We start from the raw sequence: 144,179 nt of genomic DNA on the forward strand, positions 1-144,179 counted from the left end.
CAGCTAATCATTTTATTCTGGTATGTAACAAATATCTAGATGAGATTTTCAAAACAAATCTTCCACTGTTAAGTTAGAAACACAATGTCTTTCTCTGTATGTCTGCTATCTTAGCCACACCTCACCGCCACCACCCAATGTCCCTGTTTCAGGGAACTGGCAGAGCTAACCAGAAACTCACAATGTCAAGACTTAAGCTAGAGTTTCTTTTCATCTTTACCTAATAAATAAATAAATAAACAAACAAACAAATAGTCACTAAGTCTTCCCTTAAATATATTGTCACTATTTGCCTTATTTGTTTGTTTGTTTTTGAGGAAGAGTCTCCTGTACCCCAAGATGAATTCAAACATACTGTGTACCAAAGGATGACCCTGAAATTCTGACCTGTCTGCTTCTACCTCCAATGTTTTGAGCTTACAGGCACACACAACCTGCCATGTTTATGTGCTGCTGAGTTTGAAACACAGAGCCAGGCACACTAGACAAGCACTCTAACAGTCAGTAGAGTTTGATTTGATTTGAGATCAAATCAGGCTTTACCAGATCTCTTCAGATAGAAAGCATAGTGAACATTCTGTGTTTTGAATCTCATGTAGAAGTCAATTCTCGTGCCTTTAAGTAAGCCACTCAAAAAAGGCATTGCTGGAATATGAAAGATGTCAGAAGGAAGAAGAGACAGGAACAGATTCTTGAGAGAAGGATGCAATTCAACACCCTTGAGGCATTGAAATCAAAAATGTGTTCTAACACAGTTGGTAGGGTGCTTGTCTGGTATGCCTGGCTCTGTGTTTCCAAGTCAGCAGCAAATAGACATGGCAGGTTGTGCGTGCCTGTAAACTCCAAACTTTGGAGGTAGAGGCAGAGGGCTCAGAACTTCAGTTTCTTCCTATTTCTTTATGTTTAAAGAATCTTTCCTAAGGATTACTATACTAGCTTCCCGCCCTATCTCCACATTTTCCTGCTTCAGTTTTCATCATAGACATTTAGATGAATACCTCTGACTAATTTGCTACTTTGCCCAAGATTCTGCTGTCACGTTGAATTTCATGCAATAAAACGCAAACACTTGCATCAGGCTAGTGCTTCCTCATTGTGTCGACTTGTACCCTTCTCTCAAGAAACTGTTCCTATCTCCCCTTTCTTAGGCATCTTTCACATTTCAATACCTTCTTTGAGAGGCTTACCTAAAGGCATAAGACAATTCTGTTGAGTTCTACACAAGACTCAAAATCACACAATGTTCACTATATTTTCTATCTGGAGAGATCTGGCAGAGCTTCCCCTTTTCTCAAATCTAATCAAATCAAATGTGTTCTAACACAGTTGGTAGAGTGCTTGCCTAATACCTAGCCCTGTGTTTCAAACTCAGCAGTGCATAAACATGGCAGCACGTACGTGCCTGTAAGCTCAAAACTTTGGACACAGAGGTAGAGGGGTCAGAACTTCAGGGTCATCCATTGGCACACAGTGAGTTTAAAGCCATCCTGGGGTACATGTGAGCCCTCCTCAAAAAGCTTGCATCTGTCCTGTGATGAAACTTTCTGATGAGATGTTACCTACCATATATTTTAATACTATATTTTATTGTTTATGCCTGTTTGTCCATCTCCTACCCAGGAAACTATGGCTTTAAAAAAAAAATTGTAAAGTCATCACAACTTTAGTTTTCTTCACATTTATATTATCACAAATAGGATTTGCTTACTTACTTACTGAATAGTATATTTTTCTTAGAATTATCCATATCAATATGCCTAGCTACTATTGGTATTTTATGTTCTATGTAGTATTCTATTTTAGGTATATATTACAATATGCTGGCATTTCTACCATAAATAAATGTTTGTATTTACTTGTTAAATTTTTACAACAGTGAAGCTACAAAGTCTCGAACATATCTCCCATGGCTTGTATGTACATAAAGGTAAAATATTGAACTTATCAGTTACATGCTTTCTAGATAATGTAAATTCTTCCCAAAATGGTTTGCTGAAGTATAACTTTTGATTACTTGCTCATTGCTTTTTAGAGCTGGCGCCTGAACCTGGGACCTTCTGTTGCTGACCAGGAGACCTACCACTGAGCCCCAGTCCCGGGCCTTCCAATTTTTATTTCTAATGTTTTCAGCATTTTTATAAATAGAAGTTTGGGGGAGCTGAAAAGATGGCTCAGATGTCAAAATTACTGGTTGTACTTCCAGAGGACTGGGTTTGATTCCCAGCACATACGAGATAGCTCACAACTGTCTGTAACCTCAGTTTCAGGAGACCTAATAGCTTCTATTGGCCTCTTCACATATCACATGCATGTTATGCACAGGTATACATACAGGCAAAATACTCATACACACACACACACACAAATATGCTTACTGTATTAGAATCAGCAATTGATGTAAAAGAAAAAATTTTTTTAATGATGTGGGAACATAATTATTTTTTTTTCCTATCTAGATGTCAGGGGCTATTTGAGCAAGTTCAAATCTTGATTTCCAATAAATAATTTATTAGCCAAAAATTTACAGATTGTCAGAAACAATAAACCTTCATCTCTCAACAACTAAAAGTTGATATCTAATGCCAATTCTGCATATATGAAATGCTGGGGTTCACTAAAGAAAACTTACAAGTGAAAGTCCTCAGAAATAACTTCAGAAGTCAATTTCTGATGTCCCATGTCTTTTTGTCTCATGCCTCTCATCCTTTTCCATGGTCAGCCATAGAAACCAGAAGTCCTTTTAGTCCAGCGCCTTTAGAAAAGCCTTGCCTGTCAGCAAAGAGTGTTAGGAGGAATTTGGAAACTGCCACCCAGAAAATCCGCACAGACAGGTCTGTTAGCCTTCTCCTCTAAAACTACTACCATTAGACAGTGACATTTGTGTTCAAACGGTTTCCTCAAGGCTCCCCATGCAAATTGAGCATAAAATAAGGAAGTTGTGCCAAATAAGCAAGTCCTGGCTGAGATGGCTCAGCCAGTAAAGGCATTTGCTGACACTTGAGTTCAATGCTCAAAGCCCACATATTTGAAGGAGAGAACTGACTCCCACAAGTTGGCTACTGACAAGAATACACTCGCTTTGTGTACACACCCCCACACCCCAAAATAGTAAAAGGTATAGGTCACCTTGAATCTTTGCATTCACAAGCATCCCATGTGAAAATGGTGTACAGTGTGTAAAGAGTGTTAGGAGGAATTTGGAAACTGACAGCCAGAAAAGATTGTCTCATCTTTTGTTGTGTTTGTCATGACCCCCTTTAATGGGCACAAAGGGACAACAGATTCTCATGTAGACATTTGTCTATTTTTTTTGAATCCTTATTATGCTTTATTAACCCATTTTCCCTGAATCAATTAAGTATTTCTGATGAGAAAATTATAAAATTATTATTAATGATATTGCTTTACAAATTTTGCTACCAGGTTAATGGTTTTCTAACTTTTTCTTCGGTGTTATCCTGGCTACTATTTTTTTTCTTTGTTCTTACAAACTTTTCACAAACTTCCTGTCATAAGACAATTTTATTTAGCAAGTTTTTAGATCAATTTGAGGAAATTTGCATTTTTATTGCTTTGAAATCTTTTGTATTAAATATTCAGCTTCGCTACCTGCCTTGTCTGTCAATTACATGGTCATCAGCATCATTCTCAGAAGACTTTACTTGTCAGAAACTATCTACATTGATCTTTATAATACTACAATTGAAGATACTTTCACTGAGGTTAGTCTCTTTTTATAATTTATGGAACTTTTTTATTCATTACTTTGTATGAAGGTTGGGTTGGTGAAGAGACACACACATGGCAAGGGGGATGTGTGAAGGCCAGTGGACAACTTGCAGGAACTGGTTCTTTCCTGCCATCATGTGGATTCCCAGGATTGAATTCAAGTCACCAGACTTGGTGTTGGTGACTTCACCTGCTAAGATAGCTTGCCATCCCAGGGTCTTTTAATTGTGTTTTAAAACCTTTTTCTATTATATAAAAATTCAATTAACTTATTAATATTACAATTATATTGTCTTAGAAATAAGAGTGATTTTTGTCATTATTTATTTAGTTTGTTACTGTTCTCTCTCCCTTCTCCACTCCCCCCTTTTCTCTTATCTAAGGTATTACCTCTAACAGGATGTTTAATGTAAACAATTGTATTTCTTGAGATTTTAGAATCTTATATACTGAGGCATTCTGCTGGTCACTTTAGGATTTACCCTTTTTATTAGCCAGAGATGCAAACATCTTTCCATCTTCCCCCATCTCCTTCCTATTCTTAACTGCATCTGTACCTCCTGCAGCCTCCTTTTCCTTTCATATCACATAGTCCTTTGTTTCCAACATCTCTTGTCCCTCTCTCTTGTCCTCTCTCACAGCATATACCTACTCTGACATCCCCTTATTAAGGGGTCTGCATATGGTAGAGAACACCTGAGCTTTTGGTTTTCTGTGTCTGAGAAACTTAATACAATACTTTCCAGAGCCATCCATCTCTTACAAATTTCATTGTTCCTTATAGCTGAGTAAAATCCATTGTGTATATGTATGACATTGTCATTATCTGTTTTTTGTTGACTAACATTAAGATGGTTTTCATTCCTGTGCTATTGTGAATAATGCAGAAATAAACAGTTATACATGTATCTCTGTGGTAAGATACATGCACAGGACAGGCACAGCTTTGTCACATGGTAGATCTACAGTTCATTTTTAGAGAAAATAATGACAATACTAGTTTATGCTTGCACCAGGAGTATATAAGGGTTTCAATTTGTTTTGTTGTTATTATTTTATCTTCATGACAGGGTCTAACTATGTAGCCCAAACTGGCCTGAAACTCACTATATATCCCAAGCTGACCTTGAACTCACAGAGATCCTTCCACCTCTCCCTCTCAAGTGCCAAAATTTTCATTTATTTTCTTGATTATAGCCATTCTCACATGTAAAATGAAATCTCAAAGTTGTTTTAATTTGCATTTCCTTCACAGTTAAGAATTTTAAGCAACTTAAAAAGTTTTATTGGCCATTTGTGTTTCTCCTTCAGAGAACTATCGATTTTATTACCCTTTTTGATTGGCAAATTTCCTTTCTACTGTTTATCTTTTCAGTTCTTTATATATTTTAGATATAAATTCCTTGTCTGGGGGTATAGCTGGCAGTGGTTTGCTCCCTTTGCACACACACACACACACACACACACACACACACACACACACACACACTCAGGCTTAGCATCCTGAACGTTACTTGAAATATTTATTAAATCTAAGACTTTTCTGGTAGAGTCTGTAAGGTAAAAGATCATGTGGCATAAAATCATCCCATTTTTGAATAGGGATACTTCTTAATTTGTTATTTTTGTCCCTTTTATATCTTTCTCTTGTTTTATTGTCCCAGTAAGACTTCAGTTATTATGCTGAATAAGAGTAGAAAGTACCCTTGTTACATTATAGATTTTAAATGAAAATATTTTCAGTTTTTCCCCATTTAATATAAGGTTTGCTATAGGCATGTGATATATATATATATATATATATATATATATATATATAATTTTGAGATATGTTCTGTCTATTCCTAGTTTGTCTGAAACTTTTATCATGAACTTTGTCAAATGCTTGTTTTGGATCTATCAAGATGATTGATTTCTGTTCTTAAGATTGATTATATATTAGATTCCATTTATTGATTTATGTATGCTTAGTCACATTTGCATCCTTGGGATCTGTGATGGAACCTATTACATGTTGTAATTTATCATCATCTTTCTTTGCTCTTGAATTCTTGTTTGTTTGTTTGTTTGTTTGTTTTTTCGAGACAGGGTTTCTCTGTGCAGCCCCCCTGGCTCTCCTGGAAGTCACTCTGTAGACCAGACTGGCCTCGAACTCAGAAATCTGCCTGCCTCTGCCTCCCAAGTGCTGGAATTAAAGGCGTGTGCCACCACTGCCTGCCTGAATTCTTTTTATAAGTGTTTTGTTGACAATTTTGGTGTCTTCATCTCTTTTGTTATCACGACAATGTTGGTCTCACTGGGTAGATTTGTTTATACTCTTTTTCTTTCTGTTTTTGTGGAATAACATTGACAAGTATTAATATTACATCTTCCTTAAGTGAATGATGGGGGCACCTGGGGAGAAGGACAGGAAAAGGTGCAGATGGTAAGGAAGGGCAGATGCAGATAAAGGCACGTGAACTATGGACCGGGTTATAAGGTTCATTTATTCCCAAGTTTTGACTAACTTTTTTTCCTTCTATTTTCTGTGGTGGATAAATGTAGAGAAACATAATTGATAGCCAAATTGTAAAATCTGAACCAAATCTCCAAGGCTTCAGAATGCTTTTGCTAACTCCACTGGAGTTCCCTGAGATGTATGGAGTTTGGATAGGGGCAGGTGCTTGTTTGAGTGGCTAGACTAATCTAGCTGCATAGTGGTTTGATTTTGTTGTTTTGTACGTTCATTGCAATAAAGTTATTTTTATAAAATTTGTTTGATAGATTTCAGTAGTGACTCCATCTGGTCCTAGGTTTCTTCTTTGTAGGGAAACTTTTAATTACTGCTTCAATCTCTTTGCTCACTATGGGCCTATTTAATTTATTTATATCTTCTGGATTTAATTTAGGTAACTCATATGTGCTTAGAAATGTATTCATTTGTCTAGGCTTTCTTCATACTATTGTCTAATGACCATCTGGATTTCACTGGACTCTGTTGTTACTTATGTATTTGCATCTTTTTTTCTCCTTACATGTTTAACTTCCTTTTCTAATAACTAATTTTCTAGGTTTACTTATTTACAGTGCTGGGTATTAAATGGATGGTCCTGATTAAAATTAGGCAACAGATCTAACAATGAGGTATATCTATTCCCATTGTCTCCTCTTCCTTTCTAGTTTCTTAAGATAAAGACTCATTTCAACAAGTTTCTGCCTTCCTCATAAAGGTAGAACTATTTTCTATATAAATATAAAAATACTAGTTTTATGTCAACGTGACATTAATAAAGTGACCTGTAAGAAGGGAGCCTCAATTGAGAAAATGTATCCACAGGGTCGGGCTGTAGGCAAGCCTGGATAGAGCATTGTTTGAAGAAAGACTGAAGTGGGAAGGTCCAGCCCATTGTGGGTGAGGCTACCCCTGTGCTGGTGGTCCTGGGTTGTATAAGAGTAGGCTCCGAAGGCCATAGGGAGCAAGACAGTAAGCAGAATCCTCCATGACCTCTGCATCAGCTCCTGTTTCCAGGTTTCTGCCTTATTTGACTTTCTGTTCTGACTTCCTTCACTTCTGCCCTTTCTGTGTCTCCTTCTGAACATCTACCTAAAAGCCTAATAAACTTCTCAAAAAGAAAAAAAAAACTTTATAAATCTACATGTAGTTTTCATTTATCTGTTTTTGGTTGTTTAAGGTGCAATAATAAATTATTTATAATAGAAGTCTTAAAATCTCATTGAAGCATTATAGTTTAGCATAAACATATGATCAATATTGATAAATATTCCATGGATACTTGAAGAAATGTGCTATAGATTTCCATGGTAGAGTCTTTTAACAGTGTTTTCTTTTTTTAAAGATATTCTCCATATTATTACTGCTTGTGAATCTGATTTATCAAATATTAAGAAAAATACATTGAAAATACCCATTACCATCATAAATTATTAATGTCTCGTTTTAGCTCTTGTGTAATTTTTAAAAATACCTACTTAAACTGTGTACTGGATACATTCTTGAACTGTACAGTGCTGCTGAATTGACTACATTTGGGTAAGGGTAAATTTTAGAGATTTTTTTTTGTCTCATTAGAATATTCCCACCAACAATCCTTTAGTTATATATATTTGGCTTAACTATTTATACCATTTTGCATTCAGTGATACTATAGCTTTATTTTACATATTTTTTTCTCCTTTTAATTTGTTCTGTTTTTGAGACAGGTTCTCACGACTAACCCCAGCTGGTCTATGTGGATCAGATTGGCTCTGGGCTCAGAGAGCTCAGGCTGCCTCTACCTCCAGAGTGCTGAGATCAAAGGCATGAACTGTGACTCTCCACAAAGTATCTCTCTTTTAAACAAAGCCAGCTAAATTTATTTTACTCTTAGTCTTTGTCTTCCAACTGGACACATTGTCCAATCACAGTTACAGCAATGGTTGGATTTATATTATTTTTAACCACTGTATCTCTGCAATTTGTGTGCGTTTCCTAATACTAATTTTTCATTATGTTTTTTTTTTCATTTCAGATTTACTTTTACTTAATTCTAGTTTTTCATCTCTCCAAGACTTGGCCTTATGGCATTTCTTTTTACACTTTTATGGCTCCATTAGTAATCTATTGTATGAATAATAAAGTCTAAAATTAAAATGATTCTCTTCCATCCCAACAATATAAAGACTTTAGAATCCTGTGGCTGGCACGCACATCACGTTCCCAGATCTTTAGGGGTCCCATGCTTTTTACAGGGAGCTTTACTCAGACTGACCTGTGCCTTCAGAGTGACTGTGTCTCTTTGCTTTTCTCAGCTTTACCATTCCTTCTCCTGTAGGAGATCCTGTAGGAGAGCTCCATCAGCTCTCATTTGGTCTCAGAACAAACTCTTTCTGAGCATTTCTCATAGTAAAAGTCAAATGACTGTAATTCAGGTTTTATTTCCAACAGTCTAGCTGAGATGGCTGTGTTAGAAACTTTTAACTCAGGAACTTTCAAGCCAATATTCAAACATCTACAGTTTGACCTGATCATAAGTTTTGTTGCAAACTATAGTTTTGAAAACAAAAACAAAAAAACAAACAAATAACCCCCCCAACCCTACATGTTGGCAAATATTGAAAAGATTTACACTCTCTGGAAATGCTAAAGAAATACATGACTGGCAGCTCAGTTCTGTGCTCAGTGGGGGTGGGGTGGGAAATGGTGGGAGAGAGGGTTTTGTCTGTAGCTCCCTTTTCCATTAAGGATGTTTTCTCTCCTGTCCAGCTTAATATAGGAATGCTTGATGTGGTTTTAACCTTGTTCAGGATGATGCTCTGTATGAGGTCTTCAGCCCATGCAAGTCCCTTGAAAATCTAATTCCAGGTCACTTAGGCCTCGCAAGCTTTCTGAGATAGGTAGATAGAGCACCATTCCCCCCCACCCTCCCCCACCCCACCCCCACACACCATTCTAGGGTTCTGGCTTCCCTGGTTCTTTCGGCTTCTGAAGTCTCCCTTCACGTTGTCCTTAGTTCAGTGGTGCAATTGGCCTGAATCTTCAAACATTGTTTATGTAGCATTTATGTTTACAGACAGGGGCTGTTTCTAAGGCTTTATGCTGCATGTTGCCAAAACGGATACACCCCACTACTGATAACTTGCAGAAGGCCATCAGGATTGCTACTTTCTCCCACACCCTGATAACGGAAGAAGCAGAAGGACCTTGGACACTTTTGTCAGCTTCTGGTTTCTGTTTATTTACTGGGAGCTCCTTTAAGACCCTTAAAAGAGAAATGATTTCAAACTTGCATAACCTCCTCAGGGAAAAGATTTAGCATTCTTAACAAAACCTTTATGTTTCTGATGAACTTTAGTGAGATTAAGACCTGTATTAAACAAGGTATCTGCCCATACTGTTGCTTATCTGAAACATAAGCTGAAAATCAAAATCTAATGATGATGTCAGGGTTTTTACTTCCTTTTGACATGCATTCTAAATTCATTATTTTTCTAGCAAAATGTTCTTAACAACAGAGAATATTTGAATTGACTCCCCATAAAAATTTCTTCTCTTGTAACAAGACTGAAATAAAACTATGACATTGTTCTTAGCTAGTCTGAAAAGGTTTTTCATTAATGACTCTTTAATTAAGAAAAAAATCAATTTTCAGCTCAAAGTTGATAGCTGTAATAAATAATGGTAACCTAGTTTCTATTGTTATCTATTGTTATCAAAATATTCTCCAGGGCTAAGGGCTAAGGGCTAAGAGCTGCTTAAATATTTATCATGTTAAGAACCCAGGGTTCAAGCACCTCCTTTAGGTGAAAGAGATATTCTTGAATTTTGTGGATATGCTAGATAACCTTACAAAAGAATAATATGTTTAAAACTTTAATGAAAATTAAAAAAAAAAAATCAAATGAGAAACGTTCAACAAGAATATGGCCAGGCACATACGCTTAATTTTTATTTCTAGTTGAAACATGATTTTTTTTTTTTTTGGAATATTCTGACCAAACTCCCTTCTCTATCAAAATTTATTACTATACTAATCAGAAATGAATTAAACTTTTAATGATAGTTGTTTCATATGAAAAATTTGAGAACTAGTGCTCTCTTTCCCTCCTCTTTCTCTCTCTCCCTATCTATATCTATAATACATACACATATTTTCCCAACTCATTTGATTGTAAAATTTAAATGTTTTGATAATTTAACTAAAATATAATAAAAACTAATCACACTTGTGTTGAGGGGGGAAAAAAATCTAGCTTTATTCCCAAGAGAATTTGAGTAAATCTCTCTTCTGTGCATTGATCCTCTGAAAAACAATCTGAGTCAAGATGACCTGGGTTCAAATTCCATTTGAGATGCTTCCCAGAGTGTTTGCCAAGCTGCCTATGCTTATCTGTGAGAAGTCACACATCTCTGTTAGCTTAGCCACAAGGACAAAGATGTGTTTGTAATACCCACAGAGAAAGAAATAAGCATGGGCAGGCACTTCCGTTTGAAGGTGATGAATTGTACTTACACACATCAATTCAATCACTTTTTCTTGAAATGTCTTTCCATGATACTTATCATTTCATTAACATGCATTTCCTGTTCTTGTCTTTAGCTTTTTTTTTTAACCATTAAAAAAAAAAAAGCATAAAGTTGTTTAGTGCAAAAGGAGTAAGACATTTTAACGTGCAAAGATTGTTTCAAGTTCAAGAAAACCCACTCCTGTTTGGGTATGATCACGCCTATGGAGCATGTGAGGTATTTAAAACTTGTGATTCCAAAGAGGTGAAGGATCAGTATTCCAACTCTACATGTACTTGACATTGAAATCCTGGGGCAGGGCTGAGGGTGGGGCAGAAAAGTTTCGCCTTTCTGAGTTCTTTGGTTATAATAGCTGCTAAATGCATAAAATGTTTCCATAAAACGTTTGCCTCTGCACAAAGTCAATCTTTCTTTCTTTGACAAATTTAAAGCCTTAAGTTTAAGAGAAACACAGAGACACACATAGACGGGGGGGAGGGGGGGGGGAGGAGAGAAGAGAAGAGTGAAGGAGGAAGAAAAGAAAACATTGAAAAGAAAGAAAGGAGAATGGAGGACGAGGGAAAACAGAAAGAGCAGAAAGAGCAAGAGTATGTGAGAGAGAAGCGTTATGGTCTCTGTCGGTTAAAAAACCGAGAGCCTGCAATCAGCACTACAGAATCCCAGAGAGACAGTGTATTGTTGCCTTGAAAGCCACAAAGCTAAACAATTCCAAGAATGTCTGGCAAAGCCCTTTTGGGAAGGGCAAGGTGGGGGACTAACTGGGAGAGGGAGCCCCCTCCGCCTCTGCCCCTTTGCACGGTGTGACAGGATTTGGGAGACCTGGCGGAAACCTTCAGGTCACCCAGGGAACTGCTCTCGCGGCTGGTCCTGTGCGGCGAGGTGGGGGGTGAGCGCGAGGCGCGCGGGGCGCGGAGATGTGCAAGTGGCGAAGCTGGACCGAGTGCAGGCGTAAGCTGCAGAGCGGCTAAGGCGAGGGGTGAGTCTGGGTGAGGGTCCAAGGGATGCGGGCTTCCCGGGAGCCAACCCGCCCCGAGCCCGAGTTGGGCCTGGAACCTCCCGGGACTCTGGCCTCGTCCCCCTCGGCGCGCTAGGCGCTCGGGCGCACCCTGGGGACCGCACAGAGCGGTGGGAGCTCGCCCGGGCTGGGGGCTACTACTCTGCCCGCGGCCGCCCTGGCCGGTGCGCTCATTGGTCGGGATGTGTCTGCTCAGTCGCCTCCAACTTCTTCCCGATCCCACTGGTGAGTCACCGGAGAGCGAGCGACCCGGCACGGGGAGCCGGGCACCAGTGTCCCCGGGGCGCCGGGAGCCGGTGGGACGGGCAACAGGAGGACGGAGAGGGCGGGGTCCGGGACGCGCGGAGCAAGGGCAGAGGCCGAGGTCCCGCGCGCAGCAGTCGCCGGGTGCCTGGTCGCCGCGGGCGGAGGAGGCGTGTCCTGGGCGGGAGCCGCCACTGGGACCTGAGAATGTGGGGAAGGGAAGGGGCCGAGAGGGCGACCTGGAGGAGGACCCTGCGAGTGATGTCAGGTCACCTCCAGGTTCATTTTCATAGCTTCCTGCAGGAACGCCCAGGAGTTCTGTTTGGTGACCGAGAGCAGCGCTACCAAATTGCACCGGGGTTCATTTGGGGGCTGGGAATTGGCCATTCCGCTGTACAGACACTGTTTTTATTGTAAAAAGCAAGGTTTGTTTTCATTTTAGTTTCTATCGGATTCTCTCCTCAATTAACTCACTTTTCTAGTTTTTAATTTTCTTAACCTCAATGTCTTTTCACAATCCCACCTCTTCATCGTGCTTCGAACCTTAGCTTCCTATTATATAATTCATGCTTAAATCTGCCAAAGGGTTGGCTGGCGCGTGGTGGGGGTGTTCTGTTGTAGATGGAAGTTTTTAAAGACCCTTTCCTACTTCACCTATCACGATCTATTTATACTCTTTAAAAATGAGAGTAACTATAAACGGGTATTCCTCTGAGTCTCTCGGTCACGTCTATCCCTTGCCCATAAGCGGTTCACATGGATTTTATTAAACTGAAAACTAGTAACTGACTTGCAGCGCCAGCTTTTGGAAGCTGCTATCGGCAGATTGGCCCTGAGGGAGTGTAGCTGCACGCCCTTGGATTTTTTATTTTTTTCTTCTTCTGTTCAAGCTCTCAAAAATGTTTGTTGTGCTTGGGACTTGACGTTGTTTGTCTTGGGTTGTATAGCCACACTGTACACGAGAGTAATGTGGATGGGACTTTTCATGTCAGAACTCACTTCAGGCCGGGGAAACACCTACTAGTTAATGTGGTGGGGGCGGGGGGGGGGGGACAAGCTGTCTTCTGAATACTACTTCCTACTTCAGCTTCCTCAGACACAATCTAAATATGAAGCAGGCTTCTTTCTACTCTGCCTCAATTTCTATTAATGCAAACTGTAACCCCAAAACACCACCACGGGGACTTACAGACATGTATTGTCGCAGTATCATTTGTGTCCTGACTATGAAAATTGCTTTGCTCCACCTTTCTCTTTAACCGATCAGTTATATTTCAGGTTTCATAATTTGACGTTTGTTGATGCTGATGCCTTGAAATACATCTTATACCCAAACAAAACAGCATTGTGTTCTTTTGCTGATGTTGCCAAGTTGACGTTTCGTGGAGTTTCTGTTGAGTCTGAACTCCAGATTCTCTGTTCTCATATTGTCTGTGTTGGCATTTGCTTCTTAGTTTAAGAGCTTTAACAAATTTCCAGTTCAGGTGAAACATTTTAAGAACTTAGCTATGCGTTTGCGTATTCTACTGCATGCATTGACTTTGTCCCATGTTTTGTGTTCTGATCTGCCTGTCTCTGCATCACTGATTTTTTAAAGGTGTTTGGCTGTGGTTAGATTGGATCTTTAGGTAACTGAAGATTTGTGATCTGTTCCTTCTTGGGGTATTCTGGTTTGGATTTTCTTATTACAAGATAATGAATTGTCTAGAATTAAGTGAAAATGAAGGACAAAGTTAATAAGGAGGTTAGTATTAAAGCATTTCTGCTTTCGACCAATGTCAAAAAAGTAGTACTAAGAGGAAAAAAGGACTTCTGAAGAGTTGCAAAATCTTTACAAAAAAGGGTTGATGAAGAACGAAATTTTTACTTAAAAATGATTTCCTTTGATGCAGGTTAAAGGACTAAATAGCTTATTTACATTACACTATTTGTTTCCTTGTAGCTTCTCCTACAGCTTTATATACCTAACTGTTAAGAATCCAGATACCTTGTCACCCTGCTCAAGGATAAAGAGGGAGTCAAGAAGCAGTAACCCAGAACTGAGAAATGCCCGCCTACCAGTTTTCCCTCTCCAAGAAGCTTGGTGGCGCCAGAGAGCACTTTGACTTAAACCGATCGGTCGCTCCTGCTCCAAGCTTGACTTTACAGACTCACTAGCTCTGATTGGGGCTTCTAGAAAGGACAAAATCAAAAACAAACGACAACAACAAAAAGACAAAAGAAACAGATAAAAAGGCAGCTCTTTATTTAAACATTTTAAGGGCAGTGGGGAAAATCCTCAAGTAGATGTGTTAATACTCAAATTCTAGGGGTCCAGGAAATCTGTTCTTTTATGCTTACTTCTCTGTTAAAGGAGAAAGTATTAAATTTGTCCCTGTCTTCTCTTTGCTCAGCCACCACTACTATTAAATCAGCAGTACGATCAATGCAATGCTATATCATCGCCCCAGGAGCCGTGAGGCTAAGCTAACATAAGTTACATAACCATTAAATAAGGCATTTCACCATTCAGGTACATTACATTCCACTTTTATTGAACAGACACGGTTTTCATTGTCCAGTAAAGTATTTTTATTTGATAGTCCTTGCTTAGAATATAATATAATCAGGAGGACGAACTGCTTAAGACTTTGTATTCAGTTTTTTACTGACCATGTGTGTTTTATTATTGATATGTCACTAGAGAAAACAAATCTCTACTTCTCTGCTGAGTCTCAACAATACTTCAAATCTGTAGTCATTTTCTACTTTGCATAGTGCCTCAGTTTCTACAAATGCATCCCTGAGGACGTGTAACTGTTCGAGGAAAGTCTTTTCTGATGAGAACATTTCTGAACAATGGCTTCATCTAGCAGCCAAGTTCTATGGTTAATTTGTATTGAGCCCAAACCAGCTAACCTGTTGTGTAAGTTCTTTCTTGAAGTCATGCATAAAGATTGATGCTGCTGCAAGCTCTGTTCAGAAATTTTTAAAGAACCACCTGGCCTCTAAAGAAACTATGGGATGTAATACTTGGCCATGTATACCCTTAGTTTTTCACCATAAATGTCTATATGAATGTCTAAAGTAGCTTTTACTTTACATGACACTGTTACATTCAAATTGTGGCCAAATGTTTCTTACGTAGTATTGCCTAGCTGTGTCAGCTCGAGCAAACTAATTGAGTCTTCTGTTTTCTAACTTTCCAGAGTGTGGAATTGGGGTATTAACATTCACTCTGTAGAGAACAGGAGAGCAAATGTATAAAACATAAAAAAAAATACCTAACATCTAAAAATAACTCCAAAAACCCCGCTTAGAGTTAGAAGTATTAATATTTTTAATTAATTATAAGTTAACTATATATTCTGCAAATGATATGCTGACCTACAAAGGAGAATCTTCTTAATCATGTTTTTTTCTCTTTCGATCACACAATAAATATTGATGATTTCATTATGAAATATAAGACACTTTTTGTCCATTTAGTAACTATCTTCAAAATGCTGTTTAACCCATTCAGAGATACCCTTATCTGCAGGGGAAGTAATTTAGAACTTTAAAAATACAAGTTGTTTTCAAGGTAAAATAAACTACTTTCAAGCATTAATTCCTTTTGGTTTTTATCTGTATTTGCATTTTGTATTTCTGCTTAGTTAAAACTTTAAGGTATTAGTCATTGATTTTTTTTAACTTATAAAAGAAACCATTGGAGCAAGATATGAAGCTAACCTTTAACAGTCTAAAGTTCATACGAGTGAGTTTAAAACTTTCTTAATGATGATTCAACAATTATTTGTTCATGAATATCAGAAGTAATGTGAGTATTTAAACAACTCTTTCTGGGATCTTCAGTAATAGATATACATAGGTATATTCTTCCTTAAAATCTCATGCACCTGTGTGTGTGTGTGTGTGTGTGTGTGTGTGTGTGTGTGTGTGTGTGTGTGTAATTTAAAAACAAAAGAATAGAAAAGTTGATTGGGCCTAGGACCAATCAGAGTGTATGTATATTCTTTATATTTTTTGCTTCTATCTTTAATATTTTGACTTTAAGCAAACTGAGTTTTTTCTAATTTAAAATAAATTGAACTCTTATTTAGCCATATTAACTATATACATACATACATACATACATACAGATATGCTTCTTCTAAAATGCTTGCATATGCTTTTATTGTCTATTTATAATGGTTTTATATTTATATGTATATTTTACAGATTTTAGGTGATGGGAAGATCAGAAAGTCAGATGGATATAACTGATATCAATGCTCCAAAGCCAAAGAAGAAACAGCGATGGACTCCACTGGAGATCAGCCTCTCTGTGCTTGTCTTGCTCCTGACTATCATAGCTGTGACAATGATTGCTCTCTATGCAACCTATGATGGTGAGCGTCTCCCACGCCCACACAGAAGCCAGTGCAAAAGGGAACCAGTCCTGTTTGCATCCTTTCACCGTTCACCTCGATACACTTGGATGATGCATAGATTCACTTAGTAGATCCAGATCTATATGTTAAAGCAATGAACACTAAAGTACACTATCCATATGTTAGAGCTAAGTTATTAATTGCAAAGCATATTCAGTATGTTCATGTTTATGAGACTTGTGTAATTTTGTTTAATCAAAATATACACAATTTTATGTCAAGCTTCAGTAATAGCCATTAATCAATTTCTGTTGTGTCACTGAAATTCTGAAAGTTTCATGGGAGTCTAAGGACTTGAAATTTGAGTCTTGGAAGTTTTTTTGCACTATGACTTAGTAAAAGTTGGCTCTTTAATGGGAAAACATGATTGCAGAATGATGAATGAAGCATTCAGCTCCTTTAATTTAATATTTCCAGAGTTTAGTTGGTGAATATGGTACAACAGTGTGTTTTTTCTTTGTAGCCATCCTTAAATTTAGCATTTCCCTTTTATTCTTTCTTTAGTTTTTAATTAGTAAAAATAGTATATAATGTTTAGTATTATACTTACCTAATTGGCAGAAATTTTAATAACACAAGGTAAAAATAACCTGGAAAATGTTATTATCAATACTATAGATCTATTCTCTTTTTTTCTAGATGGTATTTGCAAATCATCAGACTGCATAAAATCAGGTAGGAAAATGTTTTTTCATTTACTGATTGCGGTTAATATATAACATTTAAAAAGCAATTGTTAATGGAGATGTGTACTTTTACCCTTTTCATATGCATGCTTATTGAACTTATGTCAACAAAAAAATCAAAATGTATATAATAGTAAATTAATCAACTGAAATATTCTGAGATGTGTCACTACTCTACAATGATAACAAATTATATCTGTTTTGTGTCTCCTGCTATGGAGTTAGAGAGATAAATTGAACACTGGACGGGTGAGCCTGTGATTAACTATAAGTAATCAGAAGGCTGTGAATTAAGAAAAGAATGACATACAATTCATGAGAGAGGGAGAAAGACAGAGAGAGATAGAAAGACAGAAACAGACAGAGAGAGAAGGTTGGGGAGGGAGGTAAAGATGTGAAAGGGCCTAGGAGTGAGGTAGGATTCGAGATTTTAAAACTATAAAAGAGAAAAGTATAAACAAGAGGGGAAAAAAAAGAATAAATCATGGGTATGGGGATGCAATGTGGTGGTAGAGCACTGGACTATTTGGCTTCCCCCAGCTTTAGATTTAATCCATAACACATATGCGTGCAAGACCATGCTCTTGAAAAGCAATAAAAGTAGAGAGGCATGATAAAGGAGGAATATTGTCTTGAACGGCTTAGTGACTGAGCAACAGCTGACAGATGATTGTGAAAGGGCTGACTAAGAAGAGATCACGTGAGGGGGAGAGCAAGGAAGAGATGCCATGGTCAGGCAGGCATGAGCTGCAGAACTTGGTCTGTGGTAGAACCCAGTGGTGCTAAGACCAACAGTGATGGTGAATTGGGTGACTCAAGAGTGAGTTGGTAAATTAAATGAAGGAGATGACTGAGTTGAAAGGGATGTCGTGTTATAGAATCCAAAGGACTGAGGAGGACCGTGTCAACTATCACACAAGTACAGAAGCCAGGAGACAAATTATGATATGTGTGTTATAACCCAGGCATAACTTCCAGGTGAAGATGGACTGTGGGAAATAGCAGAAATGATGCCTGAGAAGTAAGAGTTGGGCTTTGGAATCTCCTAGTTTATGGGTAACAGTAGAAACTTTGGGACTATTTAAGTCCCCAAAAGGAAAAAAAAAAGAGTAACAGAGGATGAACTTAAGACGACATTAATAATTAGACTAGAAGAAATAAGATAAGGAATAGAAATTCATGCAGCTATTTAAGTCACAGCAATTACTGTATTGTGAGAAAACAAGAAGAGCTCTTGACCTTTCTACAAGGAGAAGAAAGATGTATCTGGGTACAACACCCTGGGATACACTCCTTAACCTTTGGCAGTCAGCTCTGTTCCTATCTGACGTTTGTTATTCTTTAAACTTGGCAATATAATTATAGGAAATTACCATGAGGTTCTAGGCTGCGGTCTAATGTGCTGAGTGTGTGCCCTTTGGCAATCTGCATTGCTGTTTGAATAGATACTTTGCTCTAGGTCTCTATTGTGATAGTCATCCACCCTCCATCATGGTGTTTGACACAGGGAGCCTAAGAAAGACCTGGTTGTAGACTGGATTATAGCCATTTACTGTTCAGTCTAACAGCATGCACTTTCCTGTCCAGTGGTTTTAATCAGAAACAAAAACATGTTTCTATTCCCCAGGGAAATAACTATACAGACAGACTGGTTGAGAGATGCCTAGGGTCAGTACAGAAAAGTTAACATGAGCTGAGGTCGCTGAGGTTCCCATTTCCTCCTTCCCCAGGTCCTCCCATTCCTCCTTCTTTCTGCCAGTTGTCCTGGCATATGCTCCTGTTTTAAGAAACTTAGAATTACATCCTGACCTGTAATGGTTAGTTCTTCTGTCCTTAGGACACTTGACATGGCTCTTAAATCTCTTAACCCATAGGTTTTTTCCTTCTCTTCTATCATTCTTCCTGCGTTTTCCTTTTGAAAAGGTTGGATTCTTTGACTACATAAGCAGATGTTTACAAACCTGTACACGAGATTTTCCCCAGGGATCTGGTAGAGTCTTGTAGTAGTAACCACCTCATGAAGTGATAGCTGGTGTCTGAAACCTTACATGTGACTTGATATTTAAGAATATGGGTTTTAAATAATGTTTGCCAAGTATCAATCTGCCAAACTTTATTTAACCTTTATTCTTAAAAGTATAACCTGGAAATCATGACAAGTATAAAGTGTTTCAAGAGCATTGTCTTGGCAGAGACATGTGAAGGCAATAGAAGCAGCCTCTGTGGTGTAGCTGGCCTTCAAATCACTTTGCTCTGTTGGGCTACAAGCTGTTAGGACATTTTCTGATTCAGAGCTACTGGTTTTTTTTTTTTTTTTTACCAGGAGAAAAGGGTGAAGATCACATGCTCCTCACTTCATGTTTGCATTCTGCTCTCTCATGCTCTTACACATGCACAGACAGACAGACAGACTCGTGTGCACACACGCACACACACACACACACACACACACACACATCTATGAATCATTCTGTCACTTTATTTGAAACTCTTTTTCAAATAAAGAAATCAATAGATAAAATCTTAGACTGAAGAAAGGAATATACGAGAGTGAGCAGAGAAGAGTAGGTGATAAAAAGAAAGGCAGGAAATGTGTTGAGAAAAGGAGAGTGTCCTAGTAGCAATTCTACAGTCATTTTAAGTGACTTGGAAAGTTCAAACCTGAGCACAGAAATTCTTAAAAATTTGAGAAGTAGACAAGATGGTTACTTTAATTGAAAACAAGGTTCTAATGTTCTCCAGTGTGCAGGAACTTCCTGACAAGTGTATTTCAAGGACTAGAAGGAAAACCACACTGAGGGGAAAACTGGTTACTGAAGTCTATGGGATTTATATATTTTGGATCTGAGCATCTGTGATTTTTGTAATACATATAACGAAATGTTTACAGTGCATCCTTTTATTTGCTTATATGTGATTCCATGAGGTTGGCCAGATCTCAATAAAACAAACACTACTCAACAAATAACAAGGTAAGGCAAAGCTGGAAATTTTAGCATAAAAGGATGTCATTTATCATTTATTTGACACTTAACAGTGTGAAAAACTTAGAGAGACAGAGTTTGCATGCGATTCTGTAGATTTCTGTATGTAGTTCTAAGTTCAGTAACAGACATCTTTTGCACTGTAACCTTTCTAACTAAAAAAATTTTCCCAAATCTTATGTTTTAAGTCAAAGTTTCTTGATCTCATCATTGCTGACATTTGGTATGGGCAATTCTTCACAGAGGATGCTGGCATTATAAAATGTTCAACAGCACTCCCAGTTTCTAGCCACTAGCTGCTCAGTGGCAAGTTCTGCCATCCCATTGCAACGGCCCAAAAGAAAAAGTCTTTATATATTATCAAATGTTCTTTAAAGGCAGTTGAATAACGTCAGTAGAATAGTGCTGTTTTAAACAACCTGATGTCATCAGTCTTTTCATTTTGTAAGTAAAATAATCATCCTCCTATCTGATTCCGAATATATTCCTTATACATCATTTTACATGCCAACAGGGCTTTTAAAAAGGTGGAGTGGGTGGGTGTGGCTAAACTAAAGAGTTTGAAATGGAAAGATGGCCCAGTGTAGTTATAAAGGTCCTTATAAGACAAAGAGAGCAGAGCATCTATGCCACCACAGGAGCAAGGGAAGCAGAGACTTCAGTATTATAGCCAGTATTACCACTGGAGTCTAGAAAGCAGAGTGAGTGGGTGTCCCCGAAGCATGCAGAAGAAATTTAGTTTCTCCGATCCTTTGTAGACTTCTGACTTCTAGAACTGTAAGATAATATGTCTGAGGTATGTGCTATTATATCTTCTTCTCATAGGTGAACTGACTTGGGCTAGGACTTCAACCCAGGCAACATGGCTCCAGAGCCTGTACTCATAACTACTTCTCTATGTTGTTTCAATGGAGATCAAGAGTGATTGAAACTTTCAAAACTCTAGGCTTGTGTAACAGTTTAGAGGCACAGATGCTTCCTCTTTTGCTAGTATGTGGGGCTAAAAAAAAAATGTAAGATGATGAAGAAAGATGGAATCTAGGTGGAGAAATGTTTAAATATCTCTTAGACCCCATCATAACACAGAAAATTCCAGACTAATGCAGGTATCTGTTAGTCTATTTTTGCATCACTATAATGAAATATCTGAGCCTGGGTTACTTTCTACAGTACAGAACTTTATCTGGCTACCAGCTCTTATGGCTCAGTTGATGCCTTCATGCGTGCAAAGCACTACAGTATCCGAGGAAAGAAAGGGAGCACACATAGGTGTACTCTGTCATCTTTCCTTTTCTTATAAAGTCATCATGGAGGCTTCATCCTCTTGACCAGATGAAATCCCAATCTCCTTCTTATAAAGGTCTCATTTCTAGACACCATAGCTCAGTTTAAGGAGGTTAAATTTCTGTTTATGTACCTCTGAAGGATACATCCATGTACCCAACAGGAGGCTCCAAAGAAGCAATTGTTGGCAGAGTGACCCTAAACTGTACAGAATCTAGAGAATCCAGGTTAAGACACAAGAGCCACGGAGTTCAGAAGAGTGAACTGTTCTGTCGTACAGTTTATACACTGTACAATTGCCAGGGAACACTGAGAAAAAGGCCTGGAGAGCATAAAGACTTGGATGGAGCAAGAGGGAAGATAGACTATAATCTGGGACTTTCTTTTACTTTACTTCTGTGCTTACCAAGCAGACTTTGATGAAGAGTTAATTACCAACGCTAGGAAAGGGGATAGTCTGTCCACTTGAAATATTTATCACAGTGAGATAATGAATTCACATTCTGATTTCATTATCATTTTTGTATGCCTTGGCCTACAAGTCTGAAGCAAAATGAATATTCCAATATGTGGTCATTTTTATAAGTGCCAGATGGTGGTAATACCTCAGATGAAGTACCTTAGCACTAACTCACCTTCTGATAGGGCATCTCTGTTCCCTAAAGACTCTAGTCTCTGTCATCTGCCCATTAACACAATGTATACTCCATGTAGAAAAATGGGGTACACTAATACAGGAAGGACTGTAAGCTGACTTTTAGGGTTTGCAAGTCCTGCACCAAGCTTCTAGAGCAGATGAGGCTGTTTTATTATGTGCGTTTGAAAAAAAAAAATCCTACAGGCAGTTAAGTGTACTGAACATGTCTTTGAGGAGGTTTCAGTGTATCATGGAGAAACTCACTTCCGGGGATTTCCTTGATATACATAGTACTGAAGGAGATCAGTAGTTACACCTCCTTAAAATGTCTCCAGTCAAAATTAACAAATTGACATCCTTCATTTAAATCCTTTTTTAAAGAAAGGGAGCCAATTCCCTTAGCCGCAACACACACATTCTTATCATCTGTGAAAAAGTTAAAACACTAGCATAACATACCTTTTTTAGGTGGGGCTGAGGGATGAAAAATGTAGATAAGTTAAATTAATCATTTAGTGTGTGAGGAGTAATCGTATCTAGTAGGTTTCCTTAGACTTCAAGTGTCAGCGTTAAAGCTGTAAAAATCATGTGTTTGTAAATATGTTGAATTTACATTACATTTACTGTAGTCACTGATTTTATGAGGGTCCTGATTGTGAAAACACTGAGAAGGAGTGAGAGACATGGTAACAACCATGTGCTGTTGAAGTCCTGCTTTGTCCTGCACAGAAAAGGGCAGCCTGGTGCTCTTTGTCAATTCTTCTGCCTGATGTGCAGCTCAGGATGATAAAATTAGTATATTATATGAAAAAAGTTGAAAATAGAACATTAAAAAGAATCATCAGAGGAAAATTTCCCAACTTAAGTCCTAAAATTGTCATTCTTTAAGACCATTTAGCAAAGGAGAAGTGGGGGGTAGGCTAGTATTTTTATTCTGTTCTTAGACCCTAGTATTCTCTCTCTTTTAAAACATCCTTTCATAATACCTACTAAAGGAATTCTCCAGAATAGCTGAATAAATACCTTCTCCAAGTGTGAGAAAGAAATCCATACATAAGAAGTAATTCTCATATTATGATAATTGATTCACAAGATTAACGACTCAGTTTTCACTACAAAACATTAGCTAGAAAGTATACATTGAATAGCTCCTATTGCTTGGTCAGTCATGTGCAGAGCATACTTCAATCAATGATGAGGTGCCTATACAACATGTGTATGTCCTGCTGGACCACATTGCTCTGTAACATCACAGTCATCTTAGTTTGTATACTATGCTGTACAAACTAAGTATGACTGTGCTTATGACTATGCTGTACAATGTCTTCTGAAATCATTTAAAGGTGCATATCTTGGAATGAGTCCATCATTAACTGACTGAATTAGGATTATTATGATGAGAAGTCTCTGGAAACCTAACCAAGGAATTTAAATGATTTCAAAATTGGGTGCTGGAGGCATGGCTGCCATCTCCTGAGGTTTGACTTACAGAGATATGTGACCATCTGATCTGACACACAGTAGATTGGTAGGCCCACATATAGCAGCCACCAGGGAAAAGACACCAGGGTTTGTCCTCCCGAGACAGATATGATGCAAAAGGCCCTTTTTCAGCTTAACTGGTAGAAGTCAGCCAGATTTGTTTTTAACCTGCAATTATAGGCTTCTTTGTATTAACTAGATTTCTTTAGTATTTTTTCTAACCCCAACTTTTCTTTCTAATCAAACAAATAGAAATTTATTTTACACCTCTCTGAAATGCCATTGTCACTGTTTTTGCAAATTTGATAGAAATCTAGATATTTGTAGGAAGAAGTAATTTTATTTGGGGAACTTCCTCCATCAGGTTGGCCTATGGATGTATCTGTGGGCATTTTCTTGATTGTTGATTACTATGGGAGGGCTTTATCTACTGCGGGGCAGCTGGGTGTGGGTCATTTAAGAAACATAACTGAGCAAGGACAGGGAAACAAGGCAGAAAACAGCAACCCCTCATGGCATCTGCTTGCCTCCAGGTTTCGACTTTGAGCTCCTGCCCTGGCTTCCCTCCATGATGGACTGTAACTTGTAAGCCAAATAAGCCCTTTCTTTCCCAAGTTAGTTTTAGTCTTGGTGTTTTATCAAAGCAACATAAATCAAACTAGGAGACCCACTTTGATTATTCGTTGATACATAGTTTAGGAATAATACCAATTAATAATCAGATGAAAAGAACCAATTCCAGCAAGAGAAATGTGCAGGAAAAGTTTGCAAATTTCATTTTAAAAGAGATGTAAGTGTCATGAATAATTAAAGCTCAGTCATCTGAAAGCTTCCTGCCTTCTTTTTCCACTAAGAAACTTTTAGCATCAGAGAGCTGGTGTGTAAGTTCTGGCCACATCCTGTGTTATTGGTGGGTGATCTTAATTAAGTCATTTTAGGTTTGCTGCATTTCATTTTCCTTATCTGCAAAACTGAAATTAAAAAAGTCTCATTTTACAACTAAAAAGCAAAGACAAATGACAGCTCATTTCGTACTGCTCATCTTCTGGGGAACTGCACCATGGGTATAGGCTCAGGTATGTTTTATTTACCATCTTATTTCAAGAATATAACAAATGTAACATTTAAATATTTTCATTGAAAATTAAATAAAACTATTTTTAAATAAACATTATGACAGTAGAAATAGGTACTCAACAACAAACACACATAAAACCATAGAGAAAAAAAGAGAGACTGACTTTGAATACTCTAATGTTAAAGGTGTTTTATCATTTCTTGGTATTTTCTTTGGTAGCTATAGTCTTAATTACATAGGGGAGGACAGTATAGCATTTGGCCAGGTTAAAATGAGCTCAAGCAGAAACAAGCACTTAAGTCCACCTTCTGTAAAAGAAAAAGAAAAAAAAAAATAACACAGAATCTCCCAATGCCCATCCTCATTAGGAAATCTAACTACTCTGTGCTCATCCATGCTGGTCCTTAAGACTTACTCTCTCCCTGATTAAAATTTAAAAGTAAGTAATCTAGAGGACTGAGGCAGGAGGACAATGGCTGAATCCCTTTTTCAGAGTATGATGTTTGTTCAAAGCATATCAGCATCAGCTGGGAACATTCAGAAATGCTCATTCCCAGGGTCTACCTAAGCCTTACTGAATTTGCAGTGGTGATTTTAGCAAATTCCTAGCATGTTGATTTGTGCCAAGGAGTCTGAAAAGCAATAAAGAAACCATGATTTCCAACTATAGCACCTTAGTGGAATAATTTGAGAAGGTTTTAAAACATACCCACATAGCTACACACAACACTGTCTTTCCAGTTTAGTGTTCTTTCTGTTAGGAGGAAAAGCAATGTAAGCCAACTTAATAAACAGATATTAGTGTGACTAAGAATTTCCTAGACATTTGTGTTTTTCAAAGAAGGTACATCCTTATTATCCTATTAATACGAAGGCAAATATTTACCTAGAGCAGGGAATAGCCTTTCAGCGAGAAAGAGCTTGATAAGACCAGCAAAGTCAAAGGGCATATGGAGAGCTGACACAGCAGAGTGTGATGGGAAGCATGTCAAGACTGAGATACTGAGAGGATGCATGTAAGGCTAAGGTAGAAATGATGTGTATGAAGAGCTGTGGTGGTGACAAACGGGGAAGTGTTGACTGTTGGCATTGACAAGTGAGATGAGCATCAACTGTGCTGTGTAATCATCCATAGTGAGGGGAGCATCATCTGGGCTGTGTAATCCATTTTAAAGTATTTAGAATTTCTTTCTGCAGCAATGGGAAATCAGAGAAAGAATAGTTTTAAATGAGACATGTGACATGCTCTTCGGTGCTGAAGGATCACTGTATATTTTATTATAACCAAAGAATGGCTAGGGACAGGAACTAAGCCTCTTAAACTGATCTGGATGAGGACTACAGTTGCCTAGTTCTGAGGTTACAATATTCACATATACTAATGCATAAAATTGGGCATTTATATAGAGTTCGTTAGACATAGTCTTCAGACAAACAGACAAGGTGATAAGAAAAAGTAAAAAAAATATATTATACAAGCATTTGACTTGGAAGACTGGATGGTGGGTGAAGCCGCCCACCAAGCCAGCATACCCAAGGAAGAATGTATAAATATGTAAGCAACCTGTAGGCAGGAATTTGCCTTGAGGTCATTTAAATTTGTGGTAATTGTATTTTGTTTGTGTAGTGGGGTTCAAGGAAGTTGGGGATGAAGATAAAATCATTGTCCCATGGGTAATACAGTTGAGATTCCAGGAAGGAGATAGCCCAGAATGACATTGGATAAAGCAACATGTTTGGAAATGAAAAGAAACTCTTTCAAAAGAGACGGACAATTCTGTAATCAAGCCATCCAGGGGAGAAGTCACTCAAGCAAATGGAAATGCAGATGTCAAAATTGAAGTGACTACACAATCCACAATCGGATTAAACACAGCCGAGAGCCAGAGTAAGATAATACTAAAGCAGAAAGAACAATGTCAGGGATTCTGGTGGAAGATGCAGAAATGGTGACCGCTATAGCAAAAGTGTTCTAGGGGCAGGGGGAATGTGCCAGCAGACCTCTTAAAGGAGTCTCCTCTTTCTCTGTTCTTCCTCTCTTCTGGGTGTTGGAGGTTGGAGACAGTGATGGTTCAAATGAGTGCACATGAGGAGCTAGAAGCATAGGAAGCTGAGTGAGTGGTCACCACTTCACAGTTTTGTACATGAGGAGAACAATTCTGTTCTCACAGCTGGCTGTAGTAAATGTAAGTTGAGTAGAATCCTGGAAAAGGCTGGCAATCACCTCAGAATGCTGAGAAAACACGCTGATGTGGAGTAAAGGTGATAGTCAGGAGTGCTCAGAGCTGTAAGAAATTCTTAGCTCCATCATAGCAGTGGTTCACACATCCCCAATGCCACCTGCAAAGACAGGTGTGGACGCACAGACTGAGAGGAGGGTGCCAAAGCCTTTAATAAGCAGAAATGAATGCCTCAGGAGTCAGGAGATGACAGATAAAGCAGGGGAGGCTGGGGTGATTGAATGGCAGAGACCTTAATAAGTGCTGTAGCGTGCTGACTCCGATTTGGCACAGTGATAATAGAATGCTGGTTTTGCAGGTTGACACTGAGTACTGTCTCAGGATAGAGTGCAGATGAGAGAGCTCCCCAGGAAGCCATTTCGCTTAAGCCAGAGAATTAGAAAGCACCTTCTGGAGCAGGCTTAGAACTTCACATACTCCTATCTTCTTGGAGAAGCTGCCTTCAGAAATGTTTTCCCCAATTTTTTTTTCTCTCACAGACCAAACCTTTCTTCCATCTAGGGGTGAGTTTGAGGATGCCACTTTTCTAAAGGGAGGGACGCATTAGCTGATTAAGACTAAGGTTTGAGAATCACAGGACGTGCCACATGATCTGTTCATACAGATTAGGGGTTTGATTCACGTGCTGCTGTCGTAGATGATTATATCTCTCGAAAGCATAAACAGTGTGTTCAGGGAAGATGCTGGCAGGCCCACTGCATGGCATATTGTTATGGGACTCTGTGGTAATAGAATTATTAATGATTCATTTAAATGTATCTTTCTGTCCTCCAGATAAAGCTTCAAAATTAATCAGAAACTTATTAAAGTGTTTGTTTAAACATTTCTCAGAGGCATGATCATTCTTTAGAATTAAAAAAACAAACAGTTGTTGCAATTCAGAAGTCAGGTTGCTCCCCTCCATTCTTCACCCCCAGGAGTCTGATTACAGACTTTCATGTCTTAGCCATGAAGGAAACAAAGGAGTCAGAGTCACTGTGCTGGCTAGATGATCAGGAAGCTTGCTGAAATGAATTATTAGGTAACTATTAGCAAACACCATCATTTCCTTGTTCTTTATGGCTGGATAAAACCCCATTGTATTTCTGTATCCAGTCATCTGTTGGTGGAAACCTAGGCTGATTCTGTATTGGTTATTGTGAATGGTGCTGCGCTAAATATGGATGTTCAGGTATTAATGCCAAGTGCTAATTTAGATTCAGCAGGATACATTTTCAGGTCTGGCATACCTGAAATATATGATAATTGTGTTTTTAATAGTTGAGGAACATCTAAGATAATTGCCATTATGCTTGTACTGATTTACACCCCCTCCAGCACTGGATACAACACTAGAAAAGTCTTTTTTTTCCCCCTGGATTCTCACCAGCATTTTTAAAAAAATAATGGCTACCATGAGTCTTCCATTAGACACCCCCCCCCCAGCTTCATCCACTGTTTGACTGTGGGTATCTGTATCTGTCTCAGTCACCTGCTGAGTGGAGCCTCTCAGAGGACAGTTACGTTAGACTCCTGTCTGCAAGCATAACATAGTATCATTAGTAGTGTGAGGGATGGGTGCTTGCCCATGTGATGGTTCTCAAGTTTGGCTAGTTATTTGGTTGATCATTCTCTCCAACTCTGCTCTATCTTTGTCCCTGTGTATCTGGTAGGCAGAACCCAAAGAAGATAGGGGCTCCATGGGAAGACAAACAGAGTCAACTAACTTGGATGCTTAGGGCTCTGAGAAACTGAACCACCAACCAAAGCGTGATCATGAACGGGATCTAGCCCCAACCCCACACATAGGTAACAGATGTGCAGATTGGGCTTCATGCAAGACCCCAACAGCTAGAGTGTGACTATTCCTGAAATGTTGCCTGCCTGTGGATCCCATTTCCCTAACTGGGCCATCTTATCTGGCCTCTGTAAGAGAGGATGCTCCTAGTCCTCTAGTCTGGCAGTGACTAATGTACTGAGGTAATGTACTGGGTAGGAATGATCCTCAGCAGGGTACCCCTTCTCAGAGGAGAAGGGGAAGGGGGATGATCCTCAGGAGGATCCCCCTTCTTAGAGGAAACGAGAAGGGGGAAGAGGTTCCAAAGAGGGAGTGGCAGGAGAAGGGGGACTGATATTGGGATGTAAAGTGAATAAATTAATTTAAAAATAATAATAGCCATCCTGATGGGAGGAGATGGAGTCTCAATGTCCTTTTGAACTGGAGCTCCTTGCAGCTACAAGATAAGGATTTTACATATTTATTGGCAATTTTATATATTTATTTATTGTTCTTTACTTTTTGAGAACTGTCTGTCTGGTTTTTTCATTTGTCTATTATTTATTAGATTGTTTCGTTGAGTTCTTTATAGTTTAAGATATCAATTCTCTGTCAGATGTGTACCTGGCAAGGATCTTCCCCATGTTGTAAGCTGTCCCCATGCAGTTTTTGCTTCTGTTCTTCAGAGGCTTCCTTGATTTCACATAATCCCATTTGCAAATTACTGGAATTATTCTTTGAGCTACTGAAGTTCTTTCTCAAAAGTCATTGCCTGTGCGTTATCTTAGTGTTTCCCTCTACAACTTTAGACTTTTCAAGGCCTTATGTTAAAGTCTTTGGCTGGTTGTCAGCTAACTTTTTGGGCAGTGTGAAAGACAGCATCTAGCAGTTTTCCTTCTTCTATGTGTGGAAGTCCAGTGTATCTAGAACTATTTGTTGACTTATCTGTTTTCCAAAGCATATTTTGGGCACCTTTGTTAACAGTTGGGTGACTGTAGCTGTGTGGGTTTGTAGCCAGCTGGTCTGTCCCATTCAATTAGTCTGTATGTCTGTCTGTCTCGGTGATAGTGCTATGCTGATTTTGTAACTGTCACCCTGTGTTATAATATAAACTTACATTTTTGTGACACTGTAAAACCTCTAGCACTGTTCATTTTTGCTCAGGATTGTTTTGGCTGTTCAAAATTTTAGGATTTTTCCCCTATTTCTGTGATGCCTATTCTTAATTTTGATGGGGGTGACACTGACTCTGTAAATCTTCTAGTAATATAGCCATCATCATGAGTTAATTCTGTGAATCAGATTAATTCTAATCCATAAGAATAGAATACTAAGCCCAGAAGCAACCACAACTGAAGGATAGCCCTGAAATAATGAACCACAACTGAAGGATAGCCCTGAAGTAATGAATTGAAATCACTTCCTCTAACCTCAAAAGATTTGAGCAAACAAAGGAACATTTAGCAAAGTATATACCAGGACACTCATTTCAAAGGGCTAGCCCTAAAAGACTAAATAAGCATGGTGGGACTACAAATTGGCTTTGGGGCAGTAAAGAAAAATAGAGGAGACAGAAGTAAATAAAGAGGGGAAACAGTAAGGACATGGAGAAGTGGGGCCACTCCAGCCAAAGGAAGAGGAAGAAGAGAAAGTGGCAAAATCACATCAGACAACCAGAAACATTCCTTGCATGGGACACTGAAACAGGGAGACCACAACACCAAGCTCACCTATACCCATGGGAGAGCTTGTCTGAAGAATAGAATACAGAAAGGAAGAGAACACAGCAAAGGCAGGACAAAGATGGCCTACAAAATTAGAAATGAAGTAAGGCGACTGTAAAAGCAAAAGAAAGAGAAATGGACTAAACTTTTATACCCTACACAGACATATGGTGAAGGACAAAGTAAGATAGAAATTTTAAAAATTTAATTAAAAATAGCAAAATGGGGGGGTGGGAAAAGAGGATAACATCTGAAATGTAAATAAAATATCCAATAAAGAAGAAAAAATAGCAAAAGGTAAGGTGTATAAGAAGATGAAGAAGATGGATGTCTTGTCCCTCAGGAATGCCACTCGCCTGGATCTGGGTGCAAAGCCTGGGTATCTGCATGGTGTGGATGCAGTCTCTTTTTGCCTACTCTAGTGGTACAGAATTCAGCGATTTGCTATCTTACTTTTCTTTCTCTGGCTGTCTAGATGTCTGTCTTTCACTGACGGAAGAACCTTTGCAATGCTTTTCACTTGTGTTGATCTTTGTGTTGTTTCTGCTACAACCAGACTGTGTGGGCCATGGACTTGTCAGAGGAAGTTAGATCCCTAGGTGCCTTTCATTCCCTAGGTCCCAAATGCAGCTATCAGCAAACTTTCCACTGGACGTCTTAGACCTTGGTACCTCTAAACCCTTGCTCTCATTTGTCACTCTTCCAAGGAGCCACTCAATGGTTCAGAGCAGATTTCCACTGTGTAGACTGCACTGCACAGCTCTGATTCAAAAAATTTCCCTCTAGCTAGAGCAAATGGAATTCTTACAAAACTCTCAAATTGCCAAAGACTTATAATCATACGGGTGATCAAGTCATTACTGACAAATATTTCCCCCAAGATCTGTAAAATTCTTTGGCTTAATTTTCTGGTATAATGAATTTAATCAGATGAAATTTAGATGCTTTTTCTACCTTCGGTATTCTGAAGCGAAATGAGCTCATTATTCCAAAAACACATGTATAGAGGCATTAAAAATTATCCTAACTGAAGGCAAGAATCAAAATAGCAACAATATATGTGACTTAAAATGTATTTTCTTCATAGTTCCTTGACTCTTATAATGTAATATACACGTATTTGTGAACTCACCTGTGAATTTGTAAAAAAAAAAAAAAAAAAAAAAAAAAAAAACAGTGTACATCATATTCTGGAGCAAGTCTCTGACAGTATGTTGAGAAGAAATGACACAAGCTAAACCTTGAAAAGAAGAATAATAAACGTACCCATTTTAAAACACTATATACTCATACCAACTAAGGTTAAGAACACAAAGTCATTGAAAATAAGCAGAGAGATGTGGAAAATTGACAGTGTACCAATACTCCATGTGAGGCCTAAGAGCTAGCTCATCTTCATTCCAGCCTGGGGCTCACTGGGTCCAAGGTCAGTGACTCAGTGTCTCCATATCCAGTCAGCCCTGTGCCTGATCTGCCTTTGACCCCCTGCTCCTGTCCTTGGTTTCTAGTCTAGTCTCTTGAGGACTTCACTCCTGGCTCATTCCCCAATCTGGCCAGTGAGTTTCTGCTGGTTTCTTTTGTCCCGAGAGACTGAATCTAGCCGGATTCCTCACCTCATAACCTTTACCCAGAAGCTGAATTGCTGCAGGCTCCTTAGGTCTCCACACCTAAGTTGCTGGTTGCCATTTCCTTCCAGCTGCCCTCGGCTCATGACCTGCTTCTTCCTGTTGCTCTTAGTGGGAAGCTTCTTCCATGCTTGATCACTTACAATCTCTCTAAACCAGTATTCCGTCTCACTGGTCTGCTCTGACAACCCCCACCACCAGTCCTGTTTATATAAATGGAGAACTTTTAATATAGAGAAGTGTTCCTTCATTAGAAGGAACTGTTTCTTTGCAGTCCAGCAAAGAAAGCCAAGGGTCTTGACAGTTCATCAGGTAATTGCCACTACATCTATGAATTTTAAAGTTGTAAAGAAAGGAGGAATCCATTTTGCCTTATTTAGTAAACATAAAAGTTCATAATTTTCAGATACTGCCTATTTAACTAAATGAGCACATGACAGTCATTTTTTATTTGGCATTTTTTATTTATGTGTGGGTTTTAGTTTATAGACAACAGATAAAGCTAAGGTAACTAAGAATAAAAGATTTTGGGGGGAGTATCCATTATGGACTAGTTTTTATTGTACTGGGTAGTGGGATTCAAATCTTTATTCTGAGTGTTCTTACAATTATCAATGTTTTAATAATCTTTGGGTCACCTCAAGATACATTCAGAGTTATTTCTCAGATATCATGAATGAGAAACCAGAAAGAGGCCTTCTTCAGTACCAGAGTACATTACATACTTTACCTAGAAGTACCAGTTGAACAATGTGTGGTTTGCACCTTACTGAAATGTAAGTTTAATAATTTTGACCTTATTCACCATCCCATTTTCAGTAACTAACAAGGAACATGGCACAGTTATTAGAAGTTGGTAGAATATATGCACATGTTCCTCAATGCCTTATCTTGAAGTCCCCAGCCATTCGCCTATGCTAGGTGATTTGTCGGTGCACCTGATCCACAAAGTTGGGCAGGGAAAAAGAATTTTCAGTCTTCTCCCGAGGTCCTGCCTGGAAGTCAGGTTTCGTAGTTCTGCATGAACCTGAAAAGGTTGCCAGTTTCTGGCTGATGCATCTCCTTTACTAGTAGTTATCTCTCCTCCTGTGATTTCATTTGCCTTTCGAACTCTTTCTCCTAAGCTAGATTTTGGCCAATGAGGAAACAGTTTCAGTAGTCATGCACGTTTCTGGGCCCACAATTTTTCTGTCGTCAAGAGAGTTTTCACTTAACCATCTACTTGGGGAAGAACTGCCAATTTCTGAGACCAAAGTCTCAACCAGCCTAGGTTTCTTTTTCAGTGCCAGTTTGCTCTGTCCCCATGATTCTCAATATTTCTGCTCTTTTATCTAAACCCCTGAGTTCTCACTTGAGATGCCCTTATATTGCTAAGCATGACTGCTTTCAACAACCATAGTCTTCTATCCCTATCTGCCTTATTCATAAAATACCAATTCAAATTCCTCCTTCATATATGTAACATCTCTCTTGTTTCCAGGAGCACATTGCAAACAACTAACCTTAGGTGACATATAAAGTAGGAATTTTCTTGTCATTTGATCCCTGGGTAAGTTGGAGAATTGAAAACGAGCCCTGAGCCTAATCAAGGAACCCTTCATAGCTGCATGACAGACAATGTATTACGGTTCCCTTCTCTTGCAATAGAAAGAAAATCATCTTATTTAAGATGAAAGCCTACAGTTCTCTGAGCTTTGGGATTGCATCTGTTTTTCCACCAAGGTTTACTCGTCAACAAATAATATTGTGTCAATGATGGTACATAAAAATTTTGGTGAAATAAAATGAAAAGTTTCAGAGTGTTTCCACTATTCCTGAGGAGAAACCTTTCCTTTGGAGAAGGCAAATCATTTAGCATAATTCTTTAGGTCTTCTCTAATAGAAAAGGACAATCTACTTAGTTAAAATAGAAATGTATGGAGCTAAACAGTCTTATGTCACCTCAGTTCTTAGCTTATTAATAGATACACAGTTTAATAGCGCTCACTAGGGAAGAACCTTTTGACAGCATTTTACCTTTTGACAGCATTCCCGAAGCATCATGACCTGGCTTGACCTTTCTATGTACCACTCCCTAGCAAAAACTGACGCAAGAGCAGGATGCTTTGAGTTCCTCTTCGTAATTGCAAATCACTGAACTCTGTTGGTCATCTTTGACCAACACATGACTCAAAATAAGCTGTTTAAACAGGAGGTACATGGGTGGGTCTAGGAGCTGGAGATCTATCCCAAGAGTTACCAAGGGAACAGTGAAGACTTTTCGTGACCTTTCAGAGCTTTAGTGTTTAAAAAGGAACATTGTTATTCTTTATCATTATAAGCAAACTTTGTACCGTAGTTTAAGTGATATATCATTTAAATGTCAGTATTATCCCTAATAGCTTTTGCCAGCAGTCTTTTAGGATTCAAAATGCAAATCACACCTAGAAAAGCAAAACTATTTTTAGATTCATGGCACTTCAAGTTAACTGTAACACCGTCACACTGCTTTTCTTTATTATCAGCATGTGTTTTGGTTGGGAATTTTGAAGGCATCTCTAGAGGAAAATTACTGTTGGCCCTCTCTTGGCTGTGAGCCACTCACTGAAATGGACTATGAGATAACCCTGAGGATTTTCATTTATTTTGGGGAAAGCCAACAACAAATTATCATTATAGGACCATTAGAATTGAAGGTACTGAAATCCAGGGCACTCGTGCATGAGCGTTTGTGTGTGCGTGTTATCTGGTTTTACAGCAGAACAACAGCAGAAAGAAAACATTAGCTTCAAATTAGACTGACAGTCCGTCTCAATTCACCTTTGTTGCATTTGGCATATAACCCCCCTGTGCATAGATTTCTTATACATTAGAGTTATATTCGCTACTTGAATACAGATTGTGCATCGTGAGTCTGATCCACTTTCCCATTTACAAGTGGTGTGATTGGGGTTGCAAATAACTTATCCAGAATGTTTGTTTATACATCAAAATGACAACAAACTATATTTACTGTTGAAAATCGAAATGAATACAAACTTCAAAGGTTTTATGAACGTGTTTAGTTCGAAGTTCAGTGCTTGGTGAACACTGGTTTCTGTTGTTGTTACTATTATGATGATTACATTTAAATGCCATTGAAACCCCTCTAATTGTCCTTTTGTCTGTAAATCTGATGGTGTATGGATTCCAGGTTTGTGATGGATAAGTTTGTACCTGTGTGTATGTGCATGAGAGCACATATAGGTGTTCATATCTGTATTGACATAGTTAGTCTTCATTATTGATTTCACTACATTTAGAATTACCAGTTCAGAGATTGAGTCACAGATCTGGATATATGTTGGAAGGTGTTTCCAATGAGGAGTAACTCAAGGGGAAGACCTGCCTAGAATGTGGATTGCCTCATCCTCACATGGGCTAGGTTCCCAGACCAAATAGAAGGTGAAAAAGAAAGAAAGAAAGAGAGAGAGAGAGAGAGAGAGAGAGAGAGAGAGAGAGAGAGAGAGAGAGGAGAGGAGGAGAGGAGGAGAGCTGGAGAGGGGGAGAGGGGGAGAGGAGGAGAGGAGGAGAGGAGGAGAGGAGGAGAGGAGGAGAGGAGGAGAGAGGGAGAGAGAGAGAGAGAAAGCCAGAGTGGCCATCTTCTTCTCTTGGCTTCTGCTCCACTGTGCTATGAACTAAACTGTTCTGCTGTGCCTTCCCTACCATACTGGGCTCAGTCTCCTGAAACTGAATCAGAACAAATCCTGTGTCTTTAGTAATGTCTGTCAAGTAGTTTGCTCACAGCAATGAAAGATAATTAATACACAGCCTATGCACTGGGTGTGAATTAGACAGTATCTTCTTTAGAAATTATACTTCTAGAAATTATAATATGGTCTTTTCTCAGGTTAGTGATAGCTTGTCTGACACTTTCCCAAAATGCTGGCCAGCTGCAGCAAGCTCCCAGGCAGCCATGTGATCATGCCTCTGACTAAGCTACAATGCTACGTAGCTTGAGTGTATTAAACGTGTTTGCTACTTAATTATATTTTTCATGTCTGATGAGTTTATCAGGATCCAGTTGTAACTCAAGGAACATCAGTATATGAAGTATAGTTATAGACTAATTTAGTCTTCAAGACAGGGCACCATCTCCTTCTTGAGAGTACAGATGTACAAGGTACATTGGCTGTATACAAAGGTTTTCCATAGATCATCCTCAGAGTTTGAATAGTTGTGTGGCTATGCTCAGTTTTTCTTTCTCAGAGTCTTCTGTATCCCAGGCTATCCTTGAACTTGCTGTGCAGTTGACCTGCTGTGCAGGTGAACCTGACCTTCTAGTACTCATGGCTTGCCTATGCATTCTGAGGTTGCAGACATGGGCCACCACAACAGCGTTAAGTGGTGCTAGGGATTCAACCTAGGGCTTTGGGCATGCTGGGTAAGCACTACAGCAACTAAGCTATAGCATCTCAGACCCAGTGATGACTTTTCTCAGTGCTGACCAGTTAAGCAATTGTAAGTCTTAGCATTAGACTGCATGGGCTGGAGCATAAAGACTGGCTCACAGAAGTATTTGAACTTACAGATAAACCAGTGTGTAAATTAATTCAGTACCTCCACACCCCACCTTTCTTCAGCCAAGCAACATAAAAGCAATTTGCAGGCACGGATTTTCTTCATTACAAATTAGAAGTGGATTGTGAAAGAACCCAGAGTGTGTGTAATGAAAGCTGTTTGATTCTTATTGGCATTAGGGTCATTTTCTTTTCAGGAATGGCCTCTAGATTCTAGTTTGCATACTGTTGCCTTCTAAATGGTGATCACTTTCTATTTCCCTGTGCTGCCTGTGTTCATTCTAAACGTTACAGCTCTGCCTTTGCACTGGTTGAGGGCTAAGGTGGAGGTACAGGGGAGGAATGGAGCCACCATTACCTTCAAGAAGGTTGTCAAAGAAGATTTTCTTTACTTAGCATAAATTGCCTCATAAGTAATACAGGTTTCTTGTCTGTTAATAAAGCCCTTAATGATAGGGAAAAACAAGGTTTGGTCATAAATGAATGACTTAAAGTTTTTACAGGAAGCATCTGCTGCTGGCTGTTCTAACTTTTCTTTGACCTCCTTTGGATACTTTTAGAGAATTCAGTTATTTTAAGATACTTACATCAAAATGTTGTTTGGGACTAGGTATCAGAAGGCTTAAGAAGGCTTGGAGCAATTTGAAAAGAACAAGCTGAGCACATTTTTTTTTGTTTTATTTTGTTTGTTTGTTTGTTTGTTTGCTTGCTTGCTTGCTTCCATGCAATTCCCTAAACCCCTCTTCAGGGCAGAACAAGAATAGTCAATAAAGAAAATTTGTCACAGACTAAAGAGAGATGTCTATTTAGTATATGTGTTATAAACAGATACCTGATCTAATTCATAGTGACAGAAAGTTTTTAAATGACATAGTGATTGAGAAATAGATGTTGTATATACTAGGTTTTGCTTGTGTTGCTCCCTTCGCCTATTTTATAATTTTCCCCCCCAAATCCAATATCTTACTATTTGTGAACCCCATGTTTGATAATTTGCCTTGTCACTAAAATTTACTTTTAACCCCCAAATCAACAACTCAGGCTCCATTACAGATATTCCCAGATGTGTAGAAAACAGAAGGATGTTTCTATGTCTGTTCATACCCATCCTCACTAAGCCAAGTGAGCAGACTGTAGCCAAGGATCTTTGTACAGGCCTTTAGTACCCATGCCAGAGGTGACTGGTATATACTAAGTAGGATCCATGCATAGAACATACAAATCAAGCATAGGTTCAGACCTAGGCCTTTCTCCCCACTCTCTGTCTCTCTGTCTCTCTCTCTGTCCCCCATCCCCCTCTTTTCTCTCTCCACATGTTCCCGGTTAGCTTCTCCCCTTTGACACTTAGCTACTGTCTATCTCCTGCCTAGTTCAAAAGACAAGGTCCCCCCCGCCCCACTGTCTGTCTGTCTGTCTGTTTGTCTGTCTGTCTGTCTCCTCCATGTGTTCCCCAGGTCAAGGGACAAGATGGCGGTGACTTCCTAGCCTCCACTCTCTGCCCAGCTCCACATTTATATGCATCAGATCCCCCATCAATAAGAATCACCAATATTTGCTTTGAAATTACCAAGGATTTATTCTCCATTCCTTTGGGAAAGATTGATGACCTGCTAGGTAGGAATTGAGTTTAAAAAAACAAATCCTATGAGAAAGTACTGCTGTGCTATACGCTGTATTCATTTGCTGCTATTGCAATCATCCTGATTGTTGGCTTTCTTTCTTTCACTGGCACTTGCCCCAGGAGCATGTGACAAATGTGGAGGTTGCTAGTGTATCAGGACCAGAAAACTTTTATCTAGGAAATGTTCTCATGTAAACATTAAAATATTTTGTCATTTGCAGTGTTCTAAATCCTGTTTTTAATTAGCATACTATTAGTATTCTTGGAAAACAGAGAACAGATAGAAAAGGAGAGACTTGTGACATGACATTCAAAGATATACCAAAGACTGCCCCACCTTTCAGGTGATATTGGAGTTATAGTATCTCACTGGACAAGTACTTAGCCATTGAGCTATATCCCTAGCACTGCCTCTTCTTAAGACAGGTGTGGGCAGAGTCCCCAGGAATTCTGTCTTTTAGCAGAAAACCCACCATTATACAATCATGTCTGAAAGACTGGTAGAATGTTCAACTTTCTGCTGAATGGCCAAGCATCCTCCTGAGATGCCAACCAAAAGTATCTCTTGGTATTAATGAAGAGAGTTGATTCTCAACACAGCACAATTTGGGCTGCATAAAGTGAAAAGTCAGGCTGTTGTGTGAGGCATGGAGATACAAGAAGCCATGCTTGAGGACACAGAGTGGGTGAGATGATGGAAGACAGGAAAAATGCACCTTCCTCCATACATCCTGAACACCCCAGAGGGAAACTAGATTATAGATAGGGTATGGCAGGAGAGGGTGGAGGCTTACATCAGTGAAGTATGTGAAGCCTGTGGAGAGGTCTTTGGTATGAGACACAGGTGAGGTTCCTAGGAACTCATAGGAAGCAGAAGTTACTACGTAGTATATGTTGACATATGAGTGTTTTTACATTTGCAGAGGAAACACTGTTGGTTTTGAAAATACTAGACATCTTTATTCTCTGATAGTAAATCTTCTGGCCCCTGTTTCTCTGCTCTTTTATCTGCTGCATATTAGAACCAGTAAAGAAGTCTTAAAAGTTCTAGAATCATCCACAAAAAACTTTGAAGTAGTTGATCCCATAGATCCTACAAATCTGTATGTATAAATGACTTTTAGTCAGGGTTGAGATCTCTGGGTTTCCTTATCCAGTGTGCTTTAAATATTGGTCAGAAAGCTCTCTGTTCCACGTGTTCAGTTTAGCCCTCACCCTGTTCCTGCTTACTCCATGCTGCCAGTTACACTAAATGCTTACGTCATCTGGATGCTCCAGCCTGACACTTTGCCTTTTTTTAATCACGCAATCTGTGACTGGAGCATGACATGGAACAGAGAAGAGAGGACAGAGCAGCATAAAAGTAAAATCAGGCAATGCAGTAGAAGAGAAGGCGATTGGGAGGGTCTGCTAGTCACAAGCCCAGCCTTTATACCATTGGAAGCCTTCGTTTCAAACTCTCTCTCTCTCTCTCTCTCTCTCTCTCTCCTCTCTCTCTCTCTCTCTTCTGTCTGTCTCTCTCTCTCTCTCTGTCTCTCTGTCTCTCCTCTCTGTCTCTCTCTCTCTTTCTCTGTCTCTCTCTCCCTCTCTCTCCTCTCTTCCTTCTTCTCTCTCTCTCTATCTCCCTCCCCCCTCCCCTTCACTCTCTTTCCTCTTCCCTTTCCTTCTTTCACCTCCCACTCCTTACTAGCTGCTGGTGTTATGAAAATTACTTAATCATTTACAACTAAATAGCAACAGAACTTTCAAATTCAAAGCAAGGTCTTTCTGACCTTAAAGACCAAAATATTTCCCTAGCTTATATTCCATCTCCATGCTGTATAATACACCCTTGGTAATGAATACAGTAATTAATGACTTCCCAGATGCTAGCTGAGCTTGTTTTTAAATTCCCCAAGTCAAATAAGTTGGGAGAATTGTTACAGAAGATTAGTTAGAAAAAAAAATCGTGTGTGCCATTTATCAGCCCAGAACATTCAGAATTGTCACTTATAAGAAATAAGCTCATTATTAATGGAAGATACTTTGCTTTCTTTATGTGACTATTTTAAAAATTAACTTTTTCATTATTGCAAGGGTAACGAATGCGTATTCATCTAACACCAAATTGGGAAATAAAGATAAACAAATAATACAAAATTAAACATACACCCCCACCACCACCCCTCGTAGATATAGCTATAATAAGTACCATGGCTTCTATCCGCCTAGGCATTCTGGGCTTTTACACAGGTCTTTTTACATTGTAGTATTTTTCCCCCACTTTACACCAGCTAGACAACATTCTGTATCAATACATTGCCGTTTTATGCTTATTTATTAAGGTAAATAATTTTGTTTGACTTTAAACACAGTTGTTTCTCCAGAAGTCAGAAACTGATGTGTAACAACCTTCTGAAGAGCAGGAGTTCGGCTGTTTGTGGATGTACAACAATTCAAACCACAGCACAAAAAGAAAGACAACTACACCCGGTTTGACAGCTGGACATGTTTCTATGGCCCCTTCTATCCACATATCTACTGCTGACTTCAAAGAAAAGTCAGGACAGACGAGGTCCAGAGGATAAGGTGCAAAATGAGAACCGGCCTATGTTAAGAGATTAAAAGGAGGTTCATCAAAGACTTAGCTTAAAATGCTGGCCTGTGACTTGCCTTGGCCTATAGCCCCCAAAATATTCGACAGAACAGAACTTTCTTTGAAGTGACTGGGGAGCACGAATACTCAGAGAGTTCTCTGGTCAATGGGATTTACCAAGTATCACTGGAAGGAGCTAGCATTGTTGCCTATTCTGAGCTCTCTGCTTGTTTCTGAATGCTGTTTTTTGGGCTAGTGTGGACAGTAGGATTAGAGACAGTGAGAGAGAGAGAGAGAAAAGAACACACTGGCCTGAGAATGAATATTAATCGATTTACCTTAATGGGGCTGGGTGGGAAGTTCACATACACTCAAGGACTTGAGTTTTTTGGTCTCACAAGAACAGAATCTCAACTAACACCCTTGTTTTTTATTCAAAGTGTTTGATGGAGTATGTTGTGATTTCAAATAAGCAGTAAACTGTACCTACTACTCCCACTGTTCATTGTGCAACCTCATTACTTTTTTACAACTTTTCAGTAGTCTGTACAGTCCTATCATTTTCACAGAAGCCACCCACTTCCCTGGGAGAAGAATGGACTCTTCCCCAAATGTCAGTGGATTTTACAAGAACTACTTTCAATTCTAAAGACAAAAAGCTCCAAAACTTGTGCCACATTTAGTTCTACAAGATCTTCCGTTTACTGTGTTCAGAATCCATATTTGTGGGATTTTCACCTACATGACAATCTTTTTATATGGGGTGTCGATTCACTTTCTGCTGTAATCATAATCATATCTCGATTTTCTTCAAAGTACAAAAAATGATATTTTTCTTCTCTACCATTTTAAGGTTTTTCTTATCTTGTCCTGCTGTGTTAAGACTAGAATTCTTCCTGATGAGTCTTGAGAGAGCAGTGTTTTGACTCCAGGAGAACACTACCTTCATGGAGAAATAAAATTTGTTTCATATAAGCTACCCCTGGGGATTGTATGGATGTTGTGTGGTGGTGGAAGATTTGAACTAGGCTTTTGAATGAATGCCTAGAATGTCAAAGGTGTGAAAAAATGCAAAAAGATACAGTAGCAGCAGACAGGGCTGGAATAACCAGGTCAAAGTTCCAGATCGCAGGGAAAACTGAGCGGCTTCACAGCAGAAACTGATTTGATGGGCCAGGTGACTCATGTTAGGAAAGAAAGACAGAAGCTTCATGAGCTGCATCAGGGTAAAATATGCTACGGAATCCATGTGAGTTTTTGTTGTGGTACTTTGTTTTGGTTTTTTTTTGTTTTTTTTTTTTTTTTTTTAATGAATGTAAAAGACAGCATTGAACCCTTGCTGGAAAAACATGAAGCTGAAATGTTTTGAGAGCATTAATCTGCTTACTGAATACAGGGTGGATTATGATGGATGGGGCTCGAGCCAGGCTTGGGAGAAAGAACATGGCCTGCCATGGAATGAAGAGTTGAAATGGAACAGATATAATGGATATAGGGGCAGTTAAACAGGAACTGAGATGTCTTGTGGGAAAAGAAGAGGACTCAGACCAAATAAATAATTGCAACCCATTAAAAAGAGTCAGTTGATGGACATACAAAGAGATTAATGACATCAATAAAATGTTTGGGCCAACAGAGTGTCCACAATGAAAAACTCAGAGAAGCTTCATGTGAGCGCCAAACGCTGAGTGAGACAGTGAGCTCAGAGAAGTTTAGAGAGAAACATCTTCCTTATAGGTTGATGTCACAAAACCTTAGGAAAGAAACGCAACTGGTTCTAAGCCTTGAGTTGTAGAAACTGAGAAGAAACAGAGGGGGAACCCAAAATGTGGAATGAGGAGGTCAGAAGCAAAGGCTCTGCACTATAAAACATGAAAGTCTTCCGGCACACTGAGTAGACGTGTCTTGGGGCAACAGGGGAGAATACAAATTTAGGTAGGCTAATGGGAAGAGGATGCTTCGAGACCAAGCTAAAGAGTTTGTCATTTAACCTGAGAAATGACAAGCCTCTGACATTTTTTGAGTAATGTTGTGGCTAGTGCAAAAGAGCCTGTAGGGGATGTAATCTGAAAAATGAGCATTGTGTATAAAAGAGAGCAAGCGGAATGAATGAGTCAGCAGAAAAGGAAGATGGAAACTGGGTAGACACAAGCATGGACAAGAGGTATCAGTAAACAGGCTAAGGAATTATAATTAGCAAATGAGTGGAAGAATTAGGGCTTTACCCAAGAACTCAATCCTGAGGGTCTGTGCTAATTATCATATATATCATATATAGCATATATAAGGATATAATATATAGCCTATATAGCATAGTGTGGAGGTGGGGAGATGACTGATTTGGGGTTAATTCCAAAGAGGTTTAAGACTATATGTCAACAAGAAAACATCCAAAGGTGGATAGAATTAGAGGATTGAAGCTGAGCTGCAAAACTAATTTACCGTACCAAGATCAAAAAAGCCACACAGCTCAGGGATTGTTTGAAGTTATTCATTAATTGACTAATTAATTAATCAACTGGTTCAGAAAGGGAACTACTTTCAGAAGCTCACTTGAGTACATATACTCTGCTGATATAGATGAATTCTCAATTGCTCCTTGTTTACACCACAAAACAGTCCAACTTACTTGGACTTACTTGGGAAAGAAAGCATGAAGGAATGTAGGGGGAGGAGATCACGTGCTCTACTCCAAGTGTGGTGTAAATGGGCCTTGTGACTTACGTGAGTCTTCAGAATGTAAAAATGCATATTTTCCCAGTTATAGCATCTAAAAGAACATGTCTTACAAACTGCAATATACCCCATGCTTTTCACCACAGTTTTCAAAGACGTAAGAGTGAACTTCAATAACTCTCACAAGCTCACAACCAATATTATAACAGGACTCTACATAAACAAATACAATTGGGCATGAATTTTAATTATAACATTTTGTAAGACTCCAGAGGATAGCTCAGTGGGTAAAAGCTCTGGCCCACAACCTGACCACCTGTGTACACACACACACACACATAAATACCTAAAAAATGTAATATGAATTTGGAGAACTGTAAGCAAAATAACAAAGACTACTAACTGGCCTCAGATCCTTACTGAGCCAATCAATACCCATTAGCAATTTAGACTTGCATCTTTTGGAGTTTCAGGAATATTTTGAAAGTCACAGCACCCTGAAAAGCAAACAGTGAACTAAACATTTCCAGAGTTAAAAATGACATTATGTTATCTCTACGCCAAGATGGCCACAACAAAGTAGGCCTACAATTCTTTTTTTTTTTTTTTCTTGAAATAGTAAATAGCAAGAAATTCAATTATTGGGAGCCAGGTGCAGGGAGACACATTAATGAGAGGACTTATTGAGTTCTCCATCCTATGGAGAACTCAAGCTACTCAGACATAAAATGAAAACCAACATAATAAATAGTAAAGGGGAAAGGAACTACTGACAGATTTAGTCATGATGCTATCAGAATAGACTATTATGATAAATACAAAAAAAGAGAGCATCTGTCCAGCTGACACAAAAGAAGGAGGCCTCTCTTTCCCTTTCCAGCCTACTTAAGCAATAACATCTTTCATTGCATTTGGTCCTTTCTCTGGTCTTGCAGCTGCTCGTCTGATCCAGAATATGGATGCTCTGCTGAGCCATGTACAGACTTCTTCAAATATGCTTGTGGAGGCTGGTTGAAACGCAATGTCATTCCAGAGACCAGTTCCCGATACAGTAATTTTGACATTTTAAGAGATGAACTAGAAGTCATTTTGAAAGGTTAGTGTTGACTGTGTCTGTGAGTTAATTTTTTCCTTTGTATCCATTTTTTTAAAAGATGTAGCTGCTGAGCATTTCAAGAAATTTTGCAAAAGATTAGAGTTGATAATTTCCTCCAGATCTGGCAGACCTTTATTGAGTTACTTCTGAGGGTAATAGACACCAAAATGGATGTGTTGGCACATCTTACATTCCTACTTTAATTTTATATACACAAGATCTAAAGCTCTTCATCCCAAATGATGATGTGTTCGTGTCATTTTATAGGACAGCAATGTTTAATGGTTGCTACTGAGTCATTTCTACTGACTCCCCTCAGACCTAGGCTGTGTTAAAGTTGCTAAAAATGTCACCAAACCTTGTCTTCCATAAAAGTGGAGAATATTTGGACTCACCTCTATCTATCCCTAGTTCTCTTCTGTTTTAGAAGTTGCTTTGTAGGAAAAAAATGGAATTTTTTCCATGTTTTAATGCCTATACAGGGAGAAAAATTCATTTGGATCATTCATAGCACATTCACACAAGGAAAATTATCTTTAGTCATCAAGAGAATTATACAGACTAATTTCCAAATCCCTTCTTTCTATTTGTTGTTGTTGTTGTTGTTTTTAATCTAACTTCAAGAAAAAAGTAACTGGTACCTGTGGCTGAGAAGCAGACGACACACACATGCACATGCACCTAGCAGTTCATCAGAAGACTTACATGTAGCTTAGCTAGAGGAGTAAACCCTACTACTGTTCTAGGAATGATGGCTGGATTTTCCTCAAGATTTTGGAATGGAGAGGGAAAAAAAACATTCATTTTTAATTAGAGCTGTGTTGAAATGTCAATGCCAGCTAAAAATCAACCATTATGTTGATTCGCTTTACTGAATGCTTGATTTCAGATGTCCTTCAAGAACCCAAAACTGAAGACATAGTAGCAGTGCAGAAAGCAAAAACCTTGTACAGATCTTGTATAAATGAGTGTAAGTGTTTTCTGCTTGTAATATATATGTATATATAATGGTAACAAAATATGAATAGACCACTCATATCCTCACTTTGAATTTATTTTCATTGTCTCAAAAAGCTGCTATTGATAGCCGAGGTGGAACAACCTCTACTCCAACTGTTACCAGATATATATGGGTGGCCAGTAGCATCAGAAAATTGGGATCAAACATATGGTAAAGGCAATTTCTTTCATTTTTTAAAAATTAATAATATTTTCACTTTATAGTATTACTAATAAATTACAGCTTTAGAAAATATGCTTCACTTCTGTCCCTTTAGGTACTTCTTGGACCGCTGAGAAATCTATTGCACAACTGAATTCTAAATATGGGAAAAAGGTCCTCATTAATTTTTTGTTGGCACTGATGATAAGAATTCTACCCAGCACATATTCATGTAAGTGTGTGTGTCAGGCAGCCAATGTTATCTCTAACTTGTAATGAAATTTTCCATGTGCATTATTTTCATTGATATTTGAGTAATGCCTAATTCTTCCTTTCAATGGGATGAACTAAGGTGTAATAAATCCCTGCCCTGGCTCTCAGCCCTAAGATTCCATGTTGAAAGGATTTTCTAGCTATATGTTTTAGACATCCACCCCAGTCTGTTGTCTGTATTTCAGACAGCTCCCAGGATCCTCTTATTATGAAAATAACCTTCAGTTTCTTTGTATGTTTTATCCTTTGGTTGACATAAAGTAATGTAGGTCTGGACACCAAAAACTCCTCACTGATTTAAGATAAAAACCATAAAGGGGGTTTCAAACACAGTTTTGGTTCTCACTAAATATTACCTGTGCTTTTAATTTTAGTTAAGATAAATAAAGTACAATCTTTTTTAATGGCCCTTCGTGTGAAGATATCTTGTTGTTCTTTCTATACAAGTGTGTGTGTGTGTGTGTGTGTGTGTGTGTGTGTGTGTGTGTGTGTGTGTGTATTTCCTCTGGTTTAGATTAGACTTCTCAAAATTCATGGATTCCCACCTTCATTTATGAGTGCCACAGTTGACTATTGCAACCATTCTAATATATTCAGAATAGGAAGCAGTCTTACAAGGGTATCAGCATGCCCATTTATACTTAATGTTGGTGCCCAAAGAGGAGTATATACTCAGAACAGCAGAGCGTCTCCTCTTACATACCCAGTTAATGTCTGCTCCTGCTAAAACCCCTTCAAACACACACATCTTTGGGGGAGTCTTCTCCATGCCTCTTTGGTAGACAGTCTCAAAATGTGTGGCAAGATTTACACTGACAAATAGGTTGTAGAGAAACTGTAGTGGTCTTCTATGCCCCCAACCCCACAGACCCAAATAAACTTGGAAGGTTATAACCTACTTCTACCAGTAAAAGTGTATCCCAGTTAAGGGGTGGAACAAGCAAACATGGCCGGAAAGGGACCATATTAGAATATCCAGAAGCTGAAAAGTTTCTGTCAATGTGTAATTTGGTAGTTCTTGGGCAGGATCCTCCTTGTATCTTCTGTTCTGAATTAAAAAATCATCCCCAGCTTATTTTTAATTCAAATTTTCTTTAGTTTCACTCACATATCCACAATGAAAGACCTGGTTTATTTAACTACCCATGTAGTTATCAATTACAAGTGCTGTAGAAACCGTTTCTTAGTTGTTTACCTTCATTTCTGCTTATTGCCCCTTACAAACAGCATGGAGAGCAGGCCTAGTCTATTTTATCCAAATGTTTTATACTTTGTTGAGTAATTTGTTTTCCTTGATGTATATTTTCTCTATAGTTTGACCAGCCTCGACTTGCCTCCCTTCCAGAGACTACTAATGAGTGTACTGGAATATACAAAGAGGTAAATAAATGTAGGGGGAGAAAAGAATCAGACACAGCTACAGAGTGATCTGTGTAAACCTTTACTAATGAAAAGGACCAGAGCCAAATTTAAAACTAGTTTACAATTTTTTGCTAGGAAAAGACTAAAACAGAACAGTGCTGGAAGTTCCTTTGATAGAATGAACATTGCAACTCGACTACCAGAAATCAAACAAGAAAGCTTGGAGTTCCTCGTGTGAATTTTGATTCTTAGTTTTTAAGTCACGTGATCTATTTTTTTTTAACGTCACCTTCAAATGTCTACACTCACAATCTAAATTGGATCATTTAAAGAAAGCAAAAAGTGTCCGATAGATCATAGCACTGAACACTGTCAGTAATGACTAGGGATGAGCAGGTCCAATGACACGTACTCGTCTAGCACTTCCTGGTTCTGCTTTAAGACAACTATGCTGACAGGAGCATCTGCTTCCTTCCCAAATCACGCAAAACATGGAATCACATTATACATAGCTACTGTTGACCTGGATATCGTTCTACTATCTCCCCAGCTTTCTTGCCTTAGGCTGATGTGACTGTGACAGAAGGAGCCACACCAGACAAAATGAACAGTTGGGTGTTAGGTTAGTAACAGTTAGTTAGGTGTGATTAGATATCAGAGGGAAGGCGTTTGTCCTACAGATGTTTTTCTCATAAATCTTTTAAAACGGAAGAAAAGTATGGACGCTTTTCATGATTCTAAAGAGTAACATTTTGATAGTATGACTGGAATCATTTCTTAGCTAAAATTATTAGCTCAAAAAGTGGTTGTGTCTTGCATTCATGTTATGTTCAAATAACATGAAATAAGCTATCTGTTGGAATAGATACACTATACAGAAATTAAGAAAAAGTACCTACATTGTAATACTAAAGGCCACAATTAATAGTACAGACAAATGGAGGTAGGATAGCTGAGTGATCTAGTGGCTGTGTGGGCCTGCAACTGTTGACTTTAAAGACGTGTCCAGCTGCTTCCTGTTTCAGACTTAAAAGTGAGGAAGGAATGTCGAACCATGTCTTAATTTTTTATCTCAAGAGCTGTTCATATTTACAATTTTACTCTTATAAACTACTGTTTCCCTCCTCAGTTCTTAGATAGCTTTTATTAGTTTAACATTTCTGATCTCAATCTATACCTAATAGTCAAGTCGGTGACATTTCTTCCTTTTTCCCTCTGATAAGATTTTTATTAAGAAGAGAGTATATTTTGTTATTTTTTTCTGTTTATTCACAATGTCAAAAAATATGACAAACTGGCTATTTGGGATTGCATCTAATACAGATGCATTTTTACTTAAGCTGCATTTTTTCTTTTTTTAGTTTGAAATTCTGAATTGTCCGTTCTGGTTTAGAGAATTGGAACCTCCATTTGGTCATATACATTTCTTGCTAGGTCTGTAGAATTAGAAACTGAAGTTGGTATTTACAAAAGTCAGTGCAGCTAGAGCTGTTCTAGTCACTCCACGGAGATAGAGCATAATTTTTTCAGGTATGTGTAGCCACCATCAAGCTCCTAGAGGATTCATTGATTTAGGCTTTCTGGTTTCCTTCTATAGGCATGAAAGTTTGTATTGGACTGGGTTTTGTCTAAACCACAATAACAAAACACAATCAAAATTATAGTACCTGAGGCAAGAAACCATACATTTCTATCTCTCTTTCCAAGCTCAAAGCAAGCAGCCCAAGTGAAATAGGACATAAGGGACTCTCTGGGATCTCAGCTGCTTTTAATTTTGTTGTCCTAGACTGAGCCTTTTCTGGAATTCACATTAGTCTGCTAGGTCAGAATTGGCTTGTTGTGCAATACTTAGGTAGAAGGTCAAAAAAATGATAGACAATTTCCTCTAATTTTTTAATTAATAGGTCTTAATATTTTTTTTAAGAAAGGGTTTATTCTATGGCCCAGCCCATCATGTTTTTGCCACTGAATATAAAGGAGATTAGAAAATGTCAGCTGAATTTTCTCCTGTTTTTCATTCTATTGTAAAGTGGATTGTTTTGCTCATTTCTAAATCAGGTAGTTCAAATTTGTTTGTGTAAATGCTACTAATTTTGTGTACTGGTTTCCTTTTACTCTATTCAGTTCTGACACTGTTTTTGATGACATCTTTAGTACTTTCTTTTTTTTGTGGGTGCAGTGAACGTTTATTGATGGTATTTCAGAGAATAGAGAGGGCTCCCTAGGCCCCTCCTGTTGTTATGGGGTCTGGGATGGAAATCGTGAGGGAGATGCTCAGTGTTGGGGACAGGGACTCCTCAGCAACACGAGGGCCTCTCTCTTGCTCTCTCTCAGTGTCCCTGCTGGGGTGGGTGGTGCAGGGTTTCTTACTTTTTGGAGGCCATGTAGGCCATGAGTTCCACGACCCTGTTGCTGTAGCCGTACTTTCTATGCATGAGAATATCCACTGGCAAACAGACAATCTCACTACTTCCTTTCCCACACGGATATGCTTGCTTGCTTTTCTTTCTTTCTTTCTTTCTTTCTTTCTTTCTTTCTTTCTCTTTCTTTCGTTTTCTTCTTCTTTCTTCTTTCTCTTTTTTAAATTTTATTTAAGATCATTTATTACAGTACAGATTTTATCCCCCCTTCCCATCCACTCCCTGACTGCCTCACATCCCATACCTCCTCCCCCATTGGTCTCCACAAGGATGTCCCCACCCTCACCCCCAACCCCACCCCACCAGACTTCCCCACTCCCTGGGTACTCCTATCTCTTAAGGGTTAGTGCATCTTCTCTGACTGAGTCCAGACCCAGCAATCATCTACTGTATATGTGTTTGGGGGCCTCATATCAGCTGATGTATGCTGCCTGGCTGGTGGCCCTATCTTGTGCTTGTCTTAACCGTCTGGCTAAAACTTTTAAAACTACCTTGAGCAGACATCCCTGTCTTGTTTCTGATCTCAGAGAGAAAAACATTCACTTTTTATCGTGGTCTTTATTGTACTGAAGCATGTTGCTTTTGAATTTATGCTTTTGAAAAAAAATTTAATTATGTTGAACTTTTCCATCACTTAAGATGATCATATTTTGTTATTATAGTGTCTAACATCTATTGATCAATTATTACGGAATGATACTTGTATACTTTTTCTGACACAAATTCATCTTAATCTTAATCCAGAGAGTGATGACTCAAGGCCCACATATCTAAATCAGAGAAAAAGGCAGATTTCCTTACCCCGATTCACTAAATTCCAGGAAAGAGCACAGGCTGAGATTTGTAGTCATAAAGATGAGTAAGCTCAGACAAACTGAGATTAAGCATACAGCAGATTTTATTTGTTTGCTCACCCAAAGTGCAAACTAATAAAACCTGCCATGGTCTGGAGATGTTCTGATCAAGTAAAAATGCTAAAACCTTCTTAATATACTTCAATATAACTTCAGTATTTTTATTTAATGAATATTCATTGAGTTCATGTCAGTGTGACCGTTCTTCTAGCAGTGGGAAACCAGAGACAACAGCATTTGTGCTGTCACTGAACTCAAGTAATTCAGGAATGAAAGAGACAAAAGAGTAAGGGGAAATAGTGGAGAGACAAAATGTAAATTGAGGAAATATAATACCAATAAAATGGTGATGTGATAATGAGCGGGTGAGTGGATGAGCCATTTAGATTCCATTCCAGTTGGCTTTTAAAAAGATCTCTCTGCCTGCAGTGTGTACAGTGGACTGTAATATAGAAGAGCTCAGAAGAGGTCGTTTGGTCATTTATGTGAAAGAGGATGGTGGACTCTGATGAGGGCAAGTAGATCTAAGATAACTTGCAAGATGGCCTACTTATTATGGCTGCAGTGTGTACTTTAAGCTTCTCAGCTAATACATATGGCTTATGTAGTTTCTCTGTGTACTGGCGATGATATACATATGGTACAAGAAGAACTGTGGATCTCACCTTCTTCTTTCTGATACGAAGACAGTACCTCCAGAGGGTTTATCCAGTCCTGGTATATGCATTTAACAAAACATAAAGGGTGTTTTATTTTCAACTTAGTAAATACGAGAAGAGAATTTTTAGAGATTGAAAGCAGTTTGTGAGAAACCTGTTTCCAGCATATACATAAAACATTGAAAATCTTGTATAAATCTTTAGGTTCTTTCTGATAACCCAACAACCTCAGTCCCTTCCATGAGTCAAGGTGACTCTTCTCTGGTCCTGAGTTTCTATCACAGAGTTTGTTTTATGTTCAGGCTATGTCTAATCTCTGGTCCCTAGGAATAGGTATGCTATTCTACATGCGCAATCCCCCTGTAGATAGCAAGTCTCTGTGCTAGCAGCTGTATGATGCTTAATTGGAATGCTTCTGAGCCCTTTAGAAGAGAAACATCTTTCCCGCTTCATGTCACATCTTTCTTATTTGGTACACTTTGTAGATTTTACCAGTAAACATCCTGCATAACACAATATTCCCCAGTCTTAATAGCTAACTAGAGGACAGTTATATGACATCTCAGTTACTTCCTAGTCTATATTTTGTAGATTTTCTTCTAAGGATGGAAAATACAGACAACTGATAAGAGCTGAGTGTCACAAACAGAATATCTGAATATGAAAACTGCTGATCTTCAGAGATCACCCTCCGGGTACCCAGATGTCAGCCAATCTGAAGAACTTTCCTCTCTTTCCTGGATCTGGATGTCATTCATTAATAGTGATAGAGAAGTGTGAAGGACAGCAGTAAAATGGCTTTCCCTCGCTATGTCCTTTACCAATTCTAAAAAATATCAGCTTTTTGGAGGAATCCGCTCTTCTAAAGATCTAGATTATAAACACTATAATCTCCTGTGGTAATATGGAATCATTCTAACCAAAGCCGTAATCTATGATATTAGGATTAGTAAATATTATTTTTGCTAATGTGTAGTTTAAAGCACCACAAAATTACTGCTATATGGACTTTATGTTGGCTTCTAAAAGTAATTATCCTTTTAAAAAGACTTGTCAGTGCTAGGTTTTATAATCTGTTTTTTAACAAAGGGCTCCTAGATGTTTTCGGGTTCTTTTCCACTGAAAGGATTCTTGATTCACTGTCTCTTCAAAGCACAACCACTAAACATGAGAGCTTATTCTTATTCTTGCCCTGACAGCTGAGTCTTCTTTAAGACACTAGAAAAAAAAAAAAACTAAGTTTCACTTTCAAAAATATATCAGTTTCTTCAAATCTGTATACTTGATATCATTTGGCTTTTTATGTGCTTAAAATTTAGAAAAAGATAAAGCCTAACTTAGAATCTTGCAACATGAGTTTGAGTTTTGACAACTACTAAAGGAATTTAGAGAGAAAACATACTGCAATACGTGTTTTAATAAGAAGTGGTGGCCAGGCTGAAACTCAGCCATCACAGCTCTGTGTTCTATTCATGTGCCCCAGGAGCTAGTGATACAAGATTTTACCAGTTCAGTAGGACTAACGGATTGACTCATTATGTTACCCACCAAGGTTCCACAATCATCAAATACATTTGTAAAGAATAAAAACCAGATTGCAGAATCAACGAAGTATATAGAAGGATTCTTCTTGGTTTCTCACATCATTGACAAAAACGTATCTCATATAGCAAAGAGAAACCTGAAAAGATTGATATTAGAAAACTCAAATTACCATCTCCTTCATAGGCAGTAGTAATTCCCTGCTGAAAGCAGTTAGATTAATATGCTTTGAAATATAGTTAATTCAAAACACTACATTCTTTTTAAAAAAGATTTATTTATTTATTTATTTATTTATTTATTTATTTATTTATTATACACTGTTCTGCCTGATGTGTGCATGCCAGCAGGTCAGAAGAGAACACCAGATCTCATTATAGGTAGTCATGAGCTATGATGTGGTTACTGAGAATTGAACTCAGGACCTGTGGAAGAACTGCCAGTGCTCTTAACCTCTGAGCCATCTCTCCAGCCCAACACTACATTCTTATATTTTGGCCTATGTGGTCCCATGAGGGATGAACCCAGACATGTTTGTTTATTTCAAAGTGAAACAAGAACTCTGATTAGCTTTAAATAGGAACAGAGTTGATTTGGCAATAACCTATACAAAATTATATTTTCTTCATTTCTAATATCTCAGTGATTGGATTTCTAAATGTAAATTCACCCCTATACTTTATCCTATTAAAAAATATGGACAGAAGCATTATTTTTGAGATTCACAGTGATTAACTCATTGTGTTTCAGAGTCTTGATTGATAGGACATTTTCACTTTACTATATTTTATGTTTGATGGTGAACATCTATAAATACATGTGCCTTTACACTCAAATTAAATATGGGGTGCTCTTTGTGCTTTTAATCCTTTAGTAGGGATATAAAATTCATCTGAAACTAAAAGTGGCACACCCTTTTAGCACACATTATAGTATTCATTTGTATTTACCCAAGCACCAAGTCTTGGAAGCATCGAAATCTCATTCACATATCCTGGAGTTATGTGGCAGAATTCTCCTGATGACAGTCACTCGCCTTTCTCCAACTAAAGTTCCTGATAGAAACATCAATCAGGGTAAATTTTAAAGAAATAAGAATATCACACTTTATTTAATCGTAGATGGATGTCTAATGGTGGCTAATAAGTAACAGGACATTGAGACTTAGCAGAATTGGGATTGAATTTCCTGGTCTTGACATCACTGAAGGGTATAATGGGAAAAAAAATTAAAATCTTTTGTGTTTGTTGGATGCATTCCCGAGAGCAGTCTCAAAAAACCTTAACTTGGCCCAAGATGAATCTGTGAAAATGTCCTAATCACATTCTATGCATTTGTAACTGTCTCCTTCAGAAATAGTTCAAAAATACTTGCTGTATGTATAAGCAAAGCCAACCTGAAGAAAAATTTTAGGAAGGAAAAAGAAGTAACATGTGTATCTATTTAACAAGCACTTTACAACTGTCTTTTGTGAAGGCAAAATAATTTTTTTTTGAAAATAACATAATATCCACAGCCAAATGACCATAAATTAAAAACATTTTAAGTAATATTTATTGCTGTATCTCAGCTACAATTAAAAGAATCTGTATACGTCATTCTTTTTAACACTTAGAAAATATTTCTATTTGATTGTTCTTTTTCTTCTACCAAAATTAATATCTTAAAATCCTGCATTGCCACAATGACTATCAGAAGGTTTCCCAACAAACATATTATTTTTTTCTTTCAGGCTTGCACAGCATATGTGGATTTTATGATTTCTGTGGCCAGACTGATTCGGCAGGAACAAAGATTGCCTATTGATGAAAACCAGCTCTCTTTGGAAATGAATAAAGTTATGGAATTGGAAAAAGAAATTGCCAATGTAAAACATATTTTTTTCTGGGATACTGAATAATGTCAACCACTTTCTGCTTCATTCCCTCCTCTCTATGCTATTTTAAAATAAAACTGTAGCTCTTTAACCCAGTGATAAAAATGCATAGCCTAGTAATGGATCATTAACTTCCGGAGAACCTTTGAAACTATAGAATTTCCTGAAATCCAAAAGACACACTAGGGTTGACAAATAGTAAAGAAGCTGTGCTGTCAGCAGTCGCATCAATATCTTTCACTGGGACTTTGAGATGTCCCTCATGATGCAGGAAGACCCATCCAACACACAGCGGGTTTTCTCAACAATTTTACTTTATGTTAACTTGAAATACAAAGTGTCTGCCGAGATCATCTCTGTCCTGCTAGAAAGTTGGTCAGAGGTCAAAGTAATGCCTCTGATTTCAGACTCTGAAACTGCTGAAGTCAGAAAAACAGAAAGATCTAAGCAACAGAGCCAAGGGTATTTCTGCATTTCTCCTGGTTCCAGGCAAGCCCTTGGAGACTGAACTGGCACTCTGTTCTCTGAGTCTTCCACGCAGGCATGAGCAAGTGAACTCTGGCTCTCGTCAATATTCAGGGTTGTGATTGAGCCTGGCCTCAGAGTTCCTTAACAGTGTAAGCAGAACCCTGTTCTCTCATGTCCTTCCTCATCTGCTTACCACTGCCACCTGGCCTCTGCAGAAGATTAAAGACTAAAGGTCATGGAGAGTAATTTTAGATTTGCTGGGTTATATAAATCCAACACCTACCCCAACCAGAGTCAGTCTGCTTGGAGGGAGCAACTCTGTGGAGGACATTTGATAGATTACTTGTTGTTCTCAGAGGAAAACTGAATCGCTAGAGAACAATTTCTTGCCCTGGGATTTTATATGTCCTTAGACCATGTCCCCCTAGGGCAGCTTCGGCTCTACAGTCGTCACTCTATATTGCCTGGGACATACTTGTTAGGCTTCCTCCTCCCTTAGGCTCTGAGATTAGCTCCAGGGCAACGTTATCTTGTATTACTAATGTGTATCTTACAGTGTGCCTGTTGTCTTGTATGGAGGAGATATTTAATATTGATTGTCCTTCATCAATGAGTAGATAAGTTAGTCCGAAGGGAATGTTGATGGTCTTCTCAGCCAGTTCTCATTTTAGACCTTCCTCTTGTGTCTTCACACTTAAAATTGTTTTTATTCTTCCCAAGCACTAACTTAAGAGTTGCTGTTATAATTTTATCTTTGAGACTCAGTGAACAAAGTTAACTTGGACGCAGTTGAGTTTATGTTATTAGGTAGAAGGAAGGGAGGTCACAAAAGTAGTGTGGCCATTCTCCTTGGCCATCCTGCAACCTACCTGCTGCAGACTAAAAATTTGCAGAGCCAACTGTCATAAAGTCTTATAAAGCCTTTTGCATTCTCCACCCACCCCCCCGCCTTAATTTTTATCTAGAATACTCAATTACAAAGTGAGGGCAGGAGCCAGTATTTGAGAGATAAATTGGAGATGACTATATTAAAAAAATTGATGTAAAACAGCTGCAGACTCAACTGAACTGATCATTAGCCACTAATGTTACTTACGTGGCTTGGAGAGTTACCAAGATGTTAAAAGGGTTTTGAAGAATTTTAAGCTCGATGATCTGGTTAAATTTTAATTATCACGGAAATATACATAAAATGATAAATTTTTGAACCCAAGTCAAATTATCTAATGTCTACCTTATTCTTTATTTTTCATCATATATGGTTATATTTTTCTAAAACCACAATCAAACATTAAATCTGTAGGCTACAACTAAACCAGAAGACCGAAATGACCCAATGCTGCTTTATAATAAAATGACATTGACCAAGCTCCAAAATAACTTTTCTCTGGAGATCAATGGAAGGTGAGTAGAAAGTTTTCAAGTTTGATGTGCCCTTTTCCTGATATTACCCTTTTCCTGATTATACCCTTTCCTGATATTACAACTTTACATTTTATTTATGAAAAACAAATTAATTTCAAAATAAATATGAATGACTTTCATCATTTGACACCATGAGAAGTCTTGAGGCAGAGAGATCTTTGAAACTGATATTTCTGTATTTAAATAAAGTGAGTTTCAAAGGCAACATTCCTTTCAAAAGAAATTACAAGATTGTAGACGCTGTAGCAGAAAAGGGTTTTGAAGAGGGTACAGAGGGAGGCCTTTACATTGTCATTCTGTGTGAATTGTCAAGCAAGGAGATATTAAATTTCTTTTAAATTCTTGAAACAGACTAATTTATTCATAGAACTTTCCATGTTCTCATCTACGCCATCTATGGAAGTATTCAGTATTTAGAATCAGAATCAGGAAGTAAGAAGAAAATTTGTCTCAGAAATCTACTGATGAACAGGGCTTGCTTATTTTTGTTTAGCTAGTTTCTAACACCCTGCTTTGTGTTTTTTGGAAGGGGGTGTAGGAGTAGCAGTAGCAGTAGCAGTAGCAGTAGCAGTAGCAGTAGCAGTAGCAGTAGCAGTAGCAGTAGCGTAGCACTTGGTCCACATGCTTGTGACATGAAGCCATGTTTACAGAAATACGTCAAACCTCCCACAGTCAACATTCTCTTGGTACTAATTCGGTAATACTGCACTGATTCTGGTCAGTTTTTTTTTTTTCATGAATTAGTCATTTCTTACATATACTTATTGACGTAATGTATTAAATAAGATGTTTTGAGGAGACTGATCCAAAGCAGCAAAGGAAAGCACATGTTTTAGCCTAGCACTTCTTACACAGTAAGGGCCCTTTGTGTACATAGATGACAATCTAAGACTCTGACGCACATAGACACTCAATTCCCATATAAGGTATAGTAGATAAGATTCCATCAGTTAGAAATTCTCAAACTTAGCTACTGTAGTTTAAAACTCATGGGCTCCTCTATGGAGCTGAGGTAAATAGCTCAAAGCATGTTCCTTTGTCTGACTCGTCAGCATCTCTGCTGTAGCAATGTTTCTGTTTACAGCAGGAACTCTGCTCAAGTGCATATCTGTGTTTGAAATAATTTTTTAATTAATATCTACTGTTAATAGTTTTTATATACTTGCATTTTCAGAGACCAATGAAGTTTTATTTTTAAATTACATTTTTCTTCTTTTTTAAAAAAATATTTCTTAAAGAAGAGATGCCAATGAGCCTAATTTCTAATTGTGTACTCTGTATGCACAACAGATATGGTTTTGTCTTCAGTGGTTGGTCCAATTCTACTATCTAAACAATCATGTTGCTGATCTAATAGTTATTCAAAAGATGATTGAAATAATTGACAACAAATCCCAAACACAAACTGACTGTTACATTAAGCATTTTATGATGCAGCTGAAGTCCTTTAGTGTGGGAACTTCTAACCATACTTCTTGGAAACAAGAAGAGAAAGCCATAATTACTAAATGTTTTACACCTGCTTTTCCCCAGCCATTCAGCTGGTCAAATTTCACAAACGAAATCATGTCAACTGTGAATATTAATATTCAAAATGAGGAAGAAGTGGTGGTTTATGCTCCAGAATATTTAACCAAACTTAAGCCTATTCTTACCAAATATACTCCCAGGTACGTATGTCAGAGTGCCCATGTCCTCAAATTTGCATTCATATCCTGTCTGTAGAAGCTTTGCAGCCTCATCTTTTTTGTGCTGGGTGGTGGGTTTTTTTATACAGAGATCTTCAAAATTTAATGTCCTGGAGTTCATAATGGATCTTGTAAGCAGCCTCAGCCGAAACTACAAGGAGTCCAGAAATGCTTTCCGCAAGGTGAAGACAAAATCCTCTCTTTTCTTAAGACTTAAAGCATAAAGAGATACATGGTTGTAAATGTTTGCCATGTAAATGCTAGAATGTGCTGATCAGTCCCAAGAGACAAAATGCCCAGGCTTGGTTATTTTGCACTTGTGTAAGAAGAGGTCATTCTTCCTGGACTTTGTCATCCTATGCTGGCTGTTATGACATCATGATTAATAACCCCTTAAGGAGTTACTCATGATTATATAAAAGAATACATTGATTTGTTGTTGCCAGTGTGTTTTCAATCCATCATAGAGGTACCTTCGTCAATTGACTTGATTTTTCAGGTGCATATGGCACATAGGGGATATACAATGATAGACTTCTTTGTCATTGTGTTCTGTAGGGAAGGTAGAACATCAAAGCCTTAGGCTGTGTATATGTTATCTGTGCAATCATTTAGTTTGGGTATAAAGAAAGGGGTCAGTAGGAAGTGAAGAAACTCTAACATCCTGGTTGATGTTCTGGCAAAGAACTGCTTAAAAGTTTCCAATTTCTTCACTGAAGATAAAATCAACAAATTTGATACAGATCTGGGATGTGGCTCTATTGTAAGCATGCCTGAGCATCAATTTTAAAAAAGCAAATGAGCAAACAAACTAGTGAAGATGGTCATTCACACCTCTAATGCCAGCATCTGAGAAGTGGAGTGCCTCCAAAGGCCAGCATCATTCTCAACTACATCTTGAAATTGAGAGTAGTCCTGGGCTACGTGAGACTTTATCTCAACTAAATAAAGATTGCAAAAAATGCTATTCCAGTTAATTGCCATTGCCTAAGCCAATCCCCTTATTGATACTAAATTTATATATACACAGTTTTCCTAAAGCACCTGGACTTCACTTGAGCCATTAAAAGGAGAAATGTGTTTTCTAGTGTATAAGCTTTCCTCTCTGTTCCTTTATTGAACATTTCCCTCACGTTTATGTTTGTATAGTAGGAACAGTGTTGTATTTTCTCTCCCAAAGCTTTTCTGGAGGTTATTAACTTGTAATAGCTAAAAGTTCTATTGGGACAAGCCTCCGCAAAGATACCTTGTTTGCCGAAGCTCATTTTTTTAAAAAAGTAAACAACCCAATCAGTTTACTTTTACTGTGGCTTAGGTGACAGCTACTCTGTGAAGAGAAGCGATGAGTATTTCAGGAAACTTCAGCCAGACGTAACGACTAGCGTCTTGCAGACTGCATGTTCTTATTGTTCACCAGCCCTGACTCCTGGTCAGATGCCATTTGCCTTTTCTATTTTATAGGCCCTTTACGGGACTACGTCAGAAACTGCAACGTGGAGACGGTGTGTGCTAACTATGTCAATGGGAACATGGAGAATGCTGTGGGGAGGCTTATGTGGAAGCCGCTTTTGCTGGAGAAAGCAAGCATGTGGTAATGCTCAGCAAGCATGTCAGCCTTTAAATATCACCCTAGCCGTTCATTTGGTTGATCAGTAACAATTGTTCACATTTTTGCTTAATTTTTATTAATTTGGCAAAGAATCTATGGATCATAATGTACCATTGTTCTCAACACCATTTTCACCTTGAATGTCTTAAAAGTCTAGTTATGTCTCTGCCTTCCTCCATAGAAGTCTAGTTATGTTTCTGCCTTCATATTGTTTAATTGAAAGTACTTATCTGTTTCCCAGAAACAGTGTCCTTAATGTACACTGTCATGAATTAGACTTATAAAGTTGTCTGTTTCCCAACTGACCATTTCCTTAAGTACCAAAATGTTAGCCACAGTTTATTTGAAATATAAAAGGGTATCCTATTTTCTAATTAAGGCAATGCAGTCTAATGGCATAGTAAAACAACTTGTTAAAATGCTACTTCCTGCTTAATTGAACCAACAGTGACATTGAAAGCTAATATCCTATTCTTGTAAAAGAATAGCATGAACTAGGACATTCTAAGATGACTTTAACTTTGTGTATGTAATACAATCTATTGAATTGACAAATTTTGATAATAGCAGTATTGCTTTAAAATATACTAATCCTATTTGCCTATTTACATCCATTTTAGAGGGAGGTCAGAATTCATCTGTAAATTTACATTTCTTGCATACTATTGCATCTATAAGGGCAGCATATGGCTTCATTTTAAAACTGTACTGAAGGGTGAACTCATGAACCATAGTTTGTATTAGACTATTAATAAGCTAATATCCTTTTGCTTTGAGGTTGAAGATTTAATTGCACAAATCCGGGAAGTTTTTATTCAGACTTTAGATGACCTCACTTGGATGGATGCTGAAACAAAAAGAAAGCCGAAGAGAAGGTAAAGACCAGTCAGGGCCATTGAAGCAAATCGATCTATAGGCAAAGGTTCCACTTTAAAATATATAGGAAAAAATATAATCAAAAATTGCCTAAAAGTTCAGTTGGTAAATGCTTGCCTTGTAAACATGACCTGAGTTCAACCTGACTTTAATCTCTAAAACTCATGTTTAAAAAAAAAAATAAGAGTAGGCACGGTGGGACAGATCTGAGTTCCAGTGAGGGAAGTTGGAGATGGGTATATCCATGAAGCTTACTAGCCAGCCAACCTCCTCACTGAGTTCCAGGACAGTCAAAGACCTGTCTCAGAGAAGAGTGGGGAAGTAATAAATAGAAACAAGTAATAAAACAATTAAAATAAATTTCAAATAATAACATAGAACTAATTATAAACACTGGACAAATGCGAGGGAGATCACAACGAAACCCACTCCCCACTTGTGCAGTTCATGTCATTCATTTAACCTGAGTGGACTGCAGTGACTTTGAGGATCATGGGGAACATAAAAAGTGAAGGAACCAATATCCAGGAGTGTATTACCACTAAGCTCATGGAGCCCTTATCTGTTTTCTCAGCTGAATCAATGAAGTGGAAAGATAATTATATCCTCCAAGATTGGGAGCACTAAATGTTACCCATTCTATAAAACTGAAAAGTCTGGAGAGAAAAAAAATTTCATAAAATAATATTGCACATGGAGCAGCACAGCAAACGGGAAAGCTGCATCCTGGAAGGACGGTCAGGGTTAGGAGATAAATTTCAAGCCTATTTTTGTTTCTTTTGTTTTTGTTTTAGCTAAAGCAAAGAGCCATTGCAAAGAACACTGGTTGAGGCTGTCAGGTGCTCCATTTGTAAATAGCACATCAGGCTATTTAATTGCTGGTTGTGGACATAATATGTTTGTATTTGAAGGCTGCAGTTATGGAGATAATTGTATCTCTGCTTTCAATGTTGTAATTTTTGCAGGCCTTGGCAATTAAAGAAAGGATTGGCTATCCTGATGACATCATTTCCAATGAGAACCAAACTGATAATGAGTACCTTGAGGTAAGTCTCCACAGTGATATGTGGAGCTGGTGGCAAGGTCACTGTAGCCTAGAAAGGCCAGACACTGTATAAAATAGCCTAAAACCGTAGTTCCCACTAACACCTAATAACTTCAACACTGATACCCACACTATGCTTATTTTAACCTTTCTTGTCATTGTACTAGATTCTATTTGGTGTCAATACTTCATTTTAATAGTGGTGAGAAAAAACATTTAATCCTTTACAGCAGTGATTTCAACTTGTGAGTCACAACTCCTCTGGCCAAACTTCTGTCTCCAAAAGTATTTACATTATGATTCATAACAGTAGCAAAATGACAGCTGTGAAGCAGCAATGAAAAGATTTTATGGTTGGGGGTCACCAGGACATGAGGAGCTGTATTAAGGAGTCTCAGTATTAGGAAGGTAGAGAACCACTACTTAAGAGTGTCAGGAGTAGCCATCTAAGTGGTGAGTGACTGGCTGCCCACAGTCCTTTACAATGGCTTACGCAGGCTACAAAAGTAAAAAGCCTTCCACTTTCTAATTAATATCTCTGTGAGAATCACATATTTTGCTTTTTCTATTAAAATCCAAATATAACTGAGAACCAAAACAGTTTTTTACTCTTCCTGGTAAGTGTCATTGTTTAAAAGAGGTGACATTGGTCAAAGTCAATTGCTAACCTATAACTGGACTTGACTGAGATGCTTATTGTTATCCTGTGACCACCACCATGACATGACACTCTGGCCACAACAAGTGACATGCCCCCAGGTCCAACGTGACTGTGATGGCTGCTCATCCACCAAGAACTAGTGGAATGTGGAGGTGTACATGTCAAAATGCTTATTCATCCTTTTCTGTTTACGGAAGAAATTAGCTTTCTTTTTTTTATTTTTTTTATTATTTTTTAATTTTTTTAAAATTTTTCTGCAAGAGTGGACTGCCTGAGAGCAAAAGCATAATCAAAGCTGCCAGGGGCCCAAATTCCAGCCCTGCTACTATTTTAAATCTTAGCTAATCACCAGAAACATCTCCAGCTCACGTTCTTACTTTAAAATGCTGGTCTCGGTGCTGGTTCCTTCCGGTCTGGGCCTGAGCACTGAGCGGATCGTGGACAGCAGCTCTGCCCCCAATCTCACAGAACCCAGAGGAAGCAGAGCTCCCAAGAGATCTAACCTGAGCAGTATCTTAGAATACACAGCCTCACTGTATATATTCATCAAGCCAGCTGAGCAGACCTGCTTGAACTTCTGATGTCCTGGAATTCCAGCTGGATGGAGTGAAGACACAGTGTCAGAGGCTTATCAATTTACTCTTCCTCCCGCCCATCTTCTAATATCTCAACACCCATAATCAGCTTGAAGAAGTTAATGAAGAGTTGGCACCCCTATTCCCTGGGTTTGGGGACTGAGGTGGTTAATATTGGGCTGTCTTTCTAGGGGAAAGTAGTGGTTTTTGTTGGAACAGGGAGGAATAGCTAGGATTTATTGCATAGCCATAACCTAATGGTAAAAGTATGTATAACTGTTACTAAGATGAAGTTATAATTCTTAAATGGTATAAAATTTACTTTGATTTCAAATTTAAGGTTTTCATTGGTACGAGTTTCTTATTATTATAAAAGTGAGATTAATATTGTTATTCTCATAGGCATTGTGCCTATATAACACATTTGGGAATACAAGGCTTAGACCCAGTCCTTCTTTAACTTTTCTAACTGATTTGAGATGGTTAGGCTGTGAGTTAAGGGCCTATAGCAAATTCATGGCTCTGAGTTTATTGTTAGGGTGTTTTCTATGTTTTATTTAGAAATAGCTGAGAGGAGTTAGCAAACAACAGTCCAGATTCCCTTACATGGATAAGTTGGTTTTCAAATGTCAGAAGTCCACAGAATTGACATTACAACCATTTCTGTATTAATGTTCATTTTGATTAGAGACCTGTCTGCTCCTGACAGCTTCCTGTCTTGGAGTCTAAGAAGAAATTGAGCATCTTTGGAGTTACTCCAGTTGTATGGTGACAGCCACTAGGCAAGAATTGCCTCTTTTCATCTACAGACAAATCACTGTCCAGAAAAGGACACACTTGCGGAATAGTTGACTGATTATATCTGTCAAAACAGAGTAATCAGCCCTTAATAATTCTGCATCACTAGGTCTGTCAGATGATCCTGAGCCAGAAGGCTGAAGATCGGATGCTCCATCATTCTGTAGTATAGGGACTGTCCAGGTGTTCAGTGGTCTCTATAAATTGGCTAAATTTTAGAAGCTATGCTTTTGTGCTTCCCATAATTTCAATTAACTCAGTCATTCTGGACCTCTGATGGGTTGAAGACTTATAGTCCTCATAGCCAATCCCAGCTATTTACTTTGAGAAAAAAGATTTGAGTGGATGGTTTTCAGCTGACATTCATTCTAAAGACAAGAAAAAAAAGCCAGGTTCAGAACTAAGTCTTTTAGTTAGGAGAGATGATAGAGGTTCTGGCTAGTCAACAAAATGATGGACTGGGTATTAGGTCTATCTTGTACCTTACTGACACAAATTGGTATAGTTATGCTCTAATTGTATTTTAAGAGAAAAGTTTTATTTTAACAGGAAGGGTGATATATAGAAGGAGCTAAGGTGGGAGGAGTAAGGAGAAGAGGAGAAGGAGTAGAGGAGGAGGAGAAGGAGAGGAGGAGATCGGTGAGAAGAGAGAGAGAAGTGGGGTGGGGTGGGGGTACGGAACATGGAGGCAGATGTTTGCATTTTTCCACCAGTCAAAGGTAGTTGGTATATCTAGGTTGGGTATTGAGTTACACTTCTGATTGTATGGGCATCTTGTTATTGAGCATTACCAAACTTATAAAGCCTTTGATTAACATTAAAAATATAAAAACAAAAGGAGAAGGGGGGATGAGATAGAGGTTTTCTAGGGAGGGAAAATGGAGAAAGGTGATGGCATCTGAAATGTAAATAAAATAGCCAATAAAGATTTTCACATCTCCTAAAAAATAAAATAAAATAAAATAAAATAAAATAAAATAAAATGCTGGTCTCAGATTTTAGGTTACAAGATCATTAGGAAGATCAAATGAGTATAATATATATTTAAAAACTGAAAATACTAGGTACTGAATAAAGAGGGTGTGGTTATACATATTTATGGTATGGAGAATGATATCAGTATTGTGAGGTTGGCCTGACCTTTGGCTTCATTTGATTGGTTATAAAAGAATACACTGAAACTGTGATTCAGCTAGGAAAAGGAATGAACTATAATATCTAACAAGGCTAATAAAAAAAGCATCCTTTGGTAAGTTTTTAATGCTGTTTCTTAACTGTATTTAATGCTGTACTTAACTTGTTTTATAGAGAAATTATGGTGGTGATGAAATTAATATTTCTCTCCAACTCATTTTTACCCAATGTAGTTGAACTACAGGGAAGATGAATACTTTGAGAACATAATTCAAAATTTGAAATTCAGCCAAAGCAAGCAGCTAAAGAAGCTCCGAGAAAAGGTGGACAAAGATGAGTATGTATAGTCTGTTTTCTAATTGTTCATTCTGGAGCAATCTTTCTCACTATTGGTTCAAGATCCTTCACCACAGCAATACCTCCCTCCATTAGGAAGTCCTGAGAACATTGAATTGTACTGTATTAACATGGTCAGGAACTCCCAATGTATGCCTTTCTTCACTAAGGCATCTTTGCACTTAACTTCATCTCTCAAGTGGCTTCTTTCTAATTTTTGGTGGACAAGGTTCTCAGAAACATCTTACTTTAATGTAACTAAGGTCTTAAGCCTGTGCTTTGGCCTTACTTTGTCTCCAGAATAGTCTTCTGCTATTAGTCCCTAATTATTCTATTAGTCAAGCATCCTGTGAGCCCACCCACCCTTTCTTTGGTTGTTTCACGTGGCGTTGGAGAAGCTACACAAGATGCCAGGAATGATCTTGAGCAACAGCCTTTGTATACCTCTGACCTCTGCACAGTAGTCTCATCAGTACTTCACACTTCTAGTTTTGACCTTTGTTCTTCAACTCAATAGATAATACCTGGAAACTGACCAGCAAGTGTCCTGACCACTCAAATCCACAGAGCTCCTTAGTTTCAACTTCTTCTTCCAAAGCCTTAAGCCCTGAAGAACTGGAGCCATTCTTGGCACCTAACACCAAGTACAGCTACAATTAAAATTCTTAAACTATGGAGCTGTGAAAAATTAAAAGCTCCAGCTTGATTTGAGTATTGAATAACAACAGGCTTCAATCATTTCTGTAACTACTGTTCTAGAAAAAATGACTAGTCCAGTTGTCATTGAGTACTGGGAAAATAAGACACAAACAACAGCAGTAGGTAGATGATAGGTACAGCAGAAGCAGAGTGAAGTGGTTACCTGCACCACAGGAAAGAACTGTGCCAGGAAAGGCCTAAAGCTTTATGACAGAAAGCTTAGTGCACAGATTGCTTAAGTTTGAGTGATTTCCAAAGATCTGTCAGTCACTGCAGCTCCCAAGGTCTTTGTCACTCAGTGCTAGCCTTTTCTCTCTCTCCATTCTTTTCCTCTGCACTGAATGCAAAGGTTCAAATATCTGTCTGCACATTGGCATTGCTGGAATCATGTGAGCAGCATTTGTTAAAAAAAAATACTGATGTTCAACTCAGTGCTTCTAGATCTTGAGGTATTTGCTCTGAGACTGGAGCCCAGATACAAGGATTCTTCCTAAGTACTGTCCTCCAATAGGATCCTTTGAATTAGTCTCTTTTTGTAGCATGTTTTCTGTACTTACTGGAAGGAAGGAAAGAAGAAAGGAAGGAAGGAAGGAAGGAAGGAAGGAAGGAAGGAAGGAAGGAAGGATGGATGTTTCCCAAGGTGATGTCTTTAATTTTGTGAAATTTATTTTTGTGTTTTAAAATCACCGTGAGCACTCTGGCTGTAATGACATTAAATAGTTAGGACTGAATCATAAGAGATGTATTGTAATAAAAGTTCCCTGTATTTCATTACGGTTTCTCCCCGTGAAAGCGTCTGACTTATGTGGCACTAGTTTAATAGGAGAAAAGAGACCGTTGTCTCTTTTCTTGTTTCATGTGTCCCCAGGTTCAGTTCCTCGCTGACAGACAATGTCAGAAAGACAAATATATTCTATGCACTTCATTCATGTACCCTGAAGTCACATTCCATACTCAGATCTTCATTCCCAAACACTTTCAGAAGGAATCTATGCACATTCATACTACAAGGATAGGGTTCAGACTGTGGACTATTTTGGAGTTATGTTACAAAGTGCTTTACAGAAAAGCTGACACATAAAAATTTCAAGTTACTAACTAGCCTAAATAAATTCAACTGAATAACTAGTAACTCCTAAATAATTTTTTCTCACTCCATGTGCTCCAAGTGCATGCATGCATATACTTGAAGTCTACCCACCCTTATTACATATGACTATTTGAATCTGACCCAAGTCCATCTGCTGAGCACCACAGTTAATATCTAGCTGATTAGCAAGCATTTCTGTGTAACTATATCCTTAACCACACAAGAGCAACATTTTCCACTAAGCAAAAATTAATCCCGTTCCTTGCATCTGTCCATTTTCTAAAAGCTTCAATTTTGTTCCCACCCTGACAGAAACCAGGGCCTCATCTTGATCACTGTGGTCTGTCCTACTTCATCTATAGTGCTAACTAAAATCTCTATCTAAAGAAGAGGACCACATTCACCCACTGCTAGTTAAATATTACATAGGAATGTATAAATGGTTCAGTTTAATCATCTCCTCTTTGCTTCCTTACCACGCTTTCCCTGGTGCTTTAATTTTGAAAACACTTTTATTTCCAATTTTCCTGTGTTTTCACTTCATCCTCATACTGCTATCCCCTAAGGTCTCAAGGATACAGCTTGAGTCATGTTCTTTCTGGATTAAAACCTTTCCTATGTTTCCTGTTGCTTAGATCAGGAAATACAAATTTTAAAAACGTCCAAAGTTCCCAGAGCTCCCAGTAGCTCTTCATAATTTCCTCACAATCACCCAAGCTCCCCCATCAGACCAAAACACTAGCTGTATGCAATGCTTTCAAACTACCAGCCCCCAGCCTTTCCCCCATTGCTTCTGAACTTACAGTATCCTTTTACATTTGTTTGTTTCTGTATATAGTCATGACAGTCCTATGGCTTGCTATGTGGAACAGGCTGGCCTCAAACTTCCTGAGACCTTCCTTCCTCTACCTCCTGAGTACTGAAGTTAAAGATACACACCATCACAGCATTCTTTCTTTCCTTTTTTATCTAGCAGTAATCGCTACAGGGCTTGACTCAAATGTTGTCTCCTTTATTCCCTGTACGTCAGGGGCTTTCTGTTCACCCGTATAGTGCAGTTTGATGTTGTTCAAGAAATTGACTTATGTAGAAAGAAGAAACCAACATTAGTTATTAGAATGTGGACCCTTTGCACATGTTGTTAGAGTATGCAAGTGCAATAGCCAATTTGTAATAGTATTGATAATGTTAACTTAGTAAATAAAATAAAAATGATTCCATTTCCACATTTTACTTTCACAGTGAAGTTATACATAACTATGTTTTCTGTTAAACAAATTTTAAAACTTAATCTCAAGGAATGTGCATGCAATATGTCCAAGTCAATCATTTGGCTAAAGAACCTCTTTGCCTTGTGAACAGCTCACACCTGCAAAGAACATGGATTTGAATAATTTTAAAACTTCATATGGTTTCTGGATGCCTATGTATATTTTTTTTCTTTTATCCTGAACATGACATCTCTTGAGGGTTTGATGCAATTGCAAAGGAATTTCAAATATGTCCAGCTCAGAAAAAAATAGCACTGAACTGGAAGTATAAGTGCTGGCAAGATTACTTAATAACACATCTAAAATCATTTACTTCTACTAACACGATTGTTCACTTAGTGTTAATAGAACAAAAATAAACCTTAGTGCCTAAGGGTTGTGTGTTCATGACCAACAAAACAATGAGATTTCCTAGTGAGATTTTAGTGTTTACACTAACTTTAAAATAAATTATCAATTGGTAACTCATTCTCTGAGAATTACAGCTAGAAGTTAATTTAATAATAAATTGACCAGAGTAGTCACTAAAAGCAAAACAATAATCACTGGCCCATTGGATATCTTCCTTACCTCATGTCTACTGGGTTTTCTGATTGGGATAATCAGATGATGGTAGGCTGGAATTGGTAGACTCCTAGAAATCAAAATATAGAATCATGATGTCTTATAATTCTGTTTAATTGGGGAGACATTTCAGAAGATTTCTGGTACTTTTACTGCATATCATCTCTTAGGAGGGCCATGCTCAGATGGGGTAAAGCTCTAGTTGCCACAGCTCTCTGAGACTGCAGAATTCCAATGTCCTTCATGCTCCCAATTGGCGGGGCAGGCTCTGTCAGTCTTTGGTGTGAAGAACACCCATTGATAGGCCCATTTATTTGGTGAGTTCCTATCATGTTCCCAACATTGTGCTAAGTCCTCTTGGTTCATGTTAAAAATAAAATGTAGTCTCGTCACTATCTGTGTGAAGCTACCATCTAATCATCTAGATAAACAATGCTGTTATATTAAGTTAGGTAAGTACAGAGGGTTACATAAAATAGAAGAGGTCTTGGTTCTTCCCTAGGATTTTAGGATTACCTAATATCAGGAAAAATGGATACTCTCAATTCAGTATCTTAAGGCTTTTGTGCCCAGACAAATCCAGTCATCAACTGTACCTTAATTATGGTCATTACTCCATAGTGAGAGTAAACTCCATGGGGTTTAATTCTTCTGCATTTTTGCTTAATGCTTAAAGAACTCTGTCTATGGAGAAGTGTGAACTGTGGAATTGGGGTGAAGTAGCAGGAGCGCTGGGAGGTTAGAGAAAATAGGCAGACCTGAATTAGAATTACTGCTCCTTATTTATTAGCTCTAAAGTTAGTCACTGAGCTTTGTTTTAAGTTTTATTGTTGTTGATGATTTTTACTTTTTTGTAAGTTTTGTTAATAATATCTAATTTTTCCTTAAAAACAAGGTAGGAGGATAAGATGAGAGAGAAAGAGAAAATGTCCTTTTGATATATATATTCACAAGAAAATGACATTAGTCACTGCACTGAAATTTGTCTATCCTGTGGATCAGCAGTTAGGTGCTGGAATTTGATAGGACATTAAGCAAGCCATCTTCCCTTTCACTTAAATATATTTCCCCCATTTATGCTACTTAGTGGATACATGCATTAGGACAAAGAGTTTAATAGCTATGTAGTGACTCAGTTTCCATACTTGCAAATTGAAGCTACCATCTATATGATCAGGATGATCTGAAAGACCAAGAAAGCCCATGGGATCAATTTGAGAAAAAATTAATAAGTATAAGAATATAATGATCTGAGATTTCAAGAGCATTCTTCTTTTACCCCCTTGAAGAAGGCACAGAAAAATCTATTTATTGTACTGCTGATTTCAAAGGAGTTGCTCTCAGAATAGATGCTGAGAATTGAGTACTCCCAGGCAAAAGGCTATTAATGGTCTTGTTCTTTATTTTTAAGCTTTAAAGTTACTCAGAGTGGCGGAAAGGAGATTGGTTCTAAGTGCTTTTGCAGTCCACTAGCTTCACACTGTCTTAAAGGCTGTTGAACTTTGGTATCCATATCTACTTTTCATGGCTGCTTAGCTTTCTTGGGGTATAAAGGGATGCAAGGCAAACATCTGGCTTCTCTCTCAAGTATATTTTAGCTATACCGCCAAAGTATACAGCAAGTCAATCTTTGAGGACTACTCAAAACAAATTAAGCTTACCTGACAAAACTACATTTCAAAAATGAAAATTTAATAATAATAATTATATAAAAAAATAGTTTGGGCTGGAGAGATGGCTCAGCAGTTAAGAGCACTGACTGCTCTTTCAGAGGTTCTGAGTTCAATTCCCTTCAACCACATGGTGGCTCACAACCATCAGTAATGGGATCTGATGCCCTCTTCTGGTGTGTCTGAAGAGAACAACAGTGTACTCATATAAAATAAATAAATCTTTTTAAAAAATCAATTTCTTACTTACCTACTTTCTCCATTTGCATAGTACTATCCAATCACACAGCCCATGCTCACACATACCCAGATCAGTGGAAGCAAGAAGAGAACAGAACACACTGTTTTGCTTCTTCTCCCAGGCTAATACTGCACATAAGAGGCTTGTAGTGTCTAGTCTGCACACATAAAAGGTATCTTGAAAGAGCATACAATCACCATTACTTTAGAGAAATAGCACCTCCATCTGTTTTTGCTTTTGTTTTCTTTATGTGCATTTTATCTTCCATGTGCTACTGTCAAGGTCAGAATTTTTTGAGTTTTACATATAAAAGCATCTCCATTTATATAGATAAACTGAAATCAAAGAGACTTAGAATTTTCATTATAACACTCCTAACTGTGAAAAATATTTTATTTGGCATGTTAATTTATCTTTTCTATTGATATTTGTGGTATTTCATAACAAGTAACAGACACTGAGTTTGTTTCTGTTATTACCCTACTTAAGAAAACGATTGATATAATTATAGTACTTCAAGTTCTGACCATGACCTAGAACAAAATGCCCTGGGCTTTGGAATCTGTATGATTCTCCAGAATAGACAAAGAACACATCATTAAAGATGTTGGGAGGAAAAAAGCAAAATACTACATACTAGTGCTCAGTAAACAGCACCAACATAATTCTAATTTTATAGGAGTGTCCTATGATCACAAATAGCCACCTATTTTCTAGAAGATATAATTCACAGTAGACATTTTAATATGTAAAACTCTCCCAGCTGTAGAGTCAAAAACATTAATCAAAATGCAATCTTAAACCCTTTACAGTAATGTATCAGAAGAGTAGAAAGGCACTAAAATACAAGAGATGATACTTATTTTTACAAAAGCAGTAAACTTACATAGGCAATATTATATAAGGTCCATTGTTCAATGCCTGTGTCATTTAGTCAGTCTTTTGCAGTGTGCTGTCAGAAGCATTAGCTTAGAATATCTGATTTTTATTCTTAGTATAACAGTTCATCTTAAAACAACTCAAGTTGCAAACTTTTTTTACTATTGGGACTTTTCATTTGTTCAGAGCCAAATAACTCATAATGATTATTTGTAATTACCCATAAATACACTATTGCTACCAACTCAGAATTCATAGGTAAGAAATTAACCCCAAAGCCATTGAGACATGAAAAATTCGTAAATAACTTTGGTAACAAAATTTTAATAGTTACAGACTGTTTAATTGCAAGTTTTATTACCACATCTTCTATGACAGTGTTGAGAATATATTGGGAATATTTTTCAAATCATGCAACTGTGTTTTCTTAGAATTATCTGAGCACATCATCTATGCTGACCATTTCACTATCTCTCAAGTATTTCACTTGAACCTGACCCCTGTTACCTGTGTGAGCCTATGCAAAGTTCATCTAAGTACATTACATTTCCTTATTTCCATTTTTGTCCATACAAACATCTTCTTTGTGTATTTGTTAGTCATATAAATAAGAACCACTTGCTCTGTGTAGTTATGGTACCTTCATTTAATATTTTGTGTTCACAAATATTTGCCTTTCCTGTGAGTCATTACAAATTGTATAGTAAGCAAGTGCTGTTTAATTAAAACAATAAGATATATTCTTGAATCATCAACTTGAAGAAAATGTTAAAATATTCATGATTCAGCTCTGATGAAGCTAGAGAAGATTGATATGTCAGTGCCATACTGTTTAAAGTGTTTACAGCATTAAAGTTATAGCAGTAACAAACTAACAGAAAATGATTCTTCACCATTTCCAGGCTTATTATTTTCTAAAAGGGAAGTTCATGAAAATATGAACTAGACTGTTGTGAAGTTTTAATCATGTTATTCATAAAAATAACAATTGTTCAGATTGCTGTTACATGCTGGTCTCTGCCAGTTATTTTAAGAGATTAAACTAGTGCTTATACCTGACACTAGCAATACTTACTAATATTATGACTAATATGTTGACTATGTACTGCTTACCTGGCACAGCAGTGACAAGATAGAGCTCTGATACAAACCATATTATCAGACTGCTGTGATTTGCTGCTAGAAGGATAATAATTGTCACCTTGGCTATTTTCCTGAGGTAGAATAACTAGTGAAACCTCAAGACAATACTCATGACTGTCTTAAGTGTATACAGGAATGCTAAGGGGTTATTAGAGATCAATAAGTGTCCATTTTTAGTGGACATATAATTTATATGAGCTTATTAAGATGAGGATGGTACTTATGTTACTCAAAGTGTTTAGTGTACAATGATTGAAAGGCTTCTTCCATAGTATCTAAGCAGAAAGACATAAGAACAACAGTTCTTTCAGCCCTCAAATGATCATGAGACCAGTTCTGGTTTTCTTTTATTCTTAATTTTCTTATACAGTCTTGTGTAATGATACTTTAAGAATTATTCTCCTTTCCACAACTAGTGTCTTTAATATTGGGGGCCTGTGTTTTATAAACTCCAGATGTTGTGCAGAGCCTAAGTCATGGTATGGACTAACAGACAACTTCTCTTAAATACCACCTGTATTTTACTTTACAGGCATCTGAAGATATATCTTTCCTCAGTTAGCTAAAATGTGCATTTTTACAAGTATCTTTTTGAAGATTTATTTTATTTTTAATTATATATATATAATTATAATTATATATATGGGGGGGTTGTACACAGGGGTGCATGTGCTGTGAGAGGCCAGAGACATCAGATCTCCTGGAACTGGAGTTACAGGCACTTGTGGGCTGTCTGATGTGGTTGCTGAGAACCACACTCTGGTCCTATGAAAAAGCAATTACTGCTCTTAACCTCTGCCCCATTTCTTCCAAAGTTGTGTTTTTAAGACAGGACTTAAGGAGCAATAACTTGAAGTTCATTGTTCCAAGCTAAGGTATCTGAGCTCTCAAAAATGCTCACAATGAACTAAAAATTGAAAATTTTAAAGCTATCTAAGATTTACTATGTTTCATATATTGTCAACAGTTCCAAAATTGTTGGAGTGATCTTGTTTCAAACTGTAAAGCTAAGTGAATTTCAACATAATTTTAACCTACTACAGTTTCTGAAAACTGTAATAATAGATTTTGTACTGTCAGATGCAACTACATAATTCAATGCAAATGAAATCAACAGACTGAAGACCTGGGTATATGTTGAACTTTTAAGAAATAAAAATATTTTCCAATGAGTTTTAACTCTAGTAGGCTAATTTTGATCATACTTCACAGAGAAAGTTAACATTTATTTTTGTGGCAAGTGCATTGAGTGAGACAATGGAGTATCTTTTTTAACAAGTTTTTATGTCTTCCATAGGTGGATAAGTGGAGCAGCTGTAGTCAATGCATTTTATTCCTCAGGCAGAAATCAGATAGGTAAGATATATCCCTAAATAATACTTTAATATTCCTCGAATTTCTCAGCCCATAGTTTGCTATATGGTCAATTTTTTTTTTGTTTGGTTTTTCGAGACAGGGTTTCTCTGTATAGCCTTGGCTGTCCTGGGACTCACTCGGTAGACCAGGCTGGCCTCGAACTCAGAAATCTACCTGCCTCTGCCTCCCAAGTGCTGGGATTAAAGGCATGCGCCACCACCACTCGGCATGGTCAATTTTTAATAACCTTCTAAAAAATAAAGCCGATATTGAGTTATTGGTTCATGTCTTGAAGTACTCCTGGATCCACACACCTCTTTTCATTGTTATGGGAAAATTAAAATTAATCCAGATCACATTAGATAGTTGTCTCTCTGATAACACTCAATCTATAACATAAATGATTATATCTGATTCGTGTACTTTTTGAAAGTTACTTTTAAAATGAATACTGACTCTTAGACTGACTGGGCACCAGCCCTTTAAAGGGTTGGAAGGTTCCAGAGCCAACCCAATTCTTTTGGTAATTCAGTAGACTGGCTTTAGTGGAGATTCCTATTCTATGTCTTCTTTATTCCAAAGCTTCCCAGTAATTGAAAAGGTTGAAACATCATCAGTGCCTTAGTCAGCTTTAATTGTAAACTTGACAGAGACTAGAGTCATCTGAGAGGAAAGCCTCAATCAAATTTGGCCTGTAGATGTCTTTGGGGAGTTTGCCTTGATTGTTAATTGAGGTAGGTGAGACTAGTATAATAGACATTGCCATCCTGGGACATTAAGGATTTGTAGAGTAGTGACATATGAGCCATCCAGGGTGAGAAAGAGGGTACCATGACCTCCCAAAGTTTCTTGGCAGGACAGGAGTAGTGACAACTGTTGCACTTTATTTAACTGACCACCTGGCAACTGTGATAATGCACAAGTGACCTATCGGTCACTATCAATTCTATAATGTGTACTAGTCAAGAAGTGAGCTCAACAGAGCAAATCTTCAAAAAAAAAAAAAAAAAAACAATAAAAAATAAACTGGATGCCCAAGTTAAAGGAGCACATAATCTGCTAGGCTGAACTTGAAGACTAGTATTAGTATGAGCCGTAAAAGTCCTATCACTTATTTAAACAATGGCATCTAAGGCTGTAATTAAGTCAGCTGCATCTCTGGAGTTAATGTTTAGCCTTGATAGCACATTTCATAGGAACATTTTATATAATGGGTGGATTTTAATCACAGTACATAGTGTGGGAGATAATGCTCCATTTAAGTTAATAAAATACTGTGTATGATTTCTATACTTTCTGCTAAAAATAATCTCTTAACACTGTTTGGCTCGGGCAGATGCATGTGAGCCATGACTTTCACCAAAATTCTTCCAGGGCAAAGGTTTATTATTTTTATTATTTTGTCATTTGAAAGTGGTGAAAATGACAACTTCCCAACATATTGAAAGAGTTGGTGAACAAAATTGTTTACAGTATTTTAAAGTCACCTTCACAAATATCTAATGTTTACCCCTGAAGCCCATGAAAATTTAGGTCAAATTTACTACATTTAAAAAAAAATATTTGCTACTTTATGTTAACTAGACTTTAAATTTTTGTTCTTTTGTAATTACTTAAGCTCAGGCCTTTCACTTATAGTCTTGTTATCTTGTATAAGAAAGGCCCAGAGTTTTATGTGTAACATATGTTCATACTACAGATTAATGATTCCAGAAAATAGTGCTGATATTACCTAGTGGTTACTAGAATTTTAAAACATGAATGGTAAAATTACAGAATTATATTTCTAGACAGGGTATTTATCAGGAACATTTATTGCAAAATGACAATGCAAAAGTCTAGACCAGGGGTGGACATTAGAGCAAGAACCCGGAGAGCAAGAACATATGATGACCAGGGTGAGGAAGAAGGTACAGTTTGACTGCAGAGCACCACCCAAAGTGTCTTAACCCAAAAGGATGGATGTTGCACTTTAATCTGGCTACAGAATAGGTTACAAGGGTGGATTAGATTTAGATAGATTACAGGTAAAGCAGGAGGTGTTCCTAAGAACATCTCTTAGAAAATCAGTCATTTTTGACATGAGAAAATAGTATGAGGGAAGATGCTCTATCAGACTTCCCAGAAGAAGTGACAAACTGTAGTTTTGGAAGGATAACGTACCACCTGATCTTTGCTTACATGTGCTGTTCAAACTTAGTAGAGGAAAAGATCACCTAAGCTCAACAGAAGAGGTTAACGGTTGGGGGTTATACTCTGTTAACAGTTAAGTAGAAGAGCAAAAGTGTTTGATGTTTGATATACTCAAGTGTTTGTACGACATAAAAATGGAGAACGTTTTCAATTTAATACAGATGTTATGGCAAATACATAACAGGTAGTATTCATTTATTTACTAAACCTTTTAAATAAAATGGGGTTTTTTTGAGATTTTCATACACAGTAAACATGTTAAAGACAGCTTAGTCTATTAAAATATGTGTTTGTTTATACTTGATTACCGATTTAATCAACACATTTTCCGGGTACTAATCATATTCCAAGGACTATCAGATTTGAGGGTTCTAGAGATAATGAGCTTAAAACAAATGGACTAAAGAGTACATAAGTAAATATATGTACAAACATGAATCTCAGATCTCAGAGGGCTGAGATGTGAAGTGCCAGGATGGGAATAAGAAAATCAGATAAAGGGTTCCAATGATAAATAAGAAAATAAACAGAATTTAGAATAATCATAGAAACCTTAATAAAAATAAAATAAGGTTAAATGATGAAGGGATACCTTTAACTGAGTGGTAGTTTATTTTAGATAATATTGTGGACAGATAACAATTTCAAAGCCAGTACTGAACATAAATGGGTATTACTGAGTAGCTCTTCCTTCTATATAATTATACAAGTGAAAGAATTTCCTGAGTGTGGCTTATACATATTCCATGCCCCAGACTCCTTACAGAAAAAAAATCTTAAAAGAGATTGGCAGGTGAATTGTGATGAGTAAATCATAGGTCACATACTACGCTGGCTCAGTCACTTTGCCACTATCAATAATAAATGACTATGTTGGTTTCTATCACACAAGACTTTTGTTATCTACCTGAGTGAAACTGACATAGTGGAAAACAGGGTAACAAGCATGATGCCATCATTGACAATGCCACTGATAATCTTCACAAATCTTCCATCATCTTCTCTCCTTTAGTCTTCCCTGCAGGCATTTTGCAGCCTCCATTCTTTAGTGCTCGTCAGTCCAACTCACTGAACTATGGAGGCATTGGCATGGTCATCGGACACGAAATCACACATGGCTTTGATGACAATGGTAAAGTATAGGTAACATTTTCCTTTGGCTAAGATACATCTTAAGTTTAAAAGTTACAATTTGTCAGTACAAAATTCCATTTGTTTATGTAGTTAGAATTAAGTCTAACTACATAGTCAGTGTTCTATTTAAAGTGTTTTTAAGAAACCCAAAATATTAATGGGCAGTAAGAAATGTGTGCCTCACACTCTAGAAGACTAAAGCAAATATTCACATTGAGAAAATTCAGTAGTGTTCATCCACCCAGTAATGATGCTTGGTCCTATTGTGTATGTCTCAGCTTTCCAGATTCATCAAGGGCAGGATCTGAGTCTTAGATACACAGTCAGAAGATGTCACTCATTCAAGTCCCTGTGTGGTCCTTAAGCTGCTTGTAGTCAGGAACTTTGTTGTTTGTTTTTTGTCTTATGGTTAATATGCAATAAAGAACTTTGTGAACAGGAAGCACGTAAATGTTTATATGCATCCCTAAATAATCAACAATATTTACTGTTTTAATTACAATAAAGCAAAATTGAAATAAAGACCAAAGACATGTAAAAAAAGATACAGCAAAAATTGTAACAAATTTCAGTTCACTATACAGAATTCTAGAAATCCAGAGAGAAGGAGACAGGAAGAATTAACACCTTAAAGAGATACTTACTAGATATCTGTTACTCAATTGGTCAGTGCAACAGTCTTAACCAGTACCAACTAATAATATTTCCATTTTTCAAATGGAAACATACAGAGGCATGTAGCACATTGTGCAATTTTATAAAACCTGGAATTGGTTCAATCAGTGTGTAAGTTCAAACTTTGTTCCATAACCCTTTTCTTATTCCCAGTATTTGTAAATATTTAAAAGATGATAAAAATTAAGTGTCAAAACATATAAAGTATGTATGGAGATACTAACAGGGAAAGATCCATGTCCTTTAAATCTGGGAGGAAAACTCCAATATAGAAAAGGAATGCTTCTCCTTGTGTTTAAAGTAGAGGGAAACAAGGAGTTAATTTTGCATAAGGGGTTTGGGAACATAAAAATGGGTGCCAGAAAATAATTGTTGGCCTTTTAAAGTTTCAAAATATTAAATTAAACAGTCATAGTTCAGAAAACACCCAGAGTAACAATGCGTGCATTCAGGAGTGTTTATCTAATAGTTTCATCTGCGGTAGCATGAGCCAAGTGGATGAAATATCCATCAATTCCAAAGCACATTGACAGATAAAATTCAAGCTTTCCCAAAGAAGTCAGGAGTCAAGAGAGTGAGCAGCTTCTCTCATCATCTGCTCTATTTTATAGTTGCTCACATTGTGCTGCGCCAACCCTGACCAGCAAGAATTAAGACATGGAACAACCGGTTCCTTCTCACAGCAGTTTACTCAGGATGCTTAGCAGTTGGTAGTCAAGATGGCGAGCCTGCGATCCCTTCCCGGGCGCAGCTTATAAACCCTGCCAGGAGCCCATGAACTCATGCCACGTATCATCTCCCCATAGGCTCATGACGCTTGTGTAAGATCAGGCCACCTTGAAGCACAGCCATCACACCTAATAAGGACTTTTTTATCACTCAGCCCTCGGGTGGCCATCACCATCTTGGGGCAAGGTTCTTATGGCGCCTAACATCACATGACAGAATTTTAGATTTTCCCACTTTAAGCTAGAGATCTTAAGATGGATTATATTCTATATTTGTGTCAATATTCTTGCTATGATTTTAAAGTTTTGCAAAATGCTACTGAGGAGCTGAAACAGTAAGTTTGTAAGTTTTTTTTTTTTTTTTTTACAGTGGCATGTGAATCTATTTCAAGAATTTTAATTATAAAACAGGGAGCATAAAAATATTATTGTAACAAATTTTCTTTTTACCAAATGAATATGTTACAGGCAGAAATTTTAACAAAGATGGAGACCTCGTTGACTGGTGGACGCAACAGTCGGCAAACAATTTTAAAGACCAATCCCAGTGTATGGTGTACCAGTATGGAAACTTTACGTGGGACCTAGCAGGGGGACAGCATGTATGTCACCAGCATTCTTCAGAAAAGTTTTAGATATGCAATCATATGTGTAATGTTGGTGCTTTCTATAATAATCCTAATAGGGAATCTTTCTTTAAATAGCTCAATGGAATTAATACACTAGGAGAAAACATTGCTGATAATGGAGGTATTGGCCAAGCATACAGGGTAAGTACATTTTATTCACGTTTCAGCAATGGGAGGGTTCATTTATCATATTTACCCGTTTCATTAAAGCTTTTTATAAGAGACATGTATAGGCAGAAAATAAAGACTGGAAATGGTATTTGAGGGAAAAAAATTAGCACTGAGAATTACAATAAACACAAGGAGATAAACAAACCTGGAAAGGACACAAAATATTCCTTAGAAATGAGCCTGCAGTAATGTCTTAGTAAAGGTGTTCACGCAAGCAATTATTCTAGGGTCATTTGTCAGTATAAGTGGGGCCCTCAGCTTCCCAGCACATCAGGCAGCCTGTGGAGGGATAATCTGCATAAACTGTAGACATAACAGTAAACCACAATCTGTTCACTGAGAAACAGTTAAGGATTGTGAAATAGTTCCAGTTATGGCCATGTAGTTGGCCCAACTATTATTCTTCAAGAATTATTATTGTTGGAATATTCATTAGATAGCCTTATTCATAGTTATTCATGTTATGAATATTCATAGTTAGCCTTCCATTTATACTTGCATACAAGTACTTTATTTACTTATTTTGTGAAGTTCATATATGAATACTGTGTTTACATCATTTTTACACCTTCTTCTTCCCTCAACTCCTCTTGTCTCCCCAACTCTCTCAAATCCATAACCTCCTCTTTTTTACTGTTATTTCTTATATATGTATTGTGTGTGTGTGTGTGTGTGTGTGTGTGTGTGTGTGTACACATACATGCAAAACCTACTGAGTCCCTTTAGTGCTGCTTGCATGTGCATGTGTTTAGATTGAGCATTTGGGATTGGATACTACTCATCAGGGGACTCATCCTCATGTTGGCTGGCAGTGCCATTATGCAGGTCTTGTTTAGACAAACTATCTTATTTAGATTCAATGGAGGCAGTTTCCCCATAATGTCTAGAAGGCACTACTTTACAGTAGGTATCCTGGTCCTCTGGCTCTTACAGTCATTCCACCTAAGAACTTTGAAGAACTTTTCTTTGTTTGTAGCACCACTTTAGATGCTAGGGATGTGTCAACACAGCTTCCATAAAGGATGTCAGTCATTGAGGCTGTGAGTATGAATTAAAAGATGACCCAGTGAATGCCATTGTGGAAGAGAAAATAGGGAATTCCACAAAGGGCTAGAAGAATGGTGCTTTTAGAAGCCACAAGGAGGAATGAAGATGAATTTGTGTGTACTTCTTCACCCTGAACCTGCTCATGTATGAGAGAATGAGAGTCTACTTGAGATGATGCAAAGGATAAGGGGTCCGTGAGAGAGAAAGAGGTTTTTGCAGATGGGTAGAATGGTTGAGGACTGAACAGAATTATCTGGTCATTCCTTCATTACTGCAATGCTTAAAGGGTGATTGTGTCAAAAAAGTGGAAGCAACAGAGCAGAACAGAGAGATGACTGATGGAGCCAACAGTACACCTATAACACAGCCTCTTCAAAATGTGAGGCCTGGGAGATGACGTCAAATAAAAATCCTACATGGTACATTGCTACTACCTTAAATGTTAGGTAATTAATGTTTCTCACTAAGTGCTAAATAGCACCCATTTTACTTCTCTGGGTGCTGGATAATTTTTAATTTCCTATAAGTATTCTTGAGCAGTTTTCTAGATATAGCTAGATTCACCAGAAATGTTTCGCTCTTTTTTGGACTTGTTTGTACAACTTGTTAGTTGCAACTAAGATAATGCTTAGTTTACAGCTAATGGATCCCCACTATTGTGACAAGTCCTCTGTGGATCTTAAGTGTGTCCATCTTTATCTTCCTGTACCCCAAGCATTGTTATCTGTAATCCTCCTGGTGTGGTCTCCAGATTAATATGAAGCTGAATATTCAAAAGCAATCTGCTCTGATCTTGAAACATTCTTTCAGAATTTCTCTTCCTTGGTACTCTGGCCAGTGCTGCCTCAGATGTTCTATTTCCTTTCAACTCAGATTCCCCAGACTTCAACTGACTTTCCTCTCCTTTTACTATGACATAAATGCTCTTGGAAAAGTAATATAAAGCTGTGAACTCCCTACATGGGAAGAGGCATAAGCCTTCCGTATATACCAAAATATTTAGATAGTAAAGGCTCACTATTCTATGTTGATGATAAAGAGAAAGAACTGAAATACATTTTTTACTTATATAATATATAAGTAATATATAATATATAATTGATGAATTTCTTTATAAGAAATTAGGAATGGCTGTCAAAGTGCTCAATCTGTAAAGGCATTTGCTGCCAAACCTGACCACCTAAGTTGAATCTCTTAGAGCCACTGGGTAGAAGGATGGATTTTTTTCCTGCAAGCTGTCCTCTGAACTCCACACATGCACAAGAATATACTCACATATACTCACATACACTCATGTGCAGACCCACACATTAATTAATTAATTAATTAACTTGAAATTTTTTAAAGAAATTATAAATAACCTCTCAGGAAGCTTATTATTAATCTAGTTTTATACTGCCCATAGCAGAGCAAAACTAAATTTCTCAATAGTGAATCTAAATCTCTGATATTCGGGTGGCCAGAATGCCTTTCTTCTGATGTTTTGGAAGTTAGTCTATTTTGTCCTGTACTGAGAGAACCTATCCTTAATCTCAGATCATAGGACACTAAGGCCCAAAGAAATCTCAAGAGAATCCCTTAAACTTTTGGCAAGAATCACCCAGGCTAAATCTGCTGTGAGCCTATTTTTGTAAGTGTAGTAACTAAGCTAAAAATAGCAACTGGAGATGAGTCCCTTGGCAAGCGATTCCTCCAATGGGTTGGACACACCCATCTATCCTTAGAACAATACTAAGGTAAGATTCTCATCATGTAATGTGATCATCTGACATAACAGGCTCTTGTCATCTGCTAATCAGTCTTTTATTCTTTCTGAGCATTTACAGATGTATTCTAGTCATCTTCTTAATCCATAAAAGTGTTGCAGGTGGCCATAAATAAGTGTATTATTATAGTCATTTGATATAAAAGGCAAATTACTTGGTTACATAGCCTTTTGGAATAGGTTTTTGTATAAATTTACAAATTCTAGCCTTTTATTTTACTATTTAGGCCTATCAGAATTATGTTAAAAAGAATGGTGAAGAAAAATTACTCCCTGGACTTGACCTCAATCACAAACAACTATTCTTCTTGAACTTTGCCCAGGTAGTATGTCTTACATAATTTATAAATGTGAAAATACCTTTGAGTTATAATTTCATCCAAGCTGGATATAGCATGCTGAGTTTTCTTTTAATCATTTGGGATGGAACATTTGACTTGACTAACTTGCATTATTTGCAACAAGAATGTCAGACCATTTTCATTATAAATGATTATGTTTCTGGATGCCTTTCAATGTACATTATTTGAAGAGTTAATGGTTGAATACAAATTCCAAATTAGTTTTCCTTTTCCCTCAACCTGCCTTCAATGCTCCATGATTATACCTGAGTATGTTGTTTTCCTTTGTCTATTCATACTTCAAGGTGTGGTGTGGGACCTACCGGCCAGAGTATGCAGTCAATTCTATTAAAACAGATGTACACAGTCCTGGCAATTTCAGGTATGTGGTTGTAAATAGCAGCTAGACGGCACCAGTGTTGACTCTGTTACTTCCATGTTTCAAATTTTACTTTTCCTAGTTCTTACTCTATGCCACTTAAGAATACTGTTAATGTGTCCATATACATACATGTATTCATACATTTATGTGTGTGAGTGCACATACATGATTGTATGTGTGTGCTTGTATTTGTATGTAAGTATGTGAATGTATGTGTGTGCTGTGTGTGCACATGTGTGTTTGCATGTATTCTGTGTGCATGTGCATATGTCTGTGACTGAGTATGTGTGAAAAATAGAACTCAACAGACCACACTGGGTAATGCTTCCAGAAGCAAAACTCTGGCTGTTCTGTCCTTCAGAATACATATGTCCTAAGCTCAGTACCTGATGGATTTCAAAAAAGATATCACCTTATAACAATGGCCTGATGGAACCACCAGCTAGTAGAACATATTTCTAGGAGGCTGCGAATATGAGTTTCAAACTCCAAAGACAGATTTACATTCTACATTAAGGGAAGCTTTTACTAGTTGGAAGGTCTCTAGCATTGAATAACCTTATCCCCAAGGCTCCAGGAGTGAGTACATCAGAGAACAGCCCAGCAAGGCTACTAGGGGAATGATGTTTGGGGTGGAAGAATGTGAACATATAAGAATGAGATGGAGTATTGGAAGGGAATGAACCATTGAATGTGGAATTCTACATCCCCATGACAGTTAGGACAGGTACTATAATACAATTCCTTTCTCACACTGTGACATTTAACAAGCACTTGCTGATCAATAGCACCTTCCAAGAAGAAAGCCCGGAAAAAACAACAACAACAACAACAACAACAACAACAACAACAACAAAACAAAACAAAACCTAAAAATCCGTTGGAAAACAGAGTTTGAGAACAAAAAGTTATTAGCTATTTTTAAAACTCTACCTAAAATGAATAATACATTAATTTTCTAACTACCGAGAGGAGCACACTTAATTGTAAAGTCATAAGTAGCATCTTTAAAGATCTTAAACTTTAGTGACTGCATTTGGTTTCTCCTAATGCCATCACTGCCGCTGTCACCATACACCCTCTCCCTTGGCAATTCTTAAAAGTTCTTTTGCACAACAGCAGATTGTTGCATTTTGCTCTCCCTATAAAGCAAGTTCCAGCTGGTCCTGTTAACCTGCCCATACTAACTGCTTTTGGGTAACTGCAGAAAGTCTTTGTGGATCTATGCTCACTATGGTTTAATTCAAGAGGCTTTTAGTTTAACTTTTAAAAGTATTTTGTTGTTGTTTGTTTGATTGATTCCCAACATTGCCATATTTTAAAAAAATGTGGTTTTTGTTGTTCTCACTGAAGTTTTCAGAAGTTAAAAATATAAAAATCTAGTTCTGAGGATCATGGAGAACATTTATAAATGTGTAAGAACCAGTTTGTCAGCTCCTTGCTCTGTGTGTTCCTATGAACATAAGCAGATCTCTATAAGAATCTAGATTCCTTCAGGAGTTATGATCAGTGCTCTGAATGGCCTGCCATCTTTGGAGAATAAGGTGTTGTATATTAGCTTTCAATAGGCAAAAGTTGTATCTCTCAAAAACTGATATTTCAACTCAACCACTGAATTTAAAATGTCTTTATTTAAACTACATCTTCAATATATTTGCTTTAACACAGTATCATGGACCATAATTAATGTCCTTTGTTTTGATAAGACAGGTCACTGTTACCATTGTGAGTTTTGCTTTGGTCTCTTAACCTAGTGAAATCTTTCCAGCTAGAGTGTCCAGGCCAGTCTATCCCTGTTCTGGTGATGGTATCTAGTCCATCCCTGTGCTGGTGATGGTGTCTTTTCATTTCTTTGGTTTCCGGGTAGGGTTTGTTTTGTTGTTTCATTTTTGTTTGTTTGTTTGTCTCATGTTTGTCTGAGCCATAGGACGAGTCATTTTTCAATCTCTAACTTCAATTTCTTGACATAAAAATTAAGTCACATCTAGAATTGCTTAAAGATTCATGTTAATGGATGTAAGTGCCTGTCACTTAATGTATATTTGAAAATTATTATTGGGATATTTTAAAAATAAGAAACCTGGCTAGAATAAAATGTTTTCTGAAGAAAATTATGGACTTTGAGGGCTAGAGAAATGGGTCACAAGTTAAAAGTATATACTATTCTTACAAAAAACATGGGTTCAGTTCCAGGCACACATGTAAGGAGGCTCAGAAACACATTTGACTCCAGCTCTAGGAGAGCCAATTTCTGATTTTGGCTTCTGCTGACACCAATCATACATATGGCAAACACACATATGCAGAGAAAAAACATTCATACAGATAAAATAAAAAAATTTTTAAATCTTTTTATTTATTTTTTACACTCCAGATTTTATTTCCCCCCCCTCCACCCCTCAGTGACACTCCAACTGTTCTATATTTCATACCACCTCCCGAGCCCCTGTCTCCACGAGGATGTCCCCACACCCCACATCCCACCCCACCTGACCTGTAAACTCCATAGTGCCTCCAGTCTATTGAGGGTTAAGTACCTCATCTCTGATTGAACACAGACCTGGGCACTCCTCTGCTGTATATGTTGGGGGCCTTATATCAGCTGGTGTAGGCTGTCTTTTTGGTGATCTAGTCTTTGAGAGATCTTGGGGGGCCAAATTAATTGAGACTGCTGGTCCTGCTACAGGGTCACCCTCCTCCTCAGCTTCTTTCAGCCTTGCCCTAATTCAACCACATGGTTCAACAGCTTCTGTCCATTGGTTGGGTGCAAATATCTGCATCTGACTCTTTCAGCTGCTTGTTGGGTCTTCCAGTGGGCAGTCATGATAGGTCACTTTTTGAGAGCGCTCCATAGCCTCAATAATAGTGTCAGGCCTTGGGACCTCCCCTTGAGCTGGATCCCACTTTGGGCCTGTCTCTGGACCTTCTTTTCCTCAGGCTCCTCTCCATTTCCACCCCTGCAGTTCTTTCAGACAGGAACAAATATGGGTCAGAGTTTTGACTGTGGAATGGCAACCCTCTTCCTCATTTGATGCCTGTCTTCTTGCTAGAGGTAGGCTCTATAAGTTCTCTCTCCCTACTTGATCTTGATGTTTTTAATACAAATGATTATTTCACAGGGCATAAATAGCACTAATACAGCTGACTATTTTACATAGTAGAGTAAAAAGTTTTGCATGAGTCAAGTTAAGAAAACAACGAAACTTTTTATCTTCTGTTAGTAAAAATGCAAACAACACAAGTGTCAGAGTTTTAATGTAGCATGGAATCCATGTAAATATTGTATGCAATACTTACAAAAATATGGTCTCACACTTAGAGATTTGTTGTATTCAAAATGTACCCAATCTTCAAAATAATTATTCCTATCACCTATCCTAATATAAATATCATCAAACATTAATTACAAACCTGGGAGCGAAAGAGAAGCCCTGGTGTGCTGTTGACCTGATTAGGCAGAATCAGATTATATAGAAGTCTTGAATAGAAAAAAAATGGAAATACAACAGAGATGAAGAGCTGCTGGCTCATGTGTTGACTGTATCTACATTGCTAACTCCCAGTGCTTTTTTCCCAAGATTAGTCTTTCTTTGGGGTGTTACATGACTTTAATCTTAACAGAGGCAGGTAGATCTCTACAAGTTTGAGGGCAGCCTGATCTACCTCATCAGACCCCGTCTCAAAAAAAAAAAAAAAATTAGAGGAAAGGAGGGAGGAAAAGGTAAAACAAAAGAGAATGAGAGAAAGAAATATATAATTGGGGCATCAATTTGGACATTTCACTGATGTACATGAATCTGCAACACACATGGAGAAAGGGGGTTTATTTAAGTAACAACAAAACATTGAAGTTCTTCCATTTTTTTATATACACACACCATCAACCAGGAAGCTGCCTCCTCTAAGTAAGGATGCCTCCAGCCACCATCACATCCCCTCCCCAATACCTTAGTGATTGACATCTCCTCTCCACAAAAAAAAAAAAAAAAAAAAAAAAAAAAAAAAAAAAAAAAAAAAAAGGTTAAGTGTGGACTGCAAAAGAATCAAAAGAATCAAGACCATCAAAACTATTAATATCTAAGGTGTTTTCTTCTTTGAGATAAGGTATTGCTGTGTAGCTCAGGCCAGTATTAACCCTACTCTCTTCTTCTAGATTCGTGAGCAGGTAGAATTCTTGGTATGTGGCATATTGTCATCTTCTAAGAACCGTTTTACCTAGGCAATGACTTTGGCTCCATTTATACAACTGAATTGCCTGACCCCTTTCTCCTCCTCCTTGTTCTCCCTTTCATAACTTATGAACAACAGCAACAACAAAATGTTTCTCACCATTCAAGGTACTGGAAGTCTAAGTACCTAAGTGATAACATAGTCAGGTTCTGGTGAGTGCTATTGTTGAAGTTGCAAACTGCAGTCTTTTGTATGCATTTGCTAGTGAATAGAATGGACTTGGGTTTTAACATTTAAGGTATGAGTTTCTTTAAAACAGTCAGATTAAGTTAGCTTTAAGCTCCTAACCAAAGGTAGAAGTGAGTTGGCAGTTTGTCAGTGTATTATTCTGGATGCAAGATATTTTCTAGATGCAAGAACCCGAAGTCACCACATAGAGATTAGGGTGTAGCCTTCAACTCAGGCATGTTGTGGACTTTCAAATCCTTGACACCTGAGTGTGTAACATCAGTGGAGCCTTCACTTTTTATATCTAGATTCTTTAACATCCATGTGCCGTTTTGTCAAAGACCCTGTCATAGCCTTGCTTACAGTAGAGGAATGCTTGTCCTTCATATAACCTTCAGAACTGCATCCAAGTCCAATATAGGCCAGTCATCTCCCTTCAAAGTCTATTTCTAGATATAAAGTTTTCAGCATTGAACAACCTCCCTTAACCTTGTACCCCTGTACCAAGAAGATATATCTCTAAGACAGTCCCAATCTACATACAGCCCAAATGTTTGTATTTCCTAAAGACAGGGAATAGAAGCCATGAGGTGAGATGGAGCAGCAGCCCAGTGTGTTAATGGATGACACATTGGGAAGTCAGGCTTAGAAATAGCCCATCGGGATCTTCTTCCCTTTAAGAAGGAAAGAAATCCTTCTAGTTGTTCCATAGTAACAGACAAGCACCACCCACAATGGGCTGGGCACTCTCATGTCAATCATCAGTTAAGAAAATGCTCTATAGGCTTGCCCACAGCCCAGTATTATGGAGGCATTTTCTTAATTAAGGTTCCTACCGCAGATGACTGTAGCTTGTGTCAAGCTGACATAAAAACAAGTTTATTCTTCATTGTCTTTTGACATGTGGGTTTTGATCATGACCAAGTGAGGGGGTCATTCATTCACCATGGGCCAAGTGTGCATGTGCATATAAATCACTTAGTTCGCTTTGAACATTCAATAGAGAGCAAGGTACCCACAGCCGGTTGCTTACAGAGATGACAGCCTAGTAATGTTAGGACAGATTTGATAAGGATAGAACAAGATGGTAGTCAGAGAACACTGCTATCCTAGTTAGGGTTATCATTGCTGTAATGGAACATCACGATCAAGGCAACTTATAGAGGAAAAGATTTACTTGGCTTATGCTTCCAAATCACTGTTCATCATTGATGAAAGTCAGGAGAGGAACCTGAGGCAGGAGCTGATGCAGACTTCATGAAGGGTTGCTGCTTACTGGCTTGCTTCTCATGGCTTGCTCAGCCTGCTTTCTGATAGACCATAAAACTACCAACCCAGGGGTAGCACCACCCACAATGGGCTGGGCACTCTCATGTCAATCATCAGTTAAGAAAATCCTCTATAGGCTTGCCCACAGCCCAGTATTATGGAGGCATTTTCTTAATTAAGGTTCCTACCTCAGATGACTGTAGCTTGTGTTGAGCTGACATAAAACTATCTTGCAGAGCTATCAGGAGATGATGATGAGGCAGGAAGGTGTTAGCCATGTCCTGGTTAAGAACTGATTTCCCATGGTAGTGGGCTTCATCACAGCAGCAGGTCATGATTAATATGAGGAATTAAAATATATTTGTCCGGCATAGTTTGAGCTACATGTGGAATTTGAAGGAAAATGCACTACATGGACTGGATTTTCTTTAGGTGTAGCTGGAATTAGGGGTGAGAATTATAGATACTGATTTAAGTTTTTAAGAATCAGTCAGATGTCTGCATGTGGAATGTCTGGAAGGGAGACAAGTGCTGAAGTGTGTACATGGCACTTACCCACCACATATAGTGTTTATAAACTTACCCACCACAGTCAGCGTTCATCCACTTACCCATCAAATGCAGTGTTCATCCACTTACCCATCACATACAGTGTTCATCCACTTACCCACCACATAGAGTGCATATGCTCTTACCCACCACATATAGAAAGTTACCTAATCACTTGTTCCTTTTCTTCCATCACTGCAAAGCACTTGCCTCTAAGCTTCTTCACCTCTTGACCTTAAAGGAGGATAGTGTGGTCTCTGGAGGAGGAAAAGGAAGAAATCTGGCTCTGTGCTGATGTGATAGAGTCACCTCTGCATTGTTGTACTGATCTCCTTCTCCCTTCATATGCTGCTTAGTTCAGATAGTGGGTTGGATGAGTTTGTTTTGAAAAAAAAAGGGGCATTTTTTTTCTAGCCCTTTCCAGTTACTGAGGCTGAATCCAGTTTCTGACATGTCCTTTGGGAACAACAACAACAAAAACTTCTCAACATTTCAGACTAATAAATCAACAAAAATCTAATAACAAAAGTGGGGAAAGATTAATCAGAACATATTATCTAATATATATATTAGATAATACATTTGTATATATATGCAAATGTAACATTATAAACATAATAAATTATATTATTATTATGGTGTTATATTATTATATTATTATATATTATATATATTATGTTATATATTTATATATATTATATATTATATATTATTATATTATTATAATGTTATATATTATTATTATGGTAAAACAAACTATTAAAACACTATTTAAATTGTTATCTGAGCATTCTCAAGGAACAATGAAAAGTCATGACTGCTTTTTCACTAAAATCCTCTCACAAAAATTTCACTTTCAAATATTAACTGTTTATCATAAACAAACATGTAACATACCTTTAAATTATGAATCCTCCCTATCTTAAAATCTGGTGATATTGCAACAACAGCTTTGATTAAATATATTAAATGCACCTTACAGATACAAACAAAAACAAAACAAACAAACAAACAAACAAAACCCCTAGAAAATCCTCAAACAAACTTCAGAGTCTGTGCTCTAACACCTGCATAGTTAATACCTTCTTATTTAAGTATAGAGTTAATGAGAAGGATCTAATTCATCATACCAAGTTTCTCTTTCTGTTTCTGAATTCGCTCTTTTGAGCTGCATAGAGAACTTCTACACTGGAGATGGCTCAGAGATATAGGCCAGGCTCACAACAAAAAGGACAAAAAGACTTCTATGGTTTCCAGTGTGATATGGACACTGAGTGTCTAGTGCTGACAGTAACTCTTTTTATTTGTTTCAAAGGATCATTGGAACTTTGCAGAACTCTGCTGAGTTTGCAGATGCCTTTCATTGCCGCAAGAATTCATACATGAATCCAGAAAGGAAATGTCGGGTTTGGTGATTTTCACAAGAAGTGGAGCATCCATGGCAAGACTGGCCAAAGCCACAGAAACAGGAACTCTTCCCTCAGAGAAAGTGGGCCCCGGAAGTTTCTTCAGCTTCTTGGAGGCAATTCACAGAGATGAGCAGGAGCTAACATAAATGAAATTAGGTTATTAAATCCACTGTGAATGAAAGAGGAGGGAGCCTATGATCTAGCAAATCAATCACTTCACTGTGTAAATAATGATTACTTTCTAATGGTAGTATTGCCGTTCACTTCTGTTTCTCACACAGACTGCAAATTTCATGCTGTCTGTAGAGAACACTGTTAACACTTAAAGCAGACTATGACTTCTGATCAGAAGGAGGAAGACGCTGAGTACAGCTGGGCACCAAAGCACAGATTTGCCTCTCAGCACTCACTTTTGTTTGCAACATTCATGCTCCTTCAAAACTCTCCCAAAGAACTCCCATGCATACTGTGGCCTTCAGCCTCATGGAGTTTTGAACTCGTTTTGCCATACATAAATTATTCATTCATCCCTCGTCATTTTCGTTTGAGTACTCTTAGAGCTTAAACTAGAGTGTCTGAAACAGTTCACCCATTTTACCCACTTTAGTGATATTGAGATTCTTGAGCCCCCTGCAGAGTTTTTGAGCAATTTCTTGCTCTCGCTTCCCCTCAGACTTAGTCTTTTAAAGGATTCATAGTAATGTATAAAGAATAATTCTATATTTAATTATTAACTACATTTATGACTGACTGAATAAACCATTGCTGTAGGTAATCATTGACCATTGAAGTTACATAGCCAAGATGGATAGTTACAAAGATCTGTAACATGATGTGCAGATGAAAATTTGAGACTTTTTAAACCTGTAAATCATATTGATGAAAAGCTTTAAGTACAAACTCTGGGGGTGAGCATTACTATTGAATAGCTGTCTTGGGATACATAGTAGTTGTGGTTTACAAACAGCATTTTCAAATTAAGTCTGTCCCCAGTGGCTAAGAAAGGGCCTAGCTGTGTCTGTGTTGCTCCATGAGTCCTTGTCCTTCACGTTTGTCATCTGGTGGAAATATTTTGATAATAAAATGAAGTTGTGAGCCCCTTACTACCATCAAGCTCTAGAAAGCCCATGTCTGAACCGAGATGGGAGGCCTCTACTGGGCCTGCTCCTTGAATTCTATGGCTCATGGATTCTAATTGGATTTCCTGAGGCACTCATATGCCTCTCTTGTCCCTCTGCTTACTTTAGTGATTTTCACTATTCAGTATAAATTTTACAAAAGATTCTTTTCTACAATCCTTGTTTTTATCAAAAGGTGAAAATGAAAACATTTTTATCCAAACTACTAGTTTTCATGCCTCTTGTAAAAAAAAAGCCCACTTGCTTGTAAAAGTGTTACAATATAATATGTAAAACTGCAAAGAACAAAAACTACAAGTCAGTGAACTGGCATTCTCTGAGCGCAGCACTTCAGCTAAAACCTGTAAGAAATGGAACACTGTAGCTTCCTGCCATCATCATAAGTTCTGGGCATACATTATCCAGTTCTCCAGCATCATACACTGGCACTACCCCATTTTGTCTCTCAATCATGCATTCTTTCTTATCTTATGTCTCTCTGCCTTACATTTGTAAGATTTAACTGTATGGTTGGTTTGTACATGAATGTGTCATTGTCAAATAAGGTTCTGTTGTGTGACTACACTACAAATATTCCACCTTATTGTTGATGAACTCTTAAGGGGTCTATGAACTCCTGTCTATTCTGGTTTAGATTGTTATAAATGATACAACTATGCATTATGAACTGTGCTTACATATTCATCTTTACTTGAAATATCAGTGGAATGACTTTCCCAAACCTATCTAAAACTATCATAAATATTGAATACATAGTTTCAGACTAACCACAAATATCCTTACCTTTTGCCCTTTTAAAACAAACACTATTGTCATGGATAATGCTGAAGTCACTATTTCTTTGAAATCAACTTAAATACTCTTGAGTACTATTAATAGTGGTTAGTAGAAGATTTTAGTTAAACTGCTATCTCTAGGTTATTTTTATCCATGTCCTGTCATAGCAACCAAAGAGACAGAAGTGAAGAGTAACTGGTACAAACTGTAAATGGCCACTGGCACCTCCATTAAAGCATCAAGCTTCCAATTCTATGTAACAGCAACTCTGGTGCCTAGATCCCTGCTAGACATACAGTATACAACATATTCTTTGGACTAAGGGACACATAAAAGTTAAAATGACAATTTTTCCCTATTCCCCAGACATCCAGATATCAGTAGTTGTAGCTGGTACTTAGAACCCTATATTCTCTCTTAATTCCTACCAGCCATTTGTCACATTACTTAAGACTTACATATAATCTTGTACATAAATTCTTTTCCACCATGTTTAAGCTCTGATTGGGGTGAGTTTATAAACAGGGCTTGAGAGCTCCTGTAGCCCAGCAGGGAAGATGACGCTCCTGGCAATGTGTGTTGACAAGGAGTCTGCTTCCATACTACAGTGTCTGTGTGCAAGGCAAAGGTATGCTCCCCAGGAAGCTGAGGGCTTGTGCTAGTCCTATTCTGCCACTACTGCCAAAGTGACCTTGGGCACATGTCTATCCCTTGGGGCTTTTGCCTCTTTTACCCAAAAAAAGAAGACACTAAGATTCCAGCAGTTCATACCAATGCTGCCTTCCCTTTAACCTGTTACCCAGGAAACAAGGACCAAAATTCTAACAAGCTTGGGGAAGTGTGCTGTTACTATTAGGCATGATGATAGGACAAACACTTGCAAACTTCCTTAAAGGGTTCATAATTCCTATAGCAGTACATTGAGTTCTTAGAGTAGAATGTGGCATCTGTCATTTTAGAAAGAATATTATGTCAAAAGAAGTATAATTAGAATTTTTTAAAATAGATCCTATTCTCTAGAATAGAAAATAACAACAAACATTTTAATAATGCTGTTTCTATGCCTAATTGACTGTTCCAATCTCACCAATATGCATGTAAACCTACACACACCATTTATGCCTTGAAAAATATTAAGATAAAATAGGACTTTGTTTTATATGCAGTCTTTTACTTCCTTCATAGTTTCAAACTAAATCTTTTTAAACAAATAATATAAACTATTTTACCAACATTTTATTTTAAAGATAACCAGTTTTCTGATTAGGTGTCTCAAATATTATCAGGAGGCACAATTATAATTGGATTACGCTGAAGCCAAATGTGCAAATGTAATGAGCTGGACCACTCAGGTGACTTAGTGAACAGAGAAGTCACAGGCGACTGTTGTCAAAATGGCATGTCTATTGCATCCTAATTTTTTCTCTAATTATATTTTCTTAGTGTCAACTTCTTTGTGCTTTGCATTTTCTCTAAAACAATGAAAAATATCTCTGCCATGTTCAACATCATAGACAAAATGTGCTTTAATTTTGTTTTTAAAGGAGAATCTTGCTTGTGCAGAAGTTTGATAGAAAAATAAGTATTGGTTCTTGCAAGCAATAATCATGGGCTCTCAACTTAGAGAATCAAACGGTCTGGAAAGGCTGGTATTCATGCTTGATGTTTATGCTCCAGGGTTTTCTTTCTCCCAAGAAATGATCAAACTTTACAGGTATCTGCATGTTAACATTCTGTTGCACTTTCATAAATACACTTGACAATATCTCTAGTCTGTTACAATTTAAGATTGTTTCTCCTTATCTGGGAAGACAAATTCATCCAAGATCTGGCTTATGATTTGCCTTAGTGAAAAACCATCACATATTAAGATTGTTGTGGATCTCCAAAAACATAGCATTGGGGATGTAATGCTGCAATGTTCATGGAGTGGTATGGTACCAGAGAGACATACAAAAAAAATCTGAAGGGAAAATGTTTAAATTTGTTCAGTGAAAATGCGGGAACATCAAGTAGAATATTCATTATCATTTCAACTTTGATGTTAAAGTATTATTGTATAAAACAAACATCAAAATGTATACCTAAAGTTAATTAGTACTAACCCTGATAGTAGTAGTATATCAGATCCATTTTTTATATATTTAGGCTTCTGAATTTAATATCTTCCTGGAATGAGAAATTATTGTCATTTACAAGGTAATTTAAAAGTGTTATTTGTAAAGAAATGTGGTGATTCATAATTGAAATTCCAGGACTCAGAAGGCAGAGGTAATAGGATTACTGAAAGTTTAAGACCAACTTGGAACACGTCGTGTTTTAGGCCAGCCTAAGTTCTACAATGAGATACGGCCTCAATAACAACAAAACAAACAAAAAAAAATGTAGTAATTACTTGGGATATAAAAAGGAATGTAGATGGCAGGCAATGGGGGAAAATGGTTACAAACTGAATATAATCCCCTGTAATAGATCGAAGTATGAAACCAATCCTTAAGCTTGGTGTTTCGGGCAGATTAAGGTTTTGGTCAAGAATCTCTTATCTTGGGACAGACAGTCTTATTTTCTTAAGTTGCTGTTTAGTACAGAGAAGAGGAATTTGATCTTCCTCTTCACTGTTCCCAATGTCTTTAAAAGAAAGAAGCATGTGATGCACAAGGGTTTCCCCAAGAAAACACCACAGAGTTGAATAGTTTGCACACATCCTCCTTGGCATTTCACCCGTCAGACCTTAGCACCTGCCAAACCCATACAAAGGCTCAAGACATAGTTCAACATAGAGCCCTAAACTCTTCATTGTCCAGATCCAAAGCCTTTGCCTGGTAGATATGGTATTAACCCCAAGCTTAGGCTAAAAGTTAGAGGATGGGAAAAGAAGAGACAACAGGACAAAGCTAACCAAGCTGACTAACTGCCTTATGTATTTATGATTGTAAGACTTTGATTGCAATTGTGAAAATCGAACTCATGCTACTTTAACTAAAGTTGGAGAGTTTGTTGGTCTGTGTCACCCTATGTGTGGCAGGTAGCCTTTTTTAAGGCATCAAAATAAAGCTGGGATAACCATGAGCATCCTGCAAGTCAGGAGAAGAACAGATTTCTACCTGTACCACACAACCAACACACCTTTAAAAAACCCAACTGTCCTGCTCTAGAACACACCTCTGTTATCAAAGGGCATGAGAAGGTGGGAAGAGGGATTATAGAAACTGTGATCTTAGATCTATAATGCCTTACAGAAATTAGGACGTTCAGTCTCGTCAGGAGCAATGTCCCAAATACCTGTCTAGGAAGAGAGGAAAACAGATGACCATTACACTGATAATATGAAATAAGTGCTCCAATGCTTCTCAAACATCCGTCTAAATTATACCATGCATGAAATCTTCAACAACTTAAAATAAGCTTCAAATAAATGCCATCCTAATTTGTCTTAGCAAAATGAGTGTATTTTGCCTTGAAAACTGGACATTTAAAAAATGTTATCATTAGTAAAGAATAATAGGCACTCAGAACAATATTTATTGTGATCTAGGCATCCAGTTTCAGTTTAATATATTAAATTGTAAAATAATATTTTTAGCCTCATTTTACAAATAGTATACTTAAATAGAAATGAGCTGGTTTGCCAAAATCACTGTTACTGGTTACTGATATGACCAAGTTACTCTGAAGTAATGATCAAACATTAGGCACTGAAGTAGCTACAAATCTATAATGTGTTTTCTTAGGTCCATAAACCTAAGTGAAAACAGCTGACCTGTTCATTTACATACACAGACTTATAAAGACATGTAGACAACACTAAACTTGGGAATTTTCTTTCTAGCATGTGGAAAATATTTTAGAGAAACTTATACTTTATATTTGGTATTATGAATGGAATCATTATGAAGTAGATAGGAAATGTTCCCATTTATTGTTATTTTATTCACAAAATTAAGCACACAATAACTAAAAAGTTTCTAAACATAATATTGGAATTTACTGGAGAGGAATAGAGGAGAGGGAGTGTACACTATTTACCCAGTTACTCACTATTCATGGTTGGATTTTTTATATATATTATACCAACCAAAGTCTTCCTCATCTACTGATAGTCTTTTACTACTGCTGAACTTAATGTATTTTCTTTTTACTTTGAAAGACCACCCTGTGCAATCACTGTATTTATTAGAAGTTGCATGATAAAGATCAAATTCTGCCATAGTTTTAGAAATTTAGAAGTCTGTTCCATTTTAGATCCTGTTGCTAACTTACCGCACTGAACAGATAACTAATTTATCTGCATTGCTATTGTCTCAGAAAGCAAATCAGGATGAAAGCTTTCTGGGAACCAGAAGGCAGGCAGATGGTACACAAAGCCAACTTTTTAGAGTGGAGTACTAGAACAGGGAGTTGTAGAAGAGTCTCAGCCTGGAGAAAGACAAATTGACTCAGGTACATGTAAGGTTGAAACAAAGACCAGGCAAAGGCTACCCAGTGAGCACCAGCTCCTCTCAGCATCCATTTCTTCCCTGTGAGTGGCCACTATCCCAAACACCGATCTGGGAAGGACTCCATCCAGTTGCTAAGAAACTATTTTCACTGGTACTGAAGCTTAATGCCCTAACCATTACCTCTAGTATTTCACAGGCACTAATTACATTCTGTGAATCTTGAGAAATATCAGGGTTTTGTCTAAAAGATTATTGTTCACTATACTATCTTTCACGTTGCTGAGATGAGTTGCGTAATTGATTGCTTTGAATCATTTTTCTCACTAGATACTTTTGAAACAGAAAAGACAAGAAGTTCAGATCTTTAACAAGGGACTTCTTCAAAAGGAAAAGGAGCAAAACCAAGAACACACTCAAAACAAAATTGAAGCTTAGAGCAAGATGAAATTTGGGAGACACGGCTTATAGATGGTTTTACTAGTATCTATTTCGCTTTGTGGAGAAAATACCATTTGGCACTAAGACCCTGGGAAAATTGTTTAATGCCCTGAAGCTTAGTGTCCTTAGAAGTAAACTTTTACAATGCAAAACCATTTTTGCCCATTAGATATGTGGTGTAGAGAACAGCACAGCTTGCTCCCATCACCCAGCAATGTCCATGGGGTAACTCCCCAAATCAATGCATATGAAGATCATATGGCAAAGGGCAGTTAAAGGCTAGAGATGGGACGCGATTGACTCAGCAGCAGACTTTATGAAAGCAGATGATACTGGGTTGCCCAGGCAGGCCTAATCACAAGAGTCTTTAAAACTAGATGAGGGGCAGAAAAGAAAGTCACAATGATACAAAGGACTTTGAAAGTGGGAGAAAAGTACCATACTTTTTTTTCTGTTTAGCCGTAAGAAGCAATACAGAAAAGGCATAAATAAATAAATGAAATTCACCTTCTAGATCCCCTAAAAGTAACACAGTCCTAAACAGTGACACCTATTGCACAAGATTTCTGACCTAAAGAGCAAGATAAGTTTATATTATTTCTACTACTAAGTGTATGAAATTTTCTACAGGACTGTAGACAATATGTAAGCATATAGTCAGTACATAAAATTCAGAACTATTTAAACATTTTCAAAATTATACTAAATTCAGATATTACCTTCGAATGATGAAACATATGAAACTATAAAAGGTGATCATTATTATTGTGATCATTATATATGGGATTATTACTATTTTCTATTTATCAATTATTAAATAAATAACTATATAAACTTCAGACAACAAATAGGAGCTTGTACTATTCTAAAGTAGAATAAATAGAAATAAGTGATCCACTAATGCAAAGAGTAAGACTATTGGCCTTTATAAAATGAACATATTTCATCATACAGAGGTCAGATATTAGGCAATGAATGGACTGTCTAGCACACAGCTTTTCTCCACAGCATGCAAACGAGTTACTCAGAGAACTTTCCTTGTAAAAGCATTAGTGTGTTAGGAAAGTATTTAAGGCATCATCCACTAAAGTAGCTAAAATATAAATTGTTAGTCAGTTCTTCAAGAAAATAGAAACTGAGGACCATGGAAACTCTAATCATGTGACAGGCTCTAGCGTTTCCTGGTTTGTTTATTTGCTTGTTTACTTGTTCGTTACACTTGTCACATTGCATTTTCCTTAAAAGTTATTAATAGTTATTATTTTTATTATAGGCCAGCTTATAATGAACGTCTACATTCCCAGAAATATCTGCATCTCTGTTTTAAGAAAGACGTCATTTAAAAAGATACATTGCCCAAATATTTAAAAATTAAAAACACAGAAGAAACCACCACACTAGGAAATGGGTGCTGTCTTTGGCAGCCACATAAAGAAAGTTGATTTTTTTTTATTATGTAACCTGTATAAACTATACATTGCTCATAGCTCCTTCAACACTTACTGAGCTCTGTAGATAGAAAAATAAATAAAGCTTGGACCATGACAAGCTGGAGCCAGCCCTCAACAGCTCATTAGAACAGACATTAAATTTTTCCATTTTTTTTCTTAGTATGCTGGCAGCTTGAAATCTGCCAACAATACAAGTCAGGTTTAACTAGTTTGCTTTTCTCAGACAATCAGCCATTCAGCGTTTGCTAGTCTACACTGACCGTGACCAAAGGCCACTTATAGCCCAAAACTTGAAACCAGGGTCATTATCTTTACAGGCTAATCTTGTTTCTTCCTCTCAGTATTTGGTCAGTCCAACAGCAAAGAAAGAAACTAATGTCATTTAAGTCACACACAGTCTGGAAGACAAGACTTTTATTTTTGTAGCTTTTAATAGTGATAGCTAAAATTTTCCTCAACTACCAGAATCAATCTAACAATGTTCCAAAAGATAAAAGTAAAATTGTATGTTTTGTTGCTTCACACAACACAGCATGCTGATTAATGAACTTGAAGACATAAACTTTAGTAAGAACTAGAGCTAGAGATCAAACGTTTGTGTCCCTTCTTCCATTGGCACCATGAGGCTAGATATGAATAGAAGTGAAACCTTTAGGAATTAGGTCCCAGGTACAAAGACTTCATCATTGGGCAGTGCCCTTATTATAGACACCCAGAAGGAACCTTCTAGTGAGAAAGTAGACAACTTTTAAACAGGTGATAGAATCTTGCAAGGCCTGGAACCTGCTGGTCTTGCCACTTGGGGCTCTCTAGAATGAGAAAACCCTGTTGTTGATATCCAACAATTCAGATGACAGGAGTAGCAGCCTCTACTAATATACAGTCAAAATAACTAGAATCAGACATTCTATTTAGCAACAACAAAGGAAGTAGAGTTCAATAAGGAAGAAATTATCTTTACTGGTGCACGTTCACAAAGGCTTAGGAAGATGCTCCATTGAAAATGTAGGATGGGATTCCCAAGAAAGAGCACACCATGAGACAACATTGATAGCCAGAACCATTTTTCAAAGACCCAATGGTTTTATGTCAAATTAACCTGAAGGAAAATCACTTCTCAAGGATGTTAGAAACCAAAAGTAGGGGCTGGAAATTCCAAACTAAAGCTGTCATTTTGGAAACTCATTTGAAATTTTAAAGCATAGTTGTTTTGCCCAAATCAGAAGATGGAAGCATGAACTTGGAGACCCAGTAAACAGCCAGGAAGCAGAATGTGTAGTGTTATCAGCATCATTGTGCCTTCCCAACTTGTTACAGCACCTAGAGTATTGTAACATTTTTTCTCTTTGAAATTAGTAGCTAAATTTATGTCATTGTCTTTAATCTTCTTATCAGAAAACACACATGTTAAAATATATCATTACATGCCAACTAAGCCTACTCTAAACCATTTCTTGATCATTGTATGAAATTATTTTACATTCTTTCATATGGTATCTTGTCAGGTTAAAATGTTAAAAGAAAAACTAATGATAAGCAGAAAATAATTTAAAATAAAATTCATTTTTTATCTTAACAAAAGGAAAGAAGAAGGGAACATTGACAAGAAATGTGATTTTTATCCTGTCCTAGAGTCTTGAGTCCAAAGCAGCAGGTGGTATGCATAGAAAGCCCAAGGCTGTGCAAAAAAAAAAAAAAAAAAAAAAAAAAAAAAAAAAAAAAAAAGATATGGGCCTGAACGAATGAAAGAAGATAATCTACAATGAGAAGAATAGGTGCTACACTGGAGCCCTTTCTTCTGGGGGTCACAGCAAATCAGTGACAGTGTAATGATGGTGCCACATGAAGGGTGACGGGCTTGGAGCCCTATCAAATAAGGCCAAGTGAGTTCAACAGAATAGGTTTTAAACATTAGATAGGAGAGGCAGAGGTAATAGTAAATAAAGTATTGCAGTAAATAGTATCAAACAGTTACTATCTTAACAAGACTTCCATAGAAACTAGTTCCAGGGCCTCTCAACTTCCTCCAGCTATGGCTGAGTCCTAGGGACCACACACGCAGTCTATATCAAAACAAATATGGGATGCTTGGCCGCTGAAGCATCCCTCCTCTGTGCCTTGTTTTCTGCACATTTTTCCGATTAATGCCCATTTCTGGTGTAGTGGTGATGATATTCCACTGCCCACAAAGGTGCTCCTGCTGTCCTTGCCAATGACAGCCACTAGTCGCCATCCTTAGTGACTCAGTTCTAAGTGCTGTTGCTGAGAGAAATTGAGGTCACTGTCGTCTGACCCACGGGTGTGATATCTTATTACTGCCAAAGATTTCAACATAGATGCTATTATATGGACTGTGATAATGTTGAAATACTGTGTTTCCACATTCCATAGAAATTTCTCTAAGGGTAATAATTATATCCCTATTAACCTAATAATGTACATTATGTTTGTTTTCTCTCTGGAGATCCCTTTCTATTTTGAGTTTGCTTTTGTCTTGTGGCACTATTCTGAATGATAGGAATGAACTGAGCTCAGAATCTCCCTTCTCCCAATCCAGACTTTTGAATCCCATGATGCACCTCACTTCACACTAAACTTCTATTGGGTATGCCTTGTATTTTAAATAGTTATGAAACATAACCAGAAGGTACCTATATGCATGTGTTGTGTGTTTCCAACTGTTATCTGAGAGACTGATTTCAGCTATCTTCCTGTCTCCAGTCCATCTTGTTCATAGGACAAACATAGCATGAGAAGTAGAAACACAGAAGAAGAAACAAGAGAGACCCTGTTTCAACAAAGTGAATGGCAACCACTCAGTCATTATCAGAGAAGCTTCCTCTTTTCCTAGGTGAAAACTAACACAGAGACCCACAAATGAACAATGTACAGAGACTGAGAGACTTTGGAACGCTCAGTCCTAAATGGGATGCCTTCATACAGCCTCTCCCCTCATGCCCCAGGAAGTTAAGTGGCAGAGGAGGCAGAGAAACCGTAAGAGCTTGGGGGTGGGGTAGATATATGACTCCAAGAAAACAGTACCTTCAAGAAACAACAGATCAACCCACATATGAACTCACAGAGACTATGGTGCCAAACAAAAGAGCCTGAATAAACTAGACTGGGTCACAGTTCTGAGGGGAGGAAGTAGACCTGGGTTCCCATTCCTAACTAAGAAGCTATCTGCAATTGACATCCAATTGCAAAGGAAAATTTAATTGTCTCCAATGGAGAGTCACTAGGTATATTTCAAGGCAGGCCCCATGCTGAGCAGCAGATGCTAACATGAAATTAACTCAAGCGTGTTTTGTAAGCTTTTTGTTTCCTATTCCTTTGTTAAGACAAGTTTTTGTCTTACTGCTGTTTTGCTTATATACTATTTTTTTTTTAATTTGTGTTTTTATGGGGTCCTTGTATATGTATGTGTTTCTTTTTTTTCTTCATTTTTATTCTGGTTTTTTTCTGTGTAAATTATGAAGACAGTGAGGAAGAGAGAGGATATATGAGTTGGATCGATGAAGAGATGAGTAAGATCTGAGAGAGGATGACAGAAAAAGAACTATGATCAAAAGACATTTTATGAAAATAATTTCACTTTAAAAAAACTAATGACAAGAACCAACCCCTAATAGTTCATCTTCTAAACTCAATATGCATTGTATATATATATGTCCTATAGTCTCACATACATAAACAAATTAAATAAAGATAACACAGCAAAAATATTTTCATGCCTTAGTTTTTAATGATGATAAAATCATGACAATCCTTATCTGTCATATGCTTTGGTGCCGTGGACGCTGCAGAATTCTCATGCTCTGCTGGATGCCCTCGTACCTATGCACATATGGGCAGCAATAAATGGACCTAGAATATAATAGTTTTAAAAATGAGGCATAAATGTAGAAGGTGGGCATTTGGGTGGGGAGCGGTAGGAGACATTGAAGAGGTTATATGGGTCTGAGTGTAATCATAGTTCATAATCTAAACAATTGAAATAATCTAAACAGTTGAAATTTTAAAAGGTGTTTACTGATATTTGAGGATATTTCAATGGTTCTCATTTGCAGGTAATACTGAAGTTTATTGTAAATAATATGATAAAACTGACATTCTATGTCACTGAAACATGGACCAAAGGTCCTGTGATGGTTAATATTAGCTATCAACCTGACCAGTCTAGAGTCACCTAAGATACATGCTTCCATAGATGTCTGTGTGAGAAATAGGCTAGATTTGGTGAATTGAAGTGGGAAGCTATATCCTATATGTGAGTAATGTCATTCCTAGGGCTGGATAGAGTTTTAGACTGAATAAAAAAGAAGAAAGAAAAAGAAAGCTGAGGATCAGCATTCCTCATTTTCTGCTACCTGACTGTAGACATGATGTAAGAGCTGCTGTGAGTTCCTGCCAACATGCCCTCCTCACTAAGATGGACCATACCTTTGAAAGGTAAGAGTAGACAAACTTTCCTTAAGTTACTCTGGCCAATTATTTGTTATAGCGTTTGGGAAGTTACCTAATAGAGGACACAACATGGTTCATCTGGAAGCTGCTAAGCTTGTCTTATTATTCACTCTTCTCATCCTTTGTTACTGAACTCCAAAGTTTTGTCTCAGCACATAGTCACCTGATTAGTGGCTACAGTTTTCCTTCGTGAACATGCAATTATATTGCAGCCAACATATATGAAAAGCATTTACACCTACAACTCTGTATTGCATCATTTAGAAAAAGAATGTTTCTGTTCCAAAGAGCAGATTAGCAGAACTTCCAGATAAGGTGCTCATGAGCAAGCTTCAAGCTGAAATGGTAAAGCAAAAGCATAAAAAGAATTAGGTCCCTGGTTAACCTCAGCCCAGGCTGTTAAGTAAGAAATAAACTGTATATATATATATATATATATATATATATATATGTAATATATGCACACATACACATACATTCCAAGTATCTGCCATCTCTAATATTCAATGGCTGTCTAATTTAAAATTTTATTTCATTAATGCCGTTGATAGTCCTAGAAATCACGGCATCTAAAGAGCTTTTCATTGCTCATCTATTCTTACATTTAGATGGCCTACCCTGCTTCATATTAAATATATTGAGAGGTAGTCATGTTTTATTTGGAATATAAGTTTTGTGTAAGTATATAAAAGTTCTTATGTTTTGGAGTCATTTTTAATTTACAAGATATTTTACTCCAAAACTGATATACTTGTTCTCCAATAAAACAGTCTCTAGACTGTCACAAAGTAGATTTCAATATGGCATGTCATACTATGAAATAGGAAATATATTAAAATACTTAATTCACAAATAGTATACCCACACAGGTTCCAGGTCTCATTTGCCCTGTATCTCCTCAGCTGTGTGGGTCCTTGTTTGATAGCCCTTAGGTAATCTACTAATGTGACTACAAGAACAAAGTGGGCATTTTTTAAAAGACTACAAATATTTTTTAAAAGCATTTAGCTTTCATAAGAAAAAATATTTACAGTATATGAGCTATTACAAAATGCCAAATGAAAACTAAAAATAAATAAGGGTTATTATATTAAATGGTCTCTTAGGAGAAGTTCACTGTGTTAAGACCTTCCGATTGAAGGTTAGCCAGCTTAGCCAATCTCGGCTCTATATGACCCATCTAAAGAAAATTGTTCATGAAATATATACCTGCCACACTACTCTCAACAGCATCCAGTTAGAGACAGTACTGGAGCATTTATGAAAAGGACAGTGCTTCTTCTAAAGATGTTCCCCAATTGTCTTCTGACCCTAAGCATAGAGCAAGGAAGTCATAGCTAACAAATTCGGCTCAACACAGCCAAGCAAGTATGCACTGCACTGCTCATATCTTTAGCTTCCAACACTTTTTTTATAATCCATCTTGGGGCTGCTGCTGATGACATGAAATGGTTAAGACCATGGCACCCTAGAAATGTTCATTAGTGAACTTACTGATATACTATGTAACAGTAAAAATAAATCACCTTTCATGGCAGTGTACGCTTTCAAGTTGTCTGTCACTCTGGTTGACCTGGTAGCTAAGAAGCACATTCATCACTGGGTTTTTCAGAGGGAAAAGAGAGGCTTCTTTCTTTCTGACACAAATAAAACTCTGTGTTTATATGACAAATGTCTATAAGAAAGAAGCTTTTTCAAGAAATACAAAGCTAATGTAATAATCTCTGTGCTCGATGCCTGTGACTCATGAACGATGTAAAACAAACAGGATCACTTTACATTCCCACCCTTGAACACTATGATATAACTCATCTTTAATCCAAGGTTATAAATAAAGTCATTATCTAAGGCCAGCTTTAAAAATCTGTGAAAAGTATTTTATAAAACCATGGCTCATTCTAAAATCAACTGGGTTTGGCAAACAGCTCACTAATTACAAACCTATTTTGTAATTTGGAATTAAGCCAAGCCATTAAGATAGTCTACACAAAACAGTCCAGGCTAATAAAGAAGAAACAAAAAAAAAAAATTAGGATGAACCCAAGATGAGGAGACCAGATGCTTAACACCTGGCAGTTAATGAAGACCAAAATCAAATGGTAAAAATAGCTAGAGGAATGATTAGGGCACATGGTAAAAAAAACTCCATGAAAATTATTCAAAGAAAAAGAAAGAAGCCTGCAAGAACGAAAGAACCCAAACTTCACAAACTAATAAATTCTAATTCAGACAACTATAATCTAACTCACAAAGGATCTCAACTAAAACATAAAATTTGAATTAGAAGGAAGTGGGAGAAAGAGCAGAAAATTCACATCTCTTAAGTATGTAGAGAGAGAGAAACTGGCAATTAGAAAGTTCAGGGATCTCCTTGCTGTTTCTTAACAACTGCCCAAGGAGAGACACTAAGAACAGATGTAAGTAGAACAAAACTATGTGCTTGATGCAGTCGGCCTGTCTCAGTGTGCTTTGGTTTTCCCCAAGGGACTTGGACAAAGTTGGGACTAAAATTGGACCCAGCTCTGGGTGGTAGTTCAGAGAAACCTGTTTGAAGTCTCAGTGAGTAAGTTGGGGAAATGGCAGGTTACTATGAGCAGTGTGGTCTTGCTTGTTCCTTGACTATTTGCATCTATTATATTGCTAGTTCCTCAACCTAGAACTGACCTGAATACTTGCATGTAATTAAAATGGTAAAAAAGCAAAAAGGAGGAGGGGTGATTGGATAGGAGGATCTAGAGGGGAAATGCAGAAAGGGGATGACATCTGAAATGTAAAAAAATAAAATATCCAAGTTTAAAAAAAAAAAAAACAAGAAAGGTTTTGTTTGTCATTTTGGATTAGTCTGTGGTATCTAAATACAAACTCCTAATTTTCTCATTAGGACATTATTCTATGAGCTTAGAGGACAGTGTAACTGTCTGCATGACATTGTGCAAAATTGCTTGTAGTTTTTCAGTTTTGGAGTAGATTCTTTTTTTAATAATCCAGTTTTTCTTTCATTTCATATTTTGTTATATTGAATTTTTTGGTTTTTTTATTTTTATTGGATATTTTATTTACATTTCAGATGTGATCCCCTTTCCCCATTTCCCCTCCCTAGAAAACCCCTATCCCATTCCCCCTTCTTCTTTTTTGCTTTTATACAATTTTTTTAATGTTAATCAAAGGCTTTATATATTTGGGAATGCTCAATAACAAGATGCCCATACAATCAGAAGTGCAACCCAATACCCAACCTAGATATATCAACTATATTTGACTGGCGGGGACACGTGAATATCCGCCTTGGAGTAGATTCTTATTAGTATAAACATAGCAAAAATATCCCTACATTATCAGTTATTGTCACTGATTCATCTTCTCTCCATCAGGACCAGTTCCACAGTAAGGGAAGTCAGTCCTTGAGCCTGATGCTCTGCATTCATGGCATCAGTAACATTTTTTCCTCAGTATCTTTGTTCTAGTGCATCAAGCACATAGTTTCACACAAGTATGTGCAGGAATGTCTGTAAGACATGTCATCATGTACACAGTAGTGGCTTCCCTGGGAGGAAGAGGCAAGGCTTCAGAGGCAGACAGCTTTCTCTGTTCACACCTAGAATAAGAGCTTTAAAAATACTAGGTGAGTGACATAAAGCAAAGAGCTAATGAAACTCACTATGTCATATGCCTATAGGACCCTCTTGATTCATCCAGTGAATACTGTTAGCCCCAAGAGTCATTAGATGTTTACATAACAATCTTCCAGATCAAAGAAAAGCATTTACCAAGACCAAGCGTTTCAGATATAAGTTCTAGGACTCAGAATTGAATACAGAGAGCAACTCAGAGTCCATCCATTTTCACAGTACACAGAGAGCCTTCTTTTTCTTCAATCCTTCGATCGTTTATCTTCAAATACTTTAATATGACACTACATAATTTTCATTGGCTTGTGGTCACTAGTATGAGTAATTTAAAACTTAAGAGATAAAAGAACCACACAGGAACTGGAGGGAAGGGCATTTCTATTTTTGAGTTCTGCTAAATTACAGGTGCAGTTCCGGGAATGTTGTGTAGAGAGTCTCATTGGCACTACAAGCTGTCAGATTTTCCATTTACAGACAAGGAAAACAAGCTTTGCAGATGTCAGATTGCTCAAACGTAGTTACTCAGTCAGAAAATTAGAAGAACCAGCATTAAAATCTAGTTTCTATTCATCTCTTTCCAAAAAAGAAAAAAAGAAAGATGTTCATGGGGTCAGAGAGATGGGTAAGAGTACTTGCTGTACAAACATCAGGACCTGGATTCAAATTCCCAGAACACATGTAAAAGCTGGGAATGATCACCTGTGCCTATAACCCCAGCATTTGGTGGTGGACACAGACAGATTGTAAGAGCTCACCAGCCAGTTAGCCCAGCCAAAACACCAAGTTTCCACTTCCTCTGGTGGGTGGTGGGATAGAAGGAACCTTAAAGCATTTAAGAACTCTTATTAAAAGTAGGTTTTGAAAAATCTCAGCCTAATCCTTCCAAATGCTGAGGTTAAAGGTGTGCAGCACCTTCCTCAGCAAGTTTTACTTTTAAGTAGACTTTATGTTTTAAATCAACACCATAAAAGAATGAAGGCAGAGGGGCAAGTGGTGTGTCTATAAGCAGAAGAATCCCAGATTGTGAGCTAGCCACTGAAGCAGGGTGGAAGGAGGCATAAAGAAGATGCTACCTCACTGCCCTCACACCCTGATCTTGGACTTCTAGGGTCCAGTACTCTGAGTCAATACTTTTCTGTTGTTCAAGTCACATTGTTTGTGATGCCTTATTACAGCAGCTCTGGGAACCCATGAGAGCTGCTGTTCAGTAAAAAGCACAGGCAAAGAAAGAAAACATGCAAATTACATAACACAGAAGTCCTTGGAAAAATCAAATAAAAACCCAGAAGGGAAATGTAATCTAATATTTGATTAATACACATTTATTCTCTGATATTCAAAAATGGAGGCCACCAAAAACAGCCAAGAATTTTAGTCATATTAACTTCTCATAATGTAAAAGGTTTTGCTGTGAGAAGTTATTTTAATGACATCTAAACATGTATGCATTCTCCAAGAATCATGTATCTTCAAGAATCAAGAAAATTTTATTTTCAATTCACATAGGAAATTGATATTACTCAGAAATGGAAAGATCCTTAACTAATGAAACTCAGCCATCAATCAGCTCAATGCAGACACAGTCGCCACACAGTGAAGACAGTGATGACATGGGCAATGGACAGGGACAAGCAAGGGCAAGCCTCAGCATATAACTTTATGCTATAGAAATAACTTCCAGTGAGCCCAGCCAGTTCATGCATTCACACACATAGAAAGATTGCTTAAATATACAAGGACAAAGATTAAGTAGCATTTTAAGAATACTGCATTTTAGAAATTGAAGATATGGCTTAGTGGGTGACAGAGCTTGCTGTGGAAGCTGTGGAAACAAATAAGCAAGCAAGCAAACAAACAAAAAATATGAGAACAAATCCCTAACACATACATAAAAGCCAAACATGGCTGTGCATGCCTGTAACCCAGCATTAGAGACAGATGATCCTAGGAATTCCCTGGCCTGTCAGCTTCATAGAAAAAAAAAGAGTAGCAGGGTAACTGAGAATCATAGCACACAGAAGTTATGCATAGACACACAAACAAACATAGACACAAAGTTTTTAAAAATCAGAAAAGATTACACTTTAGGCAACTCAGTTTGGTTTTTCTAGTAAGTATTAAAATTCATTAGCAAACTAGTTTAACATCCACTAGAATTCAGATAGATTTCCATGGTCTATCCCAAGAAAATAAAAGAACCCATAATAATTAGATACAAATTTAAGTGAACTGCCCTAGTCTGTATTTTCCTGTGTCTGTATCTCAATAGCTACCAATCAAAGCATTTCTTCTAGCACCAATTCATTGGAATGTATTATTCAAGAAACTATTTAAAAATTTACTAAGTAGCTATTAATTTTTTATTTGTTCAGCAAATATTTCCTTTGCTTCCACTGTGGCCCAGACACTGTCCTAGTACACAGTGATAAACAGAACAGGTGTAATTTCTGTCCTCATAAAAATGGCCTTGAGATCACACCCACAGTTGCTTTGTAGCAAAGGGACTGCTCAGAAGTAAAGTATCCCCATATTGTTGTCCTATGGCAATGGCACACCTACACACGATCTCTTGATCGTAACGTAAGAAAGAACCTGCAGTCTGTCATAGACGCCTATGGTCTTCTTGCCCAGACTCCCTTCTTCTGAAGATTTCCAAGTTTTTATGGTACACCCTCAACTACAAACTAGGCAGTTATGCTTCACAGTGAACCAGTCCCCCAAACAGTAACACTGTGTCTAACATTTAAAATATGGCATTGATTATCACTACTACCATAGCAGTGAAAACCAGAGAGCAAGTAAATTTATAATCCATTAAACCCTAGAAAAGAGGAACATAAATTCCTCCCCCCTTTGTTTTTCATCCTGTGACTCAGGGCCACGATCAGCTTCAACTTTCTAATCTGTGATCTTGGTATTTCTTCTGTTTTTGCTTTACTGGGGGTTTTGTGGGGGAGACTTGTGGGGAGAGGATATGGGTGCATATGTATATATCAGTGTATAAGTGTATGCTGACATATATGAATATATATATATATACATATACAACATATACATATACATATATATATATATATATATATGAGTATGTGTGTGTGCTGGGTCAAGTACATGTGGCGGGGTCAGTATATACATGTGTATTTACTGCATATGTGTGGAGTATGGGTTTATGCCAAAAGTCAAACTCAGACATTCATTTTCAGGTGCCTTCTGCCTTTTGTTTTTGAGACAGAACCTGACACTAGAATCTGGGGCTCATCGACCAAGCTATACTTGTTGGCTTTCAGGCTCCAAGAATCTCCCTGTCCCCTCCTTTTCAGCATAGGGATTGCAAATACTCATCTCCAGGCTTGACATGGGTTCTGGAAAGCAGGTCACTACTGAACTCTCTACCCATGTCTCCGCCGTCTTATACAGCACGCCACTTTCCTTCCACCATTTCCAATCCAAATACACATCTCAAAAATAAATGAGACAATACCTTCATGAATCTCTTAAATATGAGGTGCACTCACTAAAAACTTCAGCAATAGGTGCTGATATATACCCTGATGACACACACACTTGAAGTTGACGATCGGCTTCCCTTTTCTGGTTATGTCTTAGCTTTCCTCTGCCATGCTACTCAACTCTCTTCCCAAGCCCCTCTCTACTCACTGCTCTTGCAAACTCCCTCCTGTTCATTTTTCATGCAAAGCAACTGACCCATTTTTCTTGTTACCAGAACTTTTGCCAACCTACTTTCTGTTTAGAAGACTATCAAGATCCCTAAATAAAAGCAATTTCTTCCCAAAGAAGATTCTGGTTACTCGTTAATGAGATTTTCCCCCACTCACAAGACTATTAGTCAAGTTGTTTGGAAGAACATAAAAAGGATATAATTATATTGAGAAGACTTAAGTGGGCAGGCAATATTTGGTAGGATTTTAACGGATTAGTATGTATCCTCGGGCTCATTCCAATAATGACATGAGTGTATCCTGAGCAGAGGAGATGACATAAGAAAGAATGGAGTAAGGTAAGAATACAGAGCAAAACAGTACAGGGATCCCCTGATTACAGTCCCAGGTCAGGTTATTAGAGTCTTCGTTGTGAATAGAGCAAAGTTTTGAGATGGTTACTCCAAACTATTGTCTTTTATTTTATAGACTGTATTTTCAAAAGTCAGTTCTAAACTAGGTTTTACAGCAGATGCCCAATAATCCCAACAGTCAGGAGGCTTAAACAGAAGGGAAATTAATTTAAGGGCAGCCTTGGAGATATATAACAAGGTGTTATATAAAAACTCAGCTCTGAAAATTTGAACCGATTCAACATATGATAGGAGATTAGTGTGACAGGCACACTGGTAATAATTGCTAATAAGTGTTCAAAACACCATTATTCTGAAAGAGCCTAGAGCAGAATTTCCTACCTAGAATTTGAAACACACACACACACACACACACACACACACACACACACACACATACACACACCATGTGCAGCTGAGTTTGCCTGAGAACACTCACAGTCTTTGAGGAAATGAAGAGAGGCTGGTTAGCTGGAATGTCTGTTTGCCTCTGTCAACAGCACACTTTGTCATCGGCATCAGCATGCAATAACAAATGTTGTGTGCCATGGACACCATGCTGGGAAGTTCTCTCCAAGGAGTATGACATTGCACAAGTCCAGATGAGCCGTATGAGCACAGCTGTGGCAAAGGCAAAAAGGACATGGACTTGGGAGCTATTTATGAGGTAAAAAGAACAGATGTTAGTAATTGAGTTCTTCAGAGACGTGAAAATGAAAAGGGGACAAATGGACTCATCACAAGAGGAGGTTAGAGAGTGAAAACTTGTACCATGAACCACATATCATGGAGTAGAGACAAGAGTGGAAAACTGAGACTGATTGAATCTGGTCCTGGGGAAAAGGTTTTATAGCCAATTCTGAGTTCTGGTTTGAAATGTATTTGCTGTTCTGTCTCTATAACATAGACCTTTCCCTTGTTCCCCCACTGAAGATGAACTCAACAGTCTCAGCACTCTCAAAAGGGGAGGAAACAAGATAACATAGGATTTGCAGTTCTGATATCAAGTAGCCTAAAGATGTCTTTCATGGTAGAGGTCTGGAATTCAGCAGTTAGTGACATCACTGATGGGCCCAGCAAAGCAAGACTCCCCAAACAAGTCTTGATACACAAACTATTTAAGAAGCAAGGTTTTTCAGAAGAGCAGACCTTATCTCCAATTAATTGAAGTGTGGGAATTCTCTAGAACAAAGGGCAAAGTTGTTAGTTTTCAATATTTTTCACCAAAGCAAAGTTTTTCTGGAGTGAACAAAACTATCAACTTGACTTGTCTATACTCCTGTGGTCATAGATTATCTCAACTGACACTCTCAACTTGATAAAATATGTTAGGTTTTCTAACATATATTCCGTACATACATCGACTAGAATAAAACTGATATATCAAATTCCAGAGCCTCCTTATCTAGCCCTCAAGGCAATTGTGAGTAAACACATCTGTCTCTGCCCCACATCTGACAGGCACAGATATTTTTGCACTAGGGTAATTAATAGAAACAGTAAATGCTTCGTAAATGCAATTTTGCATTGAGGACAGCCGGGGATTAAAGAGAACAGGCTCTGAGGCCTGATAGATTGAACAGGCTATAAGTTCCATCAAGAAAACCTGCCTAGCTAGCATCATCACCTGAGCCCCAAAGCTTCCTACAGTCCTTCTCTGTGTTCTGAGCAAGCTTTATTTTTCATATTCCATGAAGGAAATTCCAGGTATTTCCCACTTTCCTCAGATCTCTCACCCCCGCCTCCACTCTCTGCACCAGATCCACTTCAATAGTCTTGGATTTAAGTTTCTTTGTTGACATTGTCTTCTCTATGGGATTGGGGAAGAAACATACTCCCTCCCCTATCTGACAGTCACTCACTATCTCCTGGTCTATTAGGGATCCTCAGGCATCTATATTCTCATTGTTAGTGAGATCCTTCCTTCTTAGGCACCTCTGCCTTCTGATTTTCCCGGAGCCTATTTGGTTGCTTCTTTGAAGTTCTTCTGCACCCAATCGATCATCTTATTTCTTAAGTGCTGAAGCCCTCCTGTGGTTCCAAGAACACTATTTTTCATTTTATTTTCTATGCCTCCTTTTCATAATAGTTTCTGGATGTGTGACTTTAAATATCATCTAGTACTCATAATTTTATGTGAATCTGTGCAGATCTCTCTAGAGATCTAATCTTATGTATTTCAGTATACATCATCACTTCATCATCTAATTTTACATGAATTGCAATGTGTTTAAAATAGACCTAAAGGTTCTTCCTTTGGGACCTGGCCCTTTTCTTATTTGTGTCATTTCTTCCAGTACCTAGTGTCTTTCTCACTCCTCCTTTTCTCTCAACTGCCATAGTCACTAAATCACCACTCTTTAATTCCTAGGACTTTACCTTCTAATATGTCCTGTATCTGAAGGTCATCATTTCTCTTCCTTTTTCTTTATCCATGCTCATTTAGCATACGTTGCTAGAATATCTTTTCAGTATCCAACCTTGTTCTTCCTGTTGAGTACACACCAACCGTGAATATGACCCGTGGGATACCTCAGGATAAATTGCACATTTTGCAAAGTTTGCAGAGTATGTCATTTTATTTACCCCTTCTGAACAATATCCTTTCAGCCACATCTTTATTTAATCTTTTTATGTGTATCATTCCCTCATGACAACCCCTACCTCCGCTTCACTATCATCGCATTCCCCTAAATTAAATAAAATGGGAAGTAAACCTGTGTCTCATCTAAACAGTCAGGACGTCAATAAAATATAAAAAAAAAAAAAAAAATAGTAAAAAATAAAATCCAGGAGTCTGTAGTGCTTTAAATGACCCTAGTCTCCTGAAGGGAAATTGTGGGCAGGTTTTATTGCTCAAGGAACTCACAGCTCTTTCATCCTATCCTATCTTCCACACTGAAACCACAACTGAAAATTATTTTCTAGGTCTGATTCATCTTCCAGAAATCCATGTATAAATCATTCTCCTACCCTCACTTTATCATTACATTTGTGTATCTGTCACTCTCAGGATCTTGATCACACTTATTGACTACTTCTCAGTCCTTCTGAAGGCATCACTTTTAAACTTCTACTTTTATGCAGTTCTGTTTGTGCTAAAATTTTGATGTAAGCATTCAAACAATCTGAATAAAATATTTAAACTTTCAAGCTTTTATTTTTCCCCATCACACACCAACATCCCACCATGGAAGAAGACAATTGACTATATGCCATAGAGGCTCACCATTGTACAAGTAAACTGTATAATTATATTATATATAATTTCTATCATCTGTGGTTATAGTTGATTTGGAATTGTTTGGAAAGGATTAGGAGGCATGGCCTTGTTGGAAGTGTGTCACTGGGGATGGACTTTGAGGGTTAAAAGCACTGGACAAGTTCAATCACTGAATCTCTCCTCCTCTTCTTCCTCTTCCTCTTCCTCCTTTTCTTCCTCCTCCTCCTCCTCTTCCTCCTGCCTGTGGATCAGGATGTAAAACTCTCAACTACTGCTCCAGTGCCATGTCTATATTCTTCTTACCATGATGATCATGAATTAACCCTCTAAAACTGTAAACAAGCCCACAGCTTATTTTTCTTTTAATATTAGAGTTGCCTTGGCCATGGTGTCTGTTAAAACGCAGCGTAGTTCACAGCAATAGAACAGTAAATTAGACATCATCTACTAAAAACAAATGAAAATTTTCATACTAATGTGATTATGTGCTTATTCATTAATACATAAAGAATTAAGTATTACCTTAATATTAGTTATAAGACACCAAGAATCATTATTTTCCAGAACTTACTAATACTGTGATTTTATAATCATCAATTCTGAGAATTCTGCTTTGCATAAATTCAAAGTGACAGAATCATGATTAGAGTCATTAAAAAAAATTGGAAACTCTGTCCTAATCCCAAGTCAAAATTCATTTAACAGTAGTTTATGAAACTCAATTCAGCAATTAAAGCAGCAATTTTATAAATCAATTATAACACAATACAATGTAAAGACATAATAACTTTACACTTTTGTGCTAAGAAATGATAGTATGAAAATATTAAGTTATTGTTTCCATAATAAAAAAGATTATGTTTCCATAAGAACAGAAACTTTTGCAGGTACAGTACAGTAAAATACTGCAATTCCTAACACACAATAGTCTTAAAATGTGCTTTTGTTTTGGAAGCACTCATCCCATGGCGTGATATGGTAGTGCAAACAGCTAAAATTGAGAAAGTTGTGTTTATCAGCAAGCCTGCAGGGAAGTCACCAAGTGTAACAAGGGTATGCACTGCCTAAAACAGCCTGATTCATTTTGCATTTGATTTTTAAAAACTTTTAGTTATCAGGCACTCCAAACCCTTTACTGCTACCAAACTTTTCATAATCTCAGCATTCATTCTATGACCCCATATAGACCTTGACCCACACTTTTAAGAAGCCAGGGTCTAAAGCCCTATGCCAGTCTTATAGCTTTTATATCTGCTTCACTGATTCAAATTCTTACGGCATTTTCCACCAAGTTTTATCCTACATGAGTTGCACCCCATTCTCAGTGTAGAATACTTTACCAAGGTCTGTTTTGCTACGATGAAGATTCCCTGTCTGTCTCCCCAGAATATACCCTGAGTACAGCTAAAAATAACCTGGGGGCATCAAAAACTTCTGCAGTCTCAGCATCATCCCAGACCATTTAATTCAAATATTTTGTCATGCTCCTGTATTCATGGGCAGCTGCAGATGAGAATCATTGTCTGCCCAAGCTCTTTTGGTTTGCTTCAGTGTCGGTGAGGAAGGTCCCCAGAAGCTTCAAGGACATATGCATAATATAGGGAAGTCTCAGATTTGCAACTCTGATTATAATGCTGCTCTTTCTGTTTGTCTTACCAAGCTCAAACAGAAATCTTTTTTTTTCCCCCAGAATTTTAAGGCATTCCTCCACTGTGGTTTAACTGAACACTACTATAGAGATGCATGAAGCCATTCTGTTTTGTGGTTTTTGCTATAAACTGCTTTTCTCAAATTGTGTCCACAGAATCTCCCATGTGTTTCTATAACTTAGACCTTTTCAAAATTGCCCTAGCCTCAAACTATCTTCGTCTATTTTTTTCACATGTTCATAGCCTTGTCTAATCTTCTGAACTGAATCTTTTATTTCAGAGAAACTTTCTTAAACACTCCCACTAATGGCTTTCTTTATTTGTGTTTGTTCTCTTCTTCTTAAACTCACACATTTTTGAAGAGCAGGTGCTTCTTCTTCTTTTTCTTTTTCTAGTCTACTTTCAATTATTTTGGGTCATAGGACATGCTAGATAGCTAGCTCTACTCGAATTTAAATGTTGCAACTCTGATCCCAGCTGCCTCAGAATGGGACTAGCGTTGTCTCAAAGGTAAGAAGTAAAATAGGTCAAGAAGGGTGCACACTAGTTCAATAAGTCTAATGTTTTGATAAAAAAAAAAATGATTTGAGCACAGGAACACATAGAGTAGGACAGTGTGTGACCAGGGAGATGGCCACCCACAGATCTCAAAATATACCAGTCACATTGGTCCCTAAAGCACAGACTTCCAGACTCCAGACTTGTGGGAAATTTGTGTTCCTTGGGCCACCCAGACTGCGATATTTTATTCTGGCTCCCTGGTGAGAGAACACAGTCTGCTTTACAGGAGAGTTTCTCAATTCTATTTTCCAACAACTATCAAAAAATTTTTTATAAGTATTTGCTATCACATTTCATATTTTTAAGATTCCTCTTTTGTTCCGTAAATGATCCATTTGTAATAACATCTTGTTCATGCTTCAAGGACGTAGTATCTTTTTCTCTTCCCCCGAGGACATGCTAGTTTTCCTTTCCAGGTTTACAGGTTTACACAGTTTTCCTACTGTATGTGTGTCTTTATCTTTCAGATTTGGGGATTTCTTAGTTATCTGTTTGCTCATATGTATGAGTAAGGCAATAAAAGGTGAGATTTGAAGTTTGTGGGTGCTTAATGGGGTTTGTTGACTGATCTCATGCCCTTTGATCCTTAACTCAAAGATTCAAAACTGAGCTTATAGAAGGAGTCTGACATGAATGTGTCTGTATTTTGTTTTGTTTTTCATTTGGATCCGTGATGCCTTTAAACTAGTATGTTGTTTTTAATTACCCACAAACCTCACTGCTACTATTCGATTTGAGCGACTCGTAAGTTTGAAATTCCTATTTACCTCTTTGTTTAAACCAGTGAAACCTTATTCCTTGAACATAAGTTTTAAGTCACTGTGTCTGGGATATGTTCCATAACACTCACATCTGGAGTCCAACTCTCTCTCCTTAGATATCAAGTTTCACTACCCTCTCAGTGCTTCAGTGCTGCCTGTTTTCCTGTGGACTTTTGATGTATGTGAAATTCCCCATGAAAATGCACACTCAGAGGAGGCAGGTTTTGGGGGCAGATTATTACAAAAATGCATATTGAAAACTTCAACATTTAAAGGGACAAGAGTTCAAGAAAAGAGGAAGATCTTAGATCTAGAATTTTGAGTATTTGATTGTCAAAATCATTAACTGTAGTTCTTCCTCTCAAAGTAAACACCATGTCATGCAATGTGGCTTTAATAGATTTTCAGATGATTACAGAGACTACCATTTGTTTCTTGTGATGGAAAATTTTTTTAGCAGAGACAAAAATAAAAGGAAAAATAGAAACCAAGGCATATTTAAGTGAAAGAGAAAGTATCTGTGCATACACATTCATTGGAATTACATGACCTTTTAGACATCAACCTAATAAAGCATTTATTTTGGCATAACTGCTAAGGTGTTCATGAGTAATAAATCATTTATAGTAAAAAAAAATTGTCAGAGCAGTTTTTTAAAAGTTTGAATCCTTGGGATGTTTGCTGCCTTTAGTCTACTATGGCTGTTATTGCAAAGTCCCCCATGAACAACAGCATCTGGATTTCTGTCTGCCCATTTCTGGGAACACAAGCTCTAGAAGCGCAGTCCAAGGTGCTACCCTTGTAGCATCCCATCTGCAAGGGAACTATTTTCTTTCTCCTTTTTATTCAGCTACACATGCTGGCCCTATTAGACATGATTAGCTAACTCTTTGTTCCTATTAATCTTTCACTCCCACAATGATTTGAGCACTGTGGGCTTTTAATTATTGAGAGAGCCCTGGGAGTTGCCAAATATAGACTCATTCATGTGTACAGTAAACAAACTATGTTTGAATTCTCACAAATTTATGAGGCTTGAAAGACCTTGGAAAACCAGATGGATTTCAAGAGCTCTGTCTCCAACTACTCCAAATTGACATTACGGTTGAGGGGTAGACAGTGGGGAAGACAGCCATTTAGCAACTGTTCCATACAAGCTGTGGCCCTAAGGGATATTTATCTTGGCTATAAAAGCCCCATCTGTGAAATGGGCAAAATAATTGCATCTACTTCGGAAAGCTTTTGTGAAGGCCAGTTGAGATAATTCATTTGGCATGCCTTAACAAGAGCAGTAAGGTTAAAGCCTGGCATCATATGAACTCATAAAAGAACAATTGTTCATTATTTAACAAACTAGTTAGACCTTCACAGCTGCCAACTACAATGCCGAAATAAACTAGTTGAATTATACTAGAAGTACTCAGAATTTATATCTGTATAAACAATTTTAATATGACACTTGAAAACAATTATAAAAATGTAAGCTTTCAGATTCTGATTGTTTTTATTATTGTAGAAACAACTTTAAAAGGAAAGTAATGAAATCCTGGATTCAAACCAGTTTTTCAAGAGTCTTTAGGGGCCAGAAAGATGGATCAGTAGCAGACCCACTTGCTGCCACTCCTAATAAGCCAAGTTTGGTCTCTGAGATCCACATAGTTGGAAAGAGAGGACTGACTCACACAAGTTGGCATCTGACCACCACATGCATGTTGTGGCACATGTGTACTCATTCACATACATGTATGTACAATATAATTACAAAAAATATATAATTTTAAAAAAGCTTTAGGTTGAAAGAAAAACTTTAATTTGGTGTGTTCCAAATTATGTCTTCTATCCTTACCAATCATGTGCTTCAAGGCTGTAAGCAGAAGCTACACTCTGCTAGTAAAGACAAATGCCATGAAAGAAAGACACAAACTGCACAAAACAATGAATCCAAAGAAGATTAGCTTCACCACTTTTATTCTTGTTTTCCGGGTCAAAATAACAAAGTGTTTTTTGAACAGGAATCTTTTATAAAATCCACATTGTTTTACTTTCCACAAGGTCATTTTCTTTGGTCAAAGTCAGTGGTTAGTTCATATTGTCAACATATCAGTTATTACTTGGTTTCCTAAGTCATTGTATAAACTGGTTGATTTAAAATTAATCTAGTGTTGACAAGATGGCTCATGGATAAAAGTTCTTGCCAGGAAGTCTGTCAACCCAAGTGCCAGCTACATGGCCTATGGAGAGAACTGAGTTCTGAAACTTGTCCCCTGGCATCCTGGCCCCTACATACATGTGTGTACATACACATGCACACATATATACACTGCACTAAATAAATAAATGGATTATTCTATCTCTCTCTCAGCTATCTATCTATCTATCTATCTATCTATCTATCTATCTATCCTTCTAAAGAGATTAGGCCAGGAGAGATGATTGAGTAATAAAGAGAGTTAAGAGCATTGGTACTCTTGCAGAAGACCCAGGCTCAATTTCCAGCACCCATATAGCAGCACAATCATCTGCAACTTCAGTTCCAGATGATTCAGTGTTATCTTCTAGTCTCTGTGGACACTGCACACATATGGTGCACTGATATATTCAGGTAAAAATAATCACACACATAAAAACAACTTTTTAAAAATGAATATACATTAGTCTTTCTCTAATCATCATCTACAGATTATTTCTCCTAGATATTAATTAATATATCAGGAGAAACTGAAACAATAAAAATAAATTTGAACCATGGGGCTCATTTTAATATATATGTATTTATAGAATATATTCAATATATGTATTTAAATGAACACTAGCATATAAAAACTCTATGCCATCCTATAATATAATGAACAAAGCTATATTAATTTTCTACACCCAGACATTTTCACTATCATTTGAGCCTGGAATGCATTTTTCCAGCACAATTTATTGTTTTTAAAAAGTACAGTGAATGGAATTGCTCTCTGGGGACACATGATTTACATGTGGTTAGGGTCCATCTGACATGTTAAAACAGAGTGAGCACTATCAGGGCATATAGACCAATGGAACAAAGTGGACAATGCAACAATAAACCTATAAGATTCTAAAAGATACAGGCAAAGATAAGACTTCCTAAACAGAACTTTTGTAGCACAAGAACTAATCCTAGGAATTGACAAATGGGATTAGATAAAATTAAAAGGGTTCTGAGAAGCAAAAAAAATCACTTAAATGAGAACACAGAACAGGAAAAAGATGTCTATGTCAACTATAGATCAGAGGATCAATATCTAGGATCAATGAAGAGCTACAAAACTTAAGCAGCCCTGTAACATCATCCAGTCAATGAAGGAGTTAACAAATTGAACAGATCTCAAAGGAAGAGATATGAATGGCCAATTAATACTTGAAAAGATGGCATGCAGTTTGTAGCCATCAGGGAAATAAAAATTAAAAGAACATTGAGTTCCCATCTCTCATCCATCAAAATGGATAACACCAAGAATACAAACAACAAAATCCTGGTAAGGATGTGGGAAAGTGGTACCTTTATATACGCTTGGCAATAATGTAACTGGTGCAGCCACTATAGAAGTACTGTAGATGTTCCTCAAAGAATTAAATATCTATATACCATCGACCTATTCCATTTAATGTATACCCAGAGAACTCTAAGTCACCATACAATAGAGACACAGAATGGTTATTGCTGACTACTCAGGATCTCAAAAAGTTGAATCAGCCTTTACATACATCAACAGATGAATGGATAAAAAAATGATACATAAAAAATGGAATATTTTTTCAGCCACACAGAACAAGAAAATCATTACGTTTTTTTTAAATGATAGGGTAGAGATCATTATGTTTAAATGACATAAAGCAGACTCAGTAAGACAAATACCATGTTATCTTTCATATGTTGAATATGTGTGGCATAAAAGCAGAAAATAGGAATATTTAAAGAGATGAAGGGGGCAGCAAAACAGGGAGGAAGGGTGGGGAGGAGCAATAGAGGAGAAAGTTGAAAAAGCCTGTGAGTTAAGGGCCTATAGCAAATTCATGGCTTTGAGTTTATTGTTAGAGTGTTTTCTATATTTTATTTAGAAATAGCTGAGAGGAGTTAACAGACAACAGTCCAGATTGCCTTACATGGATAGTTGGTTTTCAAAATGTCAGAAGTCCACAGAATTGACGTTACAAACATTTCTGTATTAATGTTCATTTTGATTAGAGACCTGTCTGCTTCTTACAGCTTCCTGTCTTGGATTCTAAGAAGAAATTGAGCATCTTTGGAGTTACTCCAGTTGTGGTGAGACAGGCACTAGGCAGGAATTGCCATTTTTCATATATATACAAATTACTGTCCAGAAAAGAACACACTTGCAGAATAGTCGACTGATTATATCTGCCAAGACAGAGTAATCAGCCCTTAATAATTCTGCATCACTCGGTCTGTCAGATGATCCTGGGCCAGAAGGCTGAAAATTGGATGCTCCAACATTTTGTAGTATAGGAACTCTCCAGGTGTTCAGCGGTCTCTATAAATTGGCTAAGCTTTAGAAGCTATGCTTTGTGCTTCCCATAATTTCATTTAATCCAGTCATTCTGGATTTCTGATGGGGTTGAAGACTTATAGTCTCATAGCCAATCCCAGCTATTTACTTTGAGAGAAAAGATTTGAGAGGATGGTTTTCAGCTGACATTCATTCTAAAGCCAAGAAAAAAAGCCAGGTTCAGAACTAAGTCTTTTAATTAGAAGAGATGGCAGAGGTTCTGGTTAGTCAACAAAATGATGGACTGGGTGTTAGGTCTATCTTGTACCTGACACAAATTGGTACGGTTATGCTCTAATTGTATTTTAAGAGAAAAGTTTTATTTTAACAGGAAGGGTGATATGTAGAAGGAGCTAAGGTGGGGAGTAAGGAGAGGAAGAGGAGGTGTAAGGAGAGGAGAAGGAAAGGAGGAGCTAGGAGATGAGAGAGAGAGAGAGAGAGAGAGAGAGAGAGAGAGAGAGAGAAATGAAGGTGTATTTTTGTGTGTCTCTGCCACTCAAAGATAGTTAGATATCTAGGTTGGTCATAGGGTTACTCTTCTGATTGTATAGGCATCTTGTTATTGAGCATTACCAAACTTATAAAGCCATTGATTAACATTAAAAAAATGTTTAAAAGCAAAAAGGAGGAGAGGGCTGGGATAGGGGTTTTCTAGGGAGGGGAAGTGGGGAAAGGGGGTGGCATCTGAAATGTAAATAAAATATCCAATAAAAAATAAAGTAAAAAAATTATGTGAATGTTTACACATTGTATTGACACATATTTAATACATGTTTTACACAGTACATTTCAGAGCAGCATTTGAGAATTTCAGTCTCTATTGATATCATCACAGCAAATTAGCAATGACAGGTCAGGATGAATCAACAGCATGCATAGTGAGATAGATATTGGTTAATTTTATAGTTTTCTTGATTGATCTAAATAGGCCATTTCATGTAATTTATCTCAATTATCTAGATTAGATGTCCTCATTTATCAAGTGATCTATACAATTGTTAGTTAAATCTTCAGCTCACTTTGTACTATATGAACATGTTCTAAATTGTGTTTTATATTCCATATATAGGAAAAATTCATTTTTTCAGACAGAAGACTGAAATGGTTATATAATTGTTCTCATAATTTGAATACATCAATATGTTGGCAGCCAAAATACATGGCTTGAACCTGAAAATGGACCCCCAGACAGAGTTAACAGGCTGGCAAGGCAAGAACTTCTAAGATTCTGCACAGTACCTTACCAACCTAAGACAGAAATTCATTGCCTTTGATAATGCATATTCCATGATGGGTAAGGAAGGCATTCTTGTCAGAACAACCTAAGACAGGCTCAGTCTTGTTAATGAAATAATAAAGGGGGAGAGGTGGAGACTGTGTGGGGCTGCTTAGCAAGAAGCTGACATAAGCCAAGGACAAAGAAAGGGGCTGCTTGTCAGGAATATGACAAGGGAGGGGGAGGGGGAGGGGGAGGGGGAGGGGGAGGGGGAGGGGGAGGGGGAGGGGAGGGGGAGGGGGAGGGGGAGGGGGAGGGGGAGGGGGAGGGGGAGAGGGAGCATGAGATAGAAGGCTGTGATGGTGGAGACCTTTTAAAGGGTATGACTGTCACATTTGGTGGCTAGGGATCATAAGGGTGCTAGAGCTGAGTAGTTGAAAGTAGCCTGGGGGTGCACCTGGCTTGCAACATTTTATCACACCACCAGAAAAAGTAATTCAGACAAGCAGACTGTGGATAAGGTGCACCCCCAGTATGCTCTATCACTTTCTGTTTTTCTGTCTCTCTTGTCCTCACTGCAGGACACCTTCTGATGCCCCCCTCCCCAAATAAATCTCTGGTGTGAGATCTAATGCATGCTGTGATCTTTGCAGTACTCTTTGGTCCTGACCAATCCACCAAGGTACTTCGCTGCAAAACCCTAACATTGCTGCCAAAACTCAGGAGGATATCTTGGTGCCTGCCTACTCTCCAGCTTTGGGGGTCTAAGCCACATTGAGATCTAATCCCTTATCTGCAGTCTGCCTGCAACAGACTCACATACCAGCTAATCCATTGCTGGGTAGCCTATCCATCCATAGCCATTGGTAAATTTTTCCTATGGTTGGTGTAAATGCTTCCCTGAATCCAAGGAAGTGACCGAAGAAGGCACCTTTCTGACCTTCCAGAAGGTAGAGTTACCTCGAGCTACAGTCTTTAAAACTACAGTTGACCCTCTTCATTGATCCCACCTCCAATCCTTCCCCTTAGATGAGACTTTGTTTTTGAGTTTAATAAAATCACCCTTTGTCTTCTTTTGAAAGTCCAAGAACCCTGTCTTCTCCAGCTCTTTAGCTCTGATCCCTGTCCAGTGAGGTAACAACCCGCTGTACAGTTTATACCTTCCCCGTTAAGTCCCAGTGGGTCCTGGGGACGCCTTGGATTTCAGGCTATGGAGAGGACCCCTCCCTCCACGGATTCACTACCACCTCCCTACCCACACCCACACCCATCTCATGCTTCCTCATCTATGGGAACTGTGTTGTCCAAACCTCCTACTTCGCCTTTAGAATGCCTCTTGGAAAACCTCCACCAACACTTAGTAAGGACTATTAGGTCCCCACCTAGTATGTGACTTAAGGACCGCTATACTTATCCACCTTATAGTCTAATCTGTCCTCAATACCCCTTTGGTAAATCAATCAAAATTGCTGCCCAGCAGCACCCTGGATCCAAAAATTGTTGAGGACCTGTATAACTACTGTCAGTGATCAAAGAAATGTTAAGGAAAATCCCTCCAAACACACACATGCTGTGTAAATTTCCTGTCTTTAATTTATGGTTGATGGGTCTGTAAGTTTGTTGCAAAGTAAGAATAGAAGCCCAAGTCTGACCTAGCAAGAGGGGGCAAGGGTGGGGGGCTTGAGGGAGTAGGAGGCAGACCAGCAGGCCAGTCAGAAACCTGCAGCATGCACACACCCAATACATACCTGTTCTCCCTGGAAGCATCTGCTTCCAATCAAGTCTCCTAAAGCATATACAGATCCTTTGTGAGTATGATTCCAAATTTTAGAGTCCAATTCTTCAGCTGCTGCTTCTCTCTACAAAGGCACTTGTGTGCTTCTCTGTCCCTGATTGTTTCTCCCTGTCCTTTAGCCATTTCTGTCCTTGTCCCATGCCATAAGTGTCTCTCTGACTCCTGGAGCCAGATTCTGAGGCCCAGAGCCTTTGACTACATGGACAAGCTTGCTCTCTCGTCTCTCTGGTCTTCTGTATCCATATGGTTCTCCCTACTAAAGACACTCACTTGGCTCCCTTTCCTCCTGCATTCACTTGCCTAACTCTGGCTCCAGCCTGCAATACCACACCTTCAGCTCTCAGCTCCCTCTTGGAGGTTATAGGAATACTCCCACATGGTGCTGCAATTTACTACCCTCTCTCTCTTCCTCCAGAGACTTAGATTTTATTACTACAGCTTTGCCTCAGTGCAAATCCATGGCAAAAAAAAAATCCTTGATTTCCAAATCCTTGCAGATGGTAACACTTCTGTTACCACACAAACAAATGAACTCAAATCTCTTATCTCTAAGGTTCTACTTTCTACTCTTAAAAATATTTCATCTCAACCATTTCTCTGTGCTCTGCTTTCAAAGAAATCTTCCAAGATTATGTTGTAAACTCTTATCTTGGGATTCATAAGTTGCTCGGTGGGTATGGTTTTAAATCTATAAAATGTGTAATGAAATTTGGCTTTAAAAATGTAACGAATAGCTTATAATTAAAAAATCTATACATGAGTGTTTGTGTGTGTGTGTGTGTGTGTGTGTGTGTGTGTGTGTGTGTGTGTGTGTAACTTGGATTCAACTCTCTCTGTGTGTTGGTATATAACTTGGATTCAAGTCTGTGTATATGTATGCATATAACTTGGATTCAACCTCATATTTAAAATAGAGCTACTGAGAAACAGATGCTTTTGAATAACAACCATGTGGCTCTCCTTCATCTTGGTTTATGACATGATCAGTCTGTAACCAGCCACATGACTGGCAGCCATATCTACTAAAGTTAAAGAGAACATGCCATGTGACTTCTATCTGAAGATGACTACATGCTATAAAGCAACAATTATAAAACTTCTAAGTCATAATTAGATCTCTGCTTATTATTGCATTTTCTGTTTAGACTCAGGAAACAACAACAACACTCAGATATTTTGGATTTTTATGGATTAAAAATTTAAGATTGTATTTGCTACAAGATACTATGTATGTGATTTACCACTGTATTGATGATACAATTTTAAAGTTACAAAGGTCTATGTTAAAAACTGATTTAGCATGTATGTCTAACTACTTACATCTTTGTTAACTGTGCAACATCAGGCTGCTAGAAAATTTAATTAAGTAACAACATATGTTTAATAAATAAAGTATATTACATTCAATAGAAAGCTAATATATAAAATATATACAAAGATCTCAAGAAGGCAGACTCCAAAGAACCAAATAACCCTATTTTAAAAAAATAGGGTACAGAGCTAAATAGAGAATTCTCAACCAAGGAATTTCAAATGGCTGAGAAACACTTAAAGAAATGTTGAACATCCTTAGTCATCAGGGAAATGCAAATCAAAACAACCCTGAGATTCTACCACACACCAGTCAGAATGGCTAAGATCAAAAAATGCAGGTGACAGCAAATGTTGGCAAGAATATATAGAAAGAGAAACACTCCTCCATTGTTGGTGGGACTGAAAACTAGTAAAACCACTTTGGAAATCAGTCTGGTGGTTCCTGAGAAAATTGGAAATAGTTCTACCTGAAGACCCAGCTATACCATTCCTGGGCATATACCCAAAAGATGCTCCAACATATAACAAGGACACATGCTCCACTATGTTCATACCAGCCTTATTTATAATAGCCCAATGCTGGAAACAACCCAGATGTCCCTCAAGAAAAGAACGAATACAGAAAATGTGATACATTTACACAATGGAGTACTATGCAGCAATTAAAAACAATGACTTCATGAAATTTTCAGGCAAGTGGATAAAACTAGAAAATATCATCCTGAGTGAGGTAACCTAGACACAAAAGAACACACATGGAATGCACTCACTGATAAGTGAATACTAACCCAAAAGCTCACAATGCCTATAACACAATATACAGACCATATGGAGCATAGAAGGAAGAAAGACCAGGGGATGGATGCTTCAGTCTTGCATTGACAGGGGAACAGAAAGATTTGTGAGATGGAAAAAGAGGGGTAACAAAGAGGGAAAAAGAAGGAGGGGGAGGAGGAAATAAGGGTGTCAGTATCAGAATTTGGAGGAGACATGAGATAGGTATAGAGGGTCAGGAAATTGGATAAAAGTAGGTAGCAGGGGGCATGAGGAACTGGGAATAGCCACTGGAGGGTCCCAGTCACCAGAGAAATGTGAGGTTCCCAGGACCCAACAGGACTGATTTTACCCATAATGCACAGAGAAGGAGGAGCTAGAACCTGTGGAAACCATCTCCAGTAGATAGGCTTACCCGCTGATCAAGGGATGGGGCTACCCACACATTTCAAAGTTCTTTACCCAGAAATGTTTCTGTCCAAAGGAAGAATAGGGACAAAAAAAATGGAACAGAGACTGAAGAAAGGGCCAACCAGGGGAGCTGCCCATCCTGGGAATACATCATGTCTGCAAACACCAAACCCAACACTGTTGCCATGGTCAAGAGGTACTTGTGGACAAGAACCAAGTGTGGCAGTTCCTGGGAAAGTCTGGCCAGCAACTGACTAATGCAGATGTGGATGCTTGGAGCCAACCATCAGACTGAACTTAGGGAACCTGGTGTGGGAACTGGAAGAAGGACTGGAGGAGCTGAGGGTAATTTCAACCCTATTGGAAGAACAACACAGGCTGGCCTGACCACCAGTTCTACTAGAGACTAGACCACCAACCAAGAAGTTTACCTAGAGGAATCCATGGCTCCAGATACATATGTAGCAGAAGATGACCTTGCCCGACAGAACAGGAGGGGAGGTCCTTGGTCCCAGGGAGGTTAGATGCCCTAGAGTAAGGGGATGCTGGAGTAATGAAATGGGAGAGTGGGGGGGGGCAAAGGGAGGGGAGAGGGCAGATATGGGATAGGAGGGTGATGGAGTGGATAACTGGGAAGTCATATATCATTTGAGATGTAAACAAATGGAATGATTAATAATAAAGGAAAGAAGGAAGGAAGGAAGGAAGGAAGGAAGGAAGGAAGGAAGGAAGGAAGGAAGGAAGGACAAAAGGAAGGAAGGAAGGAAGCAAGCAAGCAAGCAAGCATATTTGAGAATCAATATTAATAACTTCCGAAGGTCTACTTGGATTCACACTGATATTTATCTAGCTTCTTTGTCTTTAAGGCTCACTTTAAGCTTTAGTCATTTGGATAAACTGAGTCATACAAAAAAAAAAAACACTGCAATATCTTATAATGGTGCACCATATAAGGACTAGTAAAGTTCCCAGTCTATCTATGAACTATATCTATAACTTAAAGTTTTATTTTGATAAAAGAACCTCAATTCAATGTTATTTTAATGTTCAAATTTAACAGGGATAAAGCTATAAAATCTTAATCTTATCCAAGAGCTACCAACTAATTATAAACTGTTAAAGACAAATAAAAAATACAAGCTAATTATCAGTAATCTATAAGTGATCAAATATTTTAATGTCTTCAGAACCATACTTGTAGTCATGCTAAGTACCAATGTAATTAATTACAGGAATACATTTTATTTAGCCTCCTATATGTGTTTTCAGAGTTAAGCCAAAAACAAGTTCCAGAAATGTTTGTTTAGTTTAAATATATTGAATAGACAGATGGTCTTTAAACTCTTTACAGATCTGCTGAATATGGCATTAAGTGTTCAATAAAAACGTTTCCATGATAGAAGTGCTAGCTCCTGGCACCGCCCTTAGATGTCCTTGAAGCAAGATGGTGGGCACCACAGAACTCCACCTGGAGATTGCTTTAAATTTGGCAAAGCTGGATACTGGGTGACAAACTGCCCTTACCTCACCTGCCACCAGAACCCTGTCCAAACTGTGGACAAGCAGGATTCTGGGGAGTTGGTTGCCCTGCTTTGCCTAGACAAAGTAAGATGGTCTCCACAAGTTCCTCCTCCACAAGAAAGTGTTGGATCTTCTGAGCCTGGCAGCCAAAGACTGATGCCACCTTGGAACCTCTGCCCACGACTACAAAAGAACCTAGAGTGTTTGTCCAAGTAGCAGGTAAGACTCTGTCATTTTTAATTGGTTGGAAGCTTCTTAGTCTGTACTTTCTGCTTACTTAGGGTAAATATATTCTTCTCAAGTCTCTGGTTTTGATGACTAGGTTGGTGATACCTTTGTAAGTTCGACAGCAGCAACCAAGGCTCCAGCTGCCCTCTCAGCTTGATTTATGTGACAGTCAGACCTTAGGCTTTACCTTCTTAGAGCTACTACTATTTCTGGACACAGTTTATCTTGATACCACAAAACAGATTTCAATGTAACCTTTTACTACTCCTTTATTTAAAGGAATCTGCTTCATAATGACTGCTCTCAGTAATCTATCACCTGTGTCTTAGGGCGAATGATTGTTTAAAATAAATGGTTTAAAGTTTGTGTGAGGGTTGAGGATTCAAAAGCTGGAGTTGAGAGGATCTGGGGAAATGTTTGGGATGTGTAAGTGGAAGTTATAGAGGTCTGACAACATAAAAACTTGGGTTTCCAGGTATGAGAATATGTTTTGAGGTATATGGATTTAATTTGTGAGGGTATAAGAAATGACTTAAACTGTATGAAAAATTTTTTTTCAGATTTCTTTCCCTCTCTGTGCTAGAGTTATATTAAGAATCAAAAGTTCTGGGTTTGAACATTAATAAATGGAGTTCTACTAAGCCATTAATCTAGCTCTGGTAAAACACTTCAACTATTTTACAGACCCATGCTCATTTGACTGTCTTCTAAGTATAGAGTTAAAAATTGGCTCTCATTGTGCTAAAAACACAATTTACATACATCCATTCTTCTGGATAGAGGAAAGAATGTTCATGCTTTTAACCCATAATCACTTGTGGGTCTCCAAGTCTTTACTAAAACTCAAAGGCGATCTACAGGCTGTTCTGCAGTGTGGAGTTAGTAAAGATTAGAAACAGTGGAAATGCTAACATATCTAAAACTTATCACTTTTTGTAAACTTAAAAAAAATTCATATATCAACTTAAGTCCACCTATTGCAGGCCAAATGGATTCCAGATAAGTACTTTCAATCAACAGCCTGTTTCCCACACCTGCCTGTTCCTGAGGTTGGGATTCCCACCCACCCCATTTTTTTTTCTCTGATCTCAGGATTCCCCCTCCCTCAACTACAAGGACCATGGGACTAAAAGTTTTAAATGTACACCTCAGAAAAAAAAATTGCCCCCTAAACATCTTAACTTTTTCTTCTCTCTCTCTCTCTCTCTCTCTCTCTCTCTCTCTCTCTCTCTCTCTCTCTCTCTCTGTATGTCTGTTCCAGTAACCTTCCAGCTTCAAGTATTCCCTCAAAATTTGTATCCCAAACAGTTTCAAAATAGTTATCACCATGTGGTTCAGTCTTACAGATTTCTTTAACTGCTGCTGCCTGCATGTCCCTAGCCCCAAATGGTCATGCAGAGCCTGGACAGCAAGTAAAAAATCTTGGTCTTCTAGGGTTTGGTGAATAGCCCAGGTTTCTTGCATCCTAGCTTATACCTAAAAACAGCAGGAAGCAATCTAAAGAGCATGGTGCCCCCATTCCTTACTCACCACTGCCCCTTCCTATTTCTTCACCTTTAATAGTAAACAAAAGGGAGGAAGGTTAGAAACCAGGTGTTCCCTCAACCCAAGCCTGCCTTTAGCAACTCAGCACCAACAGTTACTTCATTACCAAGGGCCAAATGCAGTAAGTGTGCTCTATAAAAGGTCCCTCTACTGCCCACACTCTCTCTCTGTTTGTCACTCTCATTCTCTCTCTCTGTTTCTGTCTCTTCCTCTGCCTCTCTCCCACCTTTCTCTCTCTCTCTCTCTCTCTCTCTCTCTCTCTCTCTCTCTCTTCCTCCCCTCCATTCCCCCCTCTTCCCCCACCCCATTTAGAGGCAGCTTTTCGCTGCCCCCACTCACAATACATTTCTTGTGCAGTCTGTTTCATGGTATGATCTGTAAGGGTCCAAGAATCACTGAAGGAAAATCCCAGACTCAAATAGTATGCAAAAGCACAGAGCGTTTATTCTGTAGAAACAACCAGTATGCAGGGGCCAGCCATTCATACAAAATGGTGACCAGAGGAAAGCTTGCAGACTCCTTTTAAGTGCAATTAGGGCAATTTCAGGAGTGATTAGGTCGTTTTTAACATTATTGGCTAAATAAGCAGCATTTATATCAGTACATTTCTAATTGGTTGCTATATTAGCGTTACCATTTTTCGTCAGGTCTTAGATAAATTCCAGAAACTGCCTCAGTCATTGGGCTGGCTATCTGTCTCAGCCTGATGTCAGGGCCATTGCTGAGTAATGGCTCATTATGAATTTTCTGAGAAGCCTTGCCTGCTTCCTTGGGAAACTGAAACTTAGGCCTAGTTACAAAATGCAGTAAGTTTTAGTCAGACCTCTCAATCTTTGTGGCATTCCTTGGCCTTGACCAATCTGCCAAGGTACTCTATCACAAAACCCTAACAAAATATCCTGATAAAAGCAATGCAAGAGAGAAAGGGTTTTTGAGCTTGCATTTCCAGAGAGATATACTTCATCATGTTGGAGAAGACATGCCTATAGACAGAGAAAATATGCCAGCAAAATCAGAAAAGCTGGCCGATCACATTAAACATATTGCACTCACGGAACAGAGAGAGAATGCTAACTGTGGCCATGCTATAAGACTCCAGTGCCCACCCCCCAATGAAGTACTTCCTCCAGAAAGGCTCCACCTCTTAAAGGGTCTATAACCTTCCCAAACAGTACTACAAGCTAGAAACAAGTGTTCAAATCCATGGACCTGTGGGGGGATATGTCTTTTTAAATGATAGCATTTGAAAACAAAAACACAACATTTAAATGAGTTTTATAGATTCTGACTTTAAGTAAATAGTCTATAGATTAGAATGAATATAGAAAGCTAGGTAAGAATGATATTAAAATATGTTAGAAACACATGACCTGTTTCTTTTTTCATTTCTATCCAATTATAATTATAAGGCAAATATTGGTAAAAATTACAGATAAGATGGAAAAGAAAATAACTTCTTTTTGCCATGAATAAACGAAGCATCTCCAGTGAAATTTAACAGTTCTAACTCACTGAGATTTCTCAGCCTTAGCCTCATTTAAGAAATCAGAATATCAAAAATGAGAGCAGGTAATCTATTTTATAACATGTTATCTGATTATTAAAACGTAGGCATGCCCATGAAAGTCAATGAACTCACAGCTAGGAACCTCTGATTTCTAGCCTGAAAAACAAAAGAGGAGTAGCTAAGCTGTGGTTGGAACCAGCCCATTGTTGTCATTATTTAGAGAATATGTGGAAGTCAAAGTCATCCACAGATGTCAGCAGGAGCTAAGTTCAAATCCATTGCCTCGACCATCAGAATTGTTTTCCTACCTTTTCCATGGCAGGTTTGAATCCATCCCTTTTGCTAAATGTTAGCCCAGGAAAAGAGAAAACTACAGTCCTTGAATGTTGAAAATCATGCCAAGAACTTTATTTATCATAATTTTTTTCCTGTGGGCTTGGTTTTATCACTTGTTTTCAGATGGGTTCTAACTATGTAGCCCAAGCTGGCCTTGAAGTCCTTTTACCTCAGCTTTTTGAGAGCTGGATTACAGGTGTGGAGCACAACTGGCTGAGCAAAGTCTGCCCGTGGGCCATGGAAAGTGGGTATCATGCTCTCATCTTGACAGACAGAAAAACTGAAGAGTACAGAAATTATAGAATGAGTTCAAAGACGCTCAGTATGTAAGTGCTGGAAAAGCACTCTGAAGTCGAATTCATTCATTCGAGTCTTTCTACAGAGAAGAAAAAGATGCATCAGTTTCCTCTCTATGGTCTTTAGAAAAAGCCTGTGATTGCTTAAAGACAAAGTAATCAAACAACTTCAGTCTGCCTACTTTTAATTTACATTGTATGAAATATTATTTTAGACATGTGTGAGGAGCCTATCTTTCCAAGCACAGCTCCCTGTCTTTTTACCTCCATATATATATATATATATATATATATATATATATATATATATATATCTACTCTGGAACTTAATTCACATGTTCTATCTCCCACATGGTGCATGTCTCTGCCACAAGAGTGAAAGAAGCCTGTCTTGTCCTCTACCATATCGCCAAAGTTTGCAGTACTCAAGTGTTCAGCCAGTGTTTGCTGAATGAATAACTTAATTAGTGATTTCTTCATTCTTATTGACTAATTTCCTTCACAACTGCTTCAGGTTGACATTTTCTTCTTATTTCAAGTTCCAGGTAAGTTTGGTATAATTGCTAATCTAGTATACCTCTGTAATACAATAACTTCAGGGGTTGGAGAAATGGGTCTGTAGTTTAGAGCATTTGCTTTTGCTGAGGATCCAGGTTCAGTTCCCACACTCACCTGGTAGCTCACTACCATCTATAATCCTAGGAATCTGAGGCCTTCTTCTGACCTCCACTAGTGCCAGACACACATGTAATATACGTAAATATATGCAGGCAAAACTCTAGAACATATAAAATTAAACAACACAAAATATACAAGTCAGCCAGGGCTGTCCATGGAGAAACCCTGACACACACACACACACACACACACACACACACACACACACACACACACACACAAAGTAAATAAATAAATCCTTTAAAACTTTAAATATAATAACTTCTTGGGATGATGTGGTTTTTAGCTCAGTAGTGGGGTGATTGTCAAGTAAACATGAGACACTGTGTTTACCTTCCAGCACTACAAACAACCAGACAAATAAACAAACACATATGACAATATTCTCTTGTTCTGCTCCTTATTAAAAAAAAAAAAAAATGTCTGCCAAGAGCAGACCTTTGGAAATCATTATCACATGCTTACAGCCTTGTCTTTCCTGGCATCCTTCTGCTTCTACTATTTTCCTTTCTATGCAATTCTCCTTCATTCCCATTTCACATGATTCAAAACTCTGTGGTTTTAGCAAGGCATGAAATTATGCCCCAAACCACTGAGGTGTTTTTATCCCTGTTCTTTGACATAAGAATACTAAGATGTGAAGAAATTGTCACCTGCAGGAGAAAAGGCTGCAATTCAAATTCGTATTTATGTCTATTAAAGCAGAAGCCTTCTCTGAATGTTTTTAATGTAGAACTGACAGCTGCTTGCCTGTAATAGTCCTGTGGGCACTTGAGCTGCTATTTGCCAAAGTCATGTTCCTAAATGCCTTACCTTAAAGTGCATAAGCATAGAAAGCAGAAACATCTAATTTCTTTACTAAATTACATTATACAGGACTCTCTTAATTACTGTTGTTACTGTAAAAACAAAAACAAAAACAAAAAAAAACAAAAAACACCATGAGTAGGGCAACTTAATAAATAAAGCATTTAGCTGGGAGCAAGATTACAGTTTCAGAGGGTTGTTCTGTTACCATCCTAGAAGGGACCATGATGGTAGGCAGGCAGCCATGGTGCTGGAGAAGTAGCTGAGAGTTCCTAACTGATCTACAAGGCAGGCAAAGGGAGGGAGACAGGGCTGGTGTGGGCTTCTCAAACCTGAAAGCTCATGCTGAATGGCACACTTCCTCCAACAAAGCCAGCGTCCTAATTCTTCCCAAACAGTTTTATCAACCTGGAACAAGCATTCAAATATAAGAGACAATACAGAGACCATCCTTATTCAAATCACCACAATGGTCCACTCCACAATTCATTCAGGTCTGTGAGAAGCACTGTTTCAGTTATTTTGCAAAGTATTTGGATTTGTTAAGAAATGCCTCTAGTTTTGTGTAACTAGGTGTTTAAAGTGGGTTAAGAAATTAAAATTTTTCTCAACAAATGAAAGAAGTCTAAAACAGGCATCCTGGACTACAGCTCCACAAAGCCATCAGGTTTTCAGGATGTTTCCAACTTTCTGTTCGGCTGCATGTGTCTGTCTGTATCTATGTCTGTGTGTATCTTGGGTGTGTGTGTGTGTGTGTGTGTGTGTGTGTGTGTGTGTGTGTGTGTGTGTGTGTCTGTGTATATATGTATGTGTAGCTCTCTGTGTGTATATGTGTGTATGTGTGTGCGCACACGTGTGTGTGTGTGTGTGTGTGTGTGTGTGTGTGTGTGTGTGTGTGTGTCTTTCATCTACAAAATTATCCCATTGTCCTTTAATGACTTCTGGCGCTACACTTATGATTTATCAATTCCAGACAGGCAGGAAGAATGATGAATAAATGGACATGCCGGGTTAAGGAGATTTTCCAAAGTCTAACTCATTTAATTTCTCCAGGCCCCATGTCAAATGCAGCCATGGAAACCTTTTTCCACAGTTCACACTGTCATTTCCTCAATGCTCAGCCACTGGACAAGCTTGCGACACTCTCTACCAGGAAGAACTCACATTTGTAAGATGGAACTATGTATGACTAACTTACAACAAGATGCAGTTCTTAGTCATTATGAGACCAACTTCCAGTTCTTAATTCCCAATCCCCCAAAGTCTGTCCCACTTATCTTCTGCTCAATAACATTAAACTTAATAACTTAAGAACCAATCAGTTATTCTTCAATTAGGCAGACTGGCGGCAAAGGCCCTGTGTTCCCCAAGGTATTCACAGGGAATGCTCACTCAACAGATGTGCACTTGAAGTGTGACTGAGCTTAGAGGATTCTAACAAGGTCTCTTTCCCCCGGAACCACTCTGTATGTGACAACTCACCTCTCAGCTGTCCAGTCCAATAGCTGCAGTACCTGGGTATTAAGAGGTGTGTACCAGGAAGGAGTAAAGGGAAGACGGTAGTTAGCTAAAGAGCTAACACCAATTATAACTTCCACTATATCCTGCTGGTGAAAACAAGCCCTAAAACCAGCTCAGATGTAAGAAGAGAAATAAGTACCCCCTCTGCAAAGAGTCTATGACTGTAATCTACTAAATGATTAAATACCTTTCTGAGGTTGGGCACCCTCCTTTTTAAATCCCACCTCCATATACTGTATCATTTTAGTACAATCTCACAATAATGTCCTGATAGTCTAGGTTTACAAAAATGCCTGGATCTCAAAAATTGCCTATGTTTACTAGGATGCCTAGATCTCAAAAATTGGAAGTTGTGAACACAATCCACTTACCTTTTTCTAAGCAAGGAAGCCTAAAATTAGGATGTAGACTTTCTCCTAAATAATATTTTTGTGTATGGGTGTTTTGCCTACATGAATGCCTATGTATCTATCTCACGATTGCATTGCATGGAAATGTCAGATAAGGTGTCATATCCTCTGGAACTGGAATTATAAATGGCTATTAACCATATCTGAGGGCTAGAAACTGAACCAAGGTTCTTTTCAGGAGTAGCAAGTGCACTAAACCATGAAGTCATCTATTCATCCTTCTCTATAAAAGATTCATCTAATTATTAGTTATATGTGTATCTGTTTGTTTGCATGAGTTTATGTGCACCACCACATGGATGCAAAACCCTGTGGAAAACAGAAGAGGGCCTCAGAACCCTGGGAACTAGAGTTACAAACAGTTGTGAAGCTCCACATGTATGTTGGAAACCAAACCTAGGTACTCTGGATCTTTCATAACCATCTCTCCAATCCTAGACATTGGTTTCTTATAAGAAACCAATATAAGAAACTTATAAGAAGGAAAGAAGAACTGAAGGTAAAGAAGAGAAAAAAAGAACAAAAGGAAAAGAAAAGAAGGAAGGAAAGGAGGAAGGAAGGAAAGAAGAAAATGTTCCTTTGTTTCTTTTTGGAAATGATAAAAGTCTAGCAAAAAGAGAAGAGAAATTTCTCTCTGGTTAGTCACACTTCTATTTTAAATATACTTAACTTCTAGTTATTAGTTGCAATTTGTAGTGTGTGTGTATATGTGTGGTGGCGGTGGCAGATGTATGAAGAGCATGAACATAGGAAAATAAAACCTATTGTTGTTTAAAAGGTCTTAACAATTTCAAACTCATTCACATGCAAACATAACCTACAGACCTCTTAAAAGTAGCAGACAATGGTTGAGCTGTCTCTCTCCTTTTCCCTTTCTTAATAAATTACACAGAGTCACTAGGACCGAAATTCAGCTCACAATAACTCAAGCAAAAAGGTGTATTTTTGGCTCCTGAGTCTAGGTGTCCAAATGTTGGTGACTCAGTCCTTTACTTCCATTCTTGTGGTTGATTCCCAGGTAGTTGACTTCATTCCTTCCTGATGGAAATGAGCTTCCTCTTGTCAAAGTGAAAGGGACAGCTGTTAGTATCCTGCCAAAATATCTGCACATGATCTCTGTAATGGAGAGAGTTGGAAAACCACCACAAAAAGTATAGACAGCAAACTTAGGGCTCTTAGCTTAAAAGGTGGATGCTATTAGAAGAATAGTCATGTTTTTTTTTTTTTTTTCTGTCCTGTTCCCTTGCTCTTTATGGGGCTGCAGAAGCTTAAGCACTTGAAGTCCTCCTGGGAAGATGAGACTGTCTGTGAACCCATCCCACCAAATCAAAAGCCATCCCATTCCTGTGTTCAAAGAACAGCTTGCTCTCCTACTATGGTCAATGATGAGTTCTGTTTTGTTTGTGAGCCCAAACCCCAACCAAAGCCTTGCATGTCTTCCACACAATTGGCTCTGCATGATTTCTATTGTCTTGATGTCAAATGCCCCAAAATCACTGTTAATATAACCAAGAAATTTATTAATGTTCATAACAAGTGATACTTTACATATGTGATTCAATTAAGGACCTGGAGATAGAGAGATAATCTCAGATTATCTAAGCAGGACAGTGTCTTAATAAAGTTCATTGTATGAAGCTGGAAGAAGTCAGATGGAGATGTAATAAAGGAAGCAAAGTGATGTCCTTTCAAGAAAGAAGAAGGCACTCCTAGCCAAAGAATACAGATGGTTTATAAAAGCAAGAAAAGCCAGAGAAACAGATTCTGTATTCCTGCTTCCAGAGCAGCCAGCAGCCCCTGCTGACATCTAGACTTGAGCTCAATGAAACTGATTTTGACTCTGGCATCTAGAACTGTGAAAGTACAATTTTTATTACTTCACCCACTAAGTCAAACTTATAAAGCCTAGCAGCTCATCTCTTAATTTGGCTCAGTTTAGTTGAAGCTTTGATTTGTGGCTGAGGACCGACCATAGTAGGATATGGCTCAGAAGAATGGGAAGGGACTACATGGCTTTCCCAAGACCACACAAAACCAAGCTACATAACATTTCCCCAAAGTGAAATCATTTTGTTGTAAGAAGCAACTAGAGATGATGGTTTAGCAAATAAAAATGAGTGTGCCAATATTAATTATTATAGTTTAGCATTACTCAAAATAAAAATACTGAAAGTGGAAAGGAAGGAAAGAAGAAATCAAGGAAAAAACTCTGGGACTTATAACTGTTCTCACCAAATAGAGACTCAGAATAGCAACAAGAAATCAATCATTATTGCAACGTCTCCAAAGCAGCATCATGAGGAAGGAGCAGGTGTATTATAATCAGTGAGACTTACCCTCAGTTCATAACTACAACAAACATTTAATCTTGGACTTTAATAGTGAAGAAATAGAATTGTAAAAAGATTTAAAAAGAGGGACTTGTGGGGAGCCAACATAAGGCGGCTATCATCCTTGCAGCCATCTTGAGCCATATACCCTGATAAGAGATTTGATTACATTAGCCTGCAACAGCTGAGCACACTCTGATAACATCTTGCTTTAGATACCCAGGATCTTCCTTTGGGTGTGTGAGACTTAAAGGTGTGTGACTTAAGGGTGTGACTTAGAGATCAGATTTAGAGACAAGACCTAAGGGCATGATTAAAGGCGTGACTTAGAGGCGTGGCTTAGAAGTGAGACATATAAAAGGCGAGAGGGCAGACAGGAGAGTTCAGAACAATTTAGAGAACAGAGAATCAGATACTTCAGAGAGTACAACTTGGAGTAGGAATTAGGCACTTGAGTCTTGGCACTTGGAGGAAGAGCTTGGAATTAGACATTAGGCACTTAGCACTTGGAAGAAGAAACTTGGAACTTGGAGGCACTAGGAACTAGGAACTACAGACTAGGAACTCAAGACTTGGGACTTGGAGAGAAGAAGAGAGACTGAAGAATAAATGAGATTGAATCACACTCTGTCTGGTCTCCATTCCTGGTGTCCGTCCTCACTCTCTCTCTTGCTGAACCCTGACCTGCAGACCGAAGCTGCTTGGGGCAGTGCGGGCTAATAAGTTAGTCCCCAAGGCTTTTGGCAGTGTGGGTTCAAACATTGACAGAACGGTCCAAGACATTTCTGGCCCCCAAACACGGGGCAGCTCGGGCCACGACAACAAGAAATCAATCATTATTGTAAGGTCTCCAAAGCAGCACCATGAGGAAGGAGCAGGTGTATTATAATCAGTGAGACTTACCCTCAGTTTATAACTACAACAAACATTTAATCTTGGACTTTAGTAGTGAAGAAATAGAATTGTAAAAAGATTCATAAATGCTTCTAAGAATTCCTGTAACATGGAGAATGAAAATACATTCACTGAGACTCTAAAAAGCTCTTAAAGGACCCTGTGGAAGGAAATATTTATTATTTTATTATTTAAAGTTCAATGGATGTCAGTTTCCTTCAGAAATTTGTCCCAGGGTATGTTATCTATGCTCTAATGGCTAGTCCTTAACTCAATAGCACCCACTGGACTCAGTTGTTTGTTTTTGTTTTTTAAGACAAACTGTATAAAGTTGAGAAGAAGTCATAGAGGGCTTCTGGGAGGGGTCAGAAGGACTTGAAGGCAAGTTTGATTGAAACTCAATGTGTACATTATATATAATTGTCAAATTCAAAATGGTATAGGAGATGTATATGCATTGTATGTATAAGACTGGTCATGATAATGATTTTTTAAAAACCTTAAAGTTTTTCAAATTATTTGCATTAATATAAAAACAGTATTTAAAAAAAATCACACAATCGATACTATTATCTCTTCTCAACTATTTGAGTTATTGCTCTGGGGCAATTTTATTTATTTATTTATTTATTTATTTATTTATTTATTTATTGCTCTGGCTCCAGCTATTCGATGATTTTCATAATGTATAAGGCATTTGAATTTCAGCAGTGGAACTACACTCAGGTCCCTTCATGACCTCCGGTTCTAATGTTACCACTTGACTCTGGAGCTATACAAAAGCACTGTCAATTACATGAGAGTTTAATTGTTAGGAAAAAGTAACCCTTTCATCTAGAAGATACTTAGGTAATTTAAAAAAAAAGGATTGGGCTTTCAAAACAGACTCTCCAACTACTCTTCCCTTAAAGAAGTAGATCATATATATCCCATGTGCTAGAAATACAGCAAGGTTTTCCATGAAACTATATCCTCCTGGGCTGTGAGCATAATTTTTAGCTGCCAGTGGAGGAAGAGCCGTGGTGAAAAGCACAAATGTGTTATAGGCTACTGTCTCCACTAAGAGCCCTGTTACAGAGTGGCCAGCATCGAGGGAGTATTCAAGGTGACTCCAGTCAAGTCATTGTGGAGGAAACCTTTGAGATGACCCAGGACTCTGTTGCTGTCTAATTGCAACTAAGAGGAAGACAATGAGCAAGAATCATTGAGCTTAGTCTAATCAGCTCATAGAACAATGAGAGGCAATAATAAGTTATAGTTGTTTGTTTGTTTGTTGGTTGGTTTTTGTTTTTGGTTTTTTTTTTTGGTTTTTCGAGACAAGGTTTCTCTGTGTAGCCCTGGCTGTCCTGGAACTCACTCTGTAGACCAGGCTGGCCTCGAACTCAGAAATCCACCTGCCTCTGCCTCCCAAGTGCTGGGATTAAAGGCGTGCGCCACCACTGCCCGGCATAGTTGTTTGTACTACTAGGTTTTATGTAGCTGTAAACATTTGAAACAAGGCAAAAATTTATAGAACTGATTCTCAGGGAGGAAAAGGATGGACTATATAGCCCAAAGAGCATAACTTTATGTGTCCAGCCATTGAATTTTACCATGACACCTTCTATTTCACTTCCTGATGGAATATAATGTTATTACTTCTCCAACCCACTCTGGAATACATGATATATGTTTCATAAAAGAATACCAAAAAAAAGAAAAAGAAAAAGAAAAAGAAATGATAGAAAGGTGCAAGCTGGGTGATGACCACAGATGATAAGCCTGACAATCCCAGGACTCCACTAAAATCGTTCATAGGTTGTATTTGATGAATGGCTCCATTGGTTCCTGGTGATGTTGCCGATTCCACCGCCTTAGAATAACCACTTTACTTCACAACCTAGAACTGTTGATATTTCCTTACTCTTATATATATAAAGAGTCCAGGGGGGGGGGGGCATATATTCTGGATATACTCGTTACACTTTAATAATTCAGATTTACAAGTATTCATTGAAATTCTATTATATTCGAGACACAAAGGTAAGAATCCAAAATAAAATTACATATTAAAGTAAACCTAAGTGTCTTCTTAGGGAGAAGATGGTAAACTTAGCATTGTAAGAGGCAAGAAGACATTAAACAATATCCACCTCAACCATGGTATCATACTACACTCTCAGAACCTAGCAGAAAGATGTTCACACTTCCCAGCTCTTGGTAGAGGGGAGTGTCAAACTGCTACTTAAAGCAAATATGAGTCTTGGAGAGCACTGTAGGTATGTTGTACCCTGGGTAAAGTGTAGATCCAAGACTGTAGGACCATGGAACTTGTACATATCTTACCTGATCCACATGCTTTGTTTATAGATAACATGTTAATATCATTAATATAGATAGTGTATAGTGGGCAACATTATTGTATAAGGGTCTCACTTCCTAAGCTGGATTTCTAAGTTTTGATTTAAAAAATCTACTGAAGGAACTAACAGTGTCGGATTCACATTCTTATGTGGGAACAGCCAACTAGTTCCTGGGTTCAGCTTCATTCTTTAGACTGGATAAGATATGGTTCCAGCCGCATGCTGTTGTTTCAACACTGGTGTGTACAATCCAGAGAGCATGGCCCACAGTTCCCATTTGACTCCAAGAAGTACTGGGATTTGTAACCCGGATCCAAATCAAGAGATGTTTGAGACATTTTCCAATATTTAACACTTTATTTAAGCCTTTAAATTTTTCAAGTCTCAACAGATCCTGAAATTGAGTCTCATATCAGATCTGGAATGAGCCCACTTTTCTCATCATGCCAGTGGGCTTTGAAGGAAGCCAAACAACCACAGGGACTTACACTCAAGGAAGAACCAATACATTTTCCTTAAATACAGAATCCTAGGAAAATCCAGCACAGAAGACAGGAAGTGAGGTTAAAGCAGATATTTTAGAGAAAACACTTTCCTTATAGGGTGACTCCTTCCCCACAATTCCAAATGTCTTTGAGTTTTATCAAGAATAAGTGCCAGGGCACAGACATCTGGGTGATGTAGACTGATTTCCACAAGTCAGTTTATGTGTGGTTATCCCTGTCTCCACCTTAGGGATAGTGAGTGATAACTGAGTCATATGTTGTTTTCTGGCCTCAGTCGCCTGTGGTCTGGCAGTAACTGAGATCTGGGATTTTGCAACAGCTGCTCATGTCACCTGGGAAAGGAACTGGGCACACAATTGGATAATTTTTATCATCTTATGACACAGGCTTTTCCTGGCCTAAGGCAATGTTTCTCTACTAGAAAAAAAAGAAGTGTGCCTATTGGAACAAATGTAGAGTCTTTTTTAGGTAGGGTCTCATATAGCCCAAACTGGTTCCAGACTCACTATGCAGCTGGAAATGGGCTTGATCTCCCATTCTTCCTATCTACACCTTCTGCATGCTGCGATTAGACATACCTGACCTGTGGGACATCCTTACTGCATCAGATGACATGGTCTCAACTCTTACCTTTTGCTGTAGTCTTAAGTTGGCTTTATACTCTCCTTTAAATGTAAGATATTCCTCTGTGACTGGCAATAGCTATAGTGTCTTTCAGATGTTTCCATCATGTGGGAAGAATCACGAGCAAGTAGCATGAAAAAGGAGGCTCACTTTTTTTCCTCCTTATTTTAGGTAACTTGTGTGTTTAGAACATAGCATTGCATCTTCATGCAATTCTTCTATACCCAAACTCTCATTTAGGCAAGTGCTGCAGTCACCTTCTACCCTTATCATCCAAAATCTCACTTTTAGACCACCTTCTAGAGGTCTCCCTAACCCTTTGATCTTACATTTGCCTTTCCCAGGACCCTTTCCAGTTTCTCCTTAAAAAGAAGCACAGTGTCCTCTGGATTTCAGCCGTGGGAGAAACACTGATTATGTGAAGGCCACAGGCCTTCCCTGTTCTCTGCAAACAGTATACAACAGTGAAGAAGAATGCCATGGGATAATGCTCACTCCCCTTGCTGTGGGAACCCAAGTTAGGATGTATGAATGATAAAATCGTTCACTTTTATTGACAGATATAACAACTGCCAATAAAAAAGATAACATATCGGCAGATAGGTTAACCAAACATATTTAACTGCTAACATCTGATCCATCCTTAAAATTCTAGATGACAGCTAGGGGTCATAAAATTCAAAATAACACTAACTAGGAACTCACCAAAGCTTTACCATGTAAATGCCTTCAAAATGCTATGCTTATTTTGAAGTTATGCAGATGGTGAGAAAGGGAAATGACAAGGCAGACAACAGAAAGTAATTTACATGTATGTGATATGGGAAAATAATAGATTTAAATTTTTATTATGCCCTTAACTAGTAAAATGTTCTGTTTGCTATTTCCATATCCAAAACACAGAAAAGACAGAACATATTAGATTAAATTTATTGCAGTAAGTTTGTGTGATTGCCACTAAGAAATGCAGAAAGCAATCTACTTTTAATGGTACTTCTTGTTCTTTTCAAAGCCAGAGGCATTACCTGTTATCACAAGTTAATGAGTCTAGTATTAATAATTCTTCTACTGTAACCTTTAATCTTTGATTATGTAGAGTTCTGAAGCCTTTTGGTCTTGTCTTGATTAAATCCAAATGCTAAGATTATCCCCTATCTTGTTATTATAGTGGGTATGGGGGGGGGGCAGGGAATAAAACCTTAGTGAGGAA

The 144,179-nt window shown here is 37.9% G+C and overlaps 1 protein-coding gene across 1 annotated transcript; it reads left to right on the plus strand.

The window, feature by feature from the left end:
* The first annotated feature begins 12,186 nt into the window (after nt 1-12,186).
* Mme (membrane metalloendopeptidase) lies at nt 12,187-94,457 on the plus strand. The gene is given in 29 exon segments (XM_034501210.2): nt 12,187-12,415; nt 16,191-16,360; nt 17,042-17,077; nt 44,244-44,270; nt 44,273-44,404; nt 45,294-45,374; nt 45,479-45,501; nt 45,503-45,575; nt 45,682-45,750; nt 45,753-45,808; nt 47,154-47,219; nt 54,409-54,543; nt 56,324-56,428; nt 57,979-58,115; nt 58,223-58,245; nt 58,248-58,315; nt 59,595-59,636; nt 59,639-59,681; nt 59,684-59,724; nt 60,520-60,627; nt 61,584-61,664; nt 65,065-65,168; nt 74,022-74,080; nt 77,286-77,405; nt 79,279-79,412; nt 79,515-79,580; nt 82,650-82,745; nt 83,069-83,145; nt 90,677-94,457. Coding segments are annotated over 28 exon segments (2,262 nt in total). The 5' UTR covers nt 12,187-12,415; nt 16,191-16,200; the 3' UTR covers nt 90,777-94,457.
* The last annotated feature ends 49,722 nt before the right edge of the window (nt 94,458-144,179 follow it).

Source organism: Arvicanthis niloticus, chromosome 4, assembly GCF_011762505.2.
Source record: "Arvicanthis niloticus isolate mArvNil1 chromosome 4, mArvNil1.pat.X, whole genome shotgun sequence".
NCBI classification, from domain to species: Eukaryota; Metazoa; Chordata; class Mammalia; order Rodentia; family Muridae; genus Arvicanthis; species Arvicanthis niloticus.